Consider the following 144179-nt stretch of genomic DNA (forward strand, 5'->3'; position numbering starts at 1 on the left):
ACCTAATACTTCTTGTGGATCTGCTGAGTTCCCTGCCAACCACAGCTGTACATCAATAATCAAATCTGCTGACAAAGCTGAAATAAGTTACCTAGATGCATAAGACCCCAGTTAAACAGTTTAAATGGGAAAAAAGAGAATACCCAACTATGGCAAATAGCAACTTTAGGAAAAAAAATAGTAAGAAAAGCAAAAGTCTGAAAAGCATCGGGGGAAAGAGATCTGTTATCTGAAATAAAATGGTTTCTTATACACTGACACAGGACATGAGTATGTTAAAGCATGCAGATCGTGAGATCATTTCAGAATTGTGACCATATCTGAAATGGAAAATTCCTAGGAGGTCACAAAAGAAACGAAGTGAACCTATTGGGGGCAGCATTAGTAAGATACTGAACTTGATTCATGCAAGGAGAGATGCAGAAACTAGAAAGATCTATACAACAAAGACTCACTGATGGAAATGATTAGAACCGTAAGGTAGGACTGTCTTTGGCATTTAATTTCGATTTTCATATGAATTAATTACGGTTCTAACATAACCATTGATACTGAATGTGTGCTTGTCCTACAGAGGACGCCTGTGTCACTAGCCACTGAACGCAGAGAGGACGGCCGTGGGACTAGGGAAGGACGCTTTTACTTATATGGTGTCTGTGCTGCTGCATGTCCAGTTTTTCATGAAACAAAAACAAACCACCATAAGAAAAGTGAATTTTTTAATGTTTTTTCTCAGTGGCAGAATCACATAGCTGTTTTTATTCGGATTTCCAGTAGGTCTAAAATACCGCTTTTTGGAGTTGTAAAAATCCCATTACACAAACACACAGAACAGGCATAGGATAAATAGAATCACATCAGTTTATCAGACAGTTGCTCTAAACATATTCTTTGTCTTATTTTCTTATAAGAAAAGTTTGAAGGATCAAATTGGAACTTCTACGCTCAGCAAACAACTCTGGTTTGGGAGGAGAAAACCTAGAAGGAAAAGATAAAATCAGTAACTGGGTTCACTGGCAATGCCGTGTCCACATCTCTGCGGAAGTGTGCATGTGTGTATTAGCTGGGATGTTTATAATTTCCAAAAACTTTAGGAAATCTAAAACATATTCTTTATAAAAACAAACCATTGCTCTTCAATGTCTTTTTCCCTTGAGGCACAAGCTGCTTCAAGAAAGGGGTCAAAAGCTTTAATGAATAATTTGTTATTCACCTGAAATATCTGGACAGAAAATTGGCAAATTGGATACATGGTTTAAAAAATTTTACACATTCTATAAAATTGAATTGAAACATGCACAGACTTTTTTTTTTTACACTGCCCAATTGTCAAGTGGTCAAAACCTTAAATTGTTTTTAAATCCTTTAAAGACTAAAGACCTTAGGGGAAAAGCTGCTTCCAACACACGGAAGTGTTATTATAATGGAAGCAAAAAGCAGGTGAACAGAAGGCATTAAAGAAAAAAAAGTAACCATTTAAAACAGTAAACACCTGTTAAAAGCTAGAGTTATATTCCAATCCTAAAAGAAAGTATAATTACTTAAGTGGATGGCAATGTTCAAAACTTTACTGTTCCGGTGGAAATGATATTACGATGTTAACACAATTTGTGAAGCACTGTGAATGAACATGCTCAGTGGTGTGTACTCCAATGAATTTAAAATCACACAGGATAATGTTAAGAATATCATTCACCAAGGACAGTCCTAAAGTGTCTTAAAAAAATCTATACTAAAGGTTTGGACAGAGAAAACAGGGATACACTTTGTTTCCTATAAAGAGAGTCACAATACAGCAAGTGCACTCACAATTACACTAGTCACAATTTTTAATTTTACAGAATAAAGTTACAGTATGTAAACTTACAATATATTGATCTACTTTAAAACCATTTTTGATCTGTCATTTTTTAGAAATCAAAAACTAGCAGAAAAATGTAACTGATAAATGCAGTCTTTACAATATTTTATGGCTAATTATATGCTAATTTTCAAAACACAACAGAATTTTTGGTCCATTAGGCCCTTAAAAAAACAAAAGGCAGGTAAGGATTCCCATTTATCAGTAGAAATAGAAAGGTCATGAAAAAACTCCAATAATTATTACAACATCTTTTTACACAATGCTTTTTTTGGGTGGTTAAACACAAGAAATATCTCTAATAAATAATGGGTGTGACCAGGCAAAAAACATAAGTGGATTAAGATGCTTTCATATGTGACTGTCTCACAAATCTTTCCAAGGCCATCAATAACGGATTTTCTTTGAATGCCAACTAAAATATAATTATTATTTCTTACGTTAACATATATCAGGATTTACTGCTTAACATGCCTGTTTTTCTCCCTCTAGGGCAGGAATCAGCAAACTATGGCCCACAGGCCAAATCGGGCCTGCTGCCCCTTTCTGTAAAATAAAGTTTCATTGGTATACAGCCACACCCGTTCACTTATATGTTTTCTGTGGCTGCTTTTACACCGTAAGGGCAGAGGTGAGTGGTTTATAGAGACCATATGATTCTCAAAGCCCTGGATTATTTACTATCCCATCCTTTATAGAAAAAGTTTGTCAACCCTTGCCCTAGGGGGTTTCCCAGAGCAATCTAAAATAACGCATATGTTTCTCTACTTTTATGAACACTCTGCTTTCTCTTCTTCAAATGCACGTGTGTAGTTCATGTATTTTATACTTCATTTTATTTGTTGTTGTATACCAAAGAAGCTCAACATCCCAGCTGAGTTCCCATGTTTAACACATTTGGAACATAACTGATCTCTCTGGCCATAACCTGTTTGATTCCAGGTCACTCAGGAATTTTCCAGGAGTTGGAGGATAATAAAATGGATGAGCCACGTCTAACAGAATGGCCAGGAAACTGTACATCTTATTTTATCTTGAATAAGGAAGTTGAATAGCAAAAAGAATAATAAAAACCAAATATCCCTTAGGGTATATGCCATTAAGTCAGGGGAAAAACAGCTCAAGAGTTTTCAAAACACACACAAACATATCCAGGGCCATCTTCCCACCTATTACAAACTAATGACTACAACATAGAGTATATTTGTTTTATAAATATATTACTGTCTATATACATATAGATACGTCCATAAAAGACATGTTAAATAATTATCTGTATAAGCAATACTACTTTAAGTTTTTTGTGTGTTTTAAAATTACACATTCTATTAAAATTATCAAAATAATTCTTTAAAAATACCAGGAATAAAGCCAGTAAAGAGTTGCTTTCCATTCAAGTGGTTCTAAATCTTATCATTGGTCATCCAGATTCCAGACTTGGTTGTCCATAACTCAAAGAAACAGTTCAATTAAGGAAAACTTAGCCATCAAAAGCGTAGCATTCTCCCATTTTTAATACTTCTTAACAAATATGTATGCATGTATGTATATATATATAAAAACTCTTTTTAGTTATATTACATATTCTCATAAATGAATTTTCATAAAAACACAAAGTTCAAGTTTCTACCAGTACCAAATATTTTATACTGGTGTGCATTTCTTTCAAATGTTTAGGTCAATGACAAACTCTATGAGGATACAGTGATCACAAAAAGGAGATTGAAAACTTAGATGTCACATGCAAGAAAGGAGGAAATACTAAGGGCCAGAATTTGGCCAGTTGGGTACTACTCCCTCTGTACTAAGACACAGAGACAACAAACCGGCTAGTTACTGTGTAAAACAGTCAACTGTCAATTATTCAGGGGCAGAATATTCCAATCTGAATCCTCCTCTTCTATCAGTTGACCACTTCTGGCAGTTCTACTACTTACTAACATACCTCTCTCCGGTTATTTGTTAGCAAGTCTGAAGATACGATTAAGGTGAAAGTTTTGGCTAAAATGAAGTTTTGGGATCAGCTCTGAATTTAATTAATGATGGATCCTTTTACTTATTGCTTTAGATAATTAAGAAATTGCTGCATCTAAAGTCAGCCAAATATCTCATTCTTAAGCTCTGAAAGCAACATTGGTGCTTCAAAAAAAAAGCGCGGGTTGGGTGGGACAAATTTCCTGTTGACATAAGAAAACTATTTCTTAACTCACAGTCAACTACACTGCAGGATTTCAGCGTGACTATTCAGAGCTATTCACGTCAGGCCACGTGGCGGCAAGCCCCACTGTATTTTCATAGTCTAAAATCCGGAAAGCAATGAGAGCTACTTAGCTACAGACATTAGGAGGTCAAATTAAAGGGTGTGTTACACATTTCACCGAAGACCTCATTTAAAGAAATTTCATAAAATTTGGCAGAATCTTCAAATAATTCAAATGCAAAAATTAAGAAAATGGAAGCAAAACCTACTTGTACAATTTAAAAATGATTTCATACTAAAAAAAAAAAGCAAGCTTAGAATAAGACTGAGATGAAAGGTACTCCACGTTTGTAACTCTACTTTTGGCACTGGGTTAGCATCTACATTAAACTTGTTACAGAGAGTGACCGACAAAATCAGGAGAACGATTTCACAAGTGAGCAGGTCGCTCAGAGGACGCCTCGGTGGGTCCATGCGGCCGTGCCCGTATCCTCTGTGGGCGCAGCGAGGGGCACCTCACCTAGCAGGCGGCAGCAGCGACTGTGAACCCCACTTTCCTGAATTAGGTTTGCTGAACATGGTTCAGATTATTGGATATGTCAATATGCACAATGCCTTTTAGAAGCATTTACTGTAACCCAAATCCTACTTCATGCGACACACAGTGTCACACGAGTAGTGAAAATGTTGTCCTAGTCAAAGATGCTTGGACGTTATTTTCAGGCAGCATTTTACCTTTATTTTAAGTTAAGTTCACGCTAGATAAGTTTTAGGAGAAAGAAAATGCCAATAAATTCATTTAATATATTTTAATATATAAAACTAAGACAGACACTTTTATTTACCTAAATTGTTTTTATTTTCTACCCTATTCTAGACCTCAATTTTACTTTAAAAATTTGTATTTAAATAAGGGATAAAATGTTGCCCAAAAGTCTAATCATAGTTACACATCTGTGTTTTAACTAGATCTACAAATCAAAATAGTTCTTATAGTTAAAAAGATACAATTTGTATCAACAGTAAAAGGTACTTTCTGGTTTTTCAGGGCTTTACTTCAAACTGTAGCAGGTAGAATAATGATAACCAGGGCATCTAGGCACACTCCAGAAACAGATCGGAATGCGTCTGCTACACTAAGTAAAATTCAAAAACTGGAGGCAGAGGTGAAGTTGTGTCAGTCACACAATTGTCTGCCACTGATTGCATCATCTCTCTTCTAACCAGCGACAGAAACGAATCCACGCTCAGCAAAACCCATGACTTTGAAACCAGAAATATCCCTTACTAATACGAGAACAGACTTTAGTCTGTATCTAAAACTACACTATTTGTGGCAAGAATCTGGCCTTAATAATATAACAGGCCCCCCCAAAAAACTACCTTCAGGAAAATGGAAAATATACAGTATTTTACAAAAATTTTAAGTTACCATTTACAACTCCTGCATCACCATTTCTATAGTGCAGTATCAATAAATGTTGCATATCCTCAACACATAAAACCACCTCAGGCCAGCCTTGATAAATAGCAGGAAAGCTAAAGGGTATATTAAATATAAAAGTTGCATTGAGAATAATTAGATTCGTTAAAAACAGGCAAGTACTGCAAAAGGGTTATTTTATCCAGTATTGTGCCCCAAAACAAAAAGACAAACACATTAAAAAATACAGGTTAATGGAAGTCTAGGAATTCAATTCCATTTCTACTGTCCAGAAGCACATCATAGCTGGATAACAAAGCTCTAAACTGTAACAGTTGATGGCTTTTGCCTTTTTTATAAAAAAAAAAATGGAAACAATTTTTTCCATTGATTGCATCTGCTTTCCTTTAAATCAACCATATTAAATTAACAAATTACTTAACACAGAAAATCCAAACGAAAATAAAACAACGAAAAGTGCCATACTGTAAATCATTCTAATATATACTGTTACCCATTTCAACATAAACTGGTAACTTTCATTTTGTTTCAAATATAAAGTCAGTGCTGTAGTATATATCTTTGTTTCTATAAATAATGATTATAGCACAAAGAAGCCCACTTTCCCCAAATAAAAATAACTTAAAAAGCTGTAAAAGATTCCAATTATGCTTGGCTTGAAAAAATAGTTTGCTAGGTCTAGTCAAATGTTCAACATTCTGAAGGTATTGTAATTGCTTGCAATTGATAGACAAACACCAAGTTAATAAAACATGAAACAAGGATAAAAAGTGCTGCATATAAACCCCTGATGCACCAAAGATTAATATCAAAGATCACAGATACATCTAATAAATCAAACTGGAAAAATTTCCAGCCAAGGATATAGCTTTAAAAAGGAAATATTAAAAAAAAGTTTGAATGTAAAGCAATCCCGTGATACTTCCACTATGTGGGGCGATACATACAGATTCCATGATACAGTATTTCACATAAATGGATACTATATAACCTCCTTGCTGAGAAGGAGATCACATGTGCTATTGTAGCAAACCTCCCTCAGCATTTGAGCTGAACAAAAAACTACTAAACACCACAAAGATGCATCATCTTTCAATAACCCAGCTGTGATTTCTCCACTAAAATGGCTGCAGCCAGCTGCTGGGCGTCTGTCATGTGAGGGTTCCTTTTCATGACAATTCTCACAAGGTCAGGTGGGAAGATGTTGCACAAGTTGATATAAATCTTTTCTCGGTTGTCTTGGTACCTGGGGGGGTCTTGCGGCACTCCGCAGTACGGGATGCGCCAGGTGGGCTCCGGCTGCTCAGGGAGGCTCTGGAAGGTGAACTGCTCGTAACACGGCTGCGTGGAGGTGTCAGGCAAAGAATAAGTCTGCCGGTAGCCGTACACATCGATCCCGTAGCTCTGCCTATCCCAGCTTCCCAGCCCTTCCTGGCGGGTGTAAGGCTTTCTTTGTCTGGAAGGAGAACTGTCATACAGCCGAGAGTCAGAAATGCTGTCTATTCTCGTGGCCACCAAGGACCGCCCCAGGTGTGGTGCCTTCGAGTGCGCTGAACTCGGAGGAGACGGGTAATCGCCAGGATAGCTGGACCGGGCCCCCACGGCGGCGTGCTGCAGGTGCACGGCCAGGTGTGGGAGGGGAGGTTTGTGATGGTACTTTGGTTCTTCGTGACTGTAACTCTGCACTCTGGTTAAGGGGTCGTGGAAATTCTGCAGGAAGGGCTGAGAATTAAGGCGGCTGTGAGGGTGCATGTGTTGACACTTCAGATTCTCCTCTAGCTGTGGGTCAGGAGAACTGACGTAGGAGCGGTCACTGTACCCCACATACGAGTCACTGCTCCCGCAGCTCATGCTCCCTTCACTGCTGCAGTCAGAGGCGACAGAGCTTATCCTATAGTCTGTGTCTAAGGAGAAACGCCTTTCAGGACTTCGTGGGCCTGAGATACTCAGATTTGAATATGCATTCAACATGGAATAATATCCAATGTCGACAGGCGAGTCACATTTTGGATACTGTTCATAAGGCATTGGCGTTCCATGATTTTTGGTTGCCATCAACATTGGAGGATATTGTCCCTGTGGTCTTTGATCCTGAGGTGGGAAATGAACTCCAGATGGAAGGCCATTGCTTAAAGATGTAGTGCTTTGGGGTTTTGCGGTAGAAGTAGCCGGTATACTAACTAAGGAAGGTACAGACCTGGTTTCCAGTTTGTTTTTGGTGGGAAGCTTTTCCTCTAGGTCTTGGTAGACTTGAGTCCTTATGCTTGGATCCGATTGCCTCTTTGGAGCACCTCGCTTAACATCGGAAGTGCTGTCGGCTTTAGTGCTGCAGGGGACACTGTTGCTTTTCACCAGTCCTCCTTCATTTGCAGTTTTGGCTGCTGTGTTTCTAGACATGGCACGCAGTTCATCAGCCACTGACCGCTGAGGCTGACTGCCCCTTTCTGGATGATAATATTTGCACTTGTGTCCATAGGTACACTTCTTTCCTGTGAAGAGTAAAATCAGTTAGGCAAAGGGCCATTCATTCCATCAGACCCTGGACACCCAGTGTGGCACCTGCTCTTTTAACGTGAAGAAGAAACAAGGGCAGAAATGAGAGCTGTGCTCACTGCTACTCCGCTACTTGTTTCTGAGAAATGCCGCCTTTCAGTCTTCCCCCGTCAGCACTATCAAGAGCAATAAGAAAGTTGGCTGAATGAGTAACAATCACCTCCAGAGTTTTGGTTAATACCCTGTGTCCTTAATTCCTACCTGCCTCTTCTCTTCCACTATGACTCTGCAATCAGTAGGACATTCTGTTTTGCAGAACATAATGTACTGCCGTGATGTGACAAAACCAAGCTAATCTGATGTGTAGCTACATGAAAGAACTCCAAACTTTTATCTACCTGAAAACTTACTTCATGTAGAGTTAACCAAAACCATGTTTTAATTCAGGGAAATGCATATGCGTTGAACCCAGCTAGGTAAAAATAATAATTTTTTCACATAGACTTTTTCTTAAATTTAATTACATTCAAAAGAACCACATACTATATACCATCCAAAATTTATTTTTAACAGCAAAAGTTTAACAACATATTGTGTTCTAAAGGCATGTATTAAATACTCATAAAGAAAGTTACCATATGGACAAGGCTGCTTTTTGTGTTCAGGAACAATAGGTTTCTTCCTCAGAAAATTATCCAGGCTTGGGCCATGTCTGCCAAGAGGGTCATCTGGGGGCATGAACCTGTCATGGATATAATACAAAATTATACCTAAGTAGGAGGCTGACAATTTAATTCTAAAGACAGAGTGTAAAGATTATTCACCCCAAGGTATTTTTTTGAAATTTTAATCCAAGTATTTTGATTCAACATTTATAGGATAGGGACTTCCCTTGTGGCGCAGTGGATAAGAATCCGCCTGCCAATGCAGGGCACACAGGTTTGAGCCCTGGTCCAGGAAGATCCCACATGCCGCGGAGCAACTAAGCCCATGCGCCACAACTACTGAGCCTGTGCTCTAGAGCCTGTGAGCCAAAACTCCTGAGCCTGTGTGCCACAACTGCTGAAGCCTGCGCGCCTAAAGCCCATGCTCTGTAACAAGAGAAGCCGCCGCAGTGAGAAGCCTGCGCACCATAACGAAGAGTAGCCCCCGCTCGCCGCAACTAGAGAAAGCCTGCGCGCAGAGAAGCCTGCGCACTGCAACGAAGAGTAGCCCCAGCTCGCCGCAACTAGAGAAAGCCTGCGTGCAGCAATGAAGACCCAACGCAGCCAAAAATGAATAAATTTAAAAAGATAATAAAACATTTATAGGATAAAAAAACAGTACAGGAAGTTTTCTTTTCTTAATGAAAACAAAATTAAAATGTTTCAAGCTGAACCTGTATTTGTTTTAATTCAAGTAAGTTTTAAGCCTACCATGTTCTAATTAATTCTTCCTTTTCTTAGTCTTGGGATTTTGTAAGGACTTTAGAAAATGACTACAATGACATTTTAGGAGAAGTTTTATGAACATTAATCTTGTGAAGCAATATGAGTCAGGTGGGCACCAGGCGGAGCAGCTGAGGGACAGAAGGGAGAGGTGGGAGAGAGGAACGGGAAGACTGAAACTACCCAAACACCTAGTACATGTTGGACACCCTGCACACGTCACTACATCTCATCCTCACAATATTCCCTTGAAGTGTTAGTTCCACGTTACAGATGAATACACTTTTCTAATCTAGGCTTAGATGAATTGAGTATTTTTATCTCTGTTCACATGGCCTAGTCAAGATCCAATTTGTCTAATTCCACATTCATTCTCTTCCCCCTATAATAAGGTACTTCTCAGCTGAGACAGAAAAAAATCTTAAGAAAATAAACTTATTATTTTGGATTGATTGTCCAATGGAAGCAAGAATTCATGGCATGAATACTGTAACAAGGTTATGATTGCAGTTTGACTACTAGTTATGTCACTGTTTGAACATGAAATAAACCAAGTGTTTACCCATAAAATGTGAATAATGTTTGAACTCTTAAGGGAGTGTCAACATGCCTGAGTAATAACACTTAGCAACTATGATGTTTAAGATTATTATAAAAACAATATGGCAACACGAAAAGTTTAAAAATAGAAGACAAAATCACTCAATCCTACAATCTTAACACAATTATTTTCCAGTTACGTGTTGCATTTTAGTCATTTTCCTGTATGTACATATCACTTTACAAACACAGATGTAATTTTATGCTTTGTCTTTTTAACATAAATATTTTTCCATGTTTCTTAACAGCTTTCATAATCATAATTCTGAATAGCTGAATAATATTCCACTAGGACATGTATTGCAATTTAATTGTTTTCTCTATAGTACCTTTAGTTGCCTTTTTGAAGTCTTGCAATTATAAATATACAGAAATGAACATATTTGGGCTTCCTTTTTTCCTCATAATATACTCTAAGAAATGAGATTATTGGTTTGAGAGGGTATTTTTTTTTTTTTTTTCTGGTACGCGGGCCTCTCACTGTTGTGACCTCTCCCGTTGCAGAGAACAGGCTCCGGATGCGCAGGCTCAGTGGCCATGGCTCACAGGCCCAGCCGCTCCGCGGCATGTGGGATCTTCCTGGACCGGGGCAGAACCCGTGTCCCCTGCATCGGCATAAGGCATATGCAAAAAAGTTTTTAAATTTTATGAATTAAATGGGTGAAAAAATATACTCTTTGTAGATTTAGTTTGCATTTTTGATGATCAACAGGTGAGCCTTTCCCACATATTTGTAAATACAGCTGACCCTTGGAAAACATGGGTTTGAACTGTGTGGGTGCACTGATCCTTGGGTACTTATTTCTCAGGAGACAATCTTGTTCATGTCATCTGTCCATTCATCAACTTAATCGTGACTAGTCTTATATTGCTTTAAATTTTTAAAAATCATATATTTCAAAAATCGTATATTGAAGTAAGTTCTCAATGCTCTAAGTCAATTTCAAAAGGCAGGGTTCTACCGGTCAGTATGTTCTACATCTGCATCCTCTGAAGATGGCCAGTCTCCCTGTGTCAGTTACTCCCAGTCACTCAGCCGCAGAAGACCTGCTCTGCTAGTCACTTATGGGGAAGGGCAGCCTGCGACTCACACAGGGCCTCCCGAGGCAGGACTCTGCCGTTTTCTTACTCTCACTGAGGATTAGTTGTTGGAAGAAACTGTCTTAGGTCTGGTCAGTGGCAAAGAGAGAGGGCTTCTGTAGTAGCTGCCCAGGGATAGTTATATTTTCAGGGAAGCAGTGTTACTGTAAGTAAGTGGTTTTACTTACTTGTCATTGACAAATGAATACATTAATAGTCGCTCATCTATGAACTTTTTCCATTCTGGTTTCTCATTTGCCAAATCCCTGTAGTTATCATTGGATACAATTATACCATCCGACTCAAACGCCAGCTTCACGATGAACCTGTCATCATAGCACACCACTCGCCTCCCCTGCACTCTCCGGGATGGTGTGAACACCAGGATTTTCTCCTTCTCTAATTTGCGTAGAACTTCTTGATCTGCAGGAATAATCAGGGTAGAATTTCAGTAATAAGTACATACAAAACACATCTCGCAATCTCCATACAAAGTGAGTGTTTATAACATGAACTGGATACCTGTAACCACTTAATTAGGGATTATGATTTACAGTTTGTAGATGTAGCAAATTTGTAACTCCCAGTAATAGTTTTTCTTCAGGATTTAAAAGGTTTAAAAAATAGCCAAAAAAAGTGAACCTGAAAAACATGAAAAGTTTAAAACTTTAAAAGCATAAAACCTGAACATGACTGAGCAAATTCTGATTTTCATTACATAAAGCTTTTGCTTGATAGCTGGAGCCCGAAGCTCTACACTGTGAATCAACTTCTCACACATCCCTAGCACTACGCCATCCTAATGAAGCAGGTGTGTTGGGTTCAGGTGTGAGCAACAGATTCTTTCCCCCAAATTTGTTTATTTTGTAGTGCTCTTTTTCTAACTAGTGGATGTGATGGTGGGAGAGTCTGAAAAGTAGAAGAGGTGGAGGTAGCAAATGGAAGAGTCTTAAGATGCAGAAGGTTCAAAAAGGAAGCAGGCAGTGAGGTCAGAACTGTTGTTCTGGACATGGCTATTCTGCATTCTGTGTCCTTTCCTGTGAAGCAGGTGCTAACAAAGGCCAGCAGTCTTGTGGGGCTGGACTGAGTGAATAAGAAATTAGAAGTGATTATATGGGGAAAACAGACATTGATTAAATATGGACAGGTAGGGGAATGCCCATTTTCTCTTTGGTGGGCACACTCTTTCAGTACTTTCTAATTCTACCGACTTGTTAGTGGTTTTAAAAAAAAAAAGGTGCCAGAATTCATATTTTGATTAATGATAAAATTCTCTCCTCACCATGCCTTCCTTCCTACTTTTGCTTTTCCACTCCCTGACTTCCCACCCCTGTAAATTCTGGCACAGAGTGCTGGGTATAAGCTGACAGATGTCATGAATTTTTTAAAACAAAGGCTCACTTCTCCTCAATGCTTATTAACTGGAGTTACTAATTTTAAAAAAATCTCTCTTTTCAGCAGATGATCACTACATGCCTACTCTATGGTATGTGCTGTCTAAGTGTCAATGGCCCTCAAGATGAAGAACACTTTCTCCTCAAGGAGGCCTCAAGTTATTGGGCCGGACGAGCCTGTAAACTGGGAGAGCAGGGGCTGCGATCGCCACAAGAGAAGTATGAGCAGGGTGCAGGGGGAGGGGGAAGGAAGAGTGACATGGGTCAGCTTGGCATACAGATTTCATGATGTTCCAGACAAATGAGTTCATTAAGACCAGAACTTTGGTTTAGAAAAGCAGCAGAGTAGAAGTGGAAGAAATATGAATGTCAAAGTCAGCAACTTGTGGATAAATCTCAGGTTCTGCCACTTTCTCTGTCTGGCAATCGTGGTCTTATTGAACCTGCTCTGTCATGTCCTCAAATGCAGATTGTAGGCCATGAGGAGTCGATGAGTTATCACATGTAAAAGCACCTAGTAGAGTGTCGGGCAAGCTCTCAACAAACACTGTGTCCTTCAACTTGATTTTGCCTAATAGATGCATGTAATTATTGATCTCTTTTGAAAATCACAGAAAACCAATACAAAATCAAAAGCCCAGTCTCAGCCACAGGATTTGCCATATTATAGTTATTTTGTGGGCCCCCTAACAAACACTTTGAGGGCAGGTGGCTCATTTATCTGTGTGCCCATCAGCACTCAGCACAAGGACATATTAGCACATCAGTAGATCCTCAATAAATGTCTGTGAAAGGAATATGTAAACTACTTAAAGATGTGTATTTTGAGGGCTTCCAGTTTATTCACTGTCCATGTTCATGCATAATCCGTGGCCCTTTATTTGTGTTTACTTGTATAGGATATGCCTGGATCTTGGAAGCGACTGGAGGAGTGAGGTGGTGGCCTAATAGTCATCACCATCTTGCTTAATTTGCATTTCTTTACCAGCTAAGGAGGTTAAAAGGACACTAATTAGGAAGAAAATTAGTGATAATTAATTGGGATAAATAGTCCTAACCTAAATAAATATGAAGTCAGTCTAGCTGGTAAGTTAACTGAATCTCTAGTTCCTAGCACAGGACCTGATACATAGCCTCGTGCTTGCTTGTTAAATATTTATTCAATCAATGGAAGCCTGGCTAACGCGCTAGTTTGAATCTATACTGAGAACTTTAAAATATTTCTTATCAAGTTTCTTTTTTGGTATGGTGAAAACAGACTGGACTATTCAATTTACCAGGCATTATCTGGTTGAGGGCTTTAGTCAAAAGAATTATTACCTGGGGGAGAAAACACCTAACAACCTCTGATTACAGTGGTACACATTTTACAAAGTAAACTGCATACTGATGAGTTCCAGAGACCTGGCATGCTGGTATTTTAAAAATTAAACTCAGCCACATCTCACACTGAGTATTACCATTTTCCCTTCTTGATCTCATATTCCTTTCATACTCAAGAAGCTTTCATTTACGTATTTAAACATTGTTTTTTCTTTTTCAGTTTATCTTTTCCCTGATTATTAACGTATTGTAGTTTCCTGTAAAAAATTGGGAAAGTAAGAAAAAGTAAGAAGTAGGGAGAAAATAAGAGTTCATAAGGACATGACCCAGAGGCAATTACTGTTAATATTTTGGCATATTCCTTCTAATCATTTTCTGTGTTTTTTTTTCCTTCTATACACATGTGTATAAATGTATGTATGTATGTATATGTGCACACACACACACAATAACAAAGGCTGCCTTTTACGTAAGAGAGCACCTCCTGAGATCATTAAAGATTCTGCCTAAATATTCTAATACTACATATTCTATCATATAGATATATACTTATTTATTGAGCCATTCTTCTAATGAATGTATGTTTTTTTTCCATTTTTTTTCTAACTCATATTGTACTGTATGTATTTGTGGTCTAAAATCTTTGCCTGTACCTCGGTTTGTTTTCTGCGGAATTATTCCTAGAAGGGGAACTAGTAGATCCAAGTATTTACACTTTAAGATCAAACTTTTCTCGAAAGGTTGTAATGATCTACGTTTCCACATCAGTATAGGAGCAACTCCCTCCGGGCACTGAGTATTATCAGTTTTTTAATCTCTGCTAATTTGATGGGTAAAAAAATAACAGTTTTTAAAATATTCATTTCTTTTTTTTTTCATTTTTTTTTTCATTTCTTTAATTACTAATGAGGTTGAACACTTTTTCGTCCTATCTGGCACTTGCATTCTTCCGTGAACTGTCTATTCCTACTATGTTATCAATTATATACTGCTTTATCAGTGTGTAGGAGCTCTTTATATGTTCAGGACATGGATTCTTTGTTTATTTGTTGTACTTTTTCTTAAGCAAATAAAAAAATTTTCTCATTGTTAAGAGAATGTCCCAAAATACAGAAGTTTGATCCAATTAAATCTATCTTTCCTTTCATAATTTCTTCTAAAAATTTTAATTTTAGAAAGGTCTTCCCCAGCCACTCAAAGACTATTTATAACCTCTAATGGAGATTTTTGACAATTAATTCTTCAACCATCTGCATTATATGGTGTAAGATAAGGATCTAAATATGTATATTTTTTCCAAAGAGTTATCCAATGTCTTGGTACGGCCAACTGAATTATGCCCACCCCTCCCACGCTACAGTTTATATAGGCTAGGGTCTGATTCCATGGCTCTGAGTTCCACCATAACTTGTCTATGGATTCTTATTCTAATTTAATAAAATTTAATAATTATAGATAAAAATAAAATAATCTTCCTTTGGGGTACATGGTGGGTGGTCACTCCATTTGTTTTTATTTTTATTTTTATTGGAGTATAGTTGCTTTACAAGGTTGTGTTAGTTTCTACTGTACAGCAAAGTGAATCAGCTATACATATACATATATCCCCTCTTTTTTTGATTTCCTCCCCATTTAGGTCACCACAGAGCACTGAGTAGAGTTCCCTGTGATACAGTAGGTTCTCATTAGTTATCTATTTTATACATAGTATCATAGTGTATATATTTCAATCCCAATCTCCTAATTCATCCCACCCTCCCCCACTTCCCCCTTGGTATCCATATGTTTGTTCTCTATGTCTGTGTCTCTATTTCTGCTTTGTAAATAAGATCGTCTATACCATTGGTCTCAGATTCCACATATATGCGTTAATATATATTTGCTTTTCTCTTTCTGACTTACTTCACTCTGTATAACAGTCTCTAGGTCCATCCCCGCCTCTACAAATGATCCAAATTCGTTCCTTTTTGTGGCTGAGTAATATTCCATTATATATATGTACTACATCTTTATCCATTCCTCTGTTGATGAACATTTAGGTTGCTTCTATGTCCTGGCTATTGCAATGAACACTGTGGTACATGTCTCTCTTTGAATTATGGTCTTCTCAGGGTATATGCCCAGTAGTGGGATCGCTGGGTCATATGGTAGCTCTATTTTTAGTTTTCTAAGGAACCTCCATACTGTTCTCCATAGCGGCTGCATCAATTTACACTTCCACCAACACTGCAAGAGGGTTCCCTTTTCTCCACACCCTCTCCAGCATTTACTGTTTGTAGATTTTGTGATGATGGCAATTCTGACCGGTGTGAGGTGATATCTCATTGTAGTTTTGATTTGCATTTCTCTAATAATTAGTAATGTTGAGCATCTTTTCATGTGTTTGCTGCCCATCTGTATGTCTTCTTTGGAGAAATGTCTATTTAGGTCTTCTGTCCATTTTTTGATTGGGTTGTTTGCTTTTTTGATATTGAGCTGCATCAGCTGTTTGTATATTTCAGAGATTAATGCTTTGTCAGTTGCTTTGTTTGAAAATATTTTCTCCCATTCTGAGGGTTGTCTTTTTGTCTTGTTTATGGTTTCCTTTGCTGTGCAAAAGCATTTAAGTTTAATTAGGTCCCATTTGTTTATTTTTGTTTTTACTCTCATTACTGTTGGAGGTGGGTCAAAGAAGATCTTGCTGCGATTTATGTCAAAGAGTGTTCTGCCTATGTTTTCCTCTAAGAGGTTTATAGTGTCTGGCCTTACATTTAGGTCTTTAACCCATTTTGAGTTTATTTTTGTGTATGGTGTTAGGGAGTGTTCTAATTTCATTCTTTTACATGTAGCTGTCCAGTTTTCTCAGGACCACTTATTGAAAAGGCTGTCTTTGCTCCATTGTATATTCTCTCTTCCTTTGTCATAGATGAGGTAACCATAGGTGCATGGGTTTATCTCTGGGCTTTCTATCCTATTCCACTGATCTATATTTCTGTTCTTGTTCCAGTACCATATTGTCTTGATTACTGTAGCTTTGTAGTATAGTCTGAAGTCAGGGAGCCTGATTCCTCCAGCTCTGTTTTTTTTTTTCTCAAGATTGCTTTTGTTATTCTGGGTCTTTTGTGTTTCCATACAAATTGTAAAATGTTTTCTTCTAGTTCTATGAAAAATGCCGTTGGCAATTTGATAGGGATTGCATTGATTTGACAAGTGCTGTTGTTTTCTTCACACAGGTTCCTCAGTTTTGTTAATGTTGGGGAAGAGAGGGGCAGGAAGGGTTGGGTGCCAGTTGAGAATCACTGACTTGAGCAAAATGTTGGGCAGCAATAATTAACAGTTACAGGGGACACCTCTGCCTGAAACTCATACATTTAAAAATTACAAGATAATGCAAAATACTGATACTTTATTGGGATCGAGTCATTTCCTCTACTTGACACCAGACAGCATGCTCCCAGGATCTCACAGGTCTTTATTGATCTGCAGTCACTAGAATTTGATTACCACCTAATTTCATACAGCAGATGAGAAAACTGGGGTCCAAAGAGGGTCAATGTGCTGCTCAAAGTGCCATGGACAGTACCTAGCACAGTTGGAATTTGAATCTAGGCCTCTTGACTCCTAGCATGTCTCTAAAAGTCAGAATTTTTACAAAATTTGAAGTAAAATGTTTCCAAATGAAAAAAAAAGAACTGGCTTATGTAGCAAGAATTACTGTTTAGTTAACATAACCCAATAGTTTTTAAACTCGAAAATAACTTTAATGTCCCACCCAAGTGAATGTGGCAGTCACACAAACTTAGTAAACAGAAGCAGACACACAGATTATTCAGCAAGACACTGGCTCAGGTACACACGGAAGCTTGCGGGCTCACCTGTGATGAGTGCATCAGGTCGGGATTGCTCTTTCCTCCAAGCAGGAACAAAGACGGTAACATCCTTGTGGCCTCTTTCCAAAAACCAATCCACTGCTAATTTTATTCCTCGGCAGGAAAAGACTTCTTTGTTTCCATGGCTAAAAGATTATTTTAGAACACTTAAAACACAACAAAACCTAAATTTGACTCCATTAATTCAAATTTGTAAACAGATGTGATAACATAATTAAAATATTAATAAGAAATTCAAATTTAAGATAGAGTTTTAGGGCTCAGAGAAACATTAAGATAACCGAGGAGTGAAAAATCTGTGAAGAACAAAAAGAAAACTGGGATGATTACTGTGTGAAGAATAAAGAAAACTGAGCTTTCAAATGTGGGTTGTAAAGGTTAACTAGTTAGAAAGATACAAGCTCGTTTTGATAGGAGAGGGAAAAACGGGCCTCAGCCACAATGAGAGTAATTTCAGTCAAATGTAAAAAAGAAGTCACATAGAAAAAAAATCTGTAAAAACAGTGGAATGGAATACTTAAGAGTTTCTAAAAACTCCTCCTTTTCAAGAGTTCCTATGTGTATATTTCAATCCAGTGATTAAGCAATGCACAAAATTTATCAGGTGACCAATGTAAAACAACATACACACATGCACTAAAGTGAAAAACTCAATGCTTAATCTCATACAAGAAACACTTTCCGTCCTTCAGTGAAAAGACACCTGGTTTCTGTTTAACAATATTGTGTTGCACAAGGATTAATGATGACAAAAGGGCATTCAAAATTGGATTAGCAGTTTTAGTGCCTAAAAGAAAATGCCCAACTGAAAGTGTAGTCATTCAATAAATATTTATCTAGCACCAGGCTCTGCTTGTGTACTTTAACCTAATAATCCAAAGTAACACTATTCTAATGTTTTAAAAGAAACAGTCTCCTGCTTTGAATGCAATAAGTACATTTTTTTACAGTTTGAGCACTGAAGCCTCCATTCTTATCTATAATGGAGACAGATATTCTTTGTTCTTGGGCTAAGGTGCACTGAATGGAATAAGGTAAGTAAATGCTCTGTTATCTTTTAGCACAAATCAAACATTAGGTATATTAATATACTGTTCTAGTGGTCCCCTGGAAGCACTAAAACTATCTAAATATGACTACTCATGTTTGAAGGACAAAACAGAAATGGACCAACTTGCTTTATAGGTATTGAAGGCTATAAATGCAAACCTCAGAAACTGTTTATGTTCCATAGACCTGTCCTAATGGTTTGGGGCAACATTAGAGATGAAATCAGATGCACTGAAAGTCTCAGAGAAAGGGATAAGGGAAGGGGGAGTTTGAGGCACATTTTCTTGGAAAGAAGGGATATCTGATGGCCTCAACAATGCCCCAGCAAATGACACAGAGTGATGCTAGGTTTCATGGAAAATACTGAAATTTAAGCAGTCTTTTGAAGAAATATAAAAAATGATGGCTGGGGCTTCCCTGGTGGCGCAGTGGTTAAGAATCCGCCTGCCAATGTAGGCGACATGGGTTCGAGCCCTGGTTCGGGAAGATCCCACATGCTGCGGAGCAACTAAGCCCATGCGCCACAACTACTGAGCCTATGCTCTAGAGCCTGCGAACCACATCTACTGAGCCTGCGTGCCACAACTACTGAAGCCCGAGAGCCCTAGAGCCCGTGCTCCACAAGAGAAACCACCCAATGAGAGACCTGCACACCACAGTGAAGAGTAGCCCCCACTCTCCGTGACTGCAGAAAGCCCGCGCGCAGCAACAAAGACCCATCACAGCCAAAAATAAATAAATAAAATAAATAAATTTATAAAAAATTTAAAAATGATGGCATTCTCTTGTGAGAATATATATACTAATTATTCCTAAATACGAAACTCAACTTGCTAAGACCCAAGTATATTTTTATTTTGCATTAATGCTTTGAGATCTAAATGTATTATGCTTTGCTAGTCATTATGACATTTGGTTTACTGAGACTTAAGAATTTAACTGCTTCTGGCTCTAAAGAGAGGACTGCATAAGCATTTTCTTCCAGATGACTTCACTTGGTAAAGACAACCATCACATTTTACCGTAGAAAGAGAAGATTCCATCTTTCTAACTAAATAACTTTCATAAACTGTGCGTAAACAGCAAACCACTTACAAACATAGGACTAAGATTCTACAGATGCTAACCCAGGTATTATACCATGTGCGACACTGACAACAGGTCGTTCCGATTATCTGTTCTTCCCCTCTGCCCACAGCCCCACACACCCTTCCCACAAAACCTCCTAGGGAGAACGCAAGCAAGAGGATGAGAGGCACCACACTGTGAATGGCAAATAGAACCATATCAACTGTTGATGGACCCACATCAATCTCTGATTTTGTTATTTGAGAAAAAATAGCTCCCCAACATTTGTTTAAAAAACTGTAGTGAAGTTTTCTGTTATTTGCAGCTAAACACATCCTTAACTGCTGCCTTACTCATACCATAAACCAACAGAAAATTCTATGAATATCAGAAAAAAATATATTTTAAGGCAGAAACATTACCAGGGGTAAAAAGTTATTACATAATAGTAAAAAGGGAACAATTCACAAGGAAGCTATAATAATTGCGAACTCAGTGTAAGACAAAAGATCACGGGATGACAAGAAGAAATAAACAAATCCACAATCATACTAATTGACAGGTGAAGCAGAAAACATTTAGTAAGAATACAGACAAGTGAATAATCGATTACAGGTGACCTAATGAACATATACAAAACCCTGTACAAAATTAAAGAGAAAACCTTTTCAAGAACACATGGAACAAGAACACATTGGCTGTGCACTAAGCCACAGAACAGATTTCAACAGACATCAAGAATCTATCATACAATGTTCTTTGACAATACGTTATTAAAGATTAGTGTTGCTATACACCAGTAAACCAATTTAAAATTTTAATTTTAGGGCTTCCCCGGTGGCGCGGTGGTTGAGAGTCCGCCTGCCAATGCAGGGGACACGGGTTCATGGCCCAGTCCGGGAAGATCCCACATGTCGCGGAGCGGCTGGGCCCCTGAGCCATGGCTGCTGAGCCTGCGCGTCCGGAGCCTGTGCTCCGCAACGGGAGAGGCCACAACAGTGAGAGGCCCACATACTGCAAAAAAAGAAAATTTTAATTTGAAAAATGATGCCATTTTTAATAGTTACAAAAACGAAATAGATCTAAAGAAGAAAAGATATCCCAAGAGCTTTATAGAGAAAATGAAAATTGAAAACCTGTTTTAAAGGGAGTAAGAGAAAACCTAAATGAAAGGAACAATATACCAGTTTCATGGATGGTAAGACTCAATGTATGAAGATGGCAATTCTCAAATTAATCTATAAGTGCACTGAAATCCCAATAAAAATCCTGAAAGCGTTTTTTTTGTGGAACTTGAGAAGCTGATCCTAAAATTAGTATGGAAAAATAAAAGGCCAAGGATAGTTAAGCAATTCTGAAGAACAAAAGAGGAGGAACTTCCCCATTAGCTATCAATACTTGTGCATAAAACTACAGAAATCCAATTGGTGTTTTACTGGCAAAAATAAAAAAAACAGAAAAAGTATAACAGACAAGTGAGCCTAAGATCTCTCTCTCTCACACATACACATGTGTGTATAAATCATAAAAGTGTCATTACAGATAAAGAAAAGATGGATCATTTAACAAATGGTACTAGGGCAATTAATTATTTATGTGGAAAAAATAAAATTGTATTTTTACCTCATACCATACATAAAAATAAATTGTATATAGATCAAAGATTTAAAAATGAAAATACTGTAAAACTTTTTAGAAGAAATTAAAGGAGACATTCATGTCAAGATAGGGAGATTCTTCTAAAAGAAGACACAATCACATACTATCAAGGAAGAGAATGATACATTTGAGCACATAAAACTTCTTTATGAAAAAGACTCCATAAAAATGCCATAGCCTGGAAGAAGGTATTTTCAATACATAGGACTGATAAAGAATAGTACTCGTGATATAGAAAGTACTCCTATACATTGAGAAGGGTCACCTTTTTTTTTTTTAAGGCAATAGATATGAACAGTGAATCCTCAAGAGAGGAAACCCAAATGACCAACAAACATGAAAAGATGCTCAACAGTGAAGAAATGCAAATTAATCTAAAGTGAGACACCACTTCACACCCATCATACTGGAAAAAATAAAAGTCTGCAAACACCAGATGTTGCCAAGGATGTGTGAAAGTAGGAACTCATACATTACAGGTGGGAGTATAAATGGTATGACTATTTAGGAGAGCAATTTGGCAATACTTTATAAAGGTGAAGGCGTGTTTTCTCTCAAACATAGTAATTCCACATCCAGGTAGAGTAAAACCCCATAGTAACTTGAAATCAGATTTAAAGCAATCAGCAGTTGGCCCAGCCTCAGATCTCACATGGGGGCAGGCTAATGTCTTCTCTATGGGTGGGACAGAAAGAAGCAGGCAAGTGGGGATGTGTAGGGTTGGTCCCTGCATGTCCAATACTTCCCTAGCCAATCCTCTCCTGATCAGGCCAAACAAATGAATGCCAGCTAGGAAATCCCTGGAATGGCTGCTGCTGGCATGGAAGTCCCTGCTAGCTGCCAAGGCCCAGAATCATCCCTAGTAACAGTGAAAGCCTGAGCAGACAACTACCAGGTAGCTCCAAACTGCAGGTGGGACTTACAGACTGGGAGAGGCTGGGGGAGACTGAACTTGACCTAACCTTATGAGGCGTGTTGAAGGATGTGACTAATCATATGTGCTGGTTACTATATAAGGGGCAAGGGTAGGAGGCTCTGATAAAGAATTATAAAAAGAGTAAGCCTGATTAAAAAAAATATGAAAAACAGGATGTCAGAGTGAGCACAATGTAGCTACTGGTGCAAATTAACTGTCTGTTGAGTGTTTACTAAAAGAGTAGGATGATGTTTACAAACTGTAGCTCTAATTCCACAAATAGAGAAGAAAATTCATTATAGTTCTGTAGCCATCTTACAGGCTGTATCTGCGTGCATTTAGGGTTTTTTTCCTCAGTAGTAAAAACAGCTAGTTCTATATTTATGAATTGGCATGTTCCTGTGGGCCTCAATTTCTTTCGTATTTCAACAATTTGGCAATAAGGATGGTATACCTCAAGTGAGTCCTGCTGGTGAATTTGTTAGAGGGTTTGTAGCCACCATTGATTAGGTTGGAGACCCTGGATGTTTGCTAAAAAGTGTTCCTTTGACTACTTTGGCTCAGTGGGTTTGGTTTCCCAGGGAAAATGCCAAACTCTCACTGCTAATTCTGAGTTCCTGCTGAGCAAAATGGGTAATAGAGGCTTGAAGGTTGTGTGTGATTCAACACTGGCTTTAATGTAGAAAATATAAGAAGCCTGCCAGAAGGTCTCTTTCTTAAAGGGCTTACTTTACTGTCATGTTTTGAATAGGCATGTTTATAAAAATCCTGCTTTGCAATGGCCAGAGGAAGGCTCATTTAAAGTAGACAAATTGGTATATTTACATAGATTTTTAGAAAAACCCTACTTAAAATAAAAGGATTATTGGTATCTCTGGATCTCAGGAAATAAATGAAAGAATGAACTGGACAGCCAGTAAGAATGAATTAAAAAAACTGAAGGAAGAGATTAAGAAACTGAAAGCACCTTTTTGTTTCTCCAGGTTCTCAACACTTCTCTGCTACTGCTCCTTCTACCCCCTTTCACCTTCTCTGCCTTATCTGGGACCTAGAAAGAGGAGATGATGCCTTCTTGGACAGATGGTTCCCAGGGACTTCAGGATCCCGGGATAACTTCCCTTTGGAAGAGGGAGAATTGCCAGCCTTATTTTGAATGTTCTGGTATGGACTCCACCTCCAAGACTCCCCCTACACTCAACATGCAAAACATAGCTAGGGAAGCAGAAATGATTAAGAGGAAGCAGCAAGGAGTCTGAAAATCTGGATAAGAAACTGTCTTAGAATTAAGGCATCAGGTTGGCAAATGGTTTCCCTGATAACTTGGAGGGAAGGGGAAACAAAAGGAGTCAGGCTTTTAAATTGCAAAATGAGCCTGAAACTATAGTGCCATACAAACCAACTTAGTTTTCATCTCAGTGTAGAGAAAATCAGCCTTCTCCCTTTGGAGCTACAGGGATTCAAATACCCTTCAGAAGTTATCCAGTACTGCTGGGTGGATCAGATGTGGTAAGGGTACCACATCCCTTTCCCCTAGCTGATATCCACCTTAAGAGTTATTTTCCAGTGCCCTGGAAAGATCTGCAAAAATGTGCCAAGGTTTTCTACAGCATGTTTTCAGTTTGCAGCCCTGTGTGTGAGGATGGACACTGACTGTAACTTGGAATGTTGCCTTAGATGAGTCTGCTTGACTAAGGGAACAGGTGTGATGGGGCAAATGGAGTGTCATGGCTTCAGGCACCTTCTGCAACAACTCTGGCTGCTCCTCAAACCTAGGACACCCATTGCGAGGCACTGCTGATGGCAGACTTTGCAGTCTTTCTGCAAAAGGTGGCCTGAGAGAAGCTGCAGTGCTGCTCCTGCATGAGTCCCCCAGTGATTTCCATCAGTGGTTCACCAAGGCATTTTCTAAATGAATGGGGTGGATCAGAATAGACTCTTAATCCTCTCCACTTCTGTGGTAGCCTTGTTGCAAGCACAAGTAAGAGAAAAGGTATCTGTATGTCAAAAAATAGACAGTTTCTCAGGTATTGGCAACAGTAATCCAGTTTGGGGGAAAAAAATGGAGAAAGGTGAAGCCAAAAAGAAACTCAAGATTGCAGTGTTACCTGCCTACTTATTCACACAGGGAGCAAATACTTTTCTGGGGCTACCAACAAATAAGATAGGACTTGCCGATGAAAACTCAGTGCCTTACTATTGTAAGAAGATAGGATGTTGCCAATGAAAAGTCAGTATGTTACTACTGTAAGAAGATAGCTAGAGACTGAGGAAGATACAAGGGATGCTACCTATAAAACTTTACCATCTCCATCAGGAGACAACCCCTCTCCGCTTGAAATCAGACAGGAAACAATTAGCAAATGGTGCAAACTAATGAGCAAAACTGACTTAATAGAGGAGCTTCAGAGCTGGGAATGGAAAAGCCTTATATGTTTCCTTTTCCTGCCTTAATATTTTCTTGTCCTTTCTTGTAGATACTGGAACCATGCATGTATTCTGCAATTTCTACTGACCTCTCTTGTTTCACCTACATCCAGAAAAACATATAAGTTGTGGGTATCTCTGGACAACCTTCTACCTGTTGTTTCTCCTCTGAGATTCCTGAGCAAATAGGTCCTCTGTTGGAGGAACATGCCTCTCTTGTCCCTTAATGCTGTTCATCTGTTGGAAAGAGATCTCCTGTATAAACTAAAGGCTACCATATTCTGGACTCCAGGTAGAGGATTTTTGAAGCTCCTGGGAGACAAGCCACCTGAGTTAGTGAATATGTGCTTATCTATACTGAGAGTAAATATGTGCTAGGGGTCTGCCATGCTATGGGCCAAACTTTGAATGAGAGGTTTTCTAATATCCCACAACTAATATGCCACGTGCAAAACGAATTGCTGATTTATTAATCATTGCAACTTCCCAAACAGATTTCTGTAATTCATTGCAGAGCTTATTCCAGACAATAAGATGAAATTAATTTGCAAGCTGTGAAAAGGGCTACTAAGGTCTGGGCTAGGGTAACTGAAGCCCCATTTCTTTTATGCAGGGACTCCCTCTCGGAGTTTCAGACATATGCACCTTCTAGTGAACTAGAAATTGGAAACTAAGGGGAGCTAAAATGAACACAAATTGTCTTGACAAACATATTCTTCATAAGATTTTCACTATCATAACTTTATTATTCTGTAAATTCACTTTGTCTTGTATCTAATGGGATTATCTTTAATCTCTTCATATATACTACTGCAACAAATTTGAAAACCCCTCAGTTCTACTTTTCTGTCTTCAACAGAAGGGCAATTCCATAAGCACTCAAACTAATATGATATTTGCTAAATCTTATAAAAACATCATATATACTTCCCACTAGAGAACTGAAGTACACTTGCTTATTATGTGCCATTAAATTAGTCACCTGTGATGGTTAATGGATTTACAAAGGTGTATTTTGTAATGCAGAGAAAAATTCAGGGAACCACACACTTTAATGTAGCTTGCCTCAATACAGGACCTAGAAGAGAGGGATAATGGGCGAACCATTCCATTTGCTGTGTCTAGGAAACATAATTTCATGTATTATATACTTTGTTAAGTTATATACACACATATCATTAACTAGGTTAACCACAGGATAGAAAGAGTTATTTTAGAATTATAACTGTTATATTCCTGTGGTAGACAGGAGCAAATTGAAAAACATGGAGAAATCTAACAAGGGAATGAAGGCATCTATTAAAGGGGACTACTTCTTTTTAATTCTTTTCGTGGCATTGAAAAAAAAAAAAGAGAAATGAGTCTTTTGTCAATTATCTTTTATTTCCTCAAATTTGATTTTGCTCAACTTTGAGTATTTGCTTTGAATTAACATATTACTTATAATGCTTGCAAAGAACCTTGGAAACCATAGCTGATTTTTATTTTCTTATATTTATGTAATAAGTCTATCCCTTATATGATCAAAGGAAAGCCATTCTTAAAAAGTTTTTCCATAGCTCATCTAAAATCTAATTGTAACAATCATACCTAGAATGGCATGTTTAGTACTACTAATAGTAAATTAGCACTACTAATTATTATGACAGTATTAGTACTATTAATACTACTACTAGCATTACTACTAAATAGAGATGGCTTTTCATGAGTAGGCCAACACAGTGAAAATAACAGTGTCTGGAATTAGACATGAGTTTTTTTTTAAGTGTTTTCTTTAGTACATTTCTGTGTGACCTTGGCAAGTTACTTATTTTCAACCTCAGTCTTCTCATATTAAAAATGGAGATAATCCCACCTACATTACAGGGTTGTGAGAACTGAACAAGGTAACATCCACTGAGCAGAGTGCCTGGCACATAGAAGACCAACAAATATTAGTGCCTTCACTTTCTCATGTCCCTTTGGTCCTAATTTTTAGAAAATGGAAAAGAGCTTGCTTTGGAATGAAAATGAAACCAGTAAATCTTTAATAGCTTTAATCTCACTACTGATGGTAAACTGTGATTTTTTTAGATCAATGTGTTTGATATGTGGAGATCACTAAACAGTTTTAGTTTTTTTAAAAAAAACAGAAAGAGATCAAGGTATCAGGGGACTCAAAAAAACAATCCATTGCTTTTTTATAACCTTTGATATATCATCTTTTATTTAAATCAAAAACTTGACCTACAAGTTTGCTACACCCTTCACTGGAAGATTCAAGTATGATTATAAAACTTCTGTGACTTTAATGGGTCATTATATCAAACTGCATATAATGATAAGGATACAAGTTTGTCAGTGAAGTGCCTAGAGTGAACAGTATGAGTAAAATGTATACTTTCTTAAATTTTTTTTTTGCGGTACGCGGGCCTCTCACTGTTGCAGCCTCTCCCGTTGCGAAGCACAGGCTCCGGACGCGCAGGCTCAGCGGCCACGGCTCACGGGCCCAGCCGCTCCGCGGCATGTGGGATCCTCCCGGACTCGGGCATGAAACCGCGTCTCCTGCAACGGCAGGCGGACTCTCAACCACTGCGCCACCAGGGAAGCCCAAATGTATAATTTTAAACTAGAAAACCGTATTTGAATCTTTAGTACCAAAGTCCTTTAAGCTTAGATATAGTTAGCTTATATAATTATATTATATTAATATAATAATAATAATAGATATTTATCGAACACTAAATTATTAATACACCTAGGTGCTCTTCAAATACTTGATGACTTAGTTTTTCAATTTTTAGGCCTGACTGTACATAACCCATGTCATATACATGAAAATAGATGTTAATTTTAAGGAGCTCTTTCAAATACTAATGCATTAGCAACATTTAATGATTGTTAAGAAGAAACTCTCCTACATCTATCCCATTTCCCTTAAGCAAGGAAACAGGAGTACAGCTGGATATCATCTTCAATATGGAAATAAGAGAATATTTTCCTTCTTATTAGTGTAGTCTAATTAAATTTCATATCGTATTTAAGAATCTATAATTCCATGTGCTGACTCATGGGCATCTAGAACTTTTTCTTTTATATTGAAGGCTCATAACGAGAGATTTATGTCTATTTTGTCACTCTTATAGCTACTGAACTTTTAATCTCTGATCTCTTTCCCACTACACCAAGATCACTTTGAACCTAAACCTAGTGGTCAGGATGCAATATACCCAGAAAACTAAATCCCTTGTTACAGATAAACTCCCTTCTTACAGATAATTTAATCAGGTCTATCAAGTTGTGTTCCAAACAGAAATCCCAGAGGCCCTTCTAGGGAACAATGAAGGGGATTTTTAACTGGGAAACACAGCCCCCACTTATACCCTCCAATTCAAACGATACTATGTTTTTGTTTGTTTTAAATACTGGGCTTCCTTTTAAGATTTGCAGGATTGTACTGCTTCAAAGGAAAATAAAAGTCTGAAAATTACTGATTTAGGACAATGAAAATTTCAACACCAAAATTACAGTCGGAGTCTTAACATGAAAGTTCATTATTACCCTCCAGTTGGTACAGACACAAGAGCAGTGTGGCCAAGAGAATTTTGAGAATGGGAAAGGATAAGGAAAAAGGAAAGTAGAAAGATGTCCTCACCTTATAAGGTCCATAATTTGAAGCCAAAATCAATAGTAGGAAGCACATCTATCTAATCTAGATCCAAGTGGGTCATTAGTCTAAAGATGCTGAACAGAACATACCTGTTAAGTAGATGTAATAATGTCTTCAATATTAAGACAGGTAGAAAACGTAAAACTCGAATCACTTTTTTCCTATTATAATTGGGTGACTTTTCCCATTTCTTACAATCACTAGTTAGGTGATTTATAATTAACTTTATTCATTATGTAATAGGATTATTAATGTTGCTATTTCCTAGGTTAGGGTTTAAATAAGCATATTTGAGATAACAGGAAAGTTTATTGACCATTGGTCTACGAAAATTCATTAATGATGACAGGTAGAAGTATATACTTAGGGTTATAAAGAGATGCAGTGGAACAGAACTAACATCTGTCTTTGTCAGACTCCACACTGATATAATCAAACAGAAAAAACTAGTTCTGATTCTGATTCCTTTCATATTACCTAAGGATTTTCTTTAAAACAATGAGAAATGGGACACTGCCAACTAACCTGTAAGTAGTACCTATGACACTGACACTCATCTAGAGGGAAATCAGGCTGTCTTTTAATTGATGTTAAGCCCCCACTAAGTTGGAACTTAAAAAACATTTCACTGAGAGGTTACCCAATAGAAGTATAATGTGAACCACAAATATAATTTAAAATGACCTAGAATAGCACATTTTAAAAATTAAAAAGTAGGTGAAATTAATTTTAGTAATATATTTAACTCAATGTATCAAAACTGATCATTTTTACACATATTCAGCCTAAAAGTTGTTATATTCCATATATTTTTGTACTAAGTTTTCAAAATCTTGTATGTATTTTACATTTACAGAATATCTTAATTTGGATTAGACACATTTGAAAATCTCAACAGCCACATGTGGCCAGTGGTCACCGTACTGGACCATGCAGATCTACTGCACATAATTTTGATACATTTTTGTTGAGAGCCAAAACCAAATTTGAATGAACCCTGGCAAGCTGTAGTCTCACACCTGTAATCTAAACAAAAAACTTGGACTAGGTGTCCTGGAGGATTTTATTAACTGTGAGACAGGGCTGTACTAAAATGGTAAACAGGCAACAGAACAGCAAACCCATCAAACAACTGAAGGCAAGTCTTGGAGCCCAGGCAACATGGTCTTCAATATTCTAATTCACACTGAAAAGAGTTCTCAAGTCCATACAACTTCACAAACCAGATTAGATACATAAAAGCCTTTGTACCTTCAAAAAGATTAATCTAGATAAATAAATCCTATTTATACAGACTGCTAAATTCTGCTAATATTTTATAAATATATAGGCTTAGCCCACAATTCTTGATATAAAGAAAAGTTGTTACAACTTGGGCATTTTTCTGTTCATATTCTGACTCTATAATCTGACTATATATGATTTCTGTTCAAACTTTAAGAAAATGACTTCAGTGGTTTACCTGAGTGCTTTTCTACACCCCAGTTAAGATTCAGATTTATACAACACCAGCTGGTTTCTAACACGAGTCTTTTTGAGGGGTAGGGGTCAAGCAGATGGTTGTTTTATTTATGTACTCTCTGCCATTAGACTGGTATACAAAGGCAATATTCTTCTTTTTCCAGGAGTTGTCCACAATTTAACTTTTGCATATATTTTCAAATATAAGTAGGTCTCCTTGTCTGCAGTCTTAGTGCTCAAATCCTTCTCTAAATTTCTCTACAGAGTGAACTTTCTTAAAGGTAAATGTGATATGCCACTCTTCCCTTGCTTAAATTCTTTTCGTGGTCCCCCATCATTAACAGAGGCAATACAAGCATGGATCCTATTGGTCAAAAGTGGTCCACCTGAGATTTTTAGCAAACAAAGTATCTATCCTAATACTCTGCTCAAACAAGCAGCAATAAAGCCTACCCACCAGTTAGGAGATTTTATCTAAAACCAAAAGCCTGGATTCACTGACCAAGAGAGAGGACTTGCAATGACAGGGGAGTCAGGGTGGGGAGGATCTCAATAGTTTGTTCATATCAAAAAGAGAAGACTGGTGTGCCTAGCTTCCATCCCATGAAACTGGAGAATTTGTGCTACACATAGTGTAGAGGTAGTGATAAGGCTCTGGGTTTTCTCTTGTTCACCACTCTTATTTCACATATTTGGTAGAAGCTGAAGTAGAAATATGGAGATATAATTTTATGAAGTCAGGTGACTATGTTATGGAAGCATACTGAAGAAATCAAGGACATTTAGGAAACCAAGAGCAACAACATCCAACTTACACTCCCACCCCTGACGGCTCACAAGATGGTACTTTGTTAATGGCAGAACAAGTCATCTGAACCTAAAACCATGGGTAAATTAAAACACTACTGGACTTTCTTAAGGAAAAATGAATTTAAACTATTGGATACATGTGGATAGAGAATAATTCTGTACTCCATTGCTAAACTACCTCAGGTTTAATAGAATCAGATTTTGAAGAACTGTAAAGCTACTTGGAGGAAATAAAAATCACAATATCATGAGAATTTCATTTCAGAAATATAAATATTACTTATGCTTTGTTTCTGTTTCTATATCTGGAGTATACATTATATTATACAGTATAATATTATACTGTATAATTATATTATGAAGTATCTGCCCTAGTATGGAAAGAAGCCTATTTGCTGAATGACCAATTTGCTAAATTACTGAGAGTTTTTTTTTTGTTTTTGCTTTTTTAAGAATTAAAATTAACTGCAATTAAAAATTAAATTTTTTAATTTAAATTAAAAAGAATTAAAATTAACTGCAGCTTTTTGTCAGTACTTGTTAGTTAGTCCAGTTCCACTAAATATAAATTTATTCTGTTTCATATTTCAAAAACCAAGTAGTTTTGTGCAAAAGTTTAGGGCTTTATCTAAACTTAATAGTTTGCTGTTTTCTATTTTTGAATACTTATGTCCTCTTTGCTCTTATACCTCACATTGAAATGCTATCACAAATTATGCTAGACTACAGTCTAGGTATTTGTCAATTTTGAATGAACTGCTTATTCAACGAACTTACCCAGAACTTCTATCAATGTGGCACATTTTTAAGAGATATTAATAAGCTGAAAGTAGAAGCATGCTTCCTGCAAAGCAACACAGGATTCCTGCAATTTTGGGACCTATGCTGTATATTACGGTTATATGGCTTGTCCCTGGGCAATTTTGGCGTCACCCAGATCTAAGAGCCCAAGTCTTCTTTATGAAACCATAGAAATCATTGAAAACAATTGATGATATAAACATAAAGAATTAAAATATACCTATAGATCATAGGATGGACTGCTAACCTGCGGTTTGTTAAATGTTGAATAAAAAAACTGAAAAGCTGGGACTTCTTGGTGGCGCAGTGGTTAAGAATCTGCCTGCTAATTCAGGGGACACAGGTTCGATCCCTGGTCTGGAAAGATCCCATGTGCCGTGGAGCAACTAAGCCCATGTGCCACAGCTACTGAGCCTGTGCTCTAGAGCCCGCGAGCCACAACTACGGAAGCCCGCACACCTAGAGTCCATGCCCTGCAACAAGGAAAGCCACAGTAATGAGAAGCCCGTGTACTGCAACGAAGAGCAGCCCCTGCTCACCGCAATGAGAAGCCCATGTACTGCAATGAAGAGCAGCCCCCGCTCACCACAACTATCAGCAACGAAGACCCAACGCAGCCAAAAATAAAAATAAATTTATTTTTAAAAATCTGAAGAACTAAGTTTTCATTACATTAGTTATTATGTTCTGGATTAAAATACAGAATCTAGCTCTTTAATGTAATAATAACTGTAATTTACTGAGCACCTACTACATGCCAGGCACTTGGTATTAATTATCTTTAATTCTAATAACAAGCCTGCAAGATGAGTTCCTCTTTTTACAATCCTGAAAACTGAGATTGGAGAGTTTAAACAAGTTACTCAGAATCACAAAGGTAGTGTGTAGAGAATTAATTGTTTTTTAAAGTCCATTTTGGTAATTTTACTAAAATGCCTTTCTTTCCTACTTTTAATTTACGTCTAAAGAATCATTTATATCAGTTCCACTGCTAGCATTTAAATGAAACTAAAATATATTCTTCTTATATGTGGAATATATCTGCCTGAGAAATCAGAAAGGAAATAAAATAGTACTCTATTCTTAACTCATCCTCGCATTTACCTATTATAATTTATTATGATGTATATAAATTTATTATATAATAGGTTTGCTAAAGTAACATGAGTACGACATTAACTTAAAAGTAAAAGCATGGGGCTTCCCTGGTGGCTCAGTGGTTGAGAATCCGCCTGCCGATGCAGGGGACATGGGTTTGAGCCCTGGTCCGGGAAGATCCCACATGCCGCGGAGCGGCTAAGCCCGTGCGCCACAACTACGGAGCCTGTGCTCTAGAGCCCGTGAGCAACAGCTACAGAGCCCGCGAGCCACAACTACTGAAACCCGCGCACCTGGAGCCCGTGCTCCACGAAGAAAGAAGCCACCGCAATGAAAGCCCGCGTGCAGCAACGAAGACCCAATGCAGCCGTAAATTAATTAATTAAAAATATTTTTTAAAAAAAAAAAAAGTAAAAGCATGGGGCTTCCCTGGTGGCGCAGTGGTTGAGAGTCCGCCTGCCGATGTAGGGGATACGGGTTCGTGCCCTGGTACGGGAGGATCCCACGTGCCGCGGAGCAGCTAGGCCCGTGAGCCATGGCCGCTGAGCCTGCGCCTCTAGAGCCTGTGCTCCGCAACGGGAGAGGCCACAACAGTGAGAGGCCCGCGTACCGCAAAAAATAAAAAATTAAAATAAAAAGTAAAAGCATGTTTGCTATATTTTATGCAACAGGAAATGGGTAAAATCTCTCTGCATTTTGTTAAATTAAGATTTTGAATCTGAAGTAGATATGCATTTCTAACTGACTTTTATTACTTTACATAGATCTCGTAAGTGGCAGAATGTAAAAGTCTACTATGCATTTCCATGAGTTCTGGCACTTTCAAAGTTATGGACGTGGTACGACATTTCATTGTGACTGACAGTATAACGCTGCTATAATAAAATTTCCTGTCAACTCGTTCTCTCCTGCAATGCCTGAAGCATCTCAGGTTACATGTCAGATTAAAACATACGACGTGCATTGTCCCGTCTTTATAGCAAAAGAAACAGAATGGGGCCAAAATAGCGTGGGGGTGGAAGTGTTTTCTAATTACATATAGTAGATTGTTTGAAATGCCTTAATTATGCCATTTATTTTTGTATCTCAGCATGTGGGATAAGTAAAGTTTAGAGTTTTATGCAAATTTTCAGTTATCCAAGTACTTTTCAATTGCCACTGGGAACTAGGTTTCAGTCATGTGAGTTGCTCCAACTGTGACATCATTTATCTAAATGATATCCATTAAAAAAATTCACTTCTATGGGCTCTAAGTTTTATAAGTCTGATGCTGTTTTTCCCCTCCAAGGTGTTCTTCTGACTACCCCAAAGTGTATTTACCTCCAATGCCAAATTCTCTATTTGTATTTTGATTGTCTCCTCCTTCAGAAAACTTTGCTTCAAAAATTAAACTCTCATATTATTGCTGTTGTGGAGACTTTTTCCCCATCCCCTCAGCTTATATAGTTCTGTTCTATATAAAACTAAAAATCGTTTCTCAACTCACTCCTCTTTCTTCCCTTCCTCTGTCAACTTTTGAGAATAACAGTCTAGCTCTACTCCTTCATTTCTTGACATCTTGTAACTGGGTTTCTATCTTTAACACCATATGGCATTCTTGAAGACAATGATTTCCTGGCTGTCATGTCCCTGTATCTTTTTTTCAGTTCTACCCACAGGATACTCTCTCCTTAAAGCCTCCGCTTCCTTGAGTTGATGGCATTTGTATGTCTCTTGCTTTTACTAGCACTAAACTTTTTTCTAAGACTGGTATTTTTCACACTACTCTTTCCCTGGATCATCAGTTTCTTCTACCTTCCGACCTATTGATATCCACACCTTCCATGTTGAATTGTTCTTAACACTGGCTATGCATCAGAAATACCTTGGCACTTTAAAAATACTATACAGTTATTTGGGCTCTACTATACCCCATTGAATCAGATTCTCCAAGAGTTGAGCCCTTTAAGAACCTCTCTGGTACTTTTCGTATATGGCTATGGTTGTAGGTGTTTCTCCAGGACCTATTACCTTCCTTCATTACTCTCTCGCTTGGCGATTCCATGGTGTTTTGGCTTTACTCATTATCACTCTGCTAAGGTAACTGTTAACTAGTTCTGGATTATTGCAAGAAAAAAAAAATCATTTCATGGCTAAATTTGGGAAAGATTAGACAACAGAGAGGTTATTTTACTGAAGGACTTCTCAAGGTTGTATGTACACTTCATACCTCTATGACACTTAAGGCCCTTTTTACTCCCTTAGAAAGGGTTGTTTGCATTCAAATTTATCTCCTATCTCCTGTAGTCCACTTTAAATATCATGGCCAGATTATCAGTTTAAGGCACAGCTCTACTCTTGACATTACCCTCCTCAAAAATCTTCAATTACCTTTGGATTGGAGCCAAGTTTAAATTCTCTAGCTTGGCATTGAAGGCCCTGGAAGATCTGGCTTGAACATTTTCAGTTTGTTTTTAACCTTTCATTATGATGAAAAGTGTACAGACTTTGAAGTCAGACATATTTGGGTTTGAATTATGTTTTACTTTGGACAAGTAATTTAAATATTGCAAATCTCATTTGCTTATAAATGAAAGATAACCTTTCCATCAGGTGGAAGCAGTATTATTTTGAGGATTACAAGTTGGTCCTTCTCATACTCTATGCAGAAATGCTGCTATCACCTAAAAAACAGCAGTTCTCAAATTTTAGTAGGCATCATTATTAGTGGGGGTATTTGTTACAAAAGGAGATGGCTGGGCTACACCTTGATCTAGACTTGGTAGGTCTGTGTGTGGACTTGGTAGGTTTCTAGAACTATACTGTCTAATATGTAGCCACAAGCTACATGTGGCTATTAAGCACTTGTAGTATGGCTAGTCTGAATAGCGATGTGCTATAAGTGTAAGATATCTGATTTTAAGACTTAATATGAAAGAAATAATGCAAAAATATCTCATTAACAATTTTCTTATTGAACACACATTGAAATAATATTTTGGCTATATTAACCTAAATAAAATATATTATTCATATTAATTTCACTTGTTTCTTTTAATTTTTTAATGTAGGTACCAGAAAATTTTAAATGACATATGTGCCTCACATCACGTTTCCATTGAACAGCACTGCTCTAGAATGTACACTAGTTAGAACAAGTTCCCCAGATGATTCTTTGATAGCTATCCTCAGGTCACCTTGAGAAACAATATATGAAATGTTAAGCTTTCTGAAAGAAGAACTGATGCCTTTCCATATCTTTATATCCCCACAGTATTCTGAACACTGTGGGCAGTTAACTATATACTAATTGAATTTAGATGCACTTTACGTTTTTAGCCATCAAAATCCATAAAAAAATTTCTCTGGAAGCTTTGTGCTTTTTTTTTCCCCCCCAGTTCCTAAAAAATTATTTTTGAATTACATTTCTTAAACGGAACAAAACAAACTCCTGAAATTATAGCTTTGATTTGTTCCTGAAACCAATAAAAATAATTTTCTCAAGAACTGGGATTTTATCTTATGGTTATTTGACTTTGTATAGAAAAAGGCCATTTATCTCTCTAGGTTCCAAAGTTATTCAATATGATCATACTCAAGTTCTTCAATTAAAACTAATGTTTAACACTATACCGGGAATATATGCTAATTTTTATACCATAGTAATTTACCAGATGAGGGGGAAAAAAGACATAACTAGGGAAAAGGAGGTCTTTTATTTAGGGACAAATGAGGTAAGAGTGGTTGACCACTCTGGAAGTAGAGAGAGAACTAAGAGAGACACAATTAGAAATATGGAAGCTAATGTTGGGATGTAGAACAACCTTGACGTTAATGACTGTTAGAAAAGAAACAGTCACAAAATTAGAAATACGTTTTAAAGATTGTTTGGTAATAATGAGTGAAGATTTCCCCACTTACCTCATCGCCACATTGCTGCCATCGATAACTATTGGTCTCAGATTTTCCCCATCATCTGTTACAATCTCTTGCATCGGAGACTCAGACCGCTGAGATTCCAGGGAAGACGTTTCCCTCATTATACTGTTAATTGTACTAACCGTTTGTTCAGCCTCACTTTTATTTCCAAGTTTGACAAGTTCTCCCAAAATATCATTGATTAAAGCATTGGTACCAAGTTTGTTTAGCACAAGCTGAACCTGTTCTTCAGAATAACCTAATTTCAGTGCAAACTCCAGTTTTGTTTGGTACTCTCGCACCACATCAGGGGGTTTCCTCACTTCCTTGGTTGGCTGAGACTCTTCAGGTTTAAAGTCTTGCAAAATTTCACTGCGTTTGAGTATGTGAGGCTCTAAACACGGAGACCTACATAGTTGTCTGTGAGTCTTGGTTAATAAGCATGGCTCTACCGAAATGCTACTCAATTGTTCTGACTCATTATCAGAATTTGTGCTTTCTTCAGAGTCACCAGAGCTCGCATTCTCTTCAGACACCTCTTTTTCTTCCTTCCCGGAATTAACTTTATCCATTGTTGGTTTTTCTACCATTGACCAAGGGACAGATGCACTTAAATGTGGGTCAGTGCTCTCCACATAAAGGTGGCCTAGGTCATGCCCCAGATGATCCTTCAAGCCCATGAAGCTGTTATGTGTACTTGACTCCACTTTGCTGTTTTTTCTGTATTCTTGAATGCAAAGCACCCCGTATTCCTAGAGAAAAATGTAAAATATTTAGAATTTCATGTCTACTGAATGATATTTCAGTATCATTTCTATTTCAATAAAGAAGTTGGGAGAGAATTACCAAACTATTGAATATCAACTTTGTTTTGTCTACATCCTCTCATCCCTTATAACACCCTTCCAAGATAGTATCATGTCCTGTTTTTCAGATGACAAAGTTTGGAATTAGAAAAATTGAGTATTCCCTCCAAGGCAACAAAGTAAATAAGTAGGGGAACTGGATTTTTTACCCAGTTTTGTCTGACTCCGAAACCCATGCTTTCCCCACTACATCATGCTGCTTCTCAATCCTGATGGAAGAGATTTTCCCACAGTTAGAAGGCCTATGTTTCTATAGTGACACACAGAATATTATTTTTAAAAACCCTGTTTTAGATGTGCTATGACAGGTTATGTACATTTTCTCTAAAATAATTCACAAAAATTTGCAAAAATTATTTTAAAGAGAAAGCCATGTGAAAAGGAAAACATTAACTTATTATAATTTAAAAGTTATTAATTTGGATCAAGCGTAACAACAATTTAAAGACTTTCAAAAACGATTTAGAGTACTACTGCGATGAAAGCGCACACATTCTACAACAGCCAACAAGGAATGAAATAATTACAAAGTGAATTATATTCCACTTAAGAGATGAATAGTTTTGCCCTAATAATTTTATTTTGTAAATCCTGAACACAGTAACAGAATACAACACTGTGCTACCTTTATTAAGTGCCAGGGACTACAGTCTATTTCATTCCAGGGGAAACAGCTCTTATTCTATGCACATTTATAGAAAGCATAGGAATGGAATATTCCTATCATTATATTTGCTGCTAAATAAAATTAGCAGCAAATAATTAAGTACACTGAATAAATGTTATCTTAATTTCTTGAATTTTATGGCAGAAAATACTTCTGTATTATATTAGGTGATTAGCTAATTATTATCTGCATTTGGTTAAAAAGTCATCTTTTATTCTACTTTCCCCCTACAGAATGCTTTTACTGTTTAAAAGGCTTTGGCTATTTTACTGTTTTCCTAAAAGTCTACTGGGAATAATTGTTATTTCTCTACCAGGAATAGGTTAGCAAAATAAAATTATTTTCTCTTGTGCTTCATTGTAAGGACTACATGCACATCAGTAGTTTACTTATTAAGGCAATTCCAGTGTTCTACGCATGGATAACATTGGTAAGCCAGTGGTAGCTGAATATGAGACTGTCATAGAACACCTATTTAAATAACCTAAAAAAGAAAATTGGAAAAACATTTTATTCTACAGTTCCTCAACATCTTATTTACACTAGAAAGGAGCTATTATATAAATGTTAAGAGAAAATGCTAAGTGATTTTCTAAGAAGTTGCACATTTGAATGCATTAGAGTGAACTTATTAGAGAGTGCAGTATTTCTATACAATGAAATAAATTGTATTAACTATGGTAAATAATAGAGAAGAGACCATGGAATCTTTAACTTGATAACAGTACACTTAAAATTCCTTCAGTGTAGAACTCCTACACACTTCTACAGGAGTTTCTTCAGTTTTATCCCTTGAGAAGACAGATAAATTTAACATCATTGTTCTACTAATATAGCATTCATTAGTTTTAAAGAAACATCACACTCTCCTGGCTCCTGACTGCACAACTGATAAAAAGAGATTTTCCTTGGGAGACCTCTATATCCATCTGCTCCATTATGAAGCTGTAACCATTTCAATTTTTTTCTATTAATATGGATATGCATGAGCCCAATTATTAGAATTAAAGGAAGCAGTTTTGAAAGCAAAACTTAATACTCAGTGATTTATTAACTACTGTAATACACTGACACCATAATGCAAGCAACAAATCACAACAGCATCCTAATAAAGGGATACAGTTAAAAAGAAAAATCTGCACTGTGGCCTTGGTAGAGCTCCCACCAAAAGTATCTTAAACAAGGAAAACCTATTGGAAGCTGGGCTGCCTGGCAACCAGAGCTGGTTGCTAAGCGGCACTCTTTTAACGTGCCATCATGAATGCTAGCACAGTAAAAGAATAATTTGGTATGAACAAAAGCCTATAAAAGAGACTGGGACTTAAGTGCGTCTGGTTTACCCTCTGAGAACAATGCAGCTGCCAAACCAATCTGGAAGCTCCGACATCATTGTTCTGTAAACCCCACAATCTGCTCTGACTGCAGGAAGTGTATTTAACGGGCAACATTTTTGATCTCCCCTGAAAAGTTTGGATTTTGCATAAGTGCTGTTGTGAGATAAATTTTCAAGATAATGACTCACTGACCAAACCCCTGAATTGAACTAAGAAATATTATTTTAATATTGAGCTGTAGTGTTTTTCTTTTGGACTGTTTTAAACAAGATTAATACTTTTTGAAACATACAGCCGGTGGGGAACATTAGAATGAAATGTTATGTTTAAAGAATAGTGAATTCTTAATTTTCACATTTTTCAAAGAAGCAAAACCAGATATTATAAAGTTTTTAAACTGAAAATTATCCACCCTAAAAACGTATTGGGTTGGTCAAAAAGTTCGTTCAGTTAGTGAATACGCTGTTCAATAAAGTTCTTCATGAACATGAAAAATGTCTCCTATTTTTACCTAAAACTGAACAAACTTTTTGCCAACCCAATATTTAAATCTTTCAGTATCACTTTCACTCTAATATTAAAAAAGTGATGGTGACACTATGTAAATCTGCTTTTCTATGTAATTTTATTATATGGCTATAATGATTAAATAGGGAGAAAAATGGGATTATCCATTGTTTGCTTTTTATAATATTAAACTAGATAAAACTCATTTGTATTCAAATGTATTTAGTGAATACCACACACCTTGAACTTGTGATAATTCATATAATTTATATATACTATTTAAATATAATGTTTCCAAGTGAGCTAATATTAGGTATAAGTGTAAGCTTGATTTACACTACTTCAAAAAATGTACACCTAATTTTGTTAGGCAAAATAACTTTTCTTTTAAAATATTTTGGTTGAACTTTTTTTCATACTGACAGGCCTCTCTTCATCTTCCAGATTTCACTGGATAACTTTCTTTGAGGTAACCAATGTCATCTTGTACTAAACAAGCAGTTAAATAATTTGTAGTTCCTATAAGGACAAATAAGTTCAATTACCAGGCCTATAAGCTGCATATATTTTCTCCACTACATAATATAAATTTGAAAAAACTTACTTTTATTGACTCAAATGGTAAAGATTTGGTTTTTAAAACTTTAATCTCTAAAATGCTTCCTTATTCACTTGTAATTAGTAAAAGATCACCCTTCACATATATACAATGGAATATTACTCAGCCATAAAAAGAAACGAAATTGAGTTATTTGTAGTGAGGTGGATGGACCAAGAGTCTGTCATACAGACTGAAATAAGTCAGAAAGAGAAAAACAAATACTGTATGCTAACACATATATATGGTATCTAAAAAAAAAAAAAAAAAATTGGTCATGAAGAACCTAGGGGCAGGATGGGAATAAAGACGAAGACCTAATAGAGGATGGACTTGAGGACATGGGGAGGGGGAATGGTAAGCTGTGACAAAGTGAGAGAGTGGCATGGACATATTTACACTACCAAATGTAAAACCAATAGCTAGTGGGAAGCAGCCGCATAGCACAGGGAGATCAGCTGGGTGCTTTGTGACCACCTAGAGGGGTGGGATAGGGAGGGTGAGAGGGAGGGAGACACAAGAGGGAAGAGATATGGGGATATATGTATATGTATAGCTGATTCACTTTGTTATAAAGCAGAAACTAACACACCATTGTAAAGCAATTATACTCAATAAAGATGTTAAAAAAAAAAAAGATTGCCCTGAATTAATATGGCACTAAAAAAAAGTCAATATTTTGAAATCATTCAACCAAAAAATTAAATTTAAAAGGTGACAAAAGTCTTAAGATATAAAAGCTGACAAAAATATCTTCATAGGCTGCAGTACTACTTAATGTAATGTGTAAAACTTAACAAGGGATTATTACATCTTAGAACAAAGAATGGTATGTGATCTTTATTTTTGTTCAGTGCCTTAAAAATGAACAATATTAAAAAAATGATCAATATAACTTGGAAAATGATTAGCAAAGACTACAATAACAACACAAAATTTACTATTACATGCAAGGGAGAAAACACTTTTCTTCTTAAATTTTTAAATAAGACTTTTAAGTTTTGCCATTTACTGAAATGCAAATGCATATAAATAATCTTTAAATTAATTAACTATTAACAAGAGTAATTTTCCTCATTTCATGAAGCAGCCTAGACAAAGTTTCACACACAAAGTAGGTCAATGTTTATATTCCCATAGCTATCAAAAAACTCCAAGAATACGGCTTAACTTTTAGGTTATCAGAGACCTATTATAATTGGCCTTTACACTATATTCATGAACACAAAAGGTACTGAGCAAACATATATTGGTCTGAAAACAGATTTCTGTACTTACAGAGCTTTAGATTTCCTCCAAATATTGTAGAAACTAAAACAATTTTTCTTATTGAAGGTCTAATAAGTAAAAAATCAAATAATACTATATGTTGAAAAAGAACTAAAATGTCATGCTATAGATGACATTTATAGATGATAAAGTGTAACCAATTATTTTAATTGCCAAAAAGCTTTATACTAGCTCAAAGCAGATTTTATTATATAAAGGCTATTTACTAGAAATTTGTTGCATACACAAACATTCCCCCATTTAGTGAGATTTTCTGAAAGCTCTCATTAGATAACTTAGATAATCCTTCATCTCAAATCTAGTAAAATTTTTTTATATTCTAAAAAGCATCATATTATCAGAATATTAGACCATAAACTTGTTAAATCAATGTTTGTTTGTAACATCAAGTTACAATGCCATAAAGTGGGTTCTGATTGCTATCCAAATGGTAATAGTATGAGAACAATGAAAATAAAATAATGAATATGTAATAAATACCTACTGCTGTAGTCTCTGTATTTAATTACCACTGTATTTTAGTGAGTGCTGTTGTCTGCATCCCTCTAGCTAACAAAAGAAGGATGTCCCTTTGAACAGATTGGTTAATGCTCTGGGGCAACAGATGTCTACTGGAACTGCAGGAGACCAGCAACTGGTGGCCTGCCCATCTTCTGAAAACTTTCAATAGACTTATGCATATGTTCACACAATAGGGCATGTGGTAGAAATGAAACCTCTTTTTAACCCTTTATGCTCTTTCTTTTCCTCCCAACTGATAGATGAAAGTCTTTGTCTCCTCCCTTCCCCATTACAGATCTCTTGAAAGCAACAGTTCTCCAAGTGACATCTTCAATCTAATATCTGAAACTAATGCAAGCAAAAAAAAAAAGGTGGGAGAGAAGAAATTGTAAACTATACATGAGTATTGAAACTGCTGATAAAGCAGTTGAATACTTAATCATCATAATTAAAACAAGCTGAAACATCTAATAGCAATCCATCTCCCCAAGCTAGATTTTTAAAACAATGGAAAAATCTATTAAATCTTACTATCATTTTACAGCACCTAGGTCTGACAGTGACACCTTAAGAAACCTAAGAATGTGACAAGAAGATAAAATCTAAATTCATTATTTATCAAAATATCAGAACACACTATAACTTATCTTTAAGTACAAATGATTACATGGCATGCCTAATGCCTTGTGAATGTTTATGAAACTGTAATTATTTATATAACTCCAGAATACAAAAATGTAAAAAATCTGCTTCACAGACATATTTTACAGAAAGAATTTAACTTTCTGGTATTTTGGCACTATGTAATAATTTGTAGGCTTTCATTTGAGGTGCATTCTATCCTTAACAGAGTTCAAATTAATATCCTGAATACTTAGCAAAGTTTAACTTCCAAGGCACTAAGTAGCACATATACTCACGTTCGCAGGAAAATACAAAGACATTGGTTTCTGTAGCAGCTTCAGCAGTAACTCCTTAACACAATTTTAGCTGCAGCCTTCCAGGCAAGCAAGAAGAACAATGAATGGGTGAACAGATGGAATGGCAATGTCTTTGCTTAACCTATTACCGAGTGGAATAACAACCAATCATAGGCCAGAAAGCTCACAATTAGTCGGCCAGGCAGATGCAAGCCAACCTCAGCACCCTGCTTCAGGTTCGCAGGTTTCTAAGATAAGCAAGTTGATGTCATTCTCGGGTCTGCCCCGGGCAGCATGTGTATTAACGAGGGGTGTGCGGCAACAATAGGCCATACAAAGCTGTAGTAGGCAGCTGCTCTTTGAGAGCAGAGCCATGAGGGAGCAGGCTGCCAACAAGAAAACACCTGGCTTGGGCAGACCAGCTTTTCCTCCTTGGTTTTAAACAAAACAAAGAAACCAATTATATTTTAAAGTAGTAAAAGTTGCATGTTTCCAAAAAGTCAAGGCTATCCTCTAGTCTATTAGCTTTTTGTTTCTGAGAAATAAAGAAAACGAGGTGTGTCAAAGTAGCAATTAACTACTGCAGCAATCCCTTTTCTTTAATAAATGATTTACTGGTGAAATGAGACAGAGATTATAGCAAAGCTACTTCCCTGGAAATACTGGGAAATATAAAATATTTGTAAGTATTGGTTCATTTGTGGCAAGAGAATAAAACAAACAAAAAAGAGATGATGAAAATAAGATTGCAAAGAAAAAGGTTTAAAAGCGTACAAACAGAACTGATTTTTTTAAAGTTCATAAGATAAAACAAGTTTGGCCAACTTTGTGCCAAATGAGTCATCTAAACTTAATATTTAGACAAAACTACTTAACTTCAACCTAAAATCACCAGAACGACCCACTTTATTTATGTCAAATAACAGTGTAAAATTATTTTATTATGGATACTAGTTAATCATGTAATTAAATAAAAGCAAAATCGTTCATTATGTTTTAATATACAACATGTTATTTGTTATATTTATATTTCATAAAATTTGTAAGATGTAATACTCAAATTTCAGTTCAGGAACAGGTTAACTTTACAAAGAAGAAACATTGTAATATTTTTAAAGGATATGAGTATACAAAAATCAGCTCTGTCAGTGAGGAAGCTTATCATCCCTGATTTATTTCAAAGTTCCAGACTACAGTATTTATAATGTTATGGACTACTTGCTTTTGAGAGCTGCATAAATTGTATCTTGAGTGACCTCTGATTACAGAAATTCAATCAAAATTTAAACACCATCAGGTGTTGTGAGACTAATTCCTTACTAAAGAAAAAGGCAATCTAAGGCAGTTCTACTACCTACTTATGTGATGTAGAACACACACACACACACACACACACACACACACACACGTCTCCCCTTTTCATTCCAGTGCAAATTAAAAGAGTGAAGGAAAAAGCTCCTCTTAAAATACAATTTTCTGAGATAGGCTGATTTATGCAGAGCCTGGGCTTTCCCATTATATAATCAAGTACCCTAAAAGGTATAAAATTTGGTTAAAGCACCCCAAACAATCTCAAACAATCTAAATCAGTCTCTCTTCTCACACACAAAAACAGAGGCTACTCACATTTAGGACCATGTGACAATACTTAGAAAAAAAGTTAATATTGGTGGGGACTCTTGGGCATGTCCTTATTGTGCCCAGTCAAATGTAAATGAGAGGTACTCTATTTACAAAATAAGAGAGAAATCTACTCTAAATGGTTAAAATTTTTCAGCTACCTCAAAACATTCCTTATGCCTACTAAAAGCCTAAAAATTATTGCTGTTTCCAGAAAGAAAACTAAAATACAAAGTATGGTATTTGTAGATCACCATTTGTCTATAGATATTTTTCCTCAAAAAGAGCTTAATATTCCATGAAAGTATGTTATTCCAAAAATGTTAGAAAATTTAAAAATCTGTGAAAGTATTTTTAAACTAAATGTAATTATTAGATTCTGAATGCCAAACTAATTTTTAAAGGAAGAACTATTCTTTTTCTGCCAAGGGTTACAGTAATGTTTTTTGCAATAGTTACACCCATAGCCTAATTCCATAAGCTCACAAAAGATCAAGATAAAGCATTTCTAATATTATAGTTTATTGCAAAGTATAATAACTCTATGAATTACATAGAGCTCAAATTTTATGTCTTGAGTAAGCATATGAACATCACAAAAATTAAGTTAGAAATTATTTTTTTGTTGGTGTGGTAGTAATCTCTTTTTTTTTTAATTTCATGAGTAAAAAGGTATCATCAACTCTGAAAAAAGTAAGAAAGATAAATCAAGTCCACTAGTATGGTTAGTAAATGCACTTCTGGTAAAACTGAGTTTGATTAAATAAGATTAAGACGAAAAATATGACATATTCATGCAAAATAGTTACAACTAAAACCTAATAAAACTTATGTACTGACTAGAGATAGCGAGGTCAATATTTATGAATTTACATTAAAATCTTTTCCCTTTTGTATATAAAAAAGACACTCTTTAGTATGAATAGACAGTCCCTCTTTCCCTTGGGCTTTCTTTCTTCTTTTTACCCCTTTGCTACTATAGTTACTACTTTATAGCTTTAATTCAGGAGGAGGAGGAATCTTCTCACTAATTCCTGCCACTGTGAACACAAAGAATGAGAGAAAACTACCGGAGAGCTCAGCAGGAAGCCTGATCCCTAGCACTGGATTAAGCTTTTTTGCAAACAGCAAATAAAGGCAGTGATCTGAAAAAGCTAATCAGATCCTGCTGTGGTATTTAGACTATCTTGGTTGCTGGTATTGGATAACGTTAAGCACATTAAAACATCTGTAGGTGAAAAGAGGCCCTTGCCTGCCTTTATTAGGCATGGCCCTGGTCCACTTCCCACTGCAGAGAAAATGCAAACAGCTGTACTGGGCTGTCTGGGTCACTGCAATAAATGACTGAGCACAGGGCGCAGTTATGACAGTGTGGTTTTAGTGATAACACTAAAATCTGTCAATGTCAAGGGCTTTTCTAACATTTGAAAATTCAACTGTTTGCTGAGGTATGAATGTGACACACGTGGGTTTTGATGCTAGTGTTGGAATCAATTCTCTTTGTCAGCAGTGATCCAAGCTGCCTTCCAGGTACCTTTCTCCTAATATGGATTTGTTCTCCTTCAATCTACAATTCTTTTCATCCTAAAACACCTCCATAGAAGTAAGATCATTAAATCAAATTTTCCCGGTACCTTTCTCCTAATATGGATTCGTTCTCCTGCAATCTACAATTCTTTTCATCCTAAAACACCTCCATAGAAGTAAGATTATTAAATCAAATTTTCCCAATTGTCCCCAGAAGATTGAAAGGTTAAATTTTTAACCAAAAGCTCTCATTATTTTTGATTAAAAAAAAACCAACCAAAAACCTAATTTATACACATGGTGTAAAAGAATGGAGCAAAATCAATCAGGCACTAACTCTAACCTCTGAAAGTTATTATATTTAGTAAATCAGATGGGCATTAGAGCTTTAATATATTTCATTTCCTTAGGCTTAGATTACTTTCATTTCTTAATTTATCTCCTTCCTTGAATACCCCCTAAGTACATCCCTGCCAGAGTAATTTTCAATGACACCACGCTTAGGTTTAAAAAAAATCTCAGCAGATCACATCTCTGGTCCTCTGCTTTGTTTTCAAGATTCTTACAACCGGGGCTCCTCTAGCCCTGTATTCTTATTTTCCACTTCAATTAAGGTGAAGGAATAGCAAAAGTGAAGTCCCAGATGCTGAAACAACTGTCCCTTCACCCAAGTGTTCTCTTGCACAGCCTCACCTACCCAGATCATATCTGTTGTTCTAAGGCCAGCTCAAGGCTTATTTTTCCATAAAAATCTTCTTGGACCAGTCTAGTTTTTATTGAACTTCTATAACATTAATAGTCTGTACTGCACAATATAGCACTTATTTATGAACCAGGCTGTAAGCTTCTTGAGGACAGATCGATTTAATCTTTGATAATCCACACAGCAAAAAAAGCCTATATGGTACCCAGCAGTGTGTTGCTATCTAGAAGACATCTGAGTGAAAAACAGGACCAGTAAAAAACAGGCTCCAGCAAATTTGAATGCAGGCATTCATATGAACAAAATGCTCCCTGCTAGTTTTTATTTCTCTTTGTGACAGGGTGAGCTTATCAAAGAGCCTGCAGTGATTTGCAATGTTCCTGTAGCCCTGGCTCTGCCACTGGGGCTGCTTTCAACAACCAAGGCAGCTGTGAAATTGAGTGAGCTCAAGCCTGGCAGGGATGAGGGGTCTTTTCCTGCAGTCTCCTTCTCTGGCTTCAGTTTTCTAACTAGAGTGGCATCCCTAGGAGTAATGCTCTGGCCTCTTCCACCTCACTTGAGGATGACTTATCTGAGGGGTAAGTCTGGGAAGAGGAGTTGTGTAAGCAAAGTGCAGCCCCTTCCTCTGCACATTTCTCTTGGGATCTGCCCAGGTGCAGACAGCACACAGTTGCTTTGCTCTCCAGCACTGCCTGAGATTGGATGACTACATCTTTCTAATTTGGGGGTTCAATGTTGCTAAGTCCTTTATGCTGTGCTCTTAAGTCATGTTCTGCAATAGCTCCATCAAAAAAAAGAGCTGCTATTTTGATGTCCATCTACCTGGCTCCTTTGTTTATTTCTCAATTGGTTCAGAACTAAGGCAGGAAAAAGACCCCCTCAAACAATATTCAATAATAATGTTTTGATATAAAGAACTATTAAGGAAAAAAAAGGTGATGAAAAGACTTACATAAATTAACAGACCACTTAAAAAATACATATAAAGGGATAAAGTTAAAAAAAAAATTCTGTGACAAAGAAAGAAGATAATGCTTCTTCAAGTCAAAATTCTTAGGATTTGATTATAAAAATATTTCAGTGTCATATCACTAAGAGCAGATATCTTTCAATTCTCTCCAGGGTTCAGAGGCAAATAGGAAATCCACAAAAACAGTATTTCTTCTCAGTGGTCTAAAAACAAAGAAACTTTTCTATAGTCACTCTAAGTGACAATATAACCCATATCATTATTTGGGTTATATTTTCAAATATTTCCCAATGATTAGCTTCCCATTTAGTATTTGTTTTGTTTTGTTTTGCTTTGTTTTTTTGGCAGCTTGCGGGATTTAAGTTCCCTGACCAGGGATCAAATGGGGGGCGCACAGCAGTGAAAGTGTCAAGTCCTAACCAGTGGATTGCCAGGAAATTCCCCCCATTTAGTATTTTTAAAAGTTCAAATAAACAAGCAAGTCTTTTAAAAAGATGATCTTCAATTCCTATAAAACTTGTAAATACTCAAGGAATGAGAAATTTTAGAAAAGCTCAGAGAATACAAATGACATCCAAAATGCTGATGTACTAGGTTGCTAAAGCAGCTCATGTGTGGCAGAGCAGGATAGAGAAAATTCGTGAGGAAAAAAGGACATAGATGATCATAAAAGAAGTATAAAGCACATGATATCATCCACGTTAACAGTTATATTAAGTACAACTGAAACTGAGGAAAAGCTGACCAAAACCTATGTAATTTTTTTTTTTTTTTGGTACGGCGGGCCTTCACTGTTGTGGCCTCTCCCGCTGTGGAGCACAGGCTCCGGACGCGCAGGCTCAGCGGCCATGGCTCACGGGCCCAGCCACTCCGTGGCATGTGGGATCTTCCCGGAACCGGGGCACGAACCCGTGTCCCCTGCATCGGCAAGCGGACTCTCAACAACTGCGCTACCAGGGAAGCCCCCAAACTGTGTAATTTATATAAAATATATGTAAGAACACATTCTCTGCATTATAACACAGCTGGATGGTAGTTAAATGCACTTTGTCTCTCACAATAATGATAAGATTTACAACAATCAGTCTCCAATCCTAGTCAGAAACTCAACCCATCTCTCCTTTGATGCCACAGCACTGTACCTCTCCACTCCTGACAGCACCCCTCACTTCCCACCTGCCACGTGCTCATGCGTGCACATCATTTCATCTCAGGCTGAGTGGTACCAGCTGAGGACGCTGCATGTCTTATTCTTCTTCGGGTATTAAATAACTCTATTTAGCAAACTAACTCAAAACTTCTTGACCAAAAGTTTAAGTGAAATTGACAGATTCAGGCTATAAAGAATAATTGTATCAGACAGAATTAAAAGAGGACTCTATTATTAGAGGTCTCTGTTCTTGCTAATGGTCTAGAAAACAGTGTAATGGTACATTAAATGTAAAGGAACTCAAGAAAAAATATATAAAACATGGTATACAGCAAATTATGACCCAATAAAAGTTCTTTGTTAATTATAAGTTTGATCTAAGTATAAATTCTTGCTAATAATCAAGACAGATAATAGTTCCTTACATACCAGCTCGTATAAGATGAGAAAATGAAATGCTTGAGTTAGTACTTCCAATGGTCCTCATTCTACTGGTTTAGACAATTGTCCCAGTGTGCAAGAAACTGAAAAACTTTGAGAGGCTAACAAAACGAATGGTTGTGTTAGAAAACGCTCAGTCAAATTAGCACAGAAGTTCACAACACAATTTTTCTTTACTGAGTTCTATTCATATCAGAGGATGATATAGCAATTTAGATATTAAATTTAGAACTCTGAGCATTTAGGATAAGATTCCTTCTAAATGCAAATCATCATATACTATAAGTTAAATCTAGACTATGAATCATCCTAAACAGCTGCCAAAACAATTCAACTATAAACTCTAACAGGCCAGAGATTCTTGTGTTTTGTTTTCTGCTGTATCTCCAGCAACTAGCAGAGTGCCTGGCAAACAGCAGGTGCTTAATAAATATGTGCTAAATGATAGCATTCCAATAACTGGGCCAAAATCTCTTTTCCAGATTTATTTGTTCTTTACAACCCTTCACATAACCTACACTCCAGCCAAACACAAGGATTTAAAGCAGTGGTTCTCTTAATTTGATCGCACACTGGAATCCTCTGGGGAGATTTAAAATATACTGGTGTAAGAGTTTCATCCCTAGAGATGTTTATTTATTTATTTATTTTTTGGTCTGGGTGATTCTAATGTATAGCCAAGTTTAAGATTCTTTCTTCTAAAATAACTTTCTCCATAGTTTCACAGGTTAAAATCTTATCTATTAGTATTGAAGATTCAGCTAAAACCCCAACTCTGCCATGAAACCTTCCCTGGAACACTGTTAAACCTATCTTTGGATTATTTGAGTTTTGCACAGGGCCTGGCATAAGGTTAGGACTTGATAAATGTCTGAGTGGTAAATAACTCTGGGAGCATGGCACATAGCAGAAACACAGTAAATATTTATTGAAAAAATGATGTATAGTTGGTCCCTGTTATCTGTGGATTCTGTACTTGCAAATTTGCCTACTCACTAAAATTTATTTGTAACCCCAATAAATCCTCGCGGTGCTTTACAGTCGCCCCACGGCAACGTGCATGTGCAGAGAGGCGGAACATTTGAGTTGCCAGACAGGCATTCCAGCGGAGGCTGAACAAAGCCCTCATGCTGACACAAGTGTCTTAAAAAGGGCTTGTTAGTGCTATGATTTTTTGCATTTTTTGTGCTTTCTGTTGGTGAATTTGCTGTTTAAATGGCCCCCAAGTCTAGTGCTGAAGTGTTATCTAAGTGCAAGAAGTCTGTGATGTGCCTTGTGGAGAAATATGCGTGTTAGGTAAGCTTATGTTCAGGCATGAGTTACAGTGCTGTTGGCCTGTGAGTTCAGTGTTAATGAATCACAGTACATATTTAATAAAGTGTCTCTAAACAGTACTGCATGTACAACAAGGTTATGTATTGATTGGTCCATGAAAATGTTCTGACCGGAGGCTTGCAGGAACCTAATCCCGTATTTCCTCTAGAAGCAATGGTTCAGTATTTGCAGTGACTTCATAGAACATAACTACAGTTGCCCCTTGAACAACAGTGGTTTGAACTGCATGGGTCCAGTTAAATGTGGATTTATTTCAACAGATACATAAGGGACTATGTGATTCTTGGCTGGTGATCTGGGATGCAGAACCCTGGATAAGGAGGGCCAACTGTGAAGTTATACTCGGATTTGACTGCACAAGAGGGTCGGTGCCCCTAATGCCTGTGATGTTCAAGGGTAAACTGTTCAAGAAAACAGATTGACTGTAATTTCATCCTCTCTTCAGAACTCTTAGTGAATCTTACCTGTAATTTTTAATGCCAGTTTCATCAGCAAACGGGCCACCTCCTAGGTGCCAGGTGCTGGGGATACAGCAAGAACAAAACCCAGTCTCTTCTCTCACCAAACTCACAGAGGGAGAGAATGTAAACAGTAAATACACGTCAGGTGATGGTAAATGCTATAGATAACCTTTTAATCAGGGAAGGCCTTATGATAGGGTGGTATTTGTGCAGATACCTAATGAAGTGAAGGAATGTGTAACAGGAGGAGGGAGGGTTAAGTACAAAGCCCAGAGATGAGAGCATCCACAGGACAGCAAGGTGGCCAGTATGTCTGGTGGCAGGTGAGCAAGGGGAGGAGTCAGCAAATGAGGTCAGAAAGGTCAAGGTCAAGACCAGCCATGTCATGTAGAGCTTTGAAGGGCAACGCACCTCAAAACTTTACACAGCATGGGAATCATACAAGAATCTTTTGCATGTATATGCTTCCAGCTACTTAAGAATTAGTTTGACAAGTTTTAATAGAAAAGCTGCTGTTGGGAGTTCGATGGAGATTGTGTTGTAGTAATCCTTGCTTAAAAAGCACTACTGATTTACTATATTGTTTAATCAAGAATAATTGATTGAAATTTCCTCTTTCAATACAGTTCCTAGATTTCTTTGTAGGGGGCTTATAAATTTCTTTTTAAACTTGTCTTAAAATATTTTGCTTTTATTCTTGCTGTGAATGGAGGTTTCTTTCTTCCCTTATATTTTCTAACTAGTTATTGTTGGTGTCTAAAAAATAATTATTTTTATTCTTGTACATAAAACTTTAGTGAACTAGGTATCTCAGTGAACTCAATGTTTCTATTAGTGTTTCACTGAGGCTCTTGGGTTTTCCAGGCATATATAATAATGTAAAATCATCAGATTGCCTCTTCCTTACCAATTTTTACATCTCTTGCTTCATACTTCTGTCTAATTACATTGTAATGTTAACAATGGTTATTTTGTGTCATTCCTGATATTAATGGGAATGCGTCTAGTGTTTTATTATTAAGCATTATATTGATGGCTGGTTAGGTTGTACATACATATACATATAAAACATACACATCTATCACATTGCGCAAATTTACCTCCTCATGCCTCATCTGTTAAGAAATAAAATACACACACACACACACACACACACACACACACACACATAGTTGTTTTGAAATTTAATGAGCTAACACATGTAAAACACTTGACACCTGGAACAGTGCCAGGCACACAGTACGCACTCAGTAAGTGTTAGCTGTATGTAATTATAAGTTTATATACAACTATACATTTACACACCACATAATATGTAGCCTTTAAAAAGTCACTTATAGAAATGTTTTCCTCCTACATGAAAGATTTAAGAAAAAAATTAAAAATGTGTATTGCATTAAAATGATATATTAAGATGATCATAATTTCTTCTTTGAGTTACTAATATTGTAAACTATATTAACAGATTTACTAATATAGAAACATTATTACATTTTGGAAGATGATACTGTATATGCTGGTATTTCCTTAGGAATTTTTACATCAATAATCATAAGACTGGCTTGTCATTTTCTTTATTTGCTTTGCCACATTTGGGTACTACTATTTTGCTGATGTTAGAAAAGGGGTATGGTATTCCATCCAAACTTTTTCTCAATGACAAACCAATTGCCCCATGTACCAAAGGGAATTAGACTAGACTGGGCCATGTGTTCCTATACAGGCAGCACTATTTCTAATATCTGATTTACTGGTATTCTGAAACGTGTACCTGACCCCTTATTATAAGTTCTAGGGTAGAGTTTACTCCAGCATGGGGTCCAAAGAAAAGAGGATGAGCAAGAGAGAGATCTTATAATTTATGGATATAAGAACCAACACCACAACACACCCTCTCCCAAAAAGTATCCAAATATCCTGGACAAATTACACAACTGCTGTGTTTCAGTTTCTTCAACCATAAAATGGGGATAATAACAACACCAACAGCACAGGGTTGTAATATATATAATAACTTAGAACAGTGTTTGGCACATAGTAAATATTATTATCTTAAAAGTTTATACTAAAAGTGAAATTTCAGTACAAAACAATAGAAAACCTGATTTTCATTATTTTATGTTCTCATTAATATAATTCTAAAGTTCTGCCTTTGTTCCTGATCTCAGAACATGAATTTTGTAAAATTAATAAAATAATTTAGAACAATGTTTCTCAGAGGGAAAGGGGAATGACATTTAGTTTGGAAAAGCCAAACATACCTATCCTTTTTTGTAAGAAAAACTACTCAAGATTTAAGTGTCATGGAATACTTTGGCTAATAAGGATAATTAGAAGACAATAGTATCAATAACTATGAGTATCTTTGTATGGTGACACATCGTAACTAGACTTACCCTGGTGATCGTTTTGAAAAGTACAGAAATATCAAATCACAATGTTGTGTAACAGGAACTAACATTGTGTTGTAGGTCAATTATACTTCAAGAACAAACAAACAAAAAATAGAAAGAGATCAGATTTGTGGTTACTAGAGGCAGGGGGTGGGGGGAGGGGGAATTGGATGAAGGTGGTCAAAAGGCACAGACTCCCAGTTATAAGAGAAATAAGTACTAGGGATGTAATATGTACAACATGATACAGATAATGAACACTGTGGTACATTATGTGTGAAAGTTGTTAAGAGAGAAAATGCTAAGAGTTCTCATCACAAGGAAAGGTTTTTTTTCTTTTTATTTTATTTTATTTTTCTTTTTATTTAAATTTTGTATATATATGAGATAATGGATGTTCACTAAACTTACTGTGATAAGCACGACGCGCAGGCTCAGTGGCCATGGCTCACGGGCCCAGCCGCTCCGCGGCATGTGGGATCTTCCTGGACCGGGGCACAAACCCGTGTCCCCTGCATTGGCAGGCGGACCTTCAACCACTGCGCCACCAGGGAAGCCCTGTGATAAGCATTTCTTGATGTATGTAAGTTGAATCTCTATGCTGTGCACCTTAAATATATACAATGCTTTATCTCAATTATATCTTGATAAAACTGGAGGAAAAAATATTCAAAAAAAGATAATGGTAGAAAGCTTAGTAAGGAACATGAGTATAAAAATGGCTGGGAATCAGTAATTTAGAAGAAATACATTGATCTGATGATGGGCAGAAGTGAAGGGATGTGGGAGAAAATGGAAGTAAAATTAGAAGAAATTATAACAAGCACCTGAAAGGAAACAAAGGTTTTTCTTATGGAAAATGAGAAAATACTTCTTTCAGTTTAACAATATAGATGGTGGACTGTGCAAAATTATTTTAAAATAAATGACTGTAGACAAAGATCAGCCATCGGCTCCCACCTCTCTCATAATTTCATTAACTTTTAATAAAGTAATAAATTAGTATACTTTTCAGAATTAGCTTTCTCTTAAGATCTGTAAGTTACTATCAAAAAATTAAAGCCATAATAATTTTCTCCTTTAAATAATTGTTATTTAACAAATCTTTTATGGAAAAAAATCCTATGACTTAGGAATCTATTTTCTTGATAGTAATATCATTAAATACAGAGTAATTTAGTTCTTATGGCATTTTTACAGATGTTAGCTAGGTGATCAAATTCTATTGTAAAATGTGTACAACTAATACATTTTAAAAGTAATACTCTGATGAAACGCAGGACAACAGCAGCCTGGTCCATGATCACCCAATCAAGCTAAATCAGAGGTTAAGCCAGTATTCAATGAATTCATGTATTCACTCAAGAAACATTTATTTGAATGCCTACTATGAGAAAGTGACATTGAGTGAAGAAGATGAGAGAGGGTACAAACATGAATACGGTTGCTACCCTAAGGAATATAAATTTACTAAAGAAACCAAATAGATGAATGCCTATAAAATATAGCGCATGTCAAAATTAATGCTATTAATAGTGATATATCATAGAATACAAGAGACAAAGACATTGGCTCAGATTGGAGAAGGTTCTGAGAGGCAACATATAAGCTGAGAACAGAATGATGATGATGACACATTCCTATATATACTATGGTGTATGTGTCTGTGGTAGGGCAAGATGGGGAGTGGGGTAAGGTAGGGAAAGAAAGGATTTTTGCCCAGAGAAAACAGGATCAAAGGCCCAGAGACGTGAAAGATGATAAAATATACAGAATACTGTGAGATTAATACTGCTGTAGAAGAGGCTAGAAAGTTAGGATGTACTTAGTTCATGGAAAGTCTTGAATGCTATACTAGTGTTTCAACTTTGTTATTGGGAAACTACTGAAGGTTTCTGAAAAAGGGAATAGTGTATTTCTACCCACATTTTAGAAAGGTAATTAAATCAATATAAAATTAAATATAAAATTAATATAAAATTAAAAATATAAAAATCAAATAATAAAATAAATAATTTATATATAAATCAAATCAATATAAAATTAAATATAAAACTAATATAAAATTAGAATTATTGATTTTAAAAAAAGAAAGGTAATGGGGAACCACTGAAAGTTTCTGAGAATGTGAATGATGTGTTTTTAACTACATTTTAGGATGGTAATTCCAGCTCTATTAGGTTTGAGGGGGCAAGAAACTCAAAGACAAGTTAGGAAGGTATTATAATACATAATGGTCTAAGCAAAAGGTAACTGGTATCTAAAGTTATGCAGAAAAAAAGAAACAAATATGAGATATTTTCTAAGATGAGCCAATGGGTCCAGTAAGGATTTGATAATAAAGACAAAAGAGGAAGGAGTAACAAAAAATAACTGATGGCACCAAATGATACAGATACACTGCAGAATGACTGAGGACATTGGGTAAAGGTGATTAGTGACGACTGAGGGATTTTTTTCGGAGATATGAAGACAGGTGGGGTGAACAGGCAGCTGCTCCTAACCAAGTTTTTATGCCATAGATCCTTTCTCAGTCTAATGAAGGCTATACACCTCTTTTTGAAGTAATGCTTTTAAATGATAAAGAAAAACAGAGACTGCATTACAAAGAAGCCAATTATATTAAAATATCAAAATATGTAAAAATGTGATATAGTAAAATATATGCCTTTTATTAACACATTAAAATAAGATGTAGCAGCAGACCTAATAACTACCATGATTTTGAAGTAATTAAAAGTAAAAATGATATTTCAGAGTATTTACTTCAACTGAAACATGATAGGGAAACATTTATGATTTCTATGGATGACACAGTCATATATGCTGTTATTAAAATTGGACTTGTTGCTTACATTCATAATTGAAGGAAATTTCAATCAGAGGATATGAATATAAATACATAAATTTTTTTCCCACCCAACATCACAGAATGCCCAAATTCTATCCATGGACCCTTTGGGGGACCACAGAACACAGGCTAAAAACTCCCAGTTAAGGAGTAAGTGTGTGCTGAAGAAGAGATGACAGCATATGTATTCTTTTAATAAGTTTGGCAGGAAAGGAATAAGATATAGAAAGATATTTTGGTGGGTAGGGAGGGTAAGGTTTTTTTTTTCTTTTAAGAACTTTAAACCAGAAGAATGGATTTAATGGGGCAGGAGAGAAAAATGGTATGCCCACCTATGTATGAATGAAAGACTGGGAATAAATAAAAGGACAATAACTTAGAGGAAAAAAAAGAAGGAATAGCAGTGAATTGGGAAAACAGAGTTGGTTCAATGAGGCAAACGTTGGCTCTACTTTAGCCTCTAATTCTCCGTCAAAATTAACCAGCCTACCACCCTCAACCCTGCAGTCCTTTCCCAGCCTCCACAAGACCCAGAGGGCCAGGACTGACTGGGGTGAAGAGTGAAAGGCGAGGACAAGCACTGCCGGCAGGAAACTGCCAATGTTCAGGAGCAGGAAGTGCGTTCTTGTTGCTCTTCTGCCTCCTTTTCTAACGCATCTCCAGTCTTCTTTCCCAGCTCTCAAGATACCTAGAGGCTTAATGCTGCCATTTGGCCGTCTAGATACTCCCATCCTAGTTGCTCCGTCCAGTCTCCCTTCCCACAAAAATCAAAACTCCAAAAGAAAGATCATTGAGGGTACTGTGATGTTTATATGATTAAAGTAATTATTAAATATTTAAGTATGAAAGATTCTTGAGGAAGGGGCGTAAGTACAATGGATGCTCTAAGGATGGCTTGTTAAACCAAGTGACTATTTATTTAGATAAAACGATTGATGAAAGATTTTTAAATATAAGAATCTTAGCGTAATCCTGGTCTCTGGACCTCCTTCCTTGTCGGCACCTTTCCTCCTCTGCACTTGTGTGTGCATATGCACACATGTGCATGGAGAGAAGGGGGTGCAGGGAGGACAGAACCAACTTACCGCATTTCTCACTCTTGGAAGAGATTCTTAAGCCTTTGGGTTTAGTAAGCAAAAAGCTACTTTATTGGGAAGCAAAGATTTAGCAATAAAACAAATTAATCAGTCTTCAGACCCAGTATTTCTATTTTTTTTTTTGGCCATGCCATGCTGGCATGTGGGATCTTAGTTCCCCAACCAGGGATTAAGCCATGCCCCCTGCAGTGGAAGCACAAAGTCTTAACCACTGGACCACCAGGGAAGTCCCTAGACCCAGTATTTCTAAAATAAATGATTGTTTTATTTTATCTTCTAATTCTGATTATTTTTTAAGAGATAATATAAAAAGTTGAGGAAGAGGTTAGCACACATTGAGAAGAAAATTATTTCAGGATTTTGATCAAATATAAATCCATGTTGAACTGGATTAGCTTATATTAGGTGTTTATCATAAAATAGTATTCAATCTATTAAAATGCACATAAGACTTAAGTACTCATTTGCTCTCAAAGTGGGAAATAAACATTTATGATCTACCTGTTATTCTGAGGAATGCTCAGGCCCAAGACTCAGCACCTGGTAGCACTCTTGCCAAATTGGCATTCTGGCTTCTGGCTATCACTCAGGAATTCCAAAGTGTTTTCTCTACCTGCCACATCTTCACTCAGGTGCTCTCCCAGCATGGGATGGTCTAGAAGCTAAGTTGCAGCTGTCAACATGGCACATGCTTCCCAGCCACCTAGGCTAGCAGTAAAATTTTCTACATCAACCAAACTCACAGAATTAATTTTGTGAAATTTTTCCTTATAAGCCAACTCCTTATGTTTTTTTTTCAAAATCACACTTATACTACCTATACTCTAAACCTAGTCTCTCTCCTAGTACAGAAAATTTTTCTAATTTGTGGATCAGTATTTGACTTCAAACATTAGCTGCCTCTGATTCCCTACTGAGGTTCTTATTTAAAAGGGAGGGATTAAAGACCTTAGGACCTAGCAGAGCCTCTATTTAATATAATCAAAAGACCTGAAAGAACACTGAAAAATAGAGAACTTAATGGGAAATAAAAGAGCAGCAATTTAAAGCATTTTGTTTTTCTTACTTATAGGGATCACTAGAATTGTCCACCATCCATTTTAAAGAATGTGGAGTATTTTCTATAATTCTGTCATTTCTCTTGGCCAATGTATTCATCCCATCCATAAACAGGTCAGGAAAGAACTAATTTTTATTTCCAAAGCTTTACAATTTTGGGGGTGAGAGTATTTGAAAGATGCACCCTGAAATACTATAAACTGGTAAAGAGCATAGTGGGGCCCATGGAAAAACAGAGCTGCTGGCTCAACTTCCAACCCCAGGAAATCCTAGAACACACACAGAAGGGAGCACACAAGGGCCAAGGAGATGTAGAGATCTGCAGGCAGAGATGCCCCATTTAAGGAACTCAAATACTTTTCAAACAAACTTAGAAATCAGCTTATTTTGAAAGTTACACCATCCTATCCTTACACAAAGATGACAAAAAGCCCTGACAATCTAAAGCTTTAGATTTACTTCTTTTATCCACAGGCCTTAAATGATGATGATGGCGTTAAACTCCAGGGTATATGTGTATTTAATCAACAACAGCAACAACAATTAAAATGGCTCTTATCTGAAGTACTCACAGAGTAATTGCTAGGGACTTTTTTTTTTTATTTTAATTTTTTATTTTTTGCCGTACGTGGGCCTCTCACTGTTGTGGCCTCTGCCGTTGTGGAGCACAGGCTCTGAACGCGCAGGCTCAGCAGCCATGGCTCACGGGCCCAGCCGCTCCGCGGCATGTGGGATCTTCCCGGACCGGGGCACGAACACGTGTCCCCTGCATTGGCAGGTGCACTCTCAACCACTGTGCCACCAGGGAAACCCTACTAGGGATTTCTTGACTTCAAAGATAAGATACAGAGGACATTTGCACTCGACTGACCAACTTTTTCAAGGCATTTAGGAAAAAAACATAGAGAATGGAAGTATACTCTGACTATGAGATACAAAAAATGAGAAGTCAGCATCTGATAACAAAAATTTTTTTAAACCCTAAAACTCCCAATATCTGTACATTAAAACTCTCTTCCAGATAACCCTGCAGTTAAAGAAAAATAAAAAATAAAATTACGGACATTAAAAATGGATGACAATAGAATTATAACCTATGGGATGTGGCCAAATTAATACTCAATGAAAAAATTAATGGTGTAAATGTATTTAATAGAAAAAAGAAATAAATGAATTAAACATTTAAATTAGAAAGGTTAAAATAAGCAAACAAGCCAAAATAAAGGTAGACAAAGTAAAATTAAAAGCATAAATAAGTAAATTAGGAAGCAAAAAACGTAGAAATGGTTAATATAATGGAGAGCTGGTTCTAAATATGAATGAATGAATAAATGAATAAGTGAATAACTTCCTAAAAATGTGACCAAGAGGTTGAGGAACTCTACAAATTAACAATACAAATATAATGTTCAATGAAATGGAAGGGTTTCTTTGCATAAATCTTTATGCCAATAAATAAGAATCCATAATTGAAGCCGACTTAAGAAAAGGTTGTAAGTGAATAACCATGGAAGAAATAAAACCTTTGTTAAAAATTTATACCCTCTATTCCATTCCTGACAAAGAATGCTATACCCATTTTTTCTGTGGGTGTGTTCTGGCAAAACCCTTTGTTACTGAGATTATTCTAGGGCACCTGAGAACATGGAAAGCATCCCAACTGGTTTATGAGGCTGGCCTAATTATGACAAAACCTAACAAAGATGGCACCAAAACTAATCAAATATATGTATAATCTTACTTATACTTTATACAAAGTTCTAAATATAAGAAAGGTAAGTTATATAGTATATAGTATATTCAAATTATAACAATACACATTTAACCAGTAGATTTCATTCTATGATAATAGATTTTTCTAATATTGAACACTGTTAATTCAGTTCATTTAATCATAAGTACTGATTAAAGACTTGCATTGGATGGGTGTGGAAGATGAAAGAGACATGAAGAATCAAGAACTTCTAGATCTATGGTGTGAGCAGCTGAGAAGATGGTAGTAACATTTATTAAAGTGGGGAAGACTTGGAAAGGGTCAGATCTGGAAGGACAAAAATTCTGTTTTAGATAATTTTGTTTCAGATACTAATAGCTATACAAGTAGAGCTGTTCCAAGACATCTGGGTAAAAGAGAGAAGTCAGTATTGGAGATAAAAATTTGGTAGTCATTAGCATGAAGATGGTATTTAAAAATATAGTTTTGCATGGATGGAAAACTGTACAAAAAAGAAGAGAGTCCAGGATTCAAATTTTAGTAACCCAACAATAGGAAGACACTACCTAGATCTGTGAATGCCATATCTTCATACAGTATATGTTGCTATACTTAATCATTTTTTAAAACATGCTAAATCAGGACTTTGTTACAAAAATTATTTAACAAAAGCCTTACAATATCACAGGGTGGGTTTCCTGCTGGCCCCTGAAAACTTCAGTTTCAGTAGCACTGTCATTATTTGTGATTTGTAAATTATTTGAATCTTTTTTGGGGGGTAGTCATTTTTAAACAGTTTTCTGAAAGATGCCTCAGAAGCTGAGTAAGGAGGGCTCTGGGACTATGACCCTAAGACTTTATTTGAATAAGGGTTTTATTCCAAGGGGCAAATTTGTTTCATTTACTTTAACTAGTATTTTATAAATATAATGTAATAGCAGACAATGCTGAAAAGTAAAGTGGGTCTCAAAGTCTGTATCATTGAGACAAGGATGGAATCATTAAGTGGGTTGAAAGCAGCAAAATTTCAGCCTTACTGACATTTAGGCTTATTTAAACTGACTGTATGTTCAATTTAAAAAGAAGAGAACATGAGTCAAATGCTGAAAATATAGTTTTGAAGATGTGCCTAAAAGATACTTAGGAATTTAACAATTTAAAGGAATTCTCCCATAATATATAAATCTATTTTCAAGTTTCTCACATTTAGCTTTTATAGATATTTGCAGGAATATGTGTATGTAAGCAGGGGACACCTATGTCAAGAAACAATAGCCACTGGCATTTAATAAATGAAATAACAGGGAGAAAGACCCAGTAAAATAAGAAATAAGCTCAAATGCCTACTATCACTGTTCTATGGTTTCAACCAATGCAATAAGACAAGAAAAAAAAGTTGAAATATTTTTAAAAATTTATATTATTTGGGGGTCACTTATAATATATCCTGAAAATCAAGACAGTCAACTGAAAAAGTATTGGAACTAAGTATCCTGAAAATCAAGACAGTCAACTGAAAAAGTATTGGAACTGAGTCCTACAGTATAACGGTACATAAAAGATGGTTATTTAAAATTGACTAACTTTCCTTTATACCACCCACTACAAGGTATAAAATATAGGCATACCAAGTATAGAATATAATGAGGTGAAATCTCATTCATAATTAATAATGACAGCTAACATCTCTCAAGGGCTTATACTTCAATGTACATTATTGGTTGATAGCCATAACCATGATATTATATGATATTACCATGATAATAGGTACTATCATCACAATTTCACAAAGAAACTGAGGCTTAGGAAAATATAGGAAATTTGCCCATGATCACACAAGCGTCAGAACAGGAACTCAAACTCAATCTCTCTGACTCTACTGAAGGAGCTTCTTAGCACTATTATTTCATTCTTGTTTATCAAATTAACAAAGACAGGCTGTGAAGGGAAACTGTGATGGGTGCAGAGAGCGACACACATGCATTTCTAAGAATATAAATTGGTGCAACTTTTCTAGAGGGCAATTTGCATGATCACATCTAGGAATTTGTTTAAAATATATTCATCAATGTGTACAAAGATCTATATACATGGACATTTATCACATTGTTCACTAAAACAATAAAAATATTGGTCATACTCTAAATACTCAACAATATGAGCTTGATTAATTTGCAGTATTTGAATGTGTTGAATGCATTCAGCCAATAAAAATAATCTTTTTTTTTTTTTTTTTTTTTTTTTTGTGGTACACAGGCCTCTCACTGCTGCAGCCTCTACGGCTGCGGAGCACAGGCTCCAGACGCGCAGGTCCAGCGGCCATGGCTCACGGGCCCAGCAGCTCCGCCGCATGTGGGATCTTCCCGGACCGGGGCACGAACTCGTGTCCCCTGCATCGGCAGGTGGACTCTCAACCACTGCGCCACCAGGGAAGCCCAATAAAAATAATCTTTTAAAAGAATATTTAATGATACAGGAAAACATCGTATATTGAATGAACAGCAAGAAACAAAACTACATATGCATACAAATTTTTTAAAGGATGTGTTTATATTGACTAGGAGATTAAAAAAAAATGAAAACATTACCACGACTTTAAGTTATCTCTATGGGAAAATTATAGATGATTTTTCACTATCACTTTTACTTTTTCTCTATTTTAAAAACGTGATAAAATAAATATGTTAAAATATTTAACTCAAAATTTAATTTTAAAAGATAAAACGAAGTAGTCAAAATAATAGAAATGCACTTTGGAAAACATCTCTCCTATTTAAAATTATTTTTTCCTATGCATGATATTGCTAATTTTAACATAACGTTATGAACACAATTTTTATGTTACTTAAGGCATTTTTCTATCTTAGCAAAAATAGAAATAATGCCTACTTTATCAAAATAGATAATTTATTGCACACTTCCAGCTTTTTAGATCTGTACTAATCATTTACAATTACAGCAAAATTCCAAGAAGTACCTAATACATAAAATCGCCAACTCAGTGGGGCAATTCAAAGAAACGATGACTTAAAAAACGTCTAAGTCAACAATGAGGAGGCAGCCTCAATTATATGGGAGAACTGCTCCCTATAAGTATACAAAATAATAAAAATAAATTATAAAGTAAAAACCAAGATGTGAAACAGACTAAGTCACAGAATAAAGGATAAAATTAAGCCCATGTAATTTTGAATAGGAAATGAGTAGATGACTAAGAACAAAGAACAGAAACTAATTTTAGCTTCACCCTAAATGACATGAAGTAATAAATTTAAAAGCCCTTTGAAAAATCTAAAATATAAACTTACATATTAAAAGCAATAACAGTAAACTTGATTTTTTAGGTACTTTTCATCTGGTAAGCCCAATTACCCAGAACACAATTAAAAGTCAGTGAATAAGTAGACAGAAAAATAAAACAAACAAACAAAATCTCTGTCTAATCAATTCAGTGAATACTGCTAAGTCATTTTATAATAACATTCACTGCCTTCTATGTGCCAGGCACTTTTTATACTCATTAGCTTAAATCAGTAAAAACAACTTGCAAAGTACAAGAAATCAAAGAGAAACTGAGTTTTGTCTAAGGTCACAGCCAGTAAAGGACAGAGCTGGGATTCAAACCCAGGTCTATCTGATTGTTAGAGGCCCCAACTACTCTCTGAAAGTGCAATTTCTCAGTTCTCCAACCTAGACAATCTGCGAGTCCTAAAGGCCTTTAATTGCTGCCTAAATACTTTTATGTTAGCCATAATATTAGCTGTTGTCATTCAGTTTCACAGTCCATAGCAGTTATCTTCTTCAAATTAGAGGGAAGAAGTGACAACGTCAGCAAGGAACAGCTAACGGCAAGGAAAGAAGACCAAAAATCATTAATATACATCAACAGAAATCATTGAGTTCTGCTGTCCTCACCAACTTTTTTTTTTAAAAAAAAAAGCAAAACAAGCATTGTTATTTAGATAGGATAAATCAGAAATCTTGATAACCCCTGTTCTATCACCTGGAAGATAGGCAAAACAACAGTATAAACTTTATACAATTGTTGTAAAACTAAATTAGATAATGTAAGTAAAGTGCTTAATACTGTACATGGCATAAAGTTAGTGCCCCATAAATGTTAGCTATTATTATGCTTCATAATAAGTGAAGTTATAGGTTACATGTTACTTGAAGGTAGAAAAATATAATCCATGTATTTAAATTTTTCCATTTAAAATAGTTAAAATGTTTTGTTCTTGAAAGACTTTAAGACTAACTTCTAGAAATTTGCCTTTATAATATCCTTCCCCAGCTAAGTGGGGTAGATAAGGGTAAATGCATGTGACCACTCAAGAAATCACATCATACATACTAAGTTAATTTTAAAATGTTTGGGTACACAAATTGTGTTATTTGCTCTACTGATTACTACGATCATCTCATAGCCATCTACTGACTTTTGTTCACCCTACCACATCAGCAGGTCCATTTAAAGAACATACTCTATGGCCTTTAACAATAAAAACACATCCATGAAGTATCTACTAGGTATTAAACACTGTAGAAGACTTGGGATAAAACAGTGTAAACCAAAGTCCTTGCCTAAAGACTACAAACAAGATAAAGAAGATCCTAGGCACTGTATTTTGTATTATCAGTTAATCCTTATGACAAATCTATGCCCTAGCTAGTATTTTTTTTTCTGTTTTATAGATGAAGAGCAGAGACACAGAAAGCAAAAAAGAAATAAAGAAGAAACAGTTAATTATCACCAAATATACAAGTGTTATAGAGGGATTTAAAGTATTTTGAAAACACAGGGGAGTAAAAAAATAATTTTGCCTAAAGATGGGTGACTAGAAAATGCTTGTATTTTAAATTTAAAACTCAAGTAAAAATTCTGTAAAGTATAACTACAGGAATAAAAAATAGGAGAGTGTTTATCAAAATATTTACAGAAGTTATTTATGGGTAAGAAGATTCCAGGTGGTTTTACTTTTCTCTTTGCTTCTTCTTAATCAACCTGCCTACTTTAATATCTTAAAATATAAGTAGAAAAAAGTCAGCATTAAAATTAGATATTAATGTTCATCTAACAAACTCAAAAAATTTTACAGTTAATAGTTCATTCAAACATGGAATGAAATCAGCTCTTTCACGCTTTTCTGACAAGTGTACATACCAATACAGCTTTTCTGGAAAACTTTTTGGCCATCAAAGACCTTAAAGCTTATTCTCTTTGATCATTACTTCTAGGAATCCATCCTAAGAACACAGATGCAGAAAAAAGAAAAATTACTGGGATGTTCAACTAAGCATTATGATTTTGAAATACTGGCGGAAAACAAATGTCTAACTGAAATAGGAGAATGATTAAGTAAAATGATATGTTCTTAGGAAGAAAATGTTTGAAATATTTTTAATGTCATGAGAAAATCCTTAGTGAATGTTAAATGGGGATGGAAAGGTGGGGCACCAAGCTCTATAAACTCCCAAGAGAGATGATTCTATTATATAGTTTAAATCTCACAATAATATATTAACATGTATTAGGTTAAAGAGACCTTAATATTTCGTACTTAGCCTAAGTTGGGACACCTGCTCTGCCATTATTAACTGTGAAACCTCTAGCAAGTTATTTAACCACACTGTAGTTTGGTTTCCTCATCAGAAAAAAAAAAGTATTGAAATACTTCTTTATAGGAGTACAGTAAGTATTAGATGCATTAATATATGTAGAGCACTTAGAACAGTGCTTGGCACAGTGTCACCTCCTATTAACAATCTTAACCTACAATGGAGTAAACCCAGTGAGATCTAAGCTGAGGCCTGAATAATGAGGTGTGAGCCAGGCAAAAGATGAGGGGGTATAGGGGAATAATGTCCAGGCAAGCAGGAAGAACTTGGGATTTTTATTCCCTATGTACCTTTAGAAATCTGATAATTTATCTTAAAGGCAGAATGCTTTGAGTGTTCAGACATCTGCTTATGGGCTTTACTTTATGCCAGTTCACTGGGCATAAGAATCATCATGCATGCATCTCTTAATTTTGAAACAACGTGTATCAACATACGAACATACACACAATGACACACTTTTTATAGAACTAAAAATAGTATCACAGGAAGGAAGAACTGCCCAGTGGTTAAGGGCATGAGTTTTAAAGTCAGACTCAGGGGTTCAAACTCCTTCTGCAATTTACTAGATGTGTGACTTTGGACAAGTTATTTAAACTTTCTGTGTCTCAGTTTCCTCATCTATAGAATGAAGATAATAAAAGCAAGCATAAGCATGACATTAGCACATCAGTGCACAATACACAATAACTATTATTATGTCAGCTATAAAAACCAAAGATGGAATTGATATCTCCACATCACAGATCTGAAAGTTATCTTTATGCCACTGGATCCAAAACACAGTGTGCCACAGCAAAGGAAACCATGAAGCAAATGAAAAGACAACCTACAGAATGGAAGAAAATATTTGCAAATTATGTAACCGACAAGGGATTAATCTCCAAAATATATAAACAGCTCATACAGCTCAATATCAAAAAAACAACCCAATCAAAAAATGGGCAGACCATCCAAAGAAGACAAACAAATGGCCAAAAGGCACATGAAAAGATGCTGAACATCACTAATTATTAGAGAAATGCAAATCAAAGCTACAATGAGGTATCACCTCACACCCGTCAGAATGGCCATCATCAAAAAGTCTACAAATAATAAATGCTGGAGAGGGTGTGGAGAAAAAGGAACCCTCCTACACTGGTGGGGGAATGTAAATTGGTAGAGCCACTGGAGAACAGTATGGAGGATCCTTAAAAACCTAAAAAAAGAGCTACCGTATGATCCTACAATCCCACTCCTGGGCATGTATCTGGAGAAAACCATAATTCAAAGCAATACATGCACCCCCAATGGTCCTTACAGCACTATTTACAATAGCCAAGACATGGAAGCAATCTAAATGTCCATCAACAGATGAATGGATAAAGAAGATCTGGTATGTTTATACAATGGAATATTACTCAGCCATAAAACAAGAATGAAATAATGCCATTTGCAGCAACATGGACGGACCTAGAGATGATCATACAGGAGGCATATCAGCACTTAAAACACAATTTTTTTAAAGAACATTTGGTATTTTTGAACCCCAGAATCATGATATTTTAGGCTTAAATTTGAATTCCTGATTTAATATGCTTCTGTTATTCACTGACCTTCTTACTTAATATTTTTCTTTCCAATAAAACTATAACCTTGAAACCATCTTTGCCACCTTAATCATCCACTACTCCTATCATCCGGGGAATGCTCCAGACACACTGGATCACCTACTCCCTGCTTTCCTTGACTCAGGGTATCCATTTGGAAATGACTCCCACCTTTAAGGCCTGGCATGCCACCTTTCTCAGTGCCTGAATTTCCTACTTCTTTGCTTATGGCACGTAGAATATTCCATCTAGCTTTATATGCTGTTAATAATCTCTCTTCTTTTAGAGGTCAGGGTCCTTATACAGCACCTAGATTGATACTAAATAATTATTTGCTGAGGTAATAGAAGTTTACCAGTCTCAAATGAGCAATAACTGCCAATTAGTTTACAATTCTACATTCTAATTCTAATACTAAAATGATTAAAAAAACCCTCCTACTTAAAATCTTACGTTTGCTTCTTTAAAACTGCTATCAAATAAGAATGAAAGTAGAATTCTTTTGAATATATGTAGAAAAGCAATTGAAAGCACTAAAAGGGTATAAAATGATATAAAAATGGTATTAAAAACTATAAAATGATAGCAACGCTTTTACATCTGTTACAGTAATTAAAATTAATGTAGAAAACACTGTGGTGTGCTAGAATGAAGACAAGGTAACCCAGTTGTAGAATGAGAAAAATACTTAAAAAACACTATATCTATTGAACACTCGGGGTTCAATTTGGCAGATGTAATCCATGAAAACATAGCTCCAGAGAAACCAGTAATATAAAATAGGATAATTTTATTAGTATGGTAATTAAAACAAAAATGTAGTAAAAGGAAATGACTAATAAAAACTTCCATCAGCATACAAACATTCCAAGTTTGTGTTTCCTATAATATTTTCCATTATAATAAACTAGTTCATTAGACTTCCATTATTAAAAGCAGGTTAAAAAAATAGTGGCCTCTTTTTTGTTGTTTTGTTTAAAAGTTCATTTTACTTTACATATAGAGTTTAAGTACCTGTGTGATGACCAGATGCTAGAGGTAGAAATGTAACCTACTTTGAAAGCAAAATCCATTGTTAAACTAAGTAAAAATACTCAAACATTTCAAATCATAGATACACAGTTACTAGACGATTCTGATGTTTAGGGTATCTTCAAGTAGACAGATTAAGGTAACTTAAAATCCAAATGCCAAATTGGAAGAAAGCAGGTGAATAGAGAGGCAAGTCTGAAATAAGCATCTTCTTGGGGTTATCAACACTAAGACAATTTTACAAATATTTGGTGTAGCTATCCTTATACTCGAACAACAGACAACACCAAAATTGAGAAATTGCAACTAAAATTAATTGCATATGTGATTAAATAAATGGAAGTCATACCGTCATACCCTAAATATATTAAGACTTTAAAAAATATATAACACATTACCTTCCCACTTCTTGTGGTTCTCCAAGTCCCAAAAACTTGTATGAGGCATATCCACTGTTTTCTGTTTATAATATACATTAGAAAAACTACATGAGGAAATAAGTGAAGAACTGATGAATTTCCCCAAATTTCTAAATATACTGAGCCCCAAGTATCTCTGCAACTATTCTAAGATGGTTAAAAAAAAAAAAAAAAAATCTGGATCAATAAACGCCTCATGGGCCTGGGGATATTCCAACACATTCTTGCAACCAACAGGAAAACTTTCCCTAAATCTGGATTAGTATTTCTTCTCTTTATCACAAAACACAGAGCACAGACCAGGATTGTTAACGGTTACCCAAACAGCAAGAAATGCAGTTAGGGTGATCAGTACTTGGAAGCTTAGACTGTTTTTAAGGTCTTGAAGGGGTGAAGGACGAGACAGTTGAGGGAGGAAATGCGGGATTCATTTCTCCAAGTTACATCTGTAACACCTCTTTGTAGGGAGTTAAACATGGGGACCGGTCCGGCTAAATGAACGCAGGGTGAAAATGGGAATTTGGCTGGACATTGAGGGGTGAGGGGTGCAGGAGGGACGCGGGGGCAGAGGGGCGTTTCGCCACGGCCCGCCTGGGTGTTTGGCTGGAGGGATGGATAATAAAAGCTAATGGCTGGGGCTGTATCCGAGCTGTCGGATGCTGCCTCACCCCCCCCCGCCGCCCCCCCCGCCTCCCAGCGCGCGAGGTCTGAGCCTCAGGAGAGGGACTGTGGGTCCGTTTCCATCCGGGGCGCCCGGGTCCGCCTCCATGTTCGGCGGCCGTGCCCTGGGGCGGCCGGGAGTGGACCGAAGTCCTAGGCCGCGGGGCCGGAGAGACCGGCCTCCCCTCGCCCGAGATCCCCGGTGGGGCCGGCTTTGCCGCCCGGGAGGATGCGCTGGGCTTTCGCTCGACCCCGCCCGAGCCCCGGGAGCAGCCGGGGCTCAGGGACTCGACTTCCAGCGGCCCGACCTGCCTGGGCCTGGAGATCCGCCGGCGCGGCCGCCCCCGCCACGGCCCCTCCGGCCGGCGCGCGGGCGCGGCCTCCCGGCCCGCGGCCCTCCCCTCGCCCAGCTCCCTCAGGGCCATTGTCGCCGCTGTCCGCCCCTCCACCCCCTTCCCGAGGGACAAACCTGGGGGCCGCTACCCGGCATGGCCGGCCCCGCGAGGAAGCGGCAAGCCGGCGGCGGGGCACGCAGCGACAGCAGCCACTTCGGCCCTCCCCGCTCGGCGCCGCGCCCGCCCGCCCAGCCCGCGCGCCCTCCGCGCCGGCCGCAGCCCCGGCTCCCCCTCCCCCGGCTGGCACCACTCGCCCCCCCGCCCCCCACGCGCGCGCACCCGGATCTGTTGCTCAACCTACTTTCAGTCTCTTCTCATCAGCCATCACCACATGCCCTGGAAGCGGGGCCGCCCCGGGACCCTCCGGCGGGCGGCCGCCTCTCCTTCAGCTTCTGGCCGCCGCTAGGGCGCGGGGCGAGTGGGAGGCTCCCCCATGCCGCCTGCGCGCACACCGGCCACACGCCGGGGCCCCGGCTCGGCCCGCCGCCCGCGCCGCTGCTCCGCGGGGAGAGCGAGCCTGGATCTCCCGCTGTCGCCTCGCCCCTAGCCCCTAGCCCCTCGCCCGCCCGCAGCGGCAGCCGCAGCCGCTGCGCCGGTACCTCCTCCCCTTTCCTCTTTTCCTTCTCCTCCTTCGCCTCGTCTGGAGCTGAGGTTGGCAAACCAGCACCTGCTGCTGGAGATCACCGAGAACTGAAACAGGAAACCCCGAACCCAGGGGAAAACCCGGGAGGCGTGGGGAGGGGTGAGGGGAGCTGCTGGAACCTGTCGGGCTTGGCCGGGCCACTGCGGCCGCAGGAGGTTCCCGCTCCGCCTCTCCTCGCGCCCAGCCTAGGGGTCCCGACCTCCCCGCTCCGCTCCCCCGGCCCGGGCCGGCGGCGCCTCTCGGCTCAGCTACGCCTCCTCCACCCGGCAGTACCACGGATCATTCCCTGGGCAGCAAGGGAATCGAGCGGCTGCCTTCCTTTCCCGTGCTAGTTTGCTTGTTATCAATATTCCGTAATGAGGAAAAACCACACCCGGCATTAGCAAGACCAATGAGGGAATTTAAACAAATGAAGCTGTTGGGATTTTACCCAGAGGAAGGACTTCTTTCAGTAAGGAAACTGGCCTTGTTGGAAGTGGCAACATGTCCAAATTGAGGTGAAAGTCAGGTTGAATCCAGATCTCCTTCGGGAGGTTGGGAGGAGAGCCCTCTGCACGGAGGTGGGCTCCTGAGTTGCAAGTGTGAAAGCACTGAGAGCAGCGGGTCTTTCTACTTTGTGAATTGTCCAATACCCACCACAATCTAGGCCAACATTTCAGAAATGTTCAAATCATCTCACTCACCTGCCTGTGGAATTGTCACCAGGTGTGTCACTCATAGCCTTGGGCAGGATGCATCTGCTTTTGGAGTGAGAGGGAAAGGAACATCTCCGTCCCTGGATTGTGCCTCTACCACGTGCCACAGACCTGGCAGCTGCTTTAAGTGCATTAACTCGTTTAAGTGTCACCACGGCCACCTGAGCTAGGTGTTATAATCCCCTTTATCCCACAGAATATTGAGATTAGAAAAATTTCCCAAAAGTACACAGCTTGCATAGGAAGGATCCAGGTCTGTCTGCATCCAAAGCACATATTTGTTTCAGTGGACCTGAGTTCACACCTTTGATCACACTTTTCACCCTTAACAAAATTATTTCTTGCCTCTCTGAATTGTTTTTAATGAGGGCATACTTGCTTTAAGCATGGATCAGTTGAATCTGATTGGGCTGCTTAATGGTAGTGATATCCGTGATGCTTACTGGGGTTTAAACTTTATAGTTTCTCTATTTTAAAAAACCCTGCTTTTATGGCTCAGTTGAGCAGCATAGATGTCCCCGCCTCATTGGCCAGCATCTGTTGCTCTTTAGCTATGGATGATATGGGGTCCCAGCTGAGAGCATCCTGCTGGCTGGTGTCCATGGCATGCTGACACTGCGAGATGAAAGGAGAGCATCTCACTGAGCCTGCTTTCCACTACAGCAGGCCAGTCTTGGAACCTAGTAAATGAAATAGTAGACTGGTAGGTTTTTTGGGGGACATATGAGAATTCTCTGGTCCACATTTTTAGTACCACCTTAGGAAGTTTGGCAACCTTCTGTCTGCAGACAGATCAGTTTGAATTGGCAGGAAGGGAGGGATGCTCGGGAAAGAATTCCCTGTTCACTGAGCCAAACCCTCAGAAGCCTCTTGAGCAGTATTAGGGAGTGGCAGGGACTTAGAAAGAGGCTGGCTTGCTGACAACAATACGTGACGGCATCTATGGCATGATTTTAGTGAGACCAGGAAGTTCCCCTATTCCACAATGTACCACCCACACAGTCTACTTATTTCCCTCAGTTGACTCAGCTGAATTCCACTCAATATTGATAAAGCATGGTTATGGGCCAAGGCACTATACTAGGAACTTTGGAAGTGAGAAGTATGAATAACTATTACAGTTGCTAACATTTAGTGAGTGCTTATCATGTTCCAGGTACTATTCTGAGCACTTTTATATTCTCTCACATAACACCCACAAAACCCCTACAAGGAAATAACTATCACTGTTTCCATTTCACAAATGGGAAAACTGAGACCAAGGTTAAGGTCAGTAAATAACAGTGCAAGGATTAAAACACAGGCATTCTAACCCTACAATTCAGGACTCATTATGTGAATGATACAGTAACTGCCCTTAATTACCTTACTGTGCAGTTGGAAGATAAAAACATGAAAGTTAAAAGAAAACTAAGAAGGCAAGAGAATTCTTAACTGTTAAATATGTGTCACGGGTAATAAATGCAATGAAGTTTCAGAGGACAGAGGAATCACTTTAGGTTGGAATGGTTGGAAAGACATAGAAGATTATTCTGGGTTTCAAAAAGGGGAAATTTAAGCTAGATAATGAAGATGAATAGTATTTTGATAAGCAGAGAGGATAAGGAAGGGCATATGAGTGGTACAGCATAAACAAAAATAGAATGCCAGGGAAATCTGGGAAATAGGGATAAAAGAAGCTGGAAAGGAAAATTAGGAAAAAATTACACAGATTTGCAAATAAGAGAGGGAGAGAGACAGACAGAGACAGGCAGACAGACAGAGACAGAGTTTGAGCTCAATGTATCCTATATACACTGGGAAGTCTGTGAAGGATTTGAACAGAAGGTAACATGGAGAATATCCCAATTTAGTAAACCCAATATTGTATTGGTTATTGGATAGTTTGGAAAAGGCAAGGCTTGAAGCAGGGAAACAAGTTTGAAGGCCAGTATGGGAGCACTGACAGGGAATAATGAAGAAATCGTGAGGGACGTGAGGAAGGGACCAGTTAGTGAGACATTGTGACTTAAAAAAAATCACTGAGGCTTTGTAAATGATTGGATACATTTGATGGAGATGAAGCTAAGAAAAGGGAGAAGTCCAAAATGACTTGGGGGTGTGAATATGAAACCTGTAATACCACTGACTAGGAAAAAAGGGAAGTTAGGGATAGAGGAACTACTGTTTTGAGCAAATGTTTAGAGGAATTTGGTTTTAGGCATGTATTTGTGGTAATAGTGGGGATATGCTTGTGGAAATGTTTCATAGTATTATCTAGAAAAGGCAGGGAGTTGGGTAAATGAGGCTTTTATCTGCTACTGAGAGAGTAAGTATGAACACTTTAAATGGTCGCTGTTATAACAATAACCAACTATGGTTTTCATCTTAAGTAAACCAGAGTTGAAAGAAAATTTCAATCTCAGATAAATGAGCATTAGGGAATTCCTCTTCTCTTTACTCCAAGTTCTATTTACTTAAAAGGAAAAGAAAATGTATAGGAAAGAAATTTCATGCTTCAGAGAATGTCAGACTGATGAAAGAAAACTTAAGAGATCATTGAATCTGACCCCACTTTTCAGTTTGCGAATGGTGAAAATGAGGATCAAATTTTTGAATGTCTGATACTAAAACTTCGAAATAGGCTTTAGGCAAGTATGGCACATTTGCTATTACCAATTCTGGATAGCCTGTTTGTATTTTAGTTGTAAACTCAAGTCTGGACCTAGAATTGTGACTTTGAGTTGCACATAAGTAAACAATTTGAGTGGCTATGGATCCATAATAGGCAAAGCCCTGGAATAGCCTCACTAGTTAAAAGCAAATGCTTTGGAAAGGACGGGTTGTGAGCAGAAGGTGGGAGGGAGAATGGTTGCAATGTCAGCACTTCTTTCTAAAATGTAGCTCCCAAGTAGACTACCTCACACTGAGATTCACATTTGAACCTTAAAAGACAGAGTTTCAGGTGCCCATCACCCCCTACTTGGCTGCCTCAGCCTGGATTTTCCAACTGCCCAGCCACCTTATCTAAGACCTCTTGGAGCTTCAAAAGTGATGGCCCATAAGTCACCCTCAAGTTCAAAACTGGCACACAACCCTGGAAACTACTTCTAGTTCTATCCAGAGCTAGTGGTGTCCTTAGGAATTTTCTGATTGAAAAATGTGTGGACCCACTGGTTACACTTGGTGATGCAAGATAATTATTTCTCTTATTTTCACATCTCCCACTTTATCATTTATGCCAAAACACTTACCTTAGTTAAAGCGATGTCAATAGTCCCTTGGATGCACCTTCCTCTCCAGCTCTTTGTCCAGCACTTGATTTCCTCTGATTGAAGAGCTTCACACACATAGCCAGGTGACTACTGAGATTTTTCATTCACAGTTTCTTTTATGTCTTTCAGAGAAGTTCTGGTTAATTCCAACAGCCCATGAAATGTAATGTTTCCTTAATATTATTACCCTAAATGACCACTTCCCAAGCACATGATCTATATAAGACGGACATGGAAGGATACAACACACTCTTGCCCATGTGCTTCAGTGATTGGTTAGAGTTGCTTTTCAGTACTGAGTTCTTGGGGAAAGGAACTAGACGGCACGAGATAACAGGCTGTTGGCCAATCCCAGGACTTCTTTCTTTTGATGAGTTACCACAGGATTCCATACTAGCAGCATGACTGGTTTTCAGTATGTGGGAAGCCAGGCAGCAAGGTTTTCAATACGCTTATGTCATACAGTTGTGTGCTTGTTCTTCTACCTGAGCCAGACAGTGTGGCTGCCCTAATTTCACCATATTTGACCAACGTAGAAATTTTGTAAACAGTAAACACTTAAAATAAGAAATGCTCCTTAGGTGACATTTTGCCATCTTGACAAGGATCACACCTGTCATTGTAGTTCACCCTGCCCAGAAGTTTAAAAATTTTTGTTTCAATGTGGAATTTTAAGTGTACCAAAAACATCCTCATCACCTCCGAAAACATCTGTTGTTTTATAAGGAAATTGGTATATAGAATTACAAATGTACAAAACTGAGATGGTAGTTGGAAACATAATTATGGAAATTTCAGGTTAGAGTACATCTTATGTTAAAAGGCTATATCCAAGACTATTAATTGCAGTATTACTTACAAAGTCAAAAAATTAGAATCAATTTAAAAGTCCATTAATAGGAAACTATTTAAATAAGTTGCAGTGTTGCCATATATTAGGATGCCATTCACCTATTAAAGAGAGTAAATTGGCTCTATGGGTATGGAATAAACTTCAAGACCCATTGTTTATTGGAAAAGTAAGGTACAGTATGCTACCATTTGTGAGAAAGACAAAGAATGTCTCTGTGTTTGCTTATACATGCATATAACATCTCTGGGTGGGCACACAAGAAACTGCTAAGTGTTGTCTTGGGCAGGGAAACTGGATGATTTGGAAGAAAGGGCAGAAGAGAGATTCACTTTTTAGTCTATACCCAATAATGGCTTTTGAATTTTAAATTGGATACTTGAATTAGCTATTTGAAAAAAAAGTCTTTTAGGTCTACACTCATTGGTGATGGGTACTATCATCCACACCTTTCTATTTGATTCTATAAATAAGCAGATATTATTTTTTTAAATAGTTGAAAAGGCAGAGAAAGAGAAGAAGAAGTTGAGGGAGCCCTGTGAGTTGCACGTGTGGAGTCTGGGGCTTCCCAGGCGAGGGGAAGAGTCCTGTGATCGTGTGGAAGGGGAGATCCCATAATTGCTAAAGGATTCCCAGCCAGCGTTAGTGGGACTGGTCACTTTTTTTTTTTTTTTATAACAACGTAATTGTCAAAAGCTCCAAACTCAGATTCTGTGAAGATTTCTGATGGGAATTGCTTTAACTAAGGGAAACATTCAGGGACATTCTCATCAGCAGATGCAGGAGAAGTTCCTATAAGTTGCAGGCATCACAAGTCAGCAGTAGGCCTGGGCAGATGAAGCAGGTTTTGTTTTTTTTTGTTTTTTTCATGATACTCATCACCTAGGATTGTATTTGCTTATTTATTTTACTGTGTATCCTCACATCAGAACGTAAGCTCCACAAAGACAGGAACTCTGTCTGTCTTGTTCCCTGCAGTGTCCTCAGTTCTCCTGTGCCTGACATGTAGAAGGCACTTGGGTTGGTTCTAGACTACTGAAACTGGGGACCATAACATCCAGTGACTCTCCAGCCTGTGGCTACTTATTTAGGCCTTAATCTGTTAGGACATAGTAAAGACATGGCCAAGGGAACCAAGTTTTATGGCTTAGTATCTGAAAGAGCAAGCAAAGCAGAATTCAAACCTCAAAGCAACTGGGGAATTAGAAAACTACTTAAGCATGGAGAAACAAGGCAAGGAACCAACTACTGAAGTAGCAGAACAAGGTAGGGGTTGGCTTAAAAACAAAAGGAAGGAAAAAAGAAAAATAACCAACCAGAAAACAAATTAAAATGAAGGAATCTCCCCAAACAACAAATAGCATAACAATAAAATAGAAGAGATAGCTGCATAATTAGGGCTGCAGTTTACAGGAAGAGCAAGACTATAAACAGAGCAAGTTTGCTGCTGAGTCACTGTATGTTGGAGAGTTGGGTGGCTGAGGTGGGAGAGTCACCTTGATTTAGAGTCTACAGTGGCTTCAGAGTCTAGGATAGGGGTGAGTGAGCCTAGACGCTAAGGTCTGAGGAATACAGAGGAAATGGGTAACCTAGGTGGTTCCAGGTACTCCCTTCCATCCGTAGAGTAGAAATCAATGGGACATTTACACTGTCAGCTATTTTTGTTTGAAGGTGGACATTCCAGGGGATATTCAGCCAAAGATCATCCAGGAGTCAGAAATGAGGAGTCCAGCCAGGCAGTGATGGGACCCACAAGTGAGTGCCACAGGCCCAGGGAGGAGATGATCTAGGCTGAAGAGGTAAATAGACTGGAAGTATCTGATGGCTTTTAACAGTTTTGGATATAGTACAGCCATTTATCTGTTTCTGTCTTCCTTTGTTTCTTTTTTTTTTTTTTTTGGCTGTGCCATGTAGCATGCAGAATCTTAGTTCCCTCACCAGGGATCGAACCTATGCCCCCTGCATTGGGAGCTTGGAGTCATAACCACTGGATCACCTGGGAAGTCCCCATTTATCTATTACTATGTCTCATGGCCCTTCATTTTCGTCCAAATATTTACCTAATTTGAAACGTCAGTATTCCCCTGAAATGTTTCTCTAACTCTTCAGTTATTATGTGACTTCCTCTGCTTTTTTTAGTTTCATACACAGACCCCTGTTTTACTGAGAAGGGCTAGGACTTCTGGGTTGTTTTTACAAGCATCTATTTTAAAAAGTGAGAATTATTTGTCTTTGGCAGTTTCTGCTTTTTCACGGCGATCTTGCTAGAGAAATTCAGGAACTTGTCACTTTATTTTGGAAAACTACAGGAGGCAGCTAAATGTTCTGTAAACTTTGGCAAGGACAACTTGTTTACTAGAAGACACTTTCATGATGAATGTATTATTGCTCCTTCTGTGTTTCCTTTGCTAAAATATTGTTTGACAAGAACATTTTAGAGAGTTGGTAGGACTGGTCTAAACAATTACTTGTAGGTCTTGTGGTCACTCTTTACGTACAAAAGCAGGGCTTGGCATTTTCCAAGGCTTTTTATTTTTATTTTATTTAACATCTTTCTTGGAGTAAATTGTTTTACAATGTTGTGTTAGTTTCTGCTTTATAACAAAGTGAATCAGCTATACATATACATATATCCCCATATCTGCTCCCTCTGTGTCTCCCTCCTACCCTCCCTATCCCACCCCACTAGGTGGTCACAAAGCATTAAGCTGATCTCCCTGTGCTATGTGGGCTGCTTCCCACTAGCTATCTATTTTACATTTAGTAGTATATATATGTCCATGCCACTCTCTCACTTCGTCCCAGCTTACCCTTCCCCCTCCCTGTGTCCTCAAGTCCATTCTCTACGTCTACGTCTTCATGCCTGTCCTGCCCCTAGGTTCTATATAACCATTTTTTTTTTATTCCATATGTATGTGTTAGCATACAGTGTTTGTTTTTCTCTTTCTGGCTCTACTTCACTCTGTATGACAGACTCTAGGCCCATCCACCTCACTACAAATAACTCAAATTTCGTTTCTTTTATGGCTGAGGAATATTCCATTATATATATGTACTACATCTTTATCCATTCATCTGTCAATGGACACTTAGTTTGCTTCCATGTCCTGACTATTGTAAATAGAGCTGCAATGAACATTGTGGTACATGACTCTTTTTGAAATATGGTTTTCTCCGGGTATATGCCCAGTAGTGGGATTGCTGGGTCGTATGGTAGCTCTATTTTTAGTTTTTCAAGGAACCTCCATACTGTTCTTCATAGTGGCTGTATCAATTTACATTCCCAGCAACAGTGCAAGAGTGGTTCCCTTTTCTCCACACCCTCTCCAGCATTTGATTGTTTTTAGATTTTTTGATGATGGCCATTCTGACTGGTATGAGCAGATATCTCATTGTAGTTTTGATTTGAATTTCTCTAATGATTAGTGATGTTGAACATCCTTTCATGTGTTTGCTGGCAATCTGTATATCTTCTTTGGAGATATGTCTATTTAGGTCTTCTGCCCATTTTTTGGATTGGGTTGTTTGTTTTTTTGATATTGAGCTGCATGAGCTGCTTATAAATTTTGGAGATTAATCCATTGTCAGTTGCTTCATTTGCAAATATTTTCTCCCATTCTGAGGGTTGTCTTTTCATCTTGTTCATGTTTTCCTTTGCTGTGCAAAAAGCTTTTAAGATTCATTAGGTCTCATTTGTTTATTTTATTTTATTTTTCATTTCTCTAGGAGGTGGGTCATAAAGGATCTTGTGGTGATTTATGTCACAGAGTGTTCTGCCTATGTTTCCTCTAGAGGTTTATAGTGTCTGGCCTTACATTTAGGTTTTTAATCCATTTTGAGTTTATTTTTGCATATGGTGTTAGGGAGTGTTCTGAATTCATTGCTTTACATATAGCTGTCCAGTTTTCCCAGCACCACTTATAGAAGAGGCTGTCTTTTCTCCCCATTGTATATCTTGCCTGCTTTATCAAAGATAAGGTGACCATATGTGCATGGGTTTATCTCTGGGCTTTCTCTCCTGTTCTATTGATCTATATTTCTGTTTTTATGCTAGTACCATACTGTCTTGATTACTGTAGCTTTGTAGTATAGGTTGAGCCTGATTCTTCCAGCTCCATTTTTCTTTCTCAAGATTGCTTTGGCTGTCCAGGGTCTTTTGTGTTTCCATACAAATTGTGAAATTTTTTGTTCTAGTTCTGAGAAAAATGCCATTGGTAGTTTGTTAGGGATTGCACTGAATCTGTAGATTGCTTTGGGTAGTATAGTCATTTTCACAATGTTGATTCTTCCAATCCAAGAACACGGTATATCTCTCCATCTGTTTGTATCATATTTAATTTCTTTCAACAGTGTCTTATAGATTTCTGCATACAGGTCTTTTGTCTCCTTAGGTAGGTTTATTCCTAGGTATTTTATTCTTTTTGTTGCAATGGTAAATAGGAGTGTTTCCTTAATTTCTGTTTCAGATTTTTCATCATTAGTGTATAGGAATGCGAGAGATTTCTGTGAATTAATGTTGTATCCTGGTACTTTACCAAATTCATTGATTAGCTCTAGTAGTTTTCTGGGAGCATCTTTAGGATTCTCTACGTGTAGTATCATGTCATCTGCAAACAGTGACAGCTTTACTTCTTCTTCTCTGATTTGGATTCTTTTTATATCGTTTTCTTCTCTGATTGCTGTGGCTAAAACTTTCAAATCTATGTGGAATCATAGTGCTGAGAGTGGACAACCTTGTCATCTTCCTGATCTTAGAGGAAATGGTTTCAGTTTTTCACTGTTGAAAACGATGAGAACCATTGAGAACCATTAGGAATGATGTTGGCTGTGCGTTTGTCATATATGGCCTTTATTCTATGATGTAAGTTCCCTCTATGGCCTACTTTCTGGGATTTTTTTTTATCATAAATCGTTGTTGAATTTTTGTTGAAAGCTTTTCTGCATCTATTGAGATGATCATATGGTTTTTCTCCTTCAATTTGTTAATATGGTATATCACATTGATTGATTTGCTTATATTGAAGAATCCTTGCATTCCTGGGATAACCCCACTTATCATGGTGTATGATCCTTTTAATGTGCTGTTGGATTCTGTTTGCTAGTATTTTGTTGAGGATTTTTGCATCTATATTCATCAGTGATATTGGCCTGTAATTTTCTTTCTTTGTGACATCTTTGTCTGTTTTTGGAATAAGGGTGATGGTGGCCTCACAGAATGAGTTTGGGAGTGATCCTTCCTCTGCTGTATTTTGGAAGAGTTTGAGAACTATAAATGTTAGCTCTTCTCTAAATGTTTGATGGAATTCGCCTGTGAAGCCATCTGGTCCTGGGCTTTTGTTTGTTGGAAGAGTTTTAATCACAGTCTCAATTTCAGTGCTTGCAATTGATCTGTTTATATTTTCTATTTCTTCCTGGTTCAGTCTAGGAAGGTTGTGCTTTCCTAAGAATGTGTCCATTTCTTCCAGGTTGTCCATTTTATTGGCATAGAGTTGCTTGTAGTAATCTCTCATGATCCTTCTTATTTCTTCAGTGTCAGTTGTTACTTCTCCTTTTTCATTTCTAATTCTATTGATGTGAGTCTTCCTCCTTTTTTTCTTGATGAGTCTGGCTAATGGTTTATCAATTTGGTTTATCTTCTCAAAGAACCAGCTTTTAGGTTTATTGCTATTTGCTATTGTTTCCTTCATTTCTTTTTCATTTATTTCTGATCTGATCTTTATGAATTCTTTCCTTCTGCTAACTTTGGGGTTTTTTTTTTGTTGTTGTTCTTCTTTCTCTAATTGCTTTAGGTGTAAGATTAGGTTGTTTATTTGAGACATTTCTTGTTTCTTGAGGTAGGATTGTGTTGCTATAAACTCCCCTCTTAGAACTGCTTTTACTGCATCCCACAGGTTTTGAGTTATCGTGTTTTCATTGTCATTTGTTTCTAGGTATTTTCTGATTTCCTCTTTGATTTCTTCAGTGATCTCTTGGTTGTTTCTTAGTGTATTGTTTAGCCTCCATGTGTTTGTATTTTTTACTGATTTTTCCTTGTAATTCATATCTAGTCTCCTAGCGTTGTGGTTGGAAAAGATACTTGATACAATTTCAATTTTCTTAAATTGACCAAGGCTTGATTTGTGACCCAAGATATGATCTGTCCTGGAGAATGTTCCGTGAGCACCTGAGAAGAAAGTGTATTCTGTTGTTTTAGGATGGAATGGCCTATAAACATCAGTTAAGTTCATCTTGTTTAATGTATCATTTAAAGCTTTTGTTTCCTTATTTATTTTCATTTTGGATGATCTTTCCATTGGTGAAAGTGGGGTGTTAAGGTTCCCTACTATTTTTGTGTTACTGTCGATTTCCCCATTTATGGCTGTTAGGATTTGCCTTAGGTATTCAGGTGCTCCTATGTTCGGTGAATAAATATTTACAATTGTTATATCCTCTTCTTGGATTGATCCCTTGATCATTATGTAGTGTCCTTCTTGGTCTCTTGTAATAGTCTTTATTTTAAAGTCTATTTTGTCTGATATGAGAATTGTTACTCCAGCTTTCTTTTGATTTCCATTTTCATGGAATATCTTTTTCCATCCCTTCACTTTCAGTCTGTATGTGTCCCTAGGTCTGAAGTGGGTCTTTTGTAGACAGTATATATATGAGTCTTGTTTTCGTACCCATTCAGCCAGTCCATGTCTTTTGGTTGGATTATTTAATCCATTTACATTTAAGGTAGTTATTGATATTTATATTCCTATTACCATTTTCTTAATTGTTTTGGGTTTCTTATTGCAGGTCTTTTCCTTCTTTTGTGTTTCCTGTCTAGAGTAGTTCTGTTAGCATTTGTTTTAGAGCTGGTTTGGTGGTGCTGAATTGTCTTAGCTTTTGCTTGTCTATAAAAGTTTTAATTTCTCCATCAAATCTGAATGAGATCCTTGCTGGGTAGAGTAATCTTGGTTGTAGGTATTTCCCTGTAATCATTTAAAATATGTCCTGCCACTCCCTTCTTGCTTGCAGAGTTTCTGCTGAAAGATCAGCTGTTAACCTTATGAAGATTCCATTGTATATCATTTATTGCTTTTCCCTTGATGCTTTTAATATTTTTTCTTTATATTTAATTTTTGATAATTTGATTGATGTGTGTCTTGGTGTGTTTCTCCTTGGATTTATCCTGTATGGGACTCTCTGCACTTTTTGGACTTGGTTGACTATTTCCTTTCCCATATTAGGGAAGTTTTCAACTATAAACTCTTCCAATGTTTTCTCAGTCCCTTTCCTTTTCTCTTCTTCTTCTGGGACCCATATAATTCGAATGTTGGTGCGTTTAATGTTGTTCCAGAGGTCTCTGAGACTTTCCTCAATTCTATTTATTCTTTTTTCTTTATTCTGCTCTGCAGTAGTTATTTCCACGATTTTATCTTCCAGGTCACTTATCCATTCTTCTGCCTCAGTTATTCTACTATTGATTCCTTCTAGAGAATTTTTAATTTCATTTATTTTGTTGTTCATCTTTGTTTGCTCTTTAGGTCTTCTAGGTCCTTGTTAAACATTTCTTGTATTTTCTCCATTCTATTTCCAAGATTTTGGATGATCTTTACTATTATTACTCTTAATTCTTTTTCAGGTAGACTGCCTATTTCCTCTTCATTTGTTTGGTCTGGTGGATTTCTGCCTTGTTCCTTCATCTGCTGTATGTTTCTCTGTCTTCCCATTTTGCTTAACTTACTGTTTGGGGTCTCCTTTTCACAGGCTGCAGGTTTGTAGTTCCCGTTGTTTTTGCTGTCTTCCCCTAGTGGCTAAGGTTTTTTCAGTGGGTTGTGTAAACTTCCTGGTGTAGGGGACTGGTGCCTCTTTGCTGATGGATGAGGCTGATCTTGTCTTTCTGGTGGGCAGGACTGTGTCCGGTAGTGTGTTTTGGGGTGTCTGTGACCTTATTTTGATTTTAGGCAGTGTCTCTGCTAATGGGTGGGGTTGTGTTCCTGTCTTGCTAGTTGTTTGGCATAGGATGTCCAGCACTGTAGCTTGCTGGTTGTTGAGTGGAGCTGGGTCTTAGTGTTGAGATGGAGATCTCTGGGAGAGCTTTTGCCGTTTGATAGTACATGGAGCCATTAGGTCTCAGGTGGACAAATGTCCTGAACTCAGCTCTCCAACCTCAGAGGCACCAGCCTTACACCTGGCTAGAGCACAAAGACCCTCTCAGCCACATGGCTCTGAAGAAAAGGGAGAAAAAAAGAAAGAAAGAAAGAAAAATAAAATTATTAAAATAAAAAATTATTTAAAATAAATAAAAAAATAAAAAGTAATAGAAAAAGAAAAAGAAAGAAGAGAGCAACCAAATCAAAAAGAAATCCACCTATGATCAGTGATAACAGGTGCTAAAACTATACTAAAAAAAAAAAAAACAGACAGAACCCTAGGACAAATGGTAAAAGCAAAGCTATACAGACAAAATCACACAAAGAAGCATACATATGCTCAGAAAAAGAGAAAAAGGAAAAAAAATCTATATTTATATAAGAAAAGGAAGAGAGCAACCAAATCAATAAACAATTGTACCAATGATAATAAACTCTAAATACTAAACTAAGGTAAACCTAAAACCAGAAACAAATTAGATGTAGAAAGCAAACCCCAAGTCTACAGTTGCTCTCAAAATCCACCTCCTTTTGGGGTGATTCGTTGTCTATTCAGGTATTCCACAGATGCAGGGTACATTTAGTTGGTTGTGGAGATTTAATCCACTGCTCCTGAGGCTGCTGGGAGTGATTTCCCTTTCTCTTGTTTGTTGACACAGATCCTGGGGTTGAGCTTTGGATCCAGCACCGCCTCTGCGTGTAAGTCGCCTGAGGGCATCTGTTCTTCGCTCAGACAGGACGGGGTTAAAGGAGCAGCTGATTCGGGGGCTCTGGCTCACTCAAGCCAGGGGGAAGGTAGGGGTACGGATGCGGGGCAAGCCTGTGGTGGCAGAAGCCAGCGTGACATTGCAACAGCCTGAAGCATGCTGTGTGTTCTCCCAGGGAAGTTGTCCCTGGATCACAGGACCCTGGCAGTGGCGGGCTGCACAGGCTTCCAGGAGGGGTGGTGTGGAGAGTGACCTGTGCTTGCACACAGGCTTCTTGGTGGCGGCAGCAGCAGCCTTAGTGTCTCATGCCCGTCTCTGGGGTCCGTGCTGATAGCCGCGGCTCGCGCCAGTCTCTGGAGCTCCTTTAAGCAGCGCTCTTAATCCCCTCTCCTCGCGCACCAGGAAACAAAGAGGCAAGAAAAAGTCTCTTGCCTCTTCGGCAGGTCCAGACTTTTTACCAGACTCCTTACCAGACTCCCTCCTGGCTAGCCGTGGTGCACTAACCCCTTCAGGCTGTGTTCACGCCGCCAACCCCAGTCCTCTCCCTGGGATCTAACCTCTGAAGCCCGAGCCTCAGCTCCCAGCCCCGCCCGCCCCGGCGGGTGAGCAGACAAGCCTCTCGGGCTGGTGAGTGCTGGTCGGCACAGATCCTCTGTGCGGAAATCTCTCCACTTTGCCCTCCGCACCCCTGTTGCTGTGCTCTCCTCCGGGGCTCCGAAGCTTCCCCCCTCTGCCCCCCGCAGTCTCCGCCCGCGAATGCGCTTCTAGTATGTGGAAACTTTTCCTCCTTCACGGCTCCCTCCCACTGGTGCAAGTCCCGCCCTATTCTTTTGTCTCTGTTTGTTCTTTTTTCTTTTGCCCTACCAAGGTAAATGGGGAGTTTCTTGCCTTTTGGGAGGTCTGAGGTCTTCTGCCAGAGTTCAGTAGGTGTTCTGTAGGAGTTGTTCCACATCAGTAGATGTATTTCTGATGTATTTGTGGGGAGGAAGGTGATCTCCACATCTTACTCCTCCACCATCTTGAAGGTCTCTCTCTCCAAGGCTTTTTAAATATATGTAGCTGACTAATAGGGAAATTGAGACTCAAATACTTCAGCTGTATGGATCTTGAACAAGGGTTAATGGAGGTGGATTTCACTGGCTTTACCTTGTAGTATTCTAATGTATCATTTTAAATTATAACAAGAATACATGTATATGGTAGAAAGTTTTAAGACACATAAAAACATAAGGTTTCAAAGATACAAATCATCTCTCATCCCATCATCCAGATATAACCAACCACCCTTTATAATTTTTTCTTTTTCTTCCATTTTATATCTATATTCCACTGCCTTTCCTGATTTATTTTTTTGAGTTCCAGCACTGAAGTTGGAATCAGAAAAGACATGGTCCATAACTTAAAAAAAATATATATATTTTCTCGGAAAGGTAAGACATACATTTGAAAAAATTCTAGAGAAAACACTAATTTAGATATAATTAAGTGGCAAACTTGCCTGAGTTAGGGGCTCATTCAGTCAGCTGTGTTCTCCACGATGCAGATCTCAAATAATTCTCTGCCACCTGAGGGATTCATTCATTCACCAAATGTTTATTGGGCACTTACTGTGTGCTGGGCGCTGGTTGCACCCTACTTCCTAAGGCAGACTTGGAGAGACCCTAAGCTGAAAGCAATTGCTGCTTCCTTCAGTCTATCCTGTTCACTACCAACCCCTTGTCTTCTTCCACCCACCCCCACCCCTACTCATTCTCCACCAGCCACACTGGACTTCTTGCTGTTTTTGTTGTTCCCTCTCTCTAGAACACTCTTCCCCAAATATATACAAAGCTCATTCACTAATGTCCTTAAGATTTCTGCTCAAATGCCATCTAATTATTAGAGAAGCCATTCCATAACACCTTATCTAGAATATCACATATATCCTTCATTCATATATATTCTGGTCACTATCCATCCCTAACCTTGCCATTTTTTTAGTACTTATAATATATATATGTATTTCAGTATCTCCAGATAGGATGAATATATAAATGGAAATTTATTTATTTGAAGATGAGAATGCAGGGAAGTTTTTTTGAATAGGTAAAAGGAGAACAGACATGGCATCACTACTGAGATATATTACAGGAAAACTAGACAGACAGTAGATAAGTAGGTGAGGCTTCAGAAGTCCCCAGATGGGCACAATAATGAGACAATGTAATGAGAGGAGTCTTAGCTATCTAGGTATCTACTGTACATCATAATCAGCCAACAGCAAATCATCTAATCAAGTTGTGATTTACATTGTGAACTCTGTTTTCCTTTAGCTTCTGTGATACCATTTCTCTCCTGCTTCCCCCTTATCTCCCCTGATCAGTATCTTCGGGATATTTCTTCTTCTGTCTACTCCTACAAAGAATTCCTGTCTGACCCACGTCCTGGGTTTTCTCACCCATTCCTCTGGCATTAACTACTACCTACATTCTGATGTTTGTTCAATCTCTGCAGCCTATAGTACCTGGCACTGAGTAGGTGCACAATAAAAGCACTTTTTATGTATTCAAAATGAATAAATGACCTTTTATTTTTGGCTCTTACTGTTGTGTTAGCTATTGTTTTAGGTGCTGGAAAGGTTTCCTGCTCCAGGAGAACTTATATTACTTATCCAATATATAATTAAACAAATACACAAAATCCACAAATAAGCAAAGGAGTATAATAATTTCACATAGTAGCAAGTGCTCTGAAAAAAATAAATTAGAATGAATCACTAGAAGGTCTGGGACTGGCTTGTGGGTGGGCATCAGGGAAGACCTCTTTTAAATCACATTTGAACTGAAATGATGCAAAAAGAGCCAGCTATGCAAAGAACAGACGTTCAGTTAGAGGAAACAGAAAGTGAAGGAGCTTGGAGGCAGTATAAGCTCGGTGGTTCCCACGGCAGAGAATGAAGGGCAGTGTAGTGGAGCTTGGTAAGCGGGAAGGAGTTTGGCAGGAGCAGAGGCTGGGCCCCTATAGATGAGTCCTGTGCTCTCCTGTTTGCCCAGATCTCACACCTTACTGTTATCTTACCCCTGGCCAGTCTCTTTACTTACCTTACTTGCCTGGTTCTTGTAGGTATTTGAGTTTGTGACACTTCCTTGCCCTTGGGAAACTGCATTGACAGTTTAAAACAGTCAGGTTCCATGCTTTCGTTTACTTCTGGGCCTCCACATTGGCTGCTCTCTCCACCTGCAACACTCTGAACCTTGTGAAAAATTATTCAGCTCAGCGATTCATTTCATGCTAGAAAGTTGTTTTTGATCTCATCTATCTGAGTTACATGTTCCTCCTCTGTTCTCCCAGAGTCCAGTGTGACAACCAATGCACAGAAAAGTTGAGTAGCTTCCCCCAAATCACGTGACAAGGTCAGGATTTGAACCCAGGCAGTCTAGCCCCAATTCTTAACCACTGTGCTCTATTCCCTGCCTCATAAGGCCGTTGGGAGAACTACATGGGATGATGCATGCCAAATGCTTAACACAGCTCTGACTTTTGGAAAATACTCAGTAAATGTTAGCTCTAATTACAGACATAATCTCTGCCCTTGAGAAGCTTATGATCAAATGAGGGAGCTAAAAGTCTAGTAAATATATTAGTAAGTTGGAGAAAACAGTTTGAACACTAGAAGGATCTTCACTATAGTAGGATCTAAAACTGTACTTTTAACTGCTTCTCTCATTGGCATCGCTTTCTATAACCATTTAATAACAGTAATGGTGACACTCTTTGAAAAAGAAAATATTAAAAAGAGGAGCAGGTCTTATGGAAAGAATTATTAATAAAATTCAGTTTTAGACATGTTGACCTTGTCTTCTGGAAGGGCTTCTGGAACATCCAATTAGAGATGACAAAGAGGCTGAACAAATGGCTGCATAATTCACCCTGTTGCTTCAGTATCATTCTTGATTCTCCCCTTCTCTCACTTCCACATGTAAGCCAGTGGCCAGGCCTTGTTGGTCCCACTTTCAAACTACATCTGTTAATCTGCCCTCTTTTCTCCTCTGCTGCCACCCTGATCCAAACCACCACCTCTGTGTCTCGCTTCCTTCATCTGTAAAATGTAAATACTGATAGTGCTTACCTTATGGGGTTGTTATGAACCTTAAATAAGAAAATTTGTGTAAAGCACTAGGAATGCTGCCTAGCACATAGAAGAAGGACAGACCAAAACGTAGAGAGAGGACCAAGACTGTGGGGTCAAGGAATCCACAGAACATAAGTTCCTAGAAAAAAGCAATTATCAGAGGATAAAAGATTGGGAACTTCCAACATGTGATGTCCTGTTCCATTAGGACATGTTTACATGAGAGTGGTGAAAAAGAAAATTGAACAAGATTGTTCCACACAATGTGTTAATTAGAATAATGTATACAACAATTATCTACAGTAAGTTTGAGTCAATTAGGCTTCTTAGTTAAAAGGAGTAAGACTCAGCTAGGATCTGGTTGACTCAGGTCACCTCTGTTGAGTCAAAATTTTTTGTGTCAGGCAACCTCATAGACTGCCGATCAGTCTGTTGAATTGGCTTCCTTTGGGCCAGCTGCCCACCCCTGTTCGATTAGTGGAGGCCAGAGAGGGGTATGATCAAACCACTGTGGCTGGGGGCTGCCCTGTCAGTAGGGACTCAATATGGGCAATTTCCCCTAGAAGTGGTTCTGGGTTCTGGGTGTGGCAGGCACCACAAATGAGACTAATAGTTGAGAAGTACAGTTATGTAGAGGAAAAGTAGGGTGTTTGAAGCTTGGGTTTTGAGTCCCAGCAATTCAGTTCCACTTTGAACCAGCTCTGTGCTTTGAGCAAGTTAGTAACTTTCTCTAACATCTAACTTCTCCTTCATCAAGTGGATGTGCTCATGATTTCACAGATGCTAGCTTTGGAAAGCTCTATGTGAACTGTCACCACCTTGAATCAGCTAGGTCCCAAATAACCTTTTTTGCTTAGAAGGAGAGATGGTTTCAATTGAATAGTTATTTACTGAAAATTTTGTTAAGATACTACTTAAAGTGGCGCCACTCTCTGAGAATAGAACAAAGGTAAAATTCCCACAAAAGATTCTCTCATCTTTCAGAGGTATGGATAGAAGACATTCTTTAATGCTAATGAGAGATAATAGGGTAACGCCAACAAGGACAGTCTCCACATGCACAACTGACTGCTATGAATTTACCTCCTAAGAAGTAGGATGAAATGGGGTAGAAGAACTAGTTAAAGCTCTTCTTCAACGAAGCAGAATATTGTTCTAAGGAACTCTGACAAGAAAGGGGAAAGAGAATGAACTAAATGAGGGAAAGTCTAGCGGAACAAAAGGTGGACCTAGGATTTCAATGCTGTTCTCAGTGAATGGGAATGGGAATTACTCCCAGTTGAGCACCCTGAGTGGGCCATTTGTGGGTAGAGAAAGAGCAGACTGGGAGCCATAGTGTGGTGTGAGGGCTCTAGAACAGGTAAGAGAAAACAGTTAAATGCTGATTCACATCACATGTCTGTGCACAGTCATTGCCACCTGGAAGGTACATTCTGGAATTCAAAGTGATAATGCCCCGACTACCAGCAAATGTTTTTGCAATGGCTACCAACTGCCCACCCCCTTCTCAAGCTACCACATATAGCTGGAGTAATGAGTTCGATATTTTAAAATATTTAAAAATAAATATAACAAAATAGTCAGGATTCTTACACACAAAAAATTATTTTAAAATGTTTGGTATTTGATATAACCTCCAGAAGGGCTTGAAAACCGGGCTTGTAAGTGATAGAACCAGGTACCATGTCCAACATTACATCTCAGAAGCATCCCAGTAAGATATCACTGTCCCTATGATAGGCTCAGATGCCACAGCTTGCCCTGCCTTCAACCTGATGCTGGCACTGGAGGTGGCCTGGAATCGCTGCGCTTTGGAAAACGAATGCAGCTTCTGTCCCTGCTATTATTAATCTATTCAGAATGGACTCTGAGCTTCCTCCTTCTTTGGTCCTGGTTCAAAATCTGAGGTGGGTGCATCCAATCAGAGGAATCTAGACCGTGTGCCAGCAGCAGTCTAGCTGGCCAAGCCAATACCTGGAGTGCTGAGCTTCTGTAGTGGAAGGTGGGTTCTGTCTCATAAGGTTTCTCATGCATAGCAAAGAGGTTTAGATGCTGAGGAGCCAAAAACATTAAAAGTGTATACAAGGTTTGTCTTCTAAGAATGCTTGGTTTTGGTCAACAAACTCTTGATTTAGTTAATTCAAGATATTTTAGCATACCACGAGCAGTCTTCTAGACATATCCTTTTTGTTCCCAGTACTTGTTTGGCAATTCCTGAGAAATCCCAAAGAAAGTGAAGGCAATACTGATTCATTAGACCCTTTTACCAAAGTAATTTTTCCCCTGTGGGATATTATGTAAACATTTGCTTAGTTCAAAATTTTGAACATTTACTAGTATTAAAAATTATGACATATTTTTTGTTGCACAAAGATAATTGTTAATATATTGAATAATCACCCATAAAAATAATGAATAGGTTAAAAGAAAAGCTTATGTATTAATAAGATACTTTCCTACTTAAAATATGCCATGATTAGGTAGCATTATGTGGTGATAATCATCATCAACATCATTAAGGAAAGGGTATCACACTAAATATTTTAGGTATTCTTAGATTTTTTTTTTAGATTTCTGCCCAGACCTCTGAGAGCGTATACATACAGAAACTAGCTTCAATCTCTTTTTGTCACCAGTGGAATATTTTGTGGTCCAACATCCAGACTGTAAATAACAAGCTCTCTTATCAAAGCTGTCTAATAGTCATTTCATAATTGATTAGCAGTACCAGTCATGACGCAGATACATGCCACATGTAAATATTTCTAATATCCATGGTCCCTGTACATCTTCCCCCAACTCCTAGTGTAGCTAATTTAGAAGTTACGAAGTGTATAAGCCAGGTAGGAATTAGACTATCCTCAGAAGCCTGGGAGATCTTGTCTATATGTTTTTGGTTGTTCCATAGTGAGACCATATTTTCCCAGAGTGATGTTGAAGGGATGAGTGGCCTGTCGTTGGTGCTTACTCAGTCTTTGTCTTTCCTGTGAGTCATTATTGTTTTCTAGCTAGATGCTGTGGCCAGCCTCTCTTTCAATGTGCCATTTTTTCATTCATTTGGAAACTAAAGAGCTGTGCTTTGCATCATGTCCCTAATGTCAGCAAAGCCAGCTCTGCTGGATTAAAATGCAGAGATGCATTAGCAGCTAGTGCGAAGGGCTGCAAGCTGCCTATCTGAGCCAAGCAGACACACTGAGCACATTGAAGGCCCTATTTAGAAGGGGCAGGGCTGGATGCCTAGGGTTAGTAACATGTCAAGGTTGGCCACGGCAGGAAAAACTGCCTTTATTTTGTGACTGGCAGGTACAGAATATGGCATGTAGGAGAGATGTGGGCTTGGTAGAACTCACAGTAAAGTGGTCACATGATATTTATCCCTAAGCCTCCTATGGGATGGACACCTGGTAAAGGGTAAATTAGTTAATACATATAAAGCACTTAGAACAATGTGTAGTTAAACTTTTTATAAATGTTATTTCACTTAATCTTTATAATAGTTCTATTCAGATAAGAAAACTAGATTCAGAGATGTTAAGTAACTTATCCAAAGTCACACCGCTAGTTAATGATTTGGAGGCAGAATTCAAATCCAGTTCTGCCCGACATCTAGAACTCAACCTTTCAGTTAACTCAAATTCAACATCTAGAATTATATTCTGTTGGGAATGGAGCGGGGGACGGGGGTGGGGGAGTGGTATACTTCACGTGGAAAGGAAAAAGCGTTCATTAAAGAGAACTGCCCCAGTGGGCTGCTCAGACAAAGGAAGGGACCATTGCTAAACAGATTAGAAGTTCCAGAATGGAGTCCCTTAAGCTACAGCCAAAAGCCGTTTTAATCTTTGATGAGGGATCCTGTTGACTTTTATGTTCTTCAGTGTATTTACACTTCCCCCAAATTACTTCACTATTTAAATAAACCCACAGGTGTGGGAAAACTGAGTGTGTGATAATTGAGTCAGGAAACAAAGAATTAAAAACTCAAGCTATGGGCTTCCCTGGTGGCGCAGTGGTTGAGAGTCCGCCTGCCGATGCAGGGGACACGGGTTCGTGTCCCGGTCCGGGAAGATCCCACATGCCGCGGAGCGGCTGGGCCCGTGAGCCATGGCCACTGAGCCTGCGCGTCTGGAGTCTGTGCTCCGCAACGGGAGAGGCCACAACAGTGAGAGGCCCGCGTACCGCAAAAAAAAAAAAAAAAAAAAAAAAAAAACAAAAACTCAAGCTATGCTAACCCTTGGGGTAATGATAATAATCATAGTACCTCAATAAATGTTTTATTTAATGAAAGAACTTAGAGATTGTCACAGAATGTTTTGTATGTAGAGCACAGATTACAGGCAAAAAGAATTAAGATCTTTCTGATCATAGTAAAATAATTTATGTATGTATAATTTTAACAGGTGTTTTGAAAAAACCTGGATCTTTCCAAGAAGAGACATGTGTTTGTTTAAAGCAGGAAGACTTATTGCAGTGAATTCTATGAGGCCTGGGAGGCTCCAGATGATACTGGCCCAGGCATCTCGTGTTTTTCACAACGCATTTGCATTTAACTATATCACCATCTAAAGGCTGAATATCCTTTAGGCAGTAATGTTGCAAGGAAGTTAGGGTTGCCCAAGACCCTAAGGTACTGCTCTCCAGAGTACCCTAGAACCTGTCATTAATATTAAGAGAAGGGTGCCTCTGGACCAGGGGTGTCCCTGGGCAGCTGGTTGGTCAACTATTAACTTAGTGGGTAAAGAGTATAACTCCCAAAGACCCTGCACTCTGAATTTCAGCCAGGTTTCATTTCTCTGACTCCAAAATTTGCATAGTTGCTTCTTCTTAAGTTTTTCCATGGCATTTTGCATGTTATCCCACTGTGACTCCCACGGGACTTTATTGTATAAGCTGGTTTACTTGTCTTTCTCTTCTCTAGAGGCTTGGAACTGCTTCATGTTCACTAAGAAAGTTCCACTGCCTAGCACATTGCTTGGCACATGGTCGGCACTAGATAGATAACTGTTGAGTGACTGATGTTAAGCCATAAAGGAGTAGGAAATTTTAAAGAGGGTGTGGGAGAAGGATGCTCTTTAACTGCAGTTAGTACAGTAGGAGTTATTTAAAAGTCCTTCATTTGAATTGCATTAAATTACAAAGAATTATGCACATTTTATGCCACTTTTAGGTTCAGTTAAAACCCCACTTATTGTGCATTTACTGTATGTCAGGCCCTGTGATGAATAAGACATGATTCTTGCTCTTAAGAAGCTTCTAGTCTAGTTGGGTGGAGTGAAACTGAAATAAATAGCTACAACCCAATGTGATATGGTCAATGGTAAAAGTGCTTATTATGTGTCAGAACCTAAATACTTTTAATTTCTTATATTATTTAATTCTAACAACCCTATGAGATAGATACTATTATTGTCCCCTTTTGCGGATCAGGAAACTGAGACCTAGTAAGGTTAAATAAATTGTCCAAGATCACGTAGTTGCTAAGTGGTGGAGCCAGGAGATGAACTCAGGTTAATTTGAATTCAGAGCCTAAGCTAGAAACCATTGCACTGTAACTATCCAGCACAGAAGAGGGAGGAATTACTTTGGGAAAGGAGAAGAGAAAGGGAGGAGGGAGGACAGCAGGCATAATGGAGGAGGCGTTCCTTAAGCAGTGATCTGAATGACAGATGGCACTATGTCAGATAGACAAGTTGGCAAAGGAAGGGTGAGAGGGAACATTTGCAAAGATGTGGAGAATTGAAAGACATGATGTGTTCAGGGAACTGGGGTAGTTTTGTGTTGATTAAGCTTAGTGTGCAAGGAATGGAAGTCGGGAAGGTTTAGACAAGGATCGTATCATGGGAATTAGAATATCCTCAAAAGTCAGTAGCCTCTGGAAGAATCTGCACCTATGTTAAATTGCTTCTTTCTAGAAGGCCATTATGAACTTGGGGTCAGGGGCTGCACACGGGTAGAATGGAAATTTGTATTACTCTGCTATGCAGGTCCTTGATGGCCATGTGTCTGGTAGTGTCTGCAGAGCCCTCGGGTTCAGAGACACCAACATGGGGGATGAGACAGTTGCAAAGAGCCTGGAATTTTTGACAGAGAGATCATAAGTTTGTAAAAGAGCCCAAATAACTTAGTGTGAGTTGATTCCTAGCTTAGATTGTAAACTCCATGACTGCTTCTGTCTTAATCACGAGCTCCAAGACTTGGCACATAGTGGGCTCTCAATACACGGCAATACATTTTGTTGAATGAGTGAATAAAAGAATAAGACTAAGAAATTACCACTAAAAAAGGCTTAAGCCTAAAGCAAATAGAGGAAAAGCAAGAATAAATGGAGAAGGTGGTTTGTAAACTCAAGAGATAACAAGTTATGGCTGGAGTGGCCATATTACCTGATAATGACCAGCAGAGCTTTTACTGCAAACTGGGCTCAGAGGACCTAGAGAAGTAAGCTACTGGGCTGAAATTTTGACTTCACTTAGTAGGAAGGAGGAATCATACACAATATCTCTCAGAGTAACTGAGATTTTCTTAGTCCTATTATTTTTTCTTTTTATCTTAAGAAATGTTACACATGAAAGTTTCTGTTAAGGATGGTCATTAATGATTCCAGTGATTTTATTTTTTTATGAAAAATCAAATAGGGGATTTAATATCACTATTTCTTGCAGGTTTTGTTGATAAACATCTCATCTGACAGTCTGATTTGATTCAATGCAGTAACAAAGTAACATATCTTCTACCATAGAAGAACAGAGGGACTGCGTATCATGAAAGATAATTTCTAAATCATACCACTCTCAGAGAGGCTCTTGATAGGAGCTGAGTAGGAGGTAGATAATGCTGAGGTTGCCTTCTCTGTCCAGTGCCTGATATGCTAGTGGTCTCTGTGGCTGGTTGAGATCGATATGTGCTTTGAAAATAAAAACAATAGAGGTCATATTGTTATCCTATTATTAATATATAAGCTCTTTCAGTACACTCTTGGATAATCATTTCTATCTCTACATGGAAATAGATCAGAGAATCAAAAGCATCTGAGACATGTAGGGTAGGGGAGGAAACTTCTTCCTCCCATCCAACTTTTCAGAATTAAAAAAAGAAAAAAATCAGTAGAACCATGGAAAGCATATATAATCAGCTATGTACATTGTAAAACAGGTCTCAGGTTCTATTTATCTTCTGATGCCACACAAAAATGTCTTCTTTTTCCTTCATTACGATAGAAAACAACAACAACAACAGCAGCAAAATTATGAACCCCTTGTAAAACTCAACTAATAATAACAATACTACAGTGTCATCTTTTCCTGGCTGATGTCCTGCCTGCCTGCCAGCATGATGTTTCCTCATATGCAGCATCACTACAGACTTACACCACTGGATGCAAATTTTCCTTTCCTCCTAACTTGTATAATATTGGTTGGTTAATATGTTTTTCTTAGTAACTCATATATTTGAAAATTTATCAAAGAAAAAGTTTTAATGTTTTTACCTGGCAAAACCGTCAGCTGCTATCATTTTGAGTTTCTTTCAATTTCCTTCTGTTCTTTTCCATTACAACCTCTTTTATTTCAGAATTCCTGGAGAATGTGCAGGAATCACCAGGATCCCAAGAGAAACTCTCACAAAATATTGTTCAAACTAGAGAATGCCTACTTCTTTTTCTTCTCTTTCACCATAAAAAAATCAGTGATATTACTCAACTCTGGTAGAGTTATACATCTAAAAGTAATGTTACATTTTTTCTAAGAATGTGTTTTGGATCTACACTAACATTCATTAATTCATTTATTAGTTCCTTCACTCAATAATAATTATGGGTCAGATACTGTCCAAAGAACTAGAGATTCAAAGATAATTAGTGAGAAGACAAATATTAAAAACAAATGATTAGGGCTTCCCTGGTGGCACAGTGGTTAAGAATCCGCCTGCCAATGCAGGGGACATGGGTTCGAGCCCTGGTCCGGGAAGATCCCACATGCCATGGAGCAACTAAGCCTGTGCACCACAATTACATGGTTGAGACAACATCACAAAGGACTTTGTCCACCATGTTTGCCACGGGGAATCTGTACTACCTCTTGAAGTCAGGCCACAGGGAGCTGCTGAAGAATTTTAAGCAGGGAGGAAACATCATGTTTAATTTTAGAGAGATGAATCTGGCTTAAGTTTAGAGGATAGATAATGAAGAAATTAAAACTAGAAACTTTTCAATTTCCCTTGGCATAGGTGCTAAAAGACTGGTGTGGGGAGGGTTAGAGGTATCTCTTACCCAAGTGCTAGGTGGAAAATGATATGAGGTGAATATCAGGATTCTGTCTGAGAGAGATACTGGAGGTGAGTTGGAGTAGAATTGTCCAAAGGAAACCATTAAATCTGGGGTCAGAAATCCAGAAGAGACAAGAGCAAAGGGTACCAGACTGGAATACATGGAGCAGGAGGCAGCTTGAGTGAATTCCGAGGATGGAAGTGGGAACCTACACTGGGGCTGTTAAGTGGTGGGACTTTTATATTTTCACACATCTGTATGGGCAGAATGACTTCATTGAAAGTAGCCAGGATGAGGCAGACCAGAAGCAAGGATACTTGTTAGAACTCATTTATGGTTGTCCAGTTAAGAAACATTGAAGAATGAGTGGCAGAGCTGATAAAGAGGAAGAGATGGATTTTAGAGCTTTTCAGTTGCTTTCTTGTGATATTTTCTAAGATAAATTAACAACAAAATGTATCACTAGATAACGAATCAAATTAATTTATGGTAAGTGTTTATTTTATGTTAAACTTTGGAGTTAATTTTGGAGACTATCAAAGACAATGTGTTTTAGCTTTCACATAACTAATACCAAGCCTCTCTTTCTGGCAATAGACTCAAGGACCAATTGATTATGAATCCATTCCCTGTTCATAATAAAACCTTGTTAATAGCATGTAGGGAGATACCTGTCTTCTTATTATATATGGAAGGGGACATTCTCTAGGCCATTTAAAGTGTAATTTCAAGCTATGAATGTATAAATTATAAAGAAGTGGGGTCAGAACACATACCACTGGAGGTTATCATCTGACTTCTCAGAAGACCACTTGTGCCTACCCTCATTTTGTGTGAACATAAATAACCAGAGCCTATATTGAGCTCATGTAGCTGGGTCCAGAGGCAAGCTGCCCAAAGGAAAGGGCAATGACAGGACACTGAGAGTTGTAAGCAGTAGTAATGGAGGTGCCTGCTCTTCTCTATGACACAACTCTTTCATCCTGTCCTTCTCCTTGTCCCCAGTGACCTCACCGCTTTGCTTTCTTACCTTCTTTTCCAGTCAGTGGGGCTCTACTCTCCTTTCTAAAGGTGGCCACTCTAGCTACCCATGTACCCCTTGGAAAGGTGGTTGCCCTAAATCCTAACATCCTCCTTTCCAGGCTGCCTAACTTAATTTTATTTATTTTTATTTTTTAAATTTATTATTTATTTATTTATTTTAACATCTTTATTGAAGTATAAAGATGCTTTAAATGCTGTGTTAGTTTCTGCTTTATAACAAACTGAATCAGTTATACATATACATATAACCCCATATCTCTTCCCTCTTGTGTCTCCCTCCCTCCCACCCTCCCTATCCCACCCCTCTAGGTGGTCACAAAGCACCGAGCTGATCTCCCTGTGCTATGCGGCTGCTTCCTACTAGCTATCGGTTATACATTTGGTAGTGTAAATATGTCCATGCCACTCTCTCACATTGTCCCAGCTTACCCTTCCCCCTCCCCGTGTCCTCAAGTCCATTCTCTAGTAGGTCTGCGTCTTTACTTCTGTCCTGCCCCCTAGGTTCTTCGTGACCATTTTTTTGGTTTTTTTTTTAGATTCCACATATATGTGTTAGCATACGGTATTTGTTTTTCTCTTTCTGACTTACTTCACTCTGTATGACAGACTCTAGGTCCATCCACCTCACTACAAATAACTCAATGTCGTTTCTTTTTTTTTTTTTTTTGGTACGCGGGCCTCTCACCGTTGTGGCCTCTCCCATTGTGGAGCACAGGCTCCGGATGCGCAGGCTCAGCGGCCATGGCCCACGGACCCTGCTGCTCCGCGGCATGTGGGATCCTCCTGGACCGGGGCACGAACCCGCGTCCCCTGCATCGGCAGGCGGACTCCCAACCACTGCGCCATCCATTGAGGGAAGCCCTCAATGTCGTTTCTTTTTATGGCTGAGTAATATTCCATTGTATATATGTGTAGGCTGCCTAACTTTAATCCCTACAGTCCTGCCCTGACCTAAGTGTGGCTGTACTAAATCTCTACCCACCCCTTCTTAAGAGGTGTCTTCAGGGCGAGCAGAAGGAAAACAATGCAAGTTTATTCTCAAGCAGACATTCACTCCACAGTCTTAAATTTTTCTTTTCTGATTTCTCTATGAGATGAGAATGTTACATAGTCAGTAGTGGAGTAAGTACTAAATGGCTCTGTGACAAAGCAGGGTCACCCTAAACTTCAATTTAAGAGGTATATTCAGATGAATTGCAAAACCAGTGACCAGGTTCAGTTTGAGAACAGCTTAGAGTCTATGACACTTGAGGAACCCGAGACATACAAGGTCCCTTTAGAATTATAAAGCTGGAATATATAGGCCTTTCAGACAGTTTTTATTTGTGCTTCCAGTATCTTTTTTTGAAAGAGGTATGGTGGAAAACTGTCAATAAACACATCTTTGTCATTGGTTAATCAAACTAAACATAGGGCCTCCTATCTTGATATTTTATTTTATTTTATTTTTTTTTGCGGTACGCGGGCCTCTCACTGCTGTGGCCTCTCCCGTTGCAGAGCACAGGCTCCGGACGCGCAGGCTCAGCGGCCATGGCTCACGGGCCCAGCCGCTCCGCGGCACGTGGGATCCTCCCAGACCGGGGCACGAACCCGTGTCCCCTGCATCGGCAGGCGGACTCTCAACCGCTGCGCCACCAGGGAAGCCCTATTTTACATTTTTTAATGAAATACTTTCAAAAATTTTAAGTATCATCTATTTCTTGAGTGGTTAAGTGTTAGCTTCGCTCTTTTCAGTTGCAAAGAAAAGACATGTCCCAGTGACCCTAGGATTATTTAAGGAGCTCTGCGCAGCTCTGCCATAGTGCTTGGCTTACTTGTTTGCTAACTCCCTTGCCCCAACTACCCTCATCTGGGGTGTTTTTAACCTTTAACTTCCTCAATGAGAGGACCTGGGGCAAGTGACTAGGATGGTTGATCACGGTGCTTCCAGGCCAGTTCAGCACACTGCCTGCCCTTTACCTAGCTAACCAAGCCAGGTTCATTCCTGCTGCCTAATAGTCCTCAGCAAACACCTGTAGAAGGGTGATGGGGTTATCAATCTATCAGCAGGATGTACTTAGTGCAAATGGAAATGGAATTTAGAAGTCCTTCTAGTTAAAAAAGATCCCTATAGAAGTAGGAATGTCCTTCGCATTTCAGTTTAATAAACTCCTATTTTTGATAGTGTGATGATGTGTATAAATAGGTTTTGGAACCAATACTACATTAAGGTAAGGGCTAAGAAGAGGAGGCATTTTTTCCTTTATACCGTTCATTTGTCTACTTTATTTAAAGATCATTTTGTTACCTTTTTCACGGTTAGATAGCTTTATTTTTATATAAAATTTAAATTTATTATATAAAATATGTTTGTCAATAAGTATAACTATATTTATCTATACATATAGTAAAGTATGAGAGACTGAATATACAAACAGCCAATGGCCAGACCATAAATACAAATAGAACTCTGACTCACTACCTGCAGGAACCTGCCCATGATACCAACCCCGTTATCTACAATAATGAGCCTAGGAAGCCAGCCCACTGTAAATCAGTCTTGCAGGAAGCCAGCTTGCTATCTCTAGTGGTAATCCAGGAAGCTAAACAATAACTTGCCTAACAATCACTCCAAAATGATCAGAACTTGATGAATAACTAATGGCTTCCCTGATTTCTGTCCCTGCTTCCAGCTGAGGACCAACCTGAGAAAGCCAAATGTGCACCCCTAACCAATCTCAAAGGATGCCCCAGTCTTAGTTAGCCCAGCCACAGCTTCCCTGTGCCCACAGCCTTCAGTCAGGGCACACCTGAAGCCTTCTCTTTTCGCCGCTATAACATTTCCCACTCCTCTGCCGGCCTTTGAGTCTCTCTGATCCTAACACAAGTGATGTAGTTCACGCCTTTGCTATAGCAAGCTCTGAATAAATAGGGTTTGCTTTACTCATTTGGTTGGTCTTTATTTCCACAGATATAATATATAAATAAATTTATATAAAATAAGAGTAGCACATGCTCTTCTTAAAGAATTCAAGCAACATACAAAGAAAAAAAAAGAAAGTCAGGTTCATCTAAAATTCCACTACCCTGATATAACCATCATTAACTTTTGGTGATCACTGTTTTTGTGTATCTTTATAGGAGTATATATAAAAGTATAAATTCATACATGAACAGCATCATATCATATATTGTTTTTATCATGGACACTTATCATCCCACCCTGTCTAGATTAATTATATTACTTATAGCAAGTTGAGGGAGTTTATATTTTGAAGGTTCTGTTGGTCCATAATGTGACTTCTTAGCAGAGTTGTTTTAAGTTTTGAGACTCCCCCTTGTTAAAATAAGCTTGAGGACAGCATGTTGTGGTACCTCTCTGGAAGAAACCTGGCACCTTCCTCTCCCTTCTGCTGTGTAGTGATCCTCCACAGGTCTGGCTCCCATCCATTGATTTGTACAGCAGAGACCATGCATGGTAGAAGGACATTACAGAAGGACATCACAGAGCACAGTGTGAGAAGCAACCATCATTCCAAATGTGCTAGTATGTGCAGCTAGAATAGGAGCTTTATTGTCTGAGGAAGGAATCGTGGCTGCTGGGTCTTCTGAATTGTCTGTGTTAAAGGTTTCAGCTGGGCGTTTGGGCGTGTGTAGGGTGGGTGGAAAGTGGCTGTTAAAACTGGAAGAAATAGGGGAACCCCCAGGCAATGCTAAGAAATCAGAAGCCATCCTGCGACTAGTTAAGAAAAGAGACAAACAGAAATATAGCTATTATAAAAAGTAGTAAGAGAATTAAAAGTGACTAGAAAACTAGATAAAATATAGACTTTTGAATATTGTTAAAAATATTAAAAGGCAAAAATTGAATAGTAAGGAAGGTAAAATAGACTAAATATAATTAAAGCAAAAGAAAACCATCATATGCCAAGAAGATATTTCAAAAATAAATATAATGTAAAATGTTAAAATAATGCAATTAAGCCAAGAGATTGAGAAATTTAAAAAATTAAAATCCAATGGGTTAAAAGTGAAAGTGAAAATGCAAAACAGATAACAATTCTAGGGCTAAGATCTCCATGTGGGGACAAACTTTCAAAGCTTCCAGGATGAGACCACTTACTTCCAAGGTAAGTCTGCAGATTGCTGATGACCCAGAGCAAGGACCTGTGGCCTCTGCCCTCCCCTTTCACTGCTGGTTCTCACCATGCCCACATGTCCTCTTGGCTAAATGCTTTCTGTGCTGTGGGACAGTTGAGTCCCTACCCTAGGCCATAGCAGTACGACAGCCCAGTTTGGTGCACCAACAAGCAGTCTTGGACGCTGGACAATGTTGTCAAAGGTTCAGCTGGAAGACAGCCTCCCAAGATAACAAGAGAGTGTCTCATGCTTTAAAATGTTCCGGGTTTAAAAATGTTTAATAGACAGGTGTGTTTGGTTTTGTACTTCACCTTAATTTTTTGCATGGTACACCACAAGGTTGTCTTACCCAGTTGGTAAAATGCAGCAATGGCACTGAGTGTACTCTAAGCATGTTTTCCTGTAGTGGGACTGGAGGGGTGAAACAACCCTGGAAATTCCAGGTTCCTCACCTCTGGGGGAGGTACAACATAGAAATCAGTTCGAAAGGAAGTTGGTGGCTGAAATTCAGTGCGGGGTGTGAGACAGACCTTGCAATCTTGCTCCTAAACCAGTGTTTCTCACTTGCTTAACTCTGGACACGTGTTTTACACTCCAGTATTTCACTCCTATGCAATGACCTAAATTTAAAAGACTTCAGTAATAAAGAGATGTTTACCTGATTCAAATCTCAATAGAATTAGGGAATTGACTTACCGTTTTCATTGTTTCATGGAAATGTGCCAAATCATGTCACTTGGTTTGTACATGTTGTTGCACTCAGATGGCTTTACATATGGTGTGTGTGTAAAAACATTTTCATCTTTTTTTTTCTGGAACCACATCTATAGCCAAAATTTTAGTATTACGTGTATTATGAGTTTTTTTAAGGGATTATTTTAAAATGCATTCGTGTAGTGATGATTCTTTTCTCTTCAAATTTGTAATACCGCCTACTCCATCTTCATTCTCAGTTGATGGTCTTGCTTCCCACTTCACTGAAAAATTGAGGAAAATGTGAGACAAATAACACAAGCTCTCACCATCACATTTACCCACTTACATGCATCTATGCCCATAAACTCTGTCTTCCCCCCATGACTATTGGTGAAACCTCTGTGTTGGGAGCTCCTCCACTTGGGTACCAGAGCCATCCCCCTCTTGCCCACTCAAGGACATTTCCCAGAAATTATCCCTTCTTCTCCTTGGAGCATCATTTTTTTTTTTTTTTTGCGGTACGCGGGCCTCTCACTGTTGTGGCCTCTCCCGTTGCGGAGCAACAGGCTCCGGACGCGCAGGCTCAGTGGCCATGGCTCACGGACCCAGCCGCTCCGCGGCATGTGGGATCCTCCCACACCGGGGCACGAACCCGTGTCCCCTGCATCGGCAGGCGGACTCTCAACCACTGCGCCACCAGGGAAGCCCTGGAGCATCATTTCTTATATTTTCACTATCAGCTTACAAAATCCCACAGATATCACAGCGTTTCCCTGCCACACTAGAGCCTGTTCTTAGCTGAACAGCCAGAGTGATCCTGCTAAAACCTGAGTCACATCATGTTATTCCTCTGTTAGAAATCATCTGATGGCTTCCTGTCTCAGAGGAAAGGGAAAAATCTTTAAAATGGCCAACAAGATCCAACATAATTCCCTCTGCCCCCACCTCATTTCTTCTCCTTATTTACTCTGCTTCAGTCATATTAGGCTCCTTGCCGTTTCTTGAACAAGCCAAGAGTGTTCCCAACTTGGCGCCTTTACATTTGCTTTCATCTGCCTGGAATGCTGTTCCCTGGACATCCTGCTCCCTTACTTCCTACAGGACTTTGCTCCAGTATCACTTTCTCAGTGAGTTCAACCTTGAGCACCTTATTTAAAACTGCATGCTCTATCCACACTCCCATCCCCTTTCCTGTTTCAGTATCTGCCCCCAAAGCCCCAGGATTTATTACTTTCCAATATATCAATGTTTGTTAATTTCTGGGCATACACATATATATATGTAGGTAAAGTTCTTGGAGGCAGGAATGTATATCCACTGTCCTATAGACGGCTTGGCACAGTCATTATTTGTCATTTGGATGAATGAAACGGTAACTCCATGAAAGAAGAACCTTGTTGGCTTGTCCATTGCTCTGCCCCCAGTGACTAGAAAACTGTCCGGCTCACAATAATTTTTCAGTAACTATTTGTTGAATGAATGGGTAAATAAAACTAAAAACTGAGAAAAACTGTGCAGGACTGTCTCATGGCATTTAGCTCCCTGTCACCCACACCTCTGAGCTGGCTATGCAAGTTCTTTGCTTTTACCTGTATTTAGCTTAGAAATGATCCTAGTTGAAACATGATCAATTGGTCTTCAGCCTCTGTTGATTCCTCAAATATTTCCAAATAATGGGGTGAGCTTGGGAATGGGGGAGGGCAGTGGGGAAAGGTTGGGATTATAATTGCAAGGCCAGCAATTCTGCCTTGACTTTTATCTATTGGGTTGAGTTTACTTACTCATTCAAGAAATACTCCTAAAATTTCATCTATGTGCTGGATACTAGAGATACAATTCATTCATTCATCCTTTCATTTAACAATGCTGAATGTTGCCCCCTGTTCCTGCAGCTCCAAGTTGTCTTTGTGTAGTGATAAGTGTCCAGATTCAGGGAATGAAGCCTTACCCTCAGGGAATGGCGAGGAAACTAACTACAACCCCCTCCTGGAGGGAGAAGGCAATGGGGATGGGCTCATTCAACTCAAGATTGGGGTCTACTGGATACTTTGAACCCAAAGGAACAAGCAAAGCCTCAAACTGTCCTGGATTTTAAGCCTTCCTTTTTCTTAAATTGATTTTTATTGGAGTGTAGTTGCTTTACAATGTTGTGTTAGTTTCTACTGCACAGCAAAATGAATCAGCTATACATATACATATATCCCCTCTTTTTTGGATTTCCCTTCCCATTTAGGTCACCACAGAGCATTAAGTAGAGTTCCCTGTACTATACAGTAGGTTCTCATTAGCTAGCTATTTTATACATAGTATCAATAGTGTATATGTCCCAATCTCCCAATTCATCGCCCCACCCCTTTCCCCCTTGGTGTCCATACATTTGTTCTCTACGTCTGTGTCTCTATTTCTGCTTTGTAAATAAGATCATCTATACCATTTTTCTAGATTCCACATATATGTGTTAATACACGATATTTGTTTTTCTCTTTCTGACTTACTTCACTCTGTATGACACTCTCTAGGTCCATCCACATCTCTACAAATGATCCAATTTCGTTCCTTTTTATGGCTGAGTAATATTCCATTGTATATATGTATCACATCTTCTTTATCCATTCTTCTGTTGATGGACATTTAGGCTAATTCCATGTCCTGGCTATTGTAAATAGTGCTGCTATGAACATTGGGGTACATGTGTCTTTTTGAATTATGGTTTTCTCTGGGTATGGTTAGGACTAAGTGAGAACAATACTTGACTATCCTTTGGTGATGAAAGAATTAGAGCTCAGATTCACCTGGCAGCAGTTTTTTTTCCTTGTCCTTGGTTGCCAGTAGCTTATTTGACCTAGAAAAATTGAGATTATTTGATAGTATCCCACTACTTTAAGAATCTTTGTATTTAGCATTTATTTTTTTTCTGGTGGTGAGATTTATATTTATAGCCAGAAATAGATTATGAACAAGACTCTTCTCTTAAACATCCAGTAGCTAATCCCTCACAGAGCACTTTGTACATAGATACCCAGGAGCTATTTGTTCGATTCATTGTGTGTTTTGCATACCTAGGAGAAAGTCTGTCTTTTTCTTCCTGAAGACACTGTCACTATCTTTTTCAATTAAAATATTCCCTGTTTATTAGAAGCCTATACCAAAAAAACTGGCAAAAATCAATCACAGCGTAGGATATAGATTCTTTCCACTGTTGTGAATGAAGAAGGGTTGGAGATACGGATTATTCTTTTCAAAAGCCTGATTGTGAAAGGAAGACAAGAGGGTGGAAGCCAGAGGAGCACAACTGAGTTAGGGATGGACTTTTTAAATAGGATGGGAGTAACTGCACTGTGAGTGTATGGCTTGAGGGGGGTCAGCTGAGAGGAAGAGATTCAGAATACACAGAAGAGAAATGAAATAATTGCATAATGAACAAAGAAATGAATTAATGTGTTGAGGGAGTGGAGGGTGTTAGGGCAGTGAGGGAGGAAGGAGGCTTGAAGAGAGTGGTGCAGGCTTAGAACAGCCTCTAAAGCCATAGATCGGGGGCTGACCACAGGCCCAAGACAGCATTGCTGAACTCCTAGTCAAGGCCCTCACAAGCTCAGGAGTGTGAGGCTAATAGTGTCACTTCCCAGGGACTGGAATTGTAAAGGTCTGCCCCAACACCTGGCACACAGAGGCACTGAGAGGCAGTAGAAATTGTTATCATTATTGAATCCATGGATCACTTTGGGAGAAAATATAGATTAAAAAAGTCTTTATTCCAATATCATTTCAGACTTTAAAAAGTTGCAAAATAGTACAAAAATTCCTGTTTACCTTTTATCCATATTTACCCAGATATTCACATCATACCACACGTGTTTTATTATTTATTTTATAGTTCTCTCTATAAGTGAGTGTATAATTTTTTTTCTGATATGTCTTAGAATAAGTTGAGATATATTGACTCCTTTACATTTAAATACTTCAGTGTGTATTTCTTAAAAACAAGAATATGTTTTTATATAACCACAGAGCAATTTTTAAAATCAGGAAATTAACATCAATCTAATACTATTATCTAACCTACAGACCTTATTCAAATTTACTTTGGTAAAAATTTTAAAAGTGATTATACCTGTCATCTTTCAAAAGACTAGGAGAAATTCTTTTCTTAACTAAGATGATATATTCTCTGTAAATCAGTGCAAAGATCATAAAAAAGCATGGTTACAAAAATAAATGAAGCTTTTAACAATTCTATATTCAATTAAGAAGAAAGGTGGATTGGTTTAAAATTGTTTGTAGTGGTTACAGGAAAAGGCTGAGTCTATTCAAATAAGATTGCTAATGGGGTTTTCGGTAATGGCTTAAGAAAAAGATGCCTGGGTCACTGTTTTTACAGTAATACGCCACTGAATTCAGGATTATTTTAGAAAATTACTAATGGAGGTGTAGAAATAGTGACTATCACATTTCTCAGTGCTTCTTGTAAAATGTGGTATTTTTATTTCCCGGACACAAAAATGTCAAGATGTGTTCAAAGAGGAACACATTGTTCTGGAACCACTGTCACACTCAATAGGCAGCATCCCAGGGTCTGGGACGAGGCAAGAGGGCATGTCTCTCCAAAGCTGAAAAGGTTATAAAACTCCTGGACAAACAGCCGGAAAGACAACATGATGAATGGGCAGCCATTTTAAATGAGAAGTGACCGACGGTGGCCCTTCTCTCGGACAGCTTCTCATAAATTCTTAGAGTCCTGGCTAATGCTGCTCATTTAACTCAGTCCTGAGGGAGTGTATACATATTCTAGTTTTCTCTTTTCTTTTCTTATCCATTTATTTTAGTTACACAGGCAATACACCAAAAATTCTTACTCTGTTAAACTGAATCTTATGAAGTTTATATTTCTGTAGGTTAAAATGGCCAAATAAGCAATTTCAAATAGTCCAATCTAATAAAAGAGGTATAACAAAAAAAGAGTCAAGCAATAGAAAGTACACAGAACCAAATGTCAGAAGCTGTCTCTCCTTACTTACCACACTTCCTTTCCCAGAAGTAACCTCTATAACTTTTGGAAGTATATCCTTCAGTCTTTTTCTGAATATTTACACTATATATATATATATATATATATATATATATATATATATATATATAATTTTTTTTTTTTTCGGTACGCGGGCCTCTCACTGTTGTGGCCTCTCCCACTGCGGAGCACAGGCTCGGGACGCGCAGGCTCAGCGGCCATGTCTCACGGGCCTAGTCGCTCCGCGGCATGTGCGATCTTCCCGGATCGGGGCACGAACCCGTGTCCCTGCAGCGGCAGGCGGCCTCTCAACCACTGCACCACCAGGGAAGCCCTAGATATATATATATATTTAAAATATGTAAGTGGGCTCATTCTATATGCGTTGCTTTACAAATTGCACTATGCATGTGAGATCTTTGCATGTCAGAATATCGGGTCTGCCTCATTAGAGTAATAGTAATACATTCCACATGCCTATTTCATGGTTTTTTTAACTACAGTATTTGCTTATTAATTTCCTTTTTAATATGTAGCTATATTTTTAAATGTTTTGGACAGTACTAAATGAAGATCCTAATGTGTATTTATTGTACACATGTACAAAATTTTTGTAAATTAAATTCCTAGGAATGAAATAGCTGGACCAGAGGTATATGCATTTAAAATTTCATTAAGTACTGCCAAATCCCTTCCAAAAAGAGTTTACCAATTTATCTACTAGCAGTAACTATTTTCCCACATCCTCCTTGCTTATACTAGGTATTATAAATCTTTTAAATTCTTATTAGTCTGATGGGAGGAATATAATATTATCTTTTAAAATATATTATCTTAAAATGTATTTCCTTGATTACTAGAGAGGCCAGACAACTTTTGATAGGTTTTTATGGGACACTTAGATTTCTTCTGACAATTACCTTTATACAACCTTTGATTTGTATGTGGATTGAATATTAATTCTCTATTTGTTTTATGTTCTATTATTTTCTACTGGTATTGTGTTTTAACTTTATGGCAAATCTCATCATTAAGAAATTTTTAGTTTTATTTAATTAAATCCATCAATCTATCCCATTTTGAATTATGGAGTTTTATAATTTAAGAAAGCCTTTTCAATTTTAAGATTTCAAAATTGATTTGTTTGTTTTTCTAATTCTAATTTTTAAATTTGTTTTTCACCTTTAGCTTTCTATTACATTTGCCATTTTGTATTTATATAAGTTAAAGTGAAGGTCCGGTTTGTTTTATTTTTTCCAAATAGATGTTTATTCTAATACTATTTGTTCAATGAGTACATCATTTCCTAACTGATTATGATGCCACTTTTATGGAATATACTGAAGTCCTATTTACATATGAGTCTGTTTCTAGACTTTGTATTCTGTTTTATTTATCTATATATTTCTAAATCCATATCACATTAATCTTATTACTGTAGCTTCAAAATATTTTAAAGACTATCTGGAAGAGTGCTTTCTTCTTATAATTTTTGTTTTTTAATCTTGGCTATTAACTCATATTTTCTTTATCATATGAAACTTAGCATCAGCTAAGGATTCATAATATTCTTATTGAAGCTTTATCTAGTATTAAATTGAGTTTATGGATTAATTGGGAAAGATGGATATTTTTACAATTTTGAGTTTTTCCATCCAGAAACTTTACAAATTTTGTATTTAGTTTGGTCTTTAAAAAAAAAAATCCTTACTTCTTATTATTGCTTTCTTTGTTGTTGTCTTTTACTCTTCTTGACAGGTTTACTCATAGCTGTTTTGTAGTTTTGATTCTGTTGTGAATGGAATAGTTTTTCATTGTGCTTTGAAAAGATTAAGGAAACAGAAATGAAACTGATTTTTGTCTATTGATCTTATGTCTGATCATCTCTAAAATTCCTATTAGTTCTAATATGTTTTCAATTGACTCTTTTCAAATTTTTAGGCAGACAATCATTGGCAAATGGGAAATTTGTCTTTTCTTTTCCATTCTATTTACCTCTTATTTCTTTTTTTGTAGTATTATTTGACAAGCATTTCCAGGATAATGTTGAATAGCAGTGGTGTTAAGAATCCTTGTTTCACCTCTGACTCTAATGGGACTGTTTCTGTTTCCCTATTATTTATGATGTGTATTTCAGGAAGATACTCTATCAAGTAAAAGAAGTTTCCTTCCAGTTTTTTTTCTAGTTTTCTAATACATTTTTTTTTAGAAAGTCACATTAAAAAAATTGCTGTATGATGTACCCACACTAATCTTGAGATGCAGAAATCTTAAGTGTTCAGTACATTTGACAATTGCATTTACCCATTTAACCATCACCCAAAATAATATATAAGACTGTGACCTCAGAAGATTCCCTCATACCCCTTTCTAGTCAATTCCTCTCCTGATCAGGGGCAACTGCTTTCTGACTTTGGCACTGTTGATTAGCTTTGCCTGTTCTTGGACTTCATTTAAATGGAAACACTCCACATGTATTCTGTTGTGTTTAGGTTATTTCACTCAATATAATATCTGTGAGATTCGCACATGTTGCTGCTTGTGAAGGTGGTGGTTCCTTTTTATTTCTAAGTAATAGTCCATTGTATAAATATACCACGATTTTTTTATCCAGTCACCTGTAGATGGACATTTGAGATGGTTACCACTATTTGGCTACTATAAATAGGGTTTCTGTAAGTATTCTTATAAAAGGTTGTTTTTGGTGTTTTTTCTTTCTTGGCTGTGAGTTTGTCATATATGGCCTTTATTATGTTGAGGTAACTTCCCTCTATGCCTACTTTCTGGAGGATTTTTATCATAAATTGGTGTTGAATTTTGTCGAAAGCTTTTTCTGCATCTATTGAGATGATCATATGATTTTTATTCTTTTGTTAATATGGTGTATCACATTGATTGATTTGCATATATTGAAGATTCCTTGCTTCTTGAGATAAACTCCACTTGATCATGGTGTATGATCCTTTTAATGTGCTTTTGGATTCTGTTTGCTAGTATTTTGCTGAGGATTTTTCCAACTATGTTCATCAGTGATATTGACCTGTGATTTTCGCTCTTTGTGACATCTTTGTCTGGTTTTGGTATCAGGGTGATGGTGGTCTCGTAAATGAGTTTGGGAATGTTCCTCCTTCTGCTATATTTTGGAAGAGTTTGAGAAGGATAGGTGTCAGCTCTTCTCTAAATGTTTGATAGAATTCGCCTGTGAAGCCATCTGGTCCTGGACTTTTGTTTGTTGGAAGATTTTCAATCACAGTCTCAATTTCAGTGCTTGTGATTGGTCTGTTTATATTTTCTATTTCTTCCTGGTTCAGTCTAGGAAGGTTGTGCTTTTCTAAGAATATGTCCACTTCTTCCAGGTTGTCCATTTTATTGGCATATAGTTGCTTGTAGTAATCTCTCATGATCCTTTGTATTTCTGCAGTGTCCATTGTTAATTCTCCTTTTTCATTGCTAAATCTATTGATTGGAGTCTTCTCTCTTTTTTTCCTGATGAATCTGGCTAATGGTTTATCAATTTTGTTTATCTTCTCAAAGAACGAGCTTTTAGTTTTATTGATCTTTACTATTGTTTTCTTCCTTTCTTTTTCATTTATTTCTGACCTGATCTTCATGATTTCTTTCCTTCTGCTAACTTTTGGGTTTTTTGTTCTTCTTTCTTCTAACTGCTTTAGGTGTAAATTTAGGTTGTTTATTTGAGATGTTTCTTGTTTCTTAAGGTAGGATTGTATTGCTATAAACTTCCCTCTTAGAACTGCTTTTGGTGCATCCCATAGGTTTTGAGTCGTCGTGTTTTCATTGTCATTTGTTTCTAGGTATTTTTTGATTTCTTCAGTGATCTCTTGGTTATTAAGTAGTGTATTGTTTAGCCTCCATGTGTTTGCATTTTTTACAGATTTTTTCCTGTCATTGATATCTAGTCTCATAGTGTTGTTGTCAGAAAAAATACCTGATACAATTTCAATTTTCTTAAATTTACCAAGGCTTAATTTCTGACCCAAGATATCATCTATCCTGGAGAATATTCCATGAGCACTTGAGAAGAAAATGTATTCTGTTGTTTTTGGATGGAATGTCCTATAAATGTCAATTAAGTCCATGTTGTTTAATGTGTCATTTAAAGTTTGTGTTTCCTTATTTATTTTCATTTTGGATGATCTGTCCATTGGTGAAAGTGTGGTGTTAAAAATCCCCTACTATGATTGTGTTACTGTCGATTTCCCCTTTTATGGCTGTTAGTATTTGCCTTATGTATTGAGGTGCTCCTATGTTAGGTGCATAAATATTTACAATTTTTATATCTTCTTCTTGGATTGATCCCTTCATAATTATGTAGTGTCCTTCTTTGTCTGTTGTAATAGTCTTAATTTTAAAGTCTATTTGGTCTGATATGAGAATTGCTACTCCAGCTTTCTTTTGATTTCCAGTTGCATGGAATACCTTTTTCCATCCCCTCACTTTCAGTCTGCATGTGTCCCTAGGTCTGAAGGGGTCTCTTGTAGACAGCATATATATGGGTCTTGCTTTTGTATCCAGCCAGTCTATGTCTTTCGTTGGAGCATTTAATCCATTTACATTTAAGGTAGTTATTGATATGTATGTTCCTATTACCATTTTCTTTATTGTTTTGAGTTTGTTATTGTAGATCTTTTCATTCTCTTGTGTTTCCTGCCTAGAGAAGTTCCTTTAGCATTTGTTGTAAAGCTGGTTTGGTGGTGCTGAATTGTCTTAGCTTTTGCTTGTCTGTAAAGGTTTTAATTTCTCCATTGAATCTGAATGAGATCCTTGCTGGGTAGAGTAATCTTCATTGTAGGCTTTTCCCTTTCATCACTTAAATATGTCCTGTCATTCCCTCTGGACTGCAGAGTTTCTGCTGAAAGATAAGCTGTTAACCTTATGGGGATTCCCTTGTATGTTATTTGTTGTTCTTCCCTTGCTGCTTTAAAAATGTTTTCTTTGTATGTAATTTTTGGTAGTTTTATTAATATGTGTCTTGACATGTTTCTCCTTGGATTCATCCTGTATGGTACTCTGTGTACTTCCTGGACTCGATTATCTATTTCCTTTCCCATATTAGGGAAGTTTTCAACTATAATCTCTTCAAATATTTTCTCAGTCCCTTTCTTTTTGTCTTCTTCTTCTGGGACCCCTATAATTCACATGTTGTTGTGTTTAATGTTGTCCCAGTGGTCTCTGAGACTGTCCTCAATTCGTTTCATTCTTGTTTCTTATTCTACTCTGCAGTAGTTATTTCCATTATTTTACCTTCCAGGTCACTTATCCATTGTTCTTCCTCAGTTTTTCTGCTATTAATTCCTCCTGGAGAATTTTTAATTTCTTTTATTTTGTTTTTCATCTTTGTTTGTTTGCTCTTTAGTTCTTCTACATGTTTGTTAAATGTTTCTTGTATTTTCTCCATTCTATTTACAAGATTTGGGATCATCTTTACTATCATTCTGAATTCTTTTTCAGGTAGACTGCCTATTTCCTCTTCATTTGTTTTTTCTGGTGGGTTTTTACCTTGATCCTTCATCTGCTGTGTGTTTCTTTGTCTTCTCATTTTGCTTAACTTACTGTGTTTGGGTTCTCCTTTTCACAGGCTGCAGGTTCGTAGTTCCCATTGTTTTTGGTGTCTTCCCCCAGTGGCGAAGGTTGGTTCAGTGGGTTATGTAGGTTTCCTGGTGGAGGGGACTAGTGTCTGTGTTCTCGTGGATGAGGCTGGATCTTGTCTTTCTGATGGGAAGGCCCATGTCTGGTGGTGTGTTTTGGGGTGTCTGTGACCTTATTATGATTTTAAGCAGCCTCTCTGCTAGGTGGGGTTGTGTTCCTGTCTTGCCAGTTGTTTGGCATAGGGTGTCCAACACTGTAGCTTGCTGGTTGTTGAATGGATATTGGTCTTAGTGTTGAGTTGGAGGTCTCTGGGAGAGCTTTCGCTATTTGATATTACATGGAGCCATGAGGTCTCTGGTGGACAATGTGCTGAACTTGGCTCTCCCACCTCAGAAGCACAGGCCTGATGCCCGGCCAGAGCACCAATACCCTGTCATCCACATGACTCAGAATAAAAGGGTGAAAGAAAGAAAAAAAGAAAGAAAAAAAAAGATAAAGTTTATTAAAATAAAAAATAATTATTAAAAATAAAAAAATTAAAAAGTAATTAAAACAAAGAAAGAAGGAAAGGAGCAAGAGAGCAACCAAAGCAATAACCAAATCCACCAATGATAACAAGCACTAAAAACTATACTAAAAAACAAAACAAAACAAAAAATGGACAGAACCTTAGGACAAATGATAAAAGCAATGCTATACAGACAAAATCACACACATACAAATTCCCAAAAGAGAAAAAGGAAAAAAAAAAAATATATCGTGGCTCCCAAAGTCCACCGCATCTATTTTGGATGATTCGTTGTCTATTCAGGTATTCCAGAGATGCAGGGTGCATCAGCTTGAATGTAGAGATTTAATCCACTGCTCCTGAGGCTGCTGGGAGTGATTTCGCTTTCTCTTCTTTGTTCGCACAGCTCCTGGGATTCAGCTTTGGATTTGGCTGCACCTTTGCGTGTAGGTTGCCTGAGGGCGTCTGTTCTTCACTCAGACAGGATGGGGTTAAAGTTGCAGCTGATTAAGGGGCTCTGGCTCACTCAGGCTGGGGGGAAGGAGAGGTAAGGAATGTGGGGCAAGCCTGTGGTGGCAGAACCCGGCGTGACGTTGCAGCAGCCTGAGGTGCACCGTGTGTTTCCCGGGGAAGTTGTCCCTGGATCACGGGACCTTGGCAGTGGCGGGCTGCACAGGCTCCCGGGACGGGTAGTGTGGATAGTGACATGTGCTTGCACACAGGCTTCTTGGTGGCTGCAGCAGCAGCCTTGGCATCTCATGCCCATCTCTGGGGTCCGCGCTGATAGCCGCGGCTCATGCCAGTCTCTGGAGCTCCTTTAAGCAGCGCTCTTAATCCCCTCTCGTTGTGCACGGCGAAACAAAGAGGCAAGAAAAAGTCTCTTGCCTCTTCGGCAGCTCCAGACCTTCTTCTGGACTCCCTCCTGGCTAGGCGTGGTGCACTAGCCCCCTTCAGACTGTGTTCACATAGCCAACCCCAGTCCTCTCCCTGGGATCTGACCTCCGAAGCCCGAGCCTCAGCTCACAGCCCCTGACCGCCCCGGCAGGTGAGCAGACAAACCTCTCGGGCTGGTGAGTGCTGGTCGGCACTGATCCTCTGTGTGACCACCTCTCCACTTTGCCCTCCGCAGCCCTGTTGCTGCGCTCTCCTCCGTGGCTCTGAAGCTTCCCCCCTCCATCACCCACAGTATCCGCCCGGGAAGGGGCTTCCTAGTGTGTGGAAACCTTTTCTCCTTCATAGCTCCCTCCCACTGGTGCAGGTCCCATCCCTATTCTTTTGTCTCTGTTTTTTCTTTTTTCTTTTGCCCTACCCAGGTACGTGAGGGAGTTTCTTACCTTTTTGGAGGTCTGAGTTCTTCTGCCAGTGTTTAGTAGGTGTTCTGTAGGAGTTGTTCCACATGTAAAAATATTTCTGATGTATTTGTGGCAAGGAAGGTGATCTCCACTTCTTACTCTTCAGCCATCTTGATGTCGTCCCCCCCCCCGCCCCCCCGTATTGATGACTTTGGAAGAGTAGAAATTTAAAATTTTGATGAAACCTAATTTATTTATATATTTTTAATGCTTTTGCTGTCCTTTTCAAGAAATAGTGGTTTACTCCTAAGGTCCCAAAGATATTTTTTTATGTTTTCTTCAAGAAACTTTGTATTATTTTTTGCATACAGAGCGAGATGAGATCAAGATTCATTTTTTTCCCATAAAAATATCCTATTGTTCCAGAAGCATTTGTTAAAAAGTCTTTTTTAACCCATTGAATTGGCTTTGTGCCTTGGTCAATTATCAACTGAGCACATATATAAGGATCTATTTCTGAACTTTGTATTGTTTTCTATTGATTTATTTGTCTATTCTTATACTCATGCCACACTGTCTTGATCATTGTAGCTTTACAGTAAATTTTAAAATAGGAATTACGTTTTCAATTCAGTTATTGAAGCTCCTATGCATTTCCATATAAATTTTAAAATGACCTTGTCAGTTTCTATTAAAATCTGGTGGACATATTAATAGAGATGGTATTGGATCTATGAAGTAGTTTTAAAACAGTGAATATCTTAATAATATTGTCTTTGAATCCATAAACCTTTATTTAGAACTCCATTAATTTTCTTTAGCAATGTTTTGTAGTTTTCAGTTAGAAATCTTATTCACTGTTAGATGTATTTCTAGGGTCTTTACATTTTTTGATGCTGTTTAAATGTTATGTTTAAAAAGTTTTATTTTCCAATTGTTTGATGGTGGCATCTATGGCAACAATTTGACTTTTTATATGGTCTAATCCTGCTAATTTCACTTATTAATTCTAGTGGGTTTTGTTTTTGTAGATTCAATGGGGTTTTCTATGTACACAATCACACTGTTGGTAAATAACAGCTTCTGTCATTCCAATACTGATGACTTTTATCCTTTCTCTTTATCCTTTCTCTCCTTGTATTTTTAATAACTTTGTTTTATATATTTTAATTTATGTTGTGAGATTAATAAAAATGCATGACCAGTGTGTCTTTCATTGTGTCTTCAAATTGGAGTATACCTTTTAAAAGTTGTGACTAAATACACACAACAAAATTTACCATGTTACACATTTTGACATGTATAGTTGCATGGCATTAAGTATGTTCACATTGTTGTGCAACCATCACCACCATCCATCTCCAGAACTCTTCCATCATCCCAAACATAATCTCTGCACCCATTAAACACAAATTCTTCATTCTACCCCTTACCCAGCCCTTGGCAACCACCATGCTACTTTTCATCTCTATGAATTTGACTACTCTAGGTACTTTAGGTACCTTATATAAGTATTTGCCTTTTTGTGATCAGCTTATTGTGCTTAGCATAATATCCTTAAGGTTCATCCATGGTTTAGCATGTGTCAGTATTTCATCCTTTTTAAGGCTAAGTAAAATTCCATTGAATGTATATGCCATATTTTGTTTATTCATTCATTTGTCTCTGGACACTTGGGGTGTTCCCACATTTTAGCTATTGTAAATAATGCTGCTATGCACATGGTATACAAATATTTCTTAAAATTCCTGTTTTCAATATTTTTGGTTATATACTCAGAAGCAGAATTGCTGGATCACATGATAATTCTGAGGATTTTCTGATGAGCTACCATACTGTTTTTCCACAGCAGCTATGCCATTTTTCATTCCCATCAGAAATGCACAGTGTTCTAATTTCTCCACATCCTTGCCAATACTTGTTATTTTCTGCTTTTTGTTTTGTTTTTAATAATAGCCATCCTAGTGGGTATGAAGTGGTATTTCACTGTGGCTTTGATTTACAGTTCCCTGAAGACTAGGACTGCCAAAAAACTTTTCATGTGGTTATTGTCATTTATGTAACTTTTGGAGAAATATCTATTCAAGTCCTTTGCCCATTTAAAAATCAGGTTTGCTTCTGTTGTTGTTGAGTTGTAAAAGTTCTTTTATATTTTGGATATTAATCCTTTATCAGATATGATTTGCAAATATTTTTCTCCCATTCCAGAGTGAGAATTGCCTTCTCACTCTGTTGATATTGTCCTTTGGTGCACAAAATTTTTTAATTTTGATAAAGTATTTTTTTCTTTTGTTGTCAATGCTTCTGATGTCATATTCATAAAATAATTGCCAAATTGAATGTCATGAAGCTTTTTGCCTATGTTTTGTTATAAGAGTTTTAAAGTTTGGATGATTCTTTTTATCAGTATGAAATGTCTCATTATGCTGGGTCAGTGCATTTTACCTTGGATTCTACTTTGTCTGCTTCCATACAAATTCCAAAAGAATGAGTGGGCAAATTATGGTGTGGAAATTGCGGCAGTGACACAGGAGCAGGAGGCAGGCAGAGAGGTTCTAAGCGAGCTGGCCAGAGTGGAAAGGCTGAGGAAGTAAAGGAACAGAGGACAGGCTGAAGTCAGGAAAAATTATCAAGATTTCTTTTCTTCTTTTTTTTAAAAAAATTATTTTACATTGGAGTATTGTTGATTAACAATGTTGTGTGAGTTTCAGGTGGACAGCAAAGTGATTCAGTTATACATATGCATGTATCTATTCTTTTTCAAATTATTTTCCCATTTAGGTTGTTACACAATATTGAGCAGAGTTCCCTGTGCTACAGGGAACTCTATTGTTATATATAGTTGGTTATCTATTTTAAATATAGTAGTGTGTAAATGTTAAACCAAAACTCCCTATTTATCCCTCTCCCTCACCTTTCTGCTTTGGTAACCATAAATTTGTTTCCTAAGTCTGTGAGTCTGTTTCTGTTTTGTAAATAAGTTCATTTGCATCATTTTCTTAGATTCCTCATATAAGCAATATTATATAATATTTGCCTTTTTCTGTCTGACTTTCTATGATAATCTCCAGGTCCATCCATGTTGCTGCAAATGGCATTATTTCATTCTTTTTAACTGCTGAGTATATTCCATGGTATATATGTACCACATCTTTTTTTATCCATTCATCTGTTGATGGACATTTAGGTTGCTTTCATGTCTTAGCCATTGTAAACAGCACTGCAATGAACATTGGGGTGCATGTATCCTTTTGAACAATGGTTTTCTATGGATATATGCTGAGGAGTGGGATTGCTGGATCATATGGTAGCTCTATTTTTAGTTTTTTAAGGAATCTCCACGCTGTTCTCCATACTGGCTGTACCAATTTACATCCCTTTTCTTCACATCCTTTCCAGCATTTATTGTTTGTAGACTTTTTGATGATGGCCATTCTGACTGGTGTGAGATGATATATCTTTGTGGTTTTGATTTGTTTTTCTCTAACAATTAGCAATGTTGGACATCTTTTCATATGCTTCATGGCCATCTGTATGTCTTTGTTGGAGAAATGTCTGTTTAGGTCTTCTTCCCATTTTTTTGATTGGGTTGTTTGTTTTTTTTTGATATTGAGCTGCACGAGCTGTTTGTAAATTTTGGAGATTAATCCCTTGTCAGTTGCATCATTTGCAAATATTTTCTCCCACTCTGTGGGTTGTCTTTTTGTTTTGTTTATGGTTTCCTTTGCTGTGCAAAAGCTTTTGAGTTTAATTAGGTCCCATTTGTTTATTTTTGTTTTTAATTCTATTACTCTAGGAGGTGGACTGAAAGAGATGTTGCTGCAATTTATGTCAAAGAGTGTTCTGCCTATGTTTTCATCTAAGTTTTTTATAGTATTCGGTCTTATTTTTAGGTCTTTAATCCATTTTGAGTTTATTTTTGTGTATGGTGCTAAAGAATGTTCTAATTTCATTCTTTTACATGTAGCTGTCCAGTTTTCACAGAAACATTTATTGAAGAGACTATCTTTTGTCCATTGTATAGTTATGCCTCCTTTGTCATAGATTAATTGACCATAGGTGCATGGGTTTATTTCTGGGCTTTCTATCCTGTTCCATTGATCTATATTTCTGTTTTTGTTCCAGTACCATACTGTTTTGATGACTGAAGCTTTGTAGTATAGTCTGAAGTCAGGAAGCCTGATTTCTCCAGCTCCGTCTTTCTTTCTCAAGATTGCTTTAGGCTATTTGGGGTCTTTTGTGTTTCCATACAAATTAAAAAAATTTTTTTGTTCTAGTTCTGTGAAAAATGCCATTGGTAATTTGATAGGGGTTGCATTCAATCTGTAGATTGCCGTGGGTAGTATAGTCATTTTGACAATATTGTTTCTTCAAATCTAAGAATATGGTATACCTTTCCATCTGTTTGTGTCATTTTCGGTTTCTTTCATCAGTGTCTTATAGTTTTTGGAGTACAGGTCTTTTGCCTTCTTAGGTAGGTTTAGTCCTAGGTATTTTATTCTTTTTGATGTGATGGTAAATAGGATTGTTTCTTTAATTTCTCTTTCTGAACTTTTGTCGATAGTGTATAGAAATGCAACAGATTTCTGTGTATTAATTTTGTTCCCGCAACTTTACTGAATTTACTGATGAGCTCTAGTAGTTTTCTGGTAGCATTTTTAGGATTTTTTTGGTATAGTATCAATATCATGTTGTCTGCAAACAGTGACGGTTTTACTTCTTCTTTTCTAGTTTGGATTCCTTGTATTTCTTTTTCTTCTCTGATTGCCATGGCTAGGACTTCCAAAACTATGTTGAATGAAAGTGGGGAGAGTGGACATCCTTGTCATGTTCCTGATCTTAAAGAAAATGCTTTTAGCTATTCACAGTTGAGTATGATGTTGGCTGTATGTTTGTCATATATGGCCTTTATTATGTTGAGGTATGTTACCTCTATGCCTACTTTCTGGAGAATTTTTATCATAAATGGGTGTTGAATTTTGTCAAAAGCTTTTTCTGCATCTATTGAGGTGATTATATTCTTTTTTCCTTCAATTTATTAATATGGTGTACCACACTGATTGATTTGTAGATATTGAAAAATCTTTGCATCCCTGGAATGAATGCTACTTGATCATGGTTATGATCGTTTTAATGTATTGTTGGATTCAGTTTGCTAGTATTTTGTTGAGGACATTTGTGTCTATATTCGTCAGTGATATTGGCCTGTAATTTTCTTTTTTGTGGTATTTTTTTCTGGTTTTGCTATCAGGGTGATGGTGGCTTCATAGAATAAGTTTGGGAGTATTCCTTCCTCTGCAATTTTTTGGAATTGTTTCAGAAGGATAGATATTAACTTTTCTCTAAATGTTTGATAGAATTCATCTATGAAGACATCTGGTCTTGGACTTTTGTTTGTTGGGAGTTTTTTAATCATAGTTTCAATTTCAGTACTTGTGATTGGTCTATTCACATTTTTAATTTCTTCCTGGTTCAGTCTTGGGAGATTGTGTCTTTCTAAGAATTTGTCCATTTCTCTTAGGTTGTCTATTTTACTGGCATATAGTTGCTTGTAGTAGTCTCTTATGATCCTTTGTATATCTATGGTGTCTGATGTAACTTCCCCTTTTTCATTTTTAATTTAATTGATTTGAGCCCTCTCCCTGTTTTTCTTGATGAGTCTGGCTAAAGGTTTATCAATTTTGTTTATCTTTTCAAAGAGGCAGCTTTTAGTTTCATTGATCTTTTCTGTCATTTTCTTCATCTCTCTTTCATTTATTTCACTCTGATCTTTAGTATTTCTTTCCTTCTACTAACTTTGGGTTTTGTTTGTTTTTCTTTCTCTAGTTGCTTTAGGTGTAAGGTTAGGTTGTTTATTTGAGATTTTTCTTGTTTCCTGAGGTGGGATTTTATTGCTATAAACTTCCCTCTTAGAACTTCTTTTGCCATGTTCCACAGGTTTTGGATCATCATGCTTTCGTTTTCATTTGTCTCCAGGTTATTTTTGATTTCCTCTTTGATTTCTTCAGTGATCCTTTGGTTGTTTAGTAGCATATTGGTTAGCCTCCATGTGTTTGTTTTTTAATTTTTTCTTGTAGTTGATTTCTAATCTCATAACGTTGTGGTTGGAAAAGATGCTTGATATGATTTCAATTTTGTTAAATTTACCAAGGCTCTCTTTGTGGCCCAGCATGTGATTAATCTTGGAGAATGTTCCATGTGATCTTGAGAAGAATGTATATTCTGTTGCTTTTGGATGGAATGCTCTATAAATATCAATTAAGTCCATCTGGCCTAATATCTCATTTAAGGTCTGTGTTTCCTTATTGATTTTCTGTCTGGATGATCTGTCCATTGGTGTAAGTGGGGTGTTAAATTCCCCCACTATTATTGTGTTACTCTTGATTTCCTCATTTATGGATGTTAGCATTTGCCTAATATATTGAGGTGCTCCTATGTTGGATGCATATATATTTACAATTGTTATATCTTCTTCTTTAAGGTAATTTTTGATATGTATGTTTTTATTGCCGTTTTGTTAATTGTTGTGGATTTGTTTTTGTAGGTCTTTTTTCTTCCCTTCCTCTTTTGTTCTCTTTTCTTTTGATTTGCTGACTAACTTTAGTGTTGTGTTTGGATTCCTTTTTCTTTTTTTGTGTGTGTATCTATTCTAGATTTTCTGTTTGTGGTTACCATGAGGTTTTGATATAGCAGTCTATATATAAACAAGATTTCGAGTTGCTGCTCTTTTAATTTGAAATGCATTTACAATATCCTGCATTTGTACTCTCCTCTTCTCACAATTGCTGGTTTTGATAGCATATTTGTGTGTGGCTGATTTTCTACCTTTACTTTATGTTTGCCCTTACTCGTGAGCTTTCACATTCGTAATTTTTGTGATTCTAGTTGTGGCCTTTTCTTTTACCCCTAGAGAAGTTCCTTTAGGATTTGTTGTAAAGCTGGATTGGTGGTATGGAGTTCTCTTAGCTTTTGCTTGTCTGTAAAACTTTTGATTTCTCCTTTGAATCTGAATGAGAGCCTTGCTGGGTAGAGTGTTCTTGGTTGAGGTTTCTTCTTTGTCTTTGGATGTAGGATATCTTTTTTGGCAGCTTCCAGCATTTTTTTTGTTGATGGTTGTTCAGCAGTTAGTTGTGATTTTGGTGCTGTCATAAGAAGAGGTGAGCTCACATCCTTCTACTCTGCCATCTTGTCTCTGCCCCAAGATTTCTTTTTGAAAGTGAACATCCCCTCCCTCAAAGACTCTAGAATTCTGCAATTTTTTTTTTTTTTTTTTTGCGGTACACGGGCCTCTCACTGTTGTGGCCTCTCCCATTGCGGAGCACAGGCTCTGGGAAACGCAGGCTCAGCGGCCATGGCTCAGGGACCCAGCCACTACACGGCATGTGGGATCTTTCCGGACTGGGGCACGAACCCGTGTCCCCTGCATCGGCAGGCGGACTCTCAACCACTGTGCCACACTGTGGCACATTTTAACTAATGTCTTGGGACTTAATTAGGTCACAGATTGAATTCTTTTGGAACAAAGGCTTTTTTGGCTAAGGCCATTATTTTGTCCTCCATGGCTCAAGTCTCTTGAGTTCAACTCAGAATTAAACTCTTTGTTACACTATCAGGAGATGTGGAGCTCCACATATACCATGACATAAGAATGAAATGATGACATTATTTACAATAATGGGGACATGGGAAAGATAGGTTAAAAAATATTTAAATGTTGGATAAATATCTAAGGCAAAATGTCCTCTTAGACAGGAAATTAAATAAGCCTAGTGAGGTACAACCTCCAAGGCCAAAATATAATAATAATAGAAGCACTGAATATAAGGCGAGTATTTAAATCACTTTACAAATTCATACACATTTATTCTTTCAATCGCTGAAGTAATACCAGTTATAGGTCAACTATGCTCTCTTAACAAATATTAATGATATGTCCACTATCTTCTACTATACCTACTCTTGTCTACTCTGTGTAAATCTATAAAAGTATTCCCTTCATTTTTCTTTACTTTGACTTCAGATTCCCAATCATAACATTGACATTTGTGTCCTAGAATTAAGTAGCTTTTGACAGGGTTCATAAAACATGATCTGGGTTAGAATCCAAGACAGAGAGCCACCTGGGACAAAAAGGTTAAAATCCAGGACAGTTTAGGTCAATACAAGACACAGATTATCTTATAAACAAGTGACATTTTTTTAAAACGAATATCGTATATTTTAATTTATTTATTTATTTTATTTTTGGCTGCGTTGTGTCTTCATGGCTGTATGCAGGCTTTCTCTAGTTGCAGCAAGAGGGGGTTACTCTTTGTTGCGGTGCATGGGCTTCTCACCATGGTGGCTTCTCTTGTTGTGGAGCACGGGCTCTAGGCGTGAGAGCTTCAGTAGTTGTGGCATGTGGGCTCAGTAGTTGTGGTGCACAGGCTTAGTTGCTCTGTGGCATGTGGGATCTTCCCAGACCAGGGCTCGAACCTACGTCCCCTGCATTGGCAGGCGGATTCTTAACCACTGCGCCACCAGGGAAGCCCCAACAAGTGACATTTTTAAAAGGTGGGAAATTTAATTTTAAAGCAAATGCTCTATTCAGCATAACTAATCTCCCTGTCTTTTTATCTGGGTATCTTTAAGAGACAAGTATTCTCTGCAGAATAATGTCCACTTTATCAGAACTAAAATTTTGATGTGGTAAATAAAAGAGACAGAATATTTCTCTTATAATAGTCTCTCTCTTTTTAAGACCTTTTTATTTGTTTGTTTTTTAGGGCAGTTTCAGGTTCACAAAAAAATTGAGCAGAAAGTACAGAATTCTCATATACCCTGGAACCTACACACGCACATTATTAACCATGCATTATCAACATCTCCCACCAATGTGGTACATTTATTACAATTGATAAACCTACATTGACACATCTTAATCACCCAAAGTCCATAGTTTACATTAGGGTTCACTCTTGGTGTTGTACATTCTATGGGTTTGGACAAATACATAATGATGCATCCACCATTAGAGTATCTTACAGGGTAGTTTCACTTTCCTAAATATCCTCTATGCTCCACAAAGTTACAGACAAATTACAAGTTCAGTATAAAGAACTTAGTTTTCCTGAACCACGTGAGCTTAAATTGCTGACCTGATTCCTCATTACTCTCCTCCCCGGAATACCTTAGCATGTATTTCCTATAACAAGGACATTGTTCTATGTAACAGCACAACCAGGAAATTAAGAATGATACATCTCTATTACTTAGTCCTCAGACCACATTCAAGTTTCATCAGTTTGGTCCCAATATTTAGTAACTTTTATAGCAAAGGGATCCAGCTCTATATCCTGCATTGCATTTTGTTATCATGTCTCTTTAGATAACTTCAGTTTAAAACTGTTTCTCAATCTTTCCTTGATTTTTTCTTTTTGACTTTCATGATGTTGATAGTTTTGAAGATAACAGACAAGATATTTTGTAAAATGTTTCCCATTGTGCGTCTGTCTCATGTTTCCTCATAAATAGAATTAAATTGTGCTGCTTTGGCAGGAATATGACAGAAGTGAGTTGTGTTTTTCTAGGTGGTGCACAATTTCAATTTTTTCTGTTACTGATGAGGTTCAATTTAATCACTTAGTGTCTGCTGGTCTTCCTCAGTTTCTTACCATTTCTTCCTTTGTAATTAATAAGTAATTACTTCATGCAAGTAAATACCTGCATGAAGGTACTTGTACATATCCCATTCCACATTACACTTACAATTTATCTATGGATTTTTAAAATCTTTATGGACTCACTGTTTCCTATTTTGTCTAATTTTTAACTTATTTTAATTTTATATAATTTTAGTATTTTATTCCTATTTTACATATTACTATCATTACTTATTTTGATGCTCATATTGTCCCTCATTAGGTTAGTAGGAGCTCTTTCAAGATGACTTCTGTAGGGCTTCCCTGGTGGTGCGGTGGTTGAGAATCTGTCTGCCAATGCAGGGGACACGGGTTCGTGCCCCAGTCTGGGAAGATCCCACATGCCGCGCAGTGGCTGGGCCCGTGAGCCATGGCTGCTGAGTTTGTGCATCCAGAGCCTGTGCTCTGCAACGGGAGAGGCCACAACAGTGAGAGGTCCGTGTACCGCAAAAAAAAAAAAGACTTATGTATCCTTTTGCCATGTTCCTATCATTCTTTGAACATTTTCTTATTTTTTGGCATAAGACTTTCCAGACTCATATTGTCTTTGTCTGAGCCTTGGAATCAGGCATTTTTCCAAGGAATGCTGGCTCTTTTTGAGGAACCCCCTCCCTGTACAGTCTCCCTTCTCTCCTGCTCATGGTTTGATGCTCCTCACTGAGCTGTCCTGCCTAGGATACTCTTCTTTCCCTTTTGGGCTCTGTCATCCTGTGCTAGGCTGTGCTCTACCACCCCTCCCCTGTGAACACCCTTCTAGCCTGTTTAGGCAGAGTCCTTTGAAAACCAAAGTCGGATCATGTAGCTTATTTGGCTCAAAACCCTAAAAGGGCTCCAGTTCACTCAGAGTAAAAGCCAAAGTTTGCCATAAGCTCTGAGCTGCAACACGGTCAGGGTCAGGCCCCAGCTTCTCCCATCTCCTCTCCTTCTGCTCTCTTTTTGCTCACCCTGCTCTGTGCACACACCAGGCCCTCTCCTGCTGGAGGGCTCTTGCTCTCCCTCCAAGCAATGTTCTTCCTCCACAGAATCTCTTGGCCAGCTGCCCCGTACCCTTTGAGTCTTTGCTGAGATCTCACATCTTCAGTGAGGTCTCCCCGACCCATCTCTTTAATACTACAAACTTCCCTTTGCTTGGGTTGACCACGTTTCTCTCCTTCAGGAAATGTGTATAGATGGATCTATTTGGCAATGCAGGCTGATGCCCACAGGACATGGGCCTGAGAAGAACAGCAGAACCAAAAGAGATCAGAGCTGCTCTGCCTCAGAAAGTGAAGGGAACTTAAAGTTTGCATGGGCGGCTGCCCAGCAAAGGGATGATGGCTCTGGGAACAAGTGCGAGCAGCAGGGATAAGATGTGAATAAGATTTAGAGGTGATCCAGAAACATTTAAGAAGTTGTCTCACACTCAAGTGTAAGTTGTTTTCTTGGAACTTGCAACAATGCAGCTATCTTGTTTGAGGGTGCAGTTAGTGTTCAACTGGGGCAGATGGAAAACGCAGTGGACATGACCCACCAAGGAGAAAGAAGTCAGTGAGAATATATGCACCCCCAGAAAATCTGGCCATGGGGGGACGCGGGAAGCTGGTCTTTTCACAACGTGTGGGATGATGGGCCAAGCTGCTGAAACAAGCTGTTAAAGGGAAGGTTGATCCCAGAAATCTGAAGGCTTCAGGGACTCCTAGGTGCAGGTGATACATACGAATGCAAGAGTACTCCCAAGACCCCTTTCTCTGATCTCATGCAAATGAATACCTATTACATGCTCAGAGGAAGGGAGTTCACCATTCAAAGAACTGTATCTGAGACTGCCAGGTGTGCTCTGGGAATGAAGACAGTCTTGGACTGAGGTGGAATGTTCTTCTCAAATTTGGAGGACAGGCAGTGTGAGCATCGAACTGTGGGACCAAATACGGCACAATTTCATATATTATGAAGTTAAATATCATTGTGTTAAAACAGAGACGCTATGGAACCAGTTGTAACATTGGCTGCAATTTTTGAGTAAATCTAAAACAGAAGCTCTGCACTGAAGATAAGCTGCTTTAGGCTGTGCCTTTACACCTTGGGAGTTGTTTAATTCCCTCTGCCACTGGATTACTACATTCTAAGAATTAGAGAAACACTGAAGGAAGGTAAATACACTGAAGTGCCCTTTCTTCATCACTGTTGACCTTGGGCAAATTAACAAACTCATTAGTTTTCTGACTTATAAAATAAAATAAGGAAGTTGACTAGATGCTTTTCAGTTGGGCTGCTTTTGGCTTTAGAAATGCCCTCAGAGTTCCTTTCTCTTTCTTTCTCTTTCAGCATCTCTTTTTCTGCAGGTCTGTTCTATATTCACCTCTCTACCATTTGCCTTCTTCTGTGTCCTCTGAGTTTCTATTTTCTTAGAACTTTGACCTTTACCTTGTCCACTATGAAGGTCCCACTTCTCTCTACTTTATGACACTTCTTAATTTTCAGTTTCTGCCTTTCCTGTAAATTGTTCAGTCTGTCCACTTCCACTTAATTCCTTACACCTGAAAGGAATCTGGCCCAGCTCATCTTTCTGAAACAATTCACTCAGTTACAGATTGCAGCCAACCAATAGAGGAGGAACCCTGCAATCAACTCCCATCCTGACACAATCAGAGTCAGTGAATAATAAGTTTCTATGTTAGAAAACATGGCTGCTGTCCCTTAGCAGGACTGTAGGAAAGTCATAGTCCCTTAGAACTGAAAGCAATTGGCAGGAATCATTTTAAAAAGTCAGATTTAACCCCAAACCTCTTTTGACTTTTATTAATTCTATAAGTAAGACACTGTCTCACACCAGGTTTGCTATGACCATCATTTTGACACTTATGACTTTATTTGCTGTATTTTAATAGGATTTATAATATTCATCTATGTTACTAAGTAACTCTAGAAAATGAACATAACATTACTAACAATTTTTAAGGTTGTTGAATATTTTAGGCTCAGTAAAGATATGAGTTAATTCCTTATCCATTTCCTTTTATTCAGTTCAACAGATATTTATTGAATGTCAGTTCTGGACCAGATGCTGTTCTAAGTAATTGAGATACAGAAAGGAGCAAAGTGAACAAAATCCCTTCTCACATGGAACTCACATTCTAGAGAAATCTAAATAAGTTGTTTGCTTGTTTCTTATTTTAAAAAAATCTTTAAGCATAAAGAATTATTAACAAAATCTCATATATCCCCTACTCTGTTAGAGCTCAACATTTTGCCACACTTGTTTAGTTTTTTGTTTTTTTTTTTTAAGAAAAAACACTGCATATAGAGTTGAAACTCTTTATGTAGCTTTCCCTTCCCAGAGTGCTATGGACTGACTTGTGTCCCCTCAAAATTCATATTTCGAAGCCCTAACTCCCAATGTTACTGTATTTGGAGAAAGGACCAATAAGGAGGTAATAAAGTTGAAGTCAAAAGGGTGGAGTCCTGATGCGGTAAGGTTGGTGTCTTAAACAAAGAGAGAGACACAGCGCCATCTCTCTCTCTCTCTCTCTGCTGTATGAGGACCCAGTGAGGAGGTGGCTATCTAAAAACCAGGGAGAGGGTCCTCACCAACCAGAACCTTGATCTTGGGCTTCCAGCATCCAGAACTGTGAGAAAAGAATTTCTGTTATTTAAGCCACCTAGTTTATGGCATTTTGTTATAGCAGCTGAGCAGACTAAGACACAGAGTTAAGCACTATTCTGATGTTGGTATTTACCAATCCCAAGCAGGATATATACTTTTACTACATTTATGTGGACCTGTGAACAAGAACTACATAGCTCTTTATATAAATAGTATCATGCTCTACATACATTGCATATTTTAAATAACTAGTCTATTTTCATTACAGCTCCTTTGAAAATTTGATGAAAGTTATGGCCAATTTTCTCACAGGAAAATTGTACAATATTTTGTATATAATTTCTGACAGCTCATAAACTGTGATGCTCAGCTATGAAACCCAGATTAAGAATCTTTGCTATAGTTATAATTACTCTTCAGAATATTTACCACACAATATTGCAAGGTTCTTAGTCATGTAGCAATAAAGTAAATCATGACCACTGTTCCATGCTTACTGAGACTGGAAAGTGGACTCATATTTTAGAAAGATATGTAATAATAAATATTGGAAATAATTTTCTTTTGAATGCCAGAAAATTGAATTATCTGCATATTCCATTTTTCAAGTTTTCTAAATAATTGAGGTTAGCAGAAGAGAATCACACAGTAGTGATACTGGCTTGATAAGGTGTTAATAAAAATAGGGTTCATTTGACATGACAAGAAGGGTTTTAGTTATTACAAGTGAATAGAACTAAAAAAAAAGTTCCTGTAATTTAGTGTGTTGATTGCTATAGTTAATATCAAGTCCCATCTTGTTCCCCTATAAAATGTGAGGACACTCAACTACTTCCCTGGGAATTTGGAAAGCAAAGGATTTTTTTAAAAACCCGGTGTGAAGTTTCTTGGAAAGGATGCCTAGCATAAGGATATAATTGTTTTTTGGCATGCTGGTAGGTGCTTCTGTACTGCTCTTTGCTTTCCTCTGATTGTAACAAGAATACTGAGAAAGACGTTCAAGGCCAAATGAACATTTACAGATGAATTACCACCTGCCATGAACACAGAGAGAAATATTGATGTTAAATAGAGCCATTTGAGAAATCAAGTAGAGGAAAAGACTGTGGAACCCAGTGAGATCTAATGAAGCCTCCAAATTCCAGAAAACAGCACAGGTCTAGAATGAAGTGGGATATTATCTGGAAATCACATTCTTGTTTTTGTTGAAGTCTAACGTTGCCTATCTTTATCAAGGAGTGCTGCCAGCTATGGAGGAGACATTCTGAGATTAACTCCAGAGCAAATATTTCCCAGGCAGAAAAGAAAGGAAAAGTCTTAACCATGATAAAGGTGAGGAATTGAAGACAGCATACATACAGTCAAAGAGAGACAGAAATTTGTGGACTGGAAGAATCAGTGGGAAAAAATATCATGTTTAGGTTTTTAAAATACAACGAGAAACAAAGTGATAGAGAGATAGGAGAAAGGCTGAGGAAACTGAGTTGCTAATATACACAGGGAGATGGGCATTCTGAACATTATTTTAATACATTATTTTAATAGGTGATTGCTGGATGGACAGACCATAACTTAGGACCAGCATACACCTGAGAGTCTATATATATGGAGAGAGAGAGAGATCCATCTCCAGTAAGGTATAGAAGAAGAGCTGTTATTAATAATACTTAGGAGGAGAGAGAATGAAGAATAGGCTAACCACACTTTGAGTCCCCATATGGCTTGTCTTCTCCTGAGATTGTGGTAGGTTGAAAAATGGCCCATCGAAAGATATCTATCTCCTAAGTCCTGGAACCTGTGAATGTTACCTTATGTAGAAAAAAAGACTGTGGATATGAGTAAGTATCTTGAGATGAGGAAATTATCCAAGATTATCCTGAATTTACCTTAAATGAAAACACATGTCCTTACAAGAGGGAGGCAGAGAGAGATTTAACACATACACAGAAGAGAAAGAAGCCATGTGACCACAGAAGCAGAGATTGGAATGATGAGGCCACAAGCCAAGGAATGCTGGTGGCCACCAAAACCTGGAAAAGACCAGGAATGGATTCTCCCTTACGGTGTGAAGGAAGCTGACACCTTGATTTTGATCCATTGATGCTTATTTCAGACTTTTAGCCTCCAGAGCTGTAAGAAAGTAAATCTCTGTTTTTGTAAGGCACCCAGTTTTTGTTAATTTGTTATAGCGCCCATAGGAACATAATACAGAGATCAAGCAGACAATCAGCAGCAGAGCATCACACGACAGGGATATCAAAGATTGCACATATGATGACTCTTTGAATGAGGATTTGAGAGGTAATAGGCTCACATTAGCCTCTTGGACATCTGAGTAATGTAACCATGTGAGTTTCCCAGAGTAAGAATTAGAAAGTATGAGGAAAAATTTAAGTGTTTATCCTGCCCTTTCTGTAGAGTTGTATTTTAGAATAGCCAGTTACTCCTTTGATAAGGGAAAGCTTTTTTTTTTTTTTTTTAAATACAGGGAGAGGGAATTATAGAATTAGAAAGTCACCAATTTTTAACCACCAGTGAAAAAACTGAAGCAAAGATCAGGGAAAGATCATCAGGCTAAAACCATTCCATCAGTGGTTCTCAAATTCCGCTGCTTGCTGGAATCACCGATGAGCTTTGCACAATGTCAATGCCTGTATGAACTACTAGAAATTCTGATGGAATTGGCCTGGAATGGGTTCTGGGCATCAAGTTATTTGGAAGCTCCGAGGTGATTGCTTTTTTTTTTTTTTTTTTAATTTTATTTATTTATTTATTTATGTCTGCACTGGGTCTTCATTGCTGTGTGCGGGCTTTCTCTAGTTGCGGCGAGTGGGGGCTACTCTTCGTTGCAGTGCACAGGCTTCTCATTGCAGTGGCTTCTCTTGTGGAGCATGGGCTTTAGATGCGTGGGCTTCAGTAGTTGTGGCACATAGGCTCAGTGGTTGTGGCTCACGGGCTCTAGAGCGCAGGCTCAGTAGTTGTGGCACATGGGCTTAGTTGCTCCACGGCATGTGGGATCTTCCCGGACCAGTGCTCAAACCCATGTCCCCTGCATTGGCAGGCGGATTCTTAACCACTGTACCACCAGGGAAGTCCCACAAGGTGATTTCTAATGAGCAGCTCAGGTTACAAATCATTGCTGCCAAAATATCACTCTGTAGATTTTTTAAGTTTAATTCTATCTATCTATCATCTATCTATCTATCTATCTATGCTAATCACACAGGAGAAATGTACCTTACAATGGAGAGATCTGGATGTCATTACCTCAACCCAGTGATCAAATTTAGTATCACTGTACTTAGAACTACCAGACATTATGTACCTTTGATGTGATGCAATACACCATCATATGATGATGCATATTAGATAGATGATGTCCTTAACTTGTAAAATTCCATGTAAAATTAAAAATTATAACTGTGCTAAGTGCTGTGAAAGAAAGGTACATGATGACAGGAGAGGGTCTAATGGGGCCAGACCTGGATGAAGAGTCAGGACTGGAGCCTCCTGGGTGACTCATGTAATAATGAGATTCATAGAATTCCTGACTCACTCCTGCTAGCTATACTAGTTCTCAGATCTCCTTTCTGCAAGTTCAAGGTGGGTTCACAGGGGAGTGGGAAGCTGGTTTTATAGACCTCATGCAAGTGCCGCACAGCCTCCTCTTCCTTCACTGCTCCTACCAAGCTAACAGAGCCTGAGAGGAGAGCTGTCTGCTCCTGCTAAAGTGCTCACTGTCCCTTGGAGGACCCTGAGACCAGACTGCCTTCTACTGACACTCAGCCGCTTGCAAGCCAACTCTTGAGTCATCATGGTAGCTGTGTCTTCCCATGGGAGTGTGACAGACCAGCTTTAGTATCAAGCAGTCCTGTATTTGAATTCTTTCTCTGCCACTTAGCAGCTCTGGGCCATCATTTAAGCTCTCTGAGCCTCAATTTTTCTCATCTGTAAAATGGGAACAATAATACCTACTTCAGTGTAATTGTGTGGAAGAACTAAGATAATGAGTGCAAAGTGCTAAGGAAAAGACTTGGTGCATAGTAGGTGCTCAATGAATGGTAGTCCTTCTGCTGTAGGCTCTGTTTGCCTGGCAAATTGGAGGAAAGAAAGACCTGCCAGTGTGATAGTCTGCCTTGTGCCCTCAGGATGTGGTATACATTTTTGACTCTCTCCCTATGAGTGCTTCTGCAAAGTCTGACATTGAAATTGCTTGGACAAGAAGATAGTCTCTGTGTCTCTGTGCAGGATGCATCCTGTGATCTCCACCTGGTGTCTCAGTTCTTTCCCCAGGCCAAGCTTGTGAACCCTCAATCAGACTGAATTTCGCCCCCACCCATAAAGGGCCTCATTCCGCATCAGCTCCCTTCAGTAAACAGTCATTTATGAGCACATCCTAGCATTACTTTCAGCACTGGAGAAAGAGTGCAATGGATACATTGTTTGTGTTCACAGAGCTTACACCCGGTGGAGGTTACAGGTGATCAACTCAAAAGCAAATAAATATGTAGGATAATTCCAGATAAGTCCTACAAAGAAAATAAAACACAGCAATTGGACAGAGAGTGAAGAAAAGCAGGAAGGGTTTTCGTTAGCTATGGTCAGGGACATTTTGTTGTTGTTGAGGAGACATTTCAACTGAAGGGAGTCCCTCAAAGATCAGGGGAAAGAGCTTTCCAGATGGAGGCAACAGCTGGTGCAATGGCCAAGGCTAGAATCATCTTGGGGGGTTTGAAGGCTTGAAAGAAGGCTGGTGTGAATGGAGCTGAGTGGTAAGAAATGAGGTCAGAGAAGGAGGCAGGGGTCAGATCATGCAGGGCTGTGGTAAGGAGTTGGATTTTATTCTATTGAAATGGAAAGCCACTGGAGAACTTTCAGAGAGCTCATGCCCTGATTTTCACCTTAGAAAGATCACTCTGACTGCTGTGTGGGTAATGGAGCATGTAGGAACAACAGTGGAGGTAGGCTGACCAAGGGGAAGTTATCATATAGTCTAGGAGAGATGATGGCGGTTTGGATTAAGGTTATAGCAACAAAGACAGTGGGGACTGGTAGGATGGGTGATATGATTTAGAGCTCAACATCAGGACTTACTCATTGGTTATGAGTGCAAGGGAAGGAGAATAATCAAGAATGACCCCAGATTCTTGGCTTAAACAACTGGTGACTGGTGGTGCCATGTAATTAGATAGGAAAGACTGGGGGGAGAGTGGATTTTGGAAAAGAAAAAACAACTTCTTTTTTAGTCATGTTATATTGGAAATGTTTACTGGATGACCAATAGGAAATAGCAAATAAACAACAGAAATACAAGTCTGTAACAAGAAGATCCTGGCTTCAGTCATAAATTTGAGAATCATTAGCCTATTAGATTAATGGTACTAAAGCCATGGGAAAGAATGCAGTTAGAGGAGAAAAAAATACCTGAACACGTAGTGAGATAAGGTCCACAATCGTGGCCTAGAATCCTCCTGACCCTATGGACTCCTTATCTAGTGCTACCCTCTTCCTGGCCCAGTTCAAAGCCAGAGGCTCTGTTTTTCCCAGTCAATCCTGCTTTGGCCTTTCTCTCAACCCCAGCTGCTCTTACAATCTATCTCACTCACTTAATGGCACGTGGCTTTGCTTGGTTACTTTATCTCTTTGATCTGCTTTAGTGTTGTTGCCCCACCTGCATTGTTGCTTCTGGAGGACAGTAAACATGTCTAGTAAATCCCTGTATCATCTTCAGAATCTGGCAGAGAACTCCATGCTGACTGATGAGATACGGTTGCCTGGGAAATGCCCCATCAGGCCTGCTGGCACTGCTGTGTTTGTGACCTCCCGGTCTCCTGGCACCCTCCCTCCAGGATGGTACCTCCTGGCAGGGATAAACCATTGCTTCTACTATGGAAAATTAAATAAGCACCAGAAAGTCTCCTAGCAAGGCAGGTGGGCAAAACAAAGCACAAAGAAGTAAAATTGCCTTCTTGGTAAACAAACAAACAGAAACAAAACAATACAACATAAATAAATCCCAAACCAAACTCCATTAGAAGGGAAAAGGCCTTCAGCATCCACTCTGGGAACCTGACCACAAGATCTATTTGTTGAATGAGTCAAGCCAATTTGAACAGTAAGTACAGTTAGTCCCATTTACGTTTCTAGAACACTGACACTACTGAAAAGCTTGTGGCAGGATATTTTCTCTGTGCTTCTGTTTCTTGCTTGAATATTATAAGTTGCCTGCAGCTTAAAGAGCTGTTGGATTGTTAGCTGTGGCCAGAATGCCAGGCCCTCACAGCCCTTGAATCTCTGATCAGCAGCATAAAAGACAAAGAAGCTCACAGGAAGTGAGGACAGTGAGGGAGGGAGGAAAATGGAAAGAAAGTGGTGCATTGAAGCCAGGGAACACAAAGGAAACCACAGCGCAGAGGTCAGCGAGGGAGAATAAGAAAATGTTGATGAATGGAGGGGTGTCGAAACTAACAGAAACAAAGGAAAGATTATTGGAAAAGGAACAGAAAGCACAATATGGAACATGGATCAGAGAAGAGAGAATGAATGTAAAAGTAATTAGAAAAGAATAGGTGACATGTAGATGTGGGAAAATTATATACTAAACTGGAAAAAATAACTCTTTTTTGGGTATAACTTGAAATACTTTAAGGCCTTTGGAATACTTGGCTGAGAATGATGAATGACAATGCCTTTAATGGAATTAACTTAATATGTTATTAATTAACTTTGGTAGGTATAGCACATGGTTGAATTTATTTGGAAAATCAGAAAAATTATACAATACATAATTTGTATAATTCATGAAAGTCACAAGGGAGAAATATTTTTCTTCAATTACTATAATTAATACCAACTTACTAACATGTGTACACTCAGGGTAAATAAGGTGAGTTTTTACTGATATTTCTACTAATAATGAGGCCAAACTATGGACCATGTGGTATTCTAAAACTAAATGTGAATAACAAAATGCAGAAAGCAAAAGAGTTTTTTTCCCTAGGCTGTTGCATTGCAGGAAGAATATTATTTTCAATTACCATAGTCACATTCACAATATTACAGGATGAAAAGTTGGAAATTATCCTATGAGAACTGTTTGTCCATTCTCTCTGGCTCTAAATGCAAATCCTAAGACCTAAATTAGTTGGGAAGATTTGACAGCGGTCAGAATTGATCTATGAAAGCTAAAATCTTTACTTACTAAATGATTACTAAGAACTCAGCCAATTTTAAGTGACAGATGAACACCCATGTATCCATTCTGCCTAAAGTAATCAATCCAGAAGGCATTAGCATCCCATGGACCGTCCACCCATGGTTCATCTGTGGCCATCTGGACTAGTGGGAGGTTTGATGTTTCCTGGGTAATTCACATCAAGAAGTGTGGGAAAACATAGGATTACTGGCAAACCAATTAGTTGTTTTGTTTCATTCAAGTATAACTTTTGGTTCTTTCTAGCACAGTGAAATTAAGAAACGTATCAAAAAATATTAGATCTGAAATAACTCGATTAAAAAAGGGCTAAGGACTTGAATAGACATTTCTCCAAAGAAGACATACAAATAGCGAAGAGGTACGTGAAAATGTGCTCAACATCAGTAATCATCAGGGAAATCAAAACCACAGTGAGCTATCATCTTACTCTTGTCTGGATAGTTATCTTCCCAAAAAACCCCAAAAGACAAGTGTTGGTGAGAATCAGGAGAAATTAGAACTCTTGTACACTATATGTAAGAATTCAGAATGATGCAGTTGCTACGGAAAATGGTGTAGAAGTTACTCAAAAAATAAAAAATAGAACTGTCATATGATCCAGCAATCCCACATCTAGGTATTTATCAAAAAAATCTTGAAATCAGGATCTTGAAGAGACACTGATTGTTCATTGCAGTGCTATTCATAATAGCCAAAATGTGAAAACAACCTAAATGTTCATTGACAAATGAATGGATAAAGAAAATGTGGTGTATTACAAATAATCGACTACTATTCAGCCATAAAAAGAAGAAAATTCTGTAGTATGTGACAAAATGGATAAAACTTGAGGACATTATAATGAGTGAAATAAGCTAGTCACACAAAGACAAATACTGCATGATCCCAATTATATGAGGTACCTAAAATAGTCAAATTCCTGAAAGCAAAGAGTGGAATGTGGTTGCCAGGGGCTGAGGGGAGGGGGAACTTGGGAGTTGCTAATCAAATGGACATAAGCTTTCAGTTAAGTAAGATGAATAAGTTCTAGAGGTCTGATGTGCAATATTGCACCTGCAGTCAACAATACTGTATTGTACACTTAAAAATTTGATAAGGAGATACATCTTATGTTAAGTGTTTTTACTACAATCAAATCAAATCAAAGGAAAATAAAAGGTGAAGATCAGTGTATTGCTACAAATTTTTAATTGATGCTCTTTTTTTTAAAATCAAGAAGTCCAAATATATTTTAGAAATAAAGACAAAACTTTATTTAAGGAGAGCAAAAAATATATTAGATCTGAGATTTACGATGGTTAGCTCCAAAGTATCTTCCCATCCTCTGACACCAATGACCTAAGTGGCTTGTTCAGTGGCCACTTTTATACCCCATGCTACACTGGTCTATTCTTGATTTCAAGGACCCTGAGAACTCATTTTAGGTGGTTATGTCAGGTTCAGTGTAGACTCTGGGTAAGTTTACTCCAAAATATGGAGAAAATTGGCCATGGCTTTAGACTTGTTTAAGTAGCCCCAAGGATCCTGGAGGAAACAGATGGTAATTGGTCTCCTGGCTGACTCATAATCTCTGGAACCAAATTGCTCCCTCAGTAGCTCTGGACCAGATGTTGGCTCAGGACCATAAAAGACCCTAGAGGGGAACTGCAGAAATGTGGGTTTCCCAGGTGCTCCTCAACAATGTTGCCCATTACCAAGGCCATTTACTAGGGGAAATAATTTGGGAAGGAAAGTTTACACCTTCCCTTCTCAGAATTTTAGGAGCAGAGCATCCATGATAGAGAAAATAATATGACTAAACGTAAGCCCCTCAAAGTGGCCTGTCCCACTTTGGGTCAGAGACAGGCACATTAAACTACAGAGGTTAAGAGATTTGCCCAAGTTTGCAGCCAACTGGAGAAGAAGCAGCACTCTCTTCCTTCCACAAAACTGCATTCCTTATGTATGACCAGAAATATTTTATGTCCTCACAGGTCAAAAAGGGGTGAATAAGATAAACCCCTAAGTCCACCCCTGGACCTTTGGCAGGTGGCCACGCTCTACTGTGCTTTCCTTACAACCTATCTTTTCAGACGTGGCCTCTGCACCTTCTCGCAGGGCAGCAGGCAGTGAACAGGACGCTCCCTGTAGAGAATGAGCAGCAAGGCCTTTCATTGGAGCACAGGGGCGCTGTGTTTGGAATGACTCCACACTTGTCTTAACAGGCATGACCCTTCCTCCTGGCACACATTTTTCACTGTCATGTCTGCCTCGTAGCTGAATCAAGGCAGTGATTCATTTGAGTTTTTCACATTCTCTCTTTCATTACTGAAAGAACCCTTGGGTCATATATAGTTTGGACCTCAGCTCCTATCGTCCTTTATTTATAAAGAGGCATGAACACTCTCCCTGTTCATAGGGAGGCCTGCTTCACTGGCACCCTATTTCCTTTTGTTCACAAGGTCAATATTTTTGTTTTGTCTTCTCTCCTCTCATAGATTATTTCTACACATCTGATAAAAAAGAAAGCTCAAAGAAGACTTTTAAGTGCCCTTGTCACTTTATGGCTTGTTAAATCTCATGTTGCCTTGTCTTTTGCCTACCTCTCCTGTGGCCTAAAGTGTTTTCTCTGGTGCATGCAATTATAGGGAGTGGATTTTGGCTCAGTATAAAGGCAAGCCAATAGCAGTTATAGCTACCTGAAAAATAAATGGGCTTCTTAGCTTTGAGGCATGTAGCCTATGTATTGGCAAAGGCCATGTGCCAGAGATAACATCAGAGAGGATTCATGTTTCAGATTAAGGATGGCTCAATAGCAGCAAACATTTGAGTATTTTTTATGCTAGGGACAAGGAAAGCACAAGTGAGACTGTCCAGCAGGGTTAGATTACAAGATCCCCCAGTTTCATTTCAACCTGAAACTATATCTAGATACATATGTTGAGACCTTTAAGAAAAGTCTTAAATGCAGCATGTTTCTTAGAATTACTGAGCCATCTTTAGAGATAATTTTTATTGAGCCTATTTATTTTTTCTAATAGAAGAATAAAATTAGGCTCCAACAGGTGAAGTATTTTTTTCCAAGATCACATCATTAGTCATGTTTGTTTAAAAAACAAAAATAGACAAGCTCGATAGATTACAGAGTAGGCAGAACACTTAAGCCATGACAGTATTCTAAATTTCCCTTCTGACTGGGTTTGGAAATTCCTACCTCTTTAGCTACTATTATAGCTGCCATTTGGCAAAGGGACAAAATTTGCCCCTCTGTAAAACACCCTGATTCATGAGAACTAGGGGAAGAAAGTGCTGGCGGTGGTGGTGTGGGTTTCTGTTAGGACCTCAAAAGCATCACTCGAAAGGAAGTAGTGAAGCAACAAGGAGGAAGGTAGTTAATTGTTTCCATGGTGTGATTTGAGGGGCTACCATGGTTACAATTCCATATATCAATGCCAGTAATCTTTCTGTAAGAACAGTTTCATTGGGCCTTGAAGGCATTTGCCATCTTAAAGAGTTCTCTATATAAAATCACAGTTAATGTATCTAACTATATCAGTTAATACTTTAGCTAACCATTAGTACTTCAAATATCTCCTATGTGCTAGGCTTATAATGTCCTCTTTTAATTCACTGGCTGAGCGATACTTGAAAGAAAGGCTCTGCAGGAAATGGAATACAAAACAGGCACTCTGAGGTGGAGTACTACCAGGGTGATTAGCTTTGGACTCAGATAGAACTAGGTTCTAATGTCAACTCTGCCATTTATTTGTACTGTGACCTTGGGAAAGTTAGGTAGCTAATATATGGAAGTCCAAGTTTCCTTATTTGTAAAATAAGGATGAAAATAACATATCTGTTAGGGTTATATTTGAGAATTGGTTAAGCAATCTCTGTAAGGCACTTGCAAGAATACTAGGCATATATGAAGTATTTCATGAATGTTAATTATTTCTGCTATTATATCAGAATCAAAGAAATGGCTTGAATAGGGACAGAGAAAGCCCCAAAGAAAAGCCATGCTTACAAAAGAGGTTTGCCTAAAGCCAGTTTTATCCAGGCAGTCTTATCTTGAGAGGAAAAATTGTGCGTCAGAAAAAGTCAAGAAAAGCAGTCCTGTGAACCATATTGCAAGTGGTCTTTTCCCCTTCGCGAGAGCCCTTGGAGGACAGTGAGTATATGTTGTTTGTGTTTGCATGGCAGTTAGGGTTTGAGTATGCCTCTCAGTCTAATTTTTTCCTCCTCATCCCAACCTTCCTGCACTCTACACTCCAGGTATTTGGAATTTCTAATCTCCAGATAATTACACATGCTGTTTCTTCTGCCTGGAAAACATCCCACTGGATTGGCTTTGTTAATTCTGGTTTGAATGTCAGGTCTCAGCTTAGATGTAACTTCCCTGGGGAAGCCTCCCTTCCCCATTAGGCTGAGCTGAGTGCCTCTCTGTGTTTTTTGCCACAGCACCCTGCCAGATAAGTTATTGCATTTATTGTAATCAGTTGATTATGCTTGTTTTTCCCACTAGGTTGTAAATTCAGTGAGAGCAGGTACTATTCACTATGCATAGTACCCCTAGCCTCTAGCATGATAACTGGTAGTTAAGAAGAACACAATAAATACTTATTAAATAAGTGAATGAATGAATGAATTATATGCTGAAGTTTGAGGAAGGGGAAGTTGTGTTGGATTTATTCTGGCATTTCTACCTTATATGTTAATTTTGATCTGAAAATGCCCTTGTTAGGATAATATCATTATCGTTCCCCTTTTCCCTTGTAGAAACTGTCCACAGATTATTTAAGTGTCAAAATACTGGAAGGCTTTTCATAAAGTTACAAAATAATGCAGGTACAGATCATCGCTGCTTATTTAACCTATAGTTGACCAGGATCTTAATGTTTTATCAGATAAACAAGAATGTATATCTGTTCAGTTAGTAGTGATGTCTTCCAAATCGTTAAAAAAAAAACCCCAAAACCCACAGCATTAAATCACTGTGAAAGGAAAACAAATTTGGGTTTCTTCTCAGCTGGAATCTTTTTGTGCTATTTTGGATACAAAATACTCTCAATCACTTTCCCCTACGCTTGGGGCTTTTCCAATTTAGCACATGACTTTGTCTTAATCGGTGGTTAATGTAGGGTGACCGTACATTTATCATTCAAACCCAGGTAGTTTTGAGTTCCATACTGAGCTCCAGGCCTGGGCACAGTTCCTCTTTGTGTTGTGTGTTCAACAAATGAAAGGGGAATTACAAACAACTTTCTCTAGAGAGGGATTGGGAAGGTACACCTACTAGTGTGTAGTTTAAGATGCACATGGAGTTAAAAACCTTAGTTCAGTTGCTGGGCAACAGAGCTTTGAAATGGAAGAAAAACAACGTGTGATAGTGTGGGTTTTGTCTTTACACTAAAAAGTAATTTATTTTGAAATGATTTCAAACTTAAACAGAAAACTTACAAGTCAAGCACAAAGAACTCCAAGATCTGCCTCAACTAGATTCCCTAACTGTTAATATTTCGTTGCATTGGCCCCATCTCTGTCGCTCTGTTTGTCTTTCTCAGTCGTGTGATTTGGAAAAAGAAGAGGAAAGTCCATTCTTCTTATTAAATTTATGGGAGCAGTACCAGCAGGAAGACTTGGGAAACAACCAAACAAGAAAGGCTAGAAACTGGAGAAAAAAAGTATTTTTGGAGGCAACCTCCATATGCTGAGAACTGTGCTAATTGATTTGGGAACATTTCCTCTTTAAATCCGTGGTACAACCTCTGAAGTGGGTGTTATTCCCACCTTACAGAGAGAAAACTTGGGCTCAGAAAAGGTAAGCAACTTGCCAGGTTGCCACAGTCTAGGAAAATGGCTGTGCCTGAGTATACAATTTTAAAGATTTTAGAGCACACTTTGTCATTCTAAAAAGAGTATTCAATTGAGAATAAAAAACAGCTCTGCCTCTAAAGCTGTGTGGTCTTGGGCAAGCCACTTCAATTCATAGAATTTCAGCTTTCTAATTGTTGCAAGGCAAGATGAAATTAATCTTAAAATGCCTTCCAGCTCTAAACTCTTTGAATAATTTAATAAGTGAAATATTTCTGCTGGCTCACTGACAAAAGTATATTGAACATATTGTTCCCCATAAGAATAGGAGAGATGGGACTTAGAGCATATTTAATTCTGTAGCAAAATAGTGATTTCCCCATCTATGCTGGGTTGTCTATAATTTAGCCTCTTTAAAGCATCTGTGAATCTGACTTTTGACTGCTTTTTCCCCTACTCTGGTCACTTTGCTTGGAGTTTCAGGTATTGGAATAATTCTGAAGGATAGGAGTTGAGTGCCTCTGATGGATGAATTGAAGGAATGAATTAAAGGACTCTGTTTTTGTTCATGAGGTTGGTTTTGAACTCACCGTTGGTAGCTTAGAGGCCATCCTATCTAGGTGCAAGTTTCCTTAGATAGTCCATTACATTCTCAGACAGTTCTAAGTATTTTTAAAAACACCTTCTTTTAAAATATTTGTGCTTCAGAAACTGGAGTATGCATACCCATAGAGTTAGGCATTGATGTTCCAAGAGGCTCCCAAACAAGCCATAATATAAATACAGGACAATGTTTCAAATTAAGTTGTTGGTAGTCAGAAAAACATTTTTTAAATGCTGATGTCTTATTTTTAACATAAAAGATGAGTCCCATGAGTTTTTAACATAAAAGCTGAGAACCCCTAACAATCTTACCATTGGCATGGATTCTTTCACCTTGACCCCTGTGATCTGGAGGTAAGCATTCTCTTTTTTCTGTCATTAAAGGTACTGGGGTTCAAAGGTTGGAGATGCAATGATATTTAAGGTGTATAACATAGTGCCTAGTATATAGTATATGCCAAAAAAATAGCCATTTTTGTTAATATCATTATATCAAGCTCAATTCTCTTTTAACATAATTTCCTAATCCCAGCTTCAAGTTCTTCCTTATTGTTTCCTTTCTTTACAATGGGAATTACTTCAGCAGTTGACTCCCAGTGAAAACAGACCCAACTTTCACTTTTCACTTTTCCTTGATTCTGAATGCTGTTTGTTCCAAAACTAATCCTTGTAAAGATTGTGACTCTAAGATCATCAACACATGACAAGTATGTTATGACAGCTAACCTATCCCTCCTGAAACCTTTTTCTCTTGACTAATATTCCTAGTTCCTTTAACATTTCTTCATATGATTTTTGTTATATGGTTTTATCAGGATGGTTCTCTTGCCACCTTGATCCCCCCCTTAAAATATACTCTGGTTTAACTGTATCTCTCTTAAAGAACTAATCCAGTTGTACTAAGAAACTTCTCTTTATTCATGTTTTATGCCTTCCACTGAAGACTGATTAGCTTTAAGAGAGACAGTTAGAAATCATCTCCATCTTACTGAATTTGTTCACCAGTACTAATTGGGAAGTGTGACATAAGCTATTAAACAGTTAAAGTTATTTGGCTGTTCAACATTCTTTCCTTTTCTCCCTCCCTCTTTCTTCCTTCCTTCCTCCCACCCTCTCTCCCTTCCTTCCTTTCTCTCTCTCTTTCTTTCTTTCCCTCCCTCCTCCCCCTCTTTCTTTCTTTCTTTCTTTCCTTTTTCTTTCTGACCTGATTTCCTTTTTAGGAATTATCTCTTCCCCAATGGATATTGTCTGTTGATATTGTAATCAGGAATCCTGTTTAGTCCTCCTCAAGGACTGGGTACTGATACAAGCTGTTATAACAGTCAAATCTGCTGTTATCTCCCTGGAATTTTGAATTTAAATTGAATTTTGAACAGGAGGACAATGATTTTGAAAGTAGTTGGATTTCTATCCCACTCTAGCCAAGCTCCTTCATCATACTGTTGTTGTATGTGGTTTCATTGTTGCAATTCCTGCTTTCTAGCCTTCCATTCTTTCTGTAAACCTCCTAATACATGTCTTTGGCTTAAGCTAGCAGAGTTGCTATCTATTGCTTACAATTAAAGAACCCTAACCAATACTACCATTGTACATGGTGATGTGCCTGTCTACTGTGTAAATACAACAACATCTTTCCCTAAAGATTTCTTTAATACTTATTCATACAGTTTAAAAAATTCTGAGTAATCTCCTGCCTTTTAATTTTTGCCATAATGTGCTGTCTATCTTTATTTCCAGGAGGCTGAATCCATGGTAGAGAAATCTGAATGTGTTTCCATCTTCTCCTTCCCACAACACTTTTCTGTAATTTTTACTAGAAAGTTAATTAATAAAGCATCTAATTTAGACTGAACATAAAAGATTAGTGACCTTTTGAAGAGGCAGAATGTCTGCCCTTCAATGGGAAGAAGCCAGCTCAGTTGTGGAGTTGTACGGCGGGCAAGTGTTGTAACGCTGGGGGGGTAGGAAGCATTTGTATCTGCCCAAATGTCAGTGTTCTGCAATTGTCAGGTTTTATGTCATTGGTTTCATCCTCTTATTTGAAATGACAAAAGGAAAGCAGGTCTACTAGCATAACATTAAAATCAGTACTCGAGTGAGGATGAAAGCTTTGTCATCAGGGCAGACAAGCCACGTGAGGCCACAGCTTTAGCGCTG

At 38.0% G+C, this 144179-nt stretch overlaps 1 protein-coding gene across 4 annotated transcripts; it reads right to left on the minus strand.

The window, feature by feature from the left end:
* Window positions 1-702: 702 nt before the first annotated feature.
* On the minus strand, window positions 703-70849 carry ZC3H12C (zinc finger CCCH-type containing 12C). Of its 4 annotated transcripts, none has more exons than XM_032640837.1 (7): window positions 70544-70849; window positions 69167-69227; window positions 36528-37276; window positions 17677-17816; window positions 11294-11528; window positions 8634-8740; window positions 703-7994 (listed from the first exon to the last, which is right to left on the minus strand). In XM_032640837.1, exons 3-7 carry the CDS (start codon window positions 37202-37204, stop codon window positions 6598-6600), a joined length of 2556 nt encoding a protein of 851 aa, XP_032496728.1. In that variant the 5' UTR covers window positions 37205-37276; window positions 69167-69227; window positions 70544-70849; the 3' UTR covers window positions 703-6597. The 4 variants fall into 4 exon arrangements, with proteins under 4 accessions (XP_032496728.1, XP_032496729.1, XP_032496725.1 ...); XM_032640838.1 differs by lacking the exons at window positions 69167-69227; window positions 70544-70849 and adding exons at window positions 49326-49327; window positions 51499-51505; XM_032640834.1 differs by lacking the exon at window positions 69167-69227.
* Window positions 70850-144179: the final 73330 nt, after the last annotated feature.

The sequence above is a fragment of the Phocoena sinus genome, chromosome 8 (assembly GCF_008692025.1).
Source record: "Phocoena sinus isolate mPhoSin1 chromosome 8, mPhoSin1.pri, whole genome shotgun sequence".
Taxonomy (NCBI): Eukaryota; Metazoa; Chordata; class Mammalia; order Artiodactyla; family Phocoenidae; genus Phocoena; species Phocoena sinus.

Excerpts from the sequence above, each read along its gene's own strand:
- ZC3H12C (XM_032640834.1), bottom strand. The coding sequence starts at position 70,567 with ATGGCTGATGAGAAGAGACTGAAA. Across the intron at positions 8,741-11,293 it reads TATTCATTTGTCAATGACAA|GTTCATGCCCCCAGATGACC; the intron begins GTAAGTAAAACC and ends TATCCATGACAG. Across the intron at positions 7,995-8,633 it reads AAAGCAGCCTTGTCCATATG|GAAAGAAGTGTACCTATGGA; the intron begins GTAACTTTCTTT and ends TACTCTTCACAG.